Source organism: Bos javanicus, chromosome 7 (genome assembly GCF_032452875.1).
Source record: "Bos javanicus breed banteng chromosome 7, ARS-OSU_banteng_1.0, whole genome shotgun sequence".
Classification (NCBI taxonomy): Eukaryota; Metazoa; Chordata; class Mammalia; order Artiodactyla; family Bovidae; genus Bos; species Bos javanicus.
Window position 1 is genome coordinate 71076608 of NC_083874.1, and position 129252 is coordinate 71205859.

The window sequence follows — 129252 nt, forward strand, 5'->3', positions numbered from 1 at the left end:
GCCAGAAAGCAAAACACTAATACAGCATACTAACACATATATATGGAATTTAGAAAGATGGTAACAATAACCCTGTATGCGAGACAGCAGAAGAGACACAGATGTATAGAACAGTCTTTTGGACTTTGTGGGAGAGGGAGGGGGGGATGATTTAGGAGAATGGCATTGAAACATGTATAATATCATATAAGAAATGAATCACCAGTCCAGGTTCAATGCAGGATACAGGATGCTTGGGGCTGGTGCACTGGGATGACCCAGAGGGATGGTATGGGGAGGGAAGTGGGAGGGGGGTTCAGGATGGGGAACATGTGTATACCCATGGTGGATTCATGTTGATGTATGGCAAAACCAATACAATATTGTAAAGTAATTAACCTCCAATTAAAATAAATAAGTTTAAATTTAAAAAAAAGAATAAAATAAAATATAAAATTCAAAAAAAAAAAAATGTTGGCCTCCACACCACCTATAGTTATCTATGTAGACCATACTTGGAGAAATGCTGACCTAGGCCAGCAAGTGGAACTCAGCCTGAGCCCAGTATTCTTCCTCTTGCCAGGCATTACCTTTCTAGACAAGGATGGCAGCAAAGACCAAATGGACCTATTTTCCCAGCTCACCCCACATCTTAGACCCAAAGGAGTCTTCATCTTCCTAGGAATGTGTCTGGAATAAACTCTGAGGGTTGAAGAAGAGAAGTAGCCTCTAGGCACTGTGTTAAGCACTTTACAAATAGGGCCTTGCTCAAGCTTGACAACCCTGGGGTAGATGACACAACTACCTTCATTTCACAAAGAAAGAAAAGGACACTAAGACAAGGGGCAGCCAAGGTCACAGAGCAACCAGAGGTAGAACTGGAATTCATACTCACCTCTCAGACATCCAAAGCTTGCATCCAACATTTGTAACTGCAGCCTTCCCCAGTATCATTCCCATCCTCCCTTTGGCATTCCAGAGTGCTCTGCTACACAGCTCCACTAAAGTTCTTACAGAGTAGTTTGCAGGTGTTGTGGCTGTCATTTTCATCCACCAAGATGAGAGCTTCTAGAAGTGCTTCCTAAAGACTGTAAGATCTAAGAAAGCAAGGATCATCGCTGTCTTGTTCAGCTCTGTGTCCCCTTCACATAGCGCAGTGCCTGACACCTGCAGGAAGTACTCAGTAAATACCTGTTGAATTAATGACTAGATTAATGAAAGAATGGCTGAGCATCTACCCATGAATCTTGTATCCCAGTTCCCAGCATAGTGCTTGGCATATAGGAAGATCTCAGTAAAGATTTGTGGAATCATAAGAGAACACTCCTGTTACTTACAGATTAAGCAGAATGAAGAATTTCTGATTCTATTATCTAGAATTCAAAAGAAAATGAATTTTAAATGGAACATTCTTCTGTTTCAATAAACAAGCTATCAATAGGCAAAGAAAGAAGAGGAAACACTTTCAATTCAATTATTCAAGATCAGTTCAGATAAACTTAAAATGTTAAAAGCCTTGGATTTGAAACCAAACCTGAGCCTGAAAAGAGGTGTCTTTTCAGCAGTGTGCTACCGGAAGAACATTTGCTATAATTCCCAGCTTTTGTATCAGTTCCCCAGAGATTGAAGGCACCGACCAATTTTAAGTGATTAAATGTGTTCCTGGAATTCTCCAGTGTACTCCTGACTCAGATGGAAGGTGTGTGCTCAGGGAAGGGAGGGAATATCTGATGATCTCTATTGTTCAGTGAATGTGGGTGTGGAAGGGTGGGGAGGAAGGAGAGGGACCCATGAATCCCTTATTTCACAGGGCTTGAAAATTTAATATAATGCAAAACCAACCACATGTTGAAGAGCACATTAAGTTATCTGTCAAATCTATTCTTGTTTTCCGATGTGATCATCTCAGGAAACATATTCATCAGCCATGCTCCACTGGAATCTCAGATGTAACATCCTCCTGGACAAAATTCTCAAGGGCAGAGGGTACTGCCTAGGACAGGGCAGATCAAGCATCTTATTCCTCCAGGTTGCTAAGACAGATGCAGGATCATTAAACATATTCAGTGATTGGGGGAAGTGTCTAACTCAGTGCCCAGCATATAAGAATCCAAGAAGTCCCTTCTGAAGTGATTAAAAAAAAATTCATGTGGGACTTCCCTGGTGGTCCAGTGGCTATGACTGTGCTCCCAGTGCAGGGAGCGTTTGATCCCTCATCAGAGAGCTAGATCCCACATGCCTCAGCTAGATCCCACATGCCTCAACTAAAACCCAGTACAACCAAATAAATAAAAATAGATTAAAAAAAAAAAAAAAAGCTCCGTTAACCAAACTCTGTCCAAGTCCCAAATAATTATTTATATAATATGGGCAATTTAGAAATTGCCTGCATTTCTTTCCTTTCACTTTTTCCCCCAGAAACCCTTTGAAACCTTTTGACAACAGCTTTATTATCTCCATGTAGCTGAGCAGGCAATCAAGGCTCAGAAAATCAAGCAACTGACCAAAAGTCACACAGCAAGGAGGTGGCAGAGCTGGAACTGAAGTTTTGGACTCCAGGGGCTATTTCCCTGCACTCCTTGGCCTCTCCCACTGGCTCCTATGGCTATCTTGACCAGCCCCACATGTGGATGAAACAGGTAGTCATTTAAACAGATTTTTAAAACTTTCTCTATCTCCAGAAATGTCTCCTCCAATGATCTTCCAAGTTTCCTGAAATCTTTGTCCACCTCTCTTCAAGGTTGAATGCCAGCAGGTAACTCTTCACAGAGTTGTCCCATCTGGGTCCTCAAAAGGACCCAGACCTGTCCATGTTGGTAAACATTTGAGTCAAGATTTTCCTTCCAGACTCCCAGTGCTTTCATCTTTAAAACGAATAGTTTGGGTCCATGATCTTCAAAGTCCCCTCCTGCTGGGACCTTCTCTGTCACTCTGATCTACATGGATATGTAAGTAGTTTGGCCACCTCTTCCTTATCCAGTTATAAAATGCTCAGTAGCGGGATAAGAACAGAGGACACTGGCACCTGAAAAAACAAGTATGCCTGAGAGCCCAGGGGCTGGCACAGCTCCAATTCCAATGCCATCAAGCTAATAACACTCACCACCCCTCCCTGTTCCCTCTCTCTCTCCCTTCCCCTCTCCCTCCCTCTCTCCTCTTCCTGCCTGGCCAGGATGGCAAACCACAGTCAGAGAAGCCCTGGGCAAGGCTGGTCTGTGGTATCTCCACTGGTTCTGCCAATGATTCCACCAGCTGTGCTGGTTTGAATTAGAAGGGGAGAAGTAAAACTGTCACTATTTGCAGATGACATTGTACTATGTGTAGAAAACCTTAAAGTCTCCATCAAAAAACTGTTAGAACTAATAAATAAATTCAGTAAATTTTAGCATACAAAATTAATATGTAACAATCTGTTGCCTTTCTATACACTAATAACAAACTGTCTGAAAGAGAAATTAAGAAAATAACTCCTTTACACTTGCATCAAAAAGAATAAAATAGTCTTAAAAATGTAAAACATTGATGAAGGAAATTGAAAATGATACAAAGAAATGAACAGATATCCCATGCTCTTGGGTTGGAAGAATTAGTATTGTCAAAATGTCCATATAACCCAAAGCAATCTACAGATTTAATACAATGCCTATCAAAATATCCATGACACTTTTCACAGAACTAGAACAAATAATACTAATATTTATATAGAGCCATGAAAGACTTTGAATTGCCAAAGAAATCTTGAGAAAAAAAGAACAAAGTTGGAGATATTATGCTACCTGACTTCAAACTATACTACAAAGTTACAGCAATCAAAATATTATGATACTGACACAAAAACAGACATATAGATCAATAGAACAAAATAGAGAACTCAGAAATAACCAATAACAAGGGAGGCAATAATATACAGTGGAGAAAAGACAGTCTCTTCAATAAGTGGTTCTGGGAAAATGGGAGAGCTACATGTAAAAGAAGAGAATCAGAACATTTTCTCACACCATATACCAAAAAAATAAAAACAAACTCTCAGTATGTAAATGTAAGTCCTAAATGTAAGTCCTGAAACCATAAAACTCCTAGAAGAGAACACAGGCAGAACACTTTTTAACATAAATCATAGCAATATTTTTTTAATTAGTCTCCTAAGGCAAACATCAAGGCTGTATATTGTCACCCTGCTTATTTAACTTATATGCAGAGGACATCATGAGAAACGCTGGGATGGAAGAAGCACAAGCTGGAATCAAGATTGCCAGGAGAAATATCAATAACCTCAGATATGCAGATGACACCACCCTTATGGCAGAAAGTGAAGAGGAACTAAAAAGCCTCTTGATGAAAGTGAAAGAGGAGAGTGAAAAAGTTGGCTTAAAGCTCAACATTCAAAACGGTCCCATCACTTCATGGGAAATAGATGGGAAAACAGTGGGAACAGTGTCAGACTTTGTTTTGGGGGCTCCAAAATCACTGCAGATGGTGACTGCAGCCATGAAATTAAAAGATGCTTACTCCTTGGAAGGAAAGTTATGACCAACCTAGATAGCATATTCAAAAGCAGAGACATTACTTTGCCAACAAAGGTCCGTCTAGTCAAGGCTATGGTTTTTCCAGTAGTCATGTATGGATGTGAGAGTTGGACTGTGAAGAAAGCTGAGCTCTGAAGAATTGATGCTTTTGAACTGTGGTGTTGGAGAAGACTCTTGAGAGCCCCTTGGACTGCAAGGAGATCCAACCAGTCCATTCTAAAGGAGATCAGTCCTGGGTGTTCTTCGGAAGGACTGATGCTAAAGCTGAAACTCCAGTACTTTGGCCACCTCATGCGAAGAGTTGAGTCATTGGAAAAGACTGTGATGCTGGGAGGGATTGGGGGCAGGAGGAGAAGGGGACGACAGAGGATGAGATGGCTGGATGGCATCACCGACTCGATGGACGTGAGTTTGAGTGAACTCCGGGAGTTGGTGATGGACAGGGAGGCCTGGCGTGCTGCGATTCATGGGGTCGCAAAGAGTCCGACACGACTGAGCGACTAAACTGAACTGAACTGAAGGCAAACGCAAAAGGCAATGGCACCCCACTCCAGTACTCTTGCCTGGAAAACCCCATGGACGGAGGAGCCTGGTAGGCTGCAGTCCATGGGGTCGCTAAGACTCGGACACGACTGGGTGACTTTACTTTCACTTTTCACTTTCATGCTTTGGAGAAGAAAATAGCAACCCACTCCAGTGTTCTTGCCTGGAGAATCCCAGGGACCGGGGAGCCTGGTGGGCTGCTGTCTATGGGGTCACACAGAGTCGGACAGGACTGAAACGACTTAGCAGCAGCAGCAGAAGCCTAAGGCAAAAGAAACAAAAGCAATAATAAACAAATAAGATCTAATTAAACTTAAAAGCTTTTGTACAACAAAGGAAACCATCAACAAAATGAAAAGACAACCTATTGAATGGGAGAAAATATTTGCAAATTATATGACCAATAAAGGGCTGATATTCAAAACCTATAAATAACTCAATATCAAAAAATCAAACCAGCTAATTTTTTAAATGGGCAGAAGACTTGAATAGACATTTTTTTCAAAGAAGATATACAAATGGCCAACAGACACATGAAAAAATGCTCAACATTATTAATCATCAGAGAAATGCGAATGAAAACCAGAATGAGATAGCACCTCATACCAGTCAAAATGTGTATTATCAAAAAGTCTACAAATAACAAATATTGGCAAGAATGTGGAAGAAGAGGAATTCTCATACACTATTGGTGGGAATGTAAATTGTAAATTAGTGCAGCCACTAATGTATGTAGTACAGCATTTCCTCAAAGAACTAAAAATAGAGCTACTGTATGATTCAGCAATTTCACTTCTGAGTATATATCCAAAGAAAATGAAAACAGTAATTTGAAAAGATATATGCATCTCAATGTTTATTGATATATGCAGGATTATTTACAATAACCAAGATATGAAAGCAACCTAAGTGTCCATCAACATATGAATGGATATATACAACATCTTATATACCATATATATATACTGCATATATATATATATACATATATATGCAATGAAATATTACTAGACATAAAAAATAGTGAAATTCTGCATTTGCAAAAATGTGGACAGACCTAAAGTATATTATGCTTAGTAAGATAAGACAAATACTATATTTGATATATGTTATCACTTATATGTAAAATCTAAAATATAAAATAAATGAACGAATATAACAAAATAGAAACAGACTCACAGATACAGAGAACAAGTCAGTAGTTCCAGTGGGGAGAAGGAGGGGAAGGAGCCAGATAGTGGTATGGGATTAAGAGACATAAACTGCTATGTATAAAATAAATAAGCAACAAGGGTATATTATACAGCACAGAGAATGTAGTCATGATTTCATAATAATTTTAAAAGGGTTATAACTTATTAAAATACTGAAACTAATATAGTATTGTAAATCAACTATAATGTTTTTAAACATTTCTAAAGAAAGAAACAAATTATGCTGGTCTGTGATTCTGTCGAATGTATTGGGCTGCTTCTGCATCACCCGTAAGAACTACTGAAGAATTGTCCCTGTTGACCCTGTCACCACCACAACCCAACACGTTCAGTGGTTTCCTGCCAACACAGAAAACAAGGGAAAAGAGAGAGAGAGAAAGAGAGAGACTCCTGATATAGTCATAAAGCATAATAACAGAGAATTACGCCCTTAGATTTTAAAAGTCACTAGATCACAGAACCTGATCCCCAGAAAGAGTGTGTGTGTGTGTGTGTGACAATTGAAACTACGATAAGTATCTTTTTTGGTGGGGGAGCCATATGCTTAACAGATTTTTTATGTATTTAAAAAAAATTTTTTTTTAATTGGAGGAAAATTGCTTTACAATGTTGTGTTGGTTTCTGCCATACAACAGTGCAAATCAGCCATAATTATACATATATACTCTCCCTCTTGGGCCCCCTACCCTCCCACATTGCACCTTCTAAGTCATCACAGAGCACCAGGCTGGCTTCCCTGTGTTATATAGCAGCTTCTCACCAGCTATCTAGTTTTCACCTGATGGTGTATATATATATTGATGCTACTTTCTCCATTCATTCCACTCTCTCCTTTCCCAACTGTGTCTACAAGTCCATTCTCTACTTCTGCATCTTCATCCCTTCCCTGCAAATAGGTTCGTCAATACCATTTTTCTAGATTCGATATATATGAGTTAATATACAATATTTGTTTTTCTCTTTCTGATTTACTTCACTCTGTATAACAGGCTCTAAGTTCATCCACCTCACTAGAACTGACTCAAATTCAGTCTTTCTATGCCTGACTAATATTCCATTGTATATATGTACTACATCTTCTTTATCCATTTACCTATAGATGGACATCTAGGTTGCTTCCATGTCCTGGCTATTGTAAATAATGCTGCAATGAACTTTGGGGTATGTGTGTCTATTAGAATTGTGGCTTTCTCAGGGTATGTGCCCAATAGTAGAATTACTGGGTCATATGGTAGATTTCATTGGAAAAGACTCTGATGCTGGGAGGGATTGGGGGCAGGAGGAGAAGGGGACGACAGAGGATGAGATGGCTGGATGGCATCACTGACTCGATGGACGTGAGTCTGAGTGAACTCTGGGAGTTAGTGATGGACAGGGAGGCCTGGTGTGCTGCGATTCATGGGGTCGCAAAGAGTCGGACACAACTGAGCGACTGATCTGATCTGATCTGATCTGATGGTAGATTTATTCCTAGCTTTTAAAGGAATATCCATACTGTTCTCCATAATGGCTGTATCAGTTTACATTCCCACCATCTGATAAGCATCTAATTATCAATTATACTCAGCAAATTATGCCTCTGACTTACATTTGTAACCTAGGGGTTAAATCAAGAATATAGACATTAGAGGCTGTTAGCACATTAAACATATGTTTATATATTCCAACAAGGTGATTTTTAAATATTTTATTATAATTTTTATTACTAATTATTGACCATTTGCAAGATGCCAGTCACTATCTAAGGATTTTATATGTTACCTCATTTAATCTTTAAAACATTCTATGACATTATCCTGGCAGTATTGACTGCTCCTTTTGCTTGGGAGTTTTCTCACTATCTGATGTTAGTATCAGTGAATAGAAGCTAAGCTAGAGACTTGGGAGAGAATCTCTCACTGAGAGATGGGCAACAACAATGACAACAAAAAAGTCCAGAACCTCAAAGCATTTATAATTTAGAAGGAAAAAATAAGGCAGATGTCCAATCAAATCAAACATTATATGCTGGATGGATCATAAAAATAATATTCAAATGTTAAATGGTTTTCTAGGCAAACTGTCAGGCTCTTCTTTCCTTCATTCCATTCTGGATCCTTATGTGCTCTGAAGTAAATACCTACAAGGCTCCTTACTAAAAACTGTCCCTCTCTTATCCATATGGTCTCCATGGGTGCCATCCCATAAAAATGTGATGCCCTTTCCCTGGCCAGTGTTGATGATTCAGGGCTGGTCGCCTACCAAAGCCTATCCAATGACAGAAGCCATTGCCTAGTGACAGCTGATTGGTTCAGATATAAACCCCGACCCTCAGATTTACCTGAACCCTTCCATGGAAGTTTTGGGACAAGACTGATGTAAAGGACCCAGGCTTTTTGTGGCTGCCCACATGCTAAGGTATAAAAACTGGGACTTTTTGTGGCCTTGTTTCTCATCTTGTTAATCACAGGAAGAGGGTTTCATCCTGTGGAAAGAAACAAAGATGAAATAAGGTATGTGAGGAGTTATTCAAAGGGTCTTGAACCCTGAGTCCAATTGCTCCTGAAGCGCAGATACATGCCAGGTTTTAAATTGCTTATGATACTCAACTAACACAGTAAATTGCTGTTTTCACTTAATCCACTTGGAACTAGTTTTCTAGAACCAAGGGTCCTTATAAGTACATGGTCCTGGTAGGTCTCACGTCTCTGGTTCCAGTTTAAGTCCACCCAGCCAGATTTGGTCACTGCCTGATTCCTGCATTTAGACCTTCCTGGATGTGAGCATTGACCTACCTTTCAACTTGATGTCTTTGTTCTCTCAGTTGGGGCTTCCCCACCCTCATCCCATTCTGCAGAACTCCATCTTGAATCTCCTGTGAAGACAGGGGAATTGTTCTTTGGACAGGTTCCAAAGAAACTGTGACACCCAGGGGCAGCTGTGGACAGTGCCGAAGCTGTGTCGGATGGCGCCAGAGCTGCTGTGGGAGAATTTGAGGAAGGAGCAAGCGGATCCAGCTACAAGGGCCAGGGAGGTCCACAGGGATTTAGCTAACCCTCCAAGGCTGGTGGGACTCTAATCAGTGGAGAGGACTGGGATTAAGTGGAAGGAAACTTGAAATGAATACTTCAAGCAGAAGGAACAAAATAAGCCAAACTGTTTGTGAGGAAATGGGTAAGTCCAGCTTTAGTGGATCTAAGTAAAAAAGCCTTCCATCCTGATTCCTATATTATTCAGTAGATTTGACTCCAATTGACTTCATCCTTTCAAAAAAATTTTGCAGGGAGAGGGAGACAGTTGATTACAGGCCTGCTGTTTGGAAAAAAAAAAAAAAGAATACCTTCAGAAAATATGGAAAATTATGAAATCACCTATAATCTTTCTACCTATTCAGATACAATCTCAACTAATATTTGTCTATCTGCTTATTACCTCTTTTTAAAGCATCTAAACATTTATATAAAAGTAGATTTGAGCCATTTATACAGTGTGGCATCCCAGTTTTTTTCACTTTCAATATTTTATGAGCAAAATGTCATTAAATATACACAACATGATTCTACATCATTGTCATTAAAAGGCCTCATGGCATTCTCTGTGTGAGCTTATAGTAATGTCTTAACCAGTTCCCCCTTGGCAGACATTTAAGCTGCTTCCAATCAGGTTGCGAGTATGCGTGTGTGTGTCTTTGCTTTTATATAAAAAACCATGATGACAGATCTTTACACATTTGTTTGCTTGTTTTAGTAAGATAAATTTCAACAAGTGGGATTGCTGTGTTAAAGGACTTTCATATTTTCAAGTCCTTTAATATATATTGTCAAATGCCCCTTAGCAATGTGCCAGGTTACATGCCCACCATCACTGTATGAAACAATTTTCCTCACCCTTTACAGACTTTCTAGACTCAGTTTTATTCTTTACTGTCTGTCCAGTAGGTAAAATCCAGATATCATGGTTATACAATTTCAGTTCAGTTCAGTTCAGTTGCTCAGTTGTGTCCGACTCTTTGAGACCCTATGAACTGCAGCACGCCAGGCCTCCCTGTCTATCACCAACTCCCGGAGTTTACCCAAACTCATGTCCATTGAGTCGGTGATGCCATCCAACCATCTCATCCTCTGTTGACCCCTTCTCCTCCTGTCCTCAACCTTTCCCAGCATCAGGATCTTTTCAAATGAGTCAGTTCTTCACATCAGGTGGCCAAAGTATTGGAGTTCAGCTTCAACAACAGTCCTTCCAATTAATACCCAGGACTGATCTCCTTTAGGATGGACTGGTTGGATTTCCTTGCAGTCCAAGGGACTCTCAAGAGTCTTCTCCAACACCACAGTTCAAAAGCATCAATTCTTCAATGCTCAGCTTTCTTTATAGTCCAATTCTCACATCTATATATGACTACTGAAAAAACCACAGCCTTGACTAGACGGACCTTTGTTGACAAAGTAACATCTCTGCTTTTTAATATACTGTCTAGGTTGGTCATAACTTTCCTTCCAAAGAGTAAGCGTCTTTTAATTTCATGGCTGCAATCACCATCTGCAGTGATTTTGGAGCCCAGAAAAATAAAGTCAGCCACTGTTTCCACTGTTTCCCCATCTATTTCCCATGAAGTGATGGGATGCCATGATCTTAGTTTTTCTGAATGTTGAGCTTTAAGCCAACTTTTTCACTCTTCTCTTTCAATTTCATCAAGAGGCTTTTTAGTTCTTCTTCACTTTCTGCCATAAGGGTAGTGTCATCTGCATATCTGAGGTTATTGATATTTCTCCTGGCAATCTTGATTCCAGCCTATGCTTCTTCCAGCCCAGCGTTTCTCATGATGTCCTCTGCATATAAGTTAAATAAGCAGGGTGACAATACACTGCCTTGACGTGCTCCTTTTCCTATTTGGAACCAGCCTATTGTTCCATGTCCAGTTTTAATTTTTGCTTCCTAACCTGCATATAGGTTTCTCAAGAGGCAGGTCAAGTGGTCTGGTATTCCCATCTCTTTCAGAATTTTCCACAGTCTGTTGTGATCCACACAGTCAAAGGCTTTGGCATAGTCAATAAAGCAGAAACAGATGTTTTTCTGGAAATATCTTGCTTTTTCAATGATCCAGTGGATGTTGGCAATGTGATCTCTGGTTCTTCTGCCTTTTCTAAAACCAGCTTGAACATCTGGAAGTTCATGGTTCACATACTGCTGAAGCCTGGCTTGGAGAATTTTGAGCATTACTTTGCTAAAGTGTGAGATGAGTACAGTTGTACGGTAGTTTGAGCATTCTTTGGCATTGCCTTTCTTTGGGATTGGAATGAAAACTGACCTTTTCCAGTCCTGTGGCCACTGCTGAGTTTTCCAGGTTTGCTGGCATACTGAGTGCAGCACTTTCACAGCATCATCTTTTAGGACTTGAAATTAGCTCAACTGAAATTCCATCACCTCCCCTAGCTTAGTTCGTAGTGATGCTTCCTAAGGCCCACTTGACTTCACATTCCAGGATATCTGGCTCTAGGTGAGTGATCACACCTTTGTGATTATCTGGGTTGTGAAGATCTTTTTTGTATAGTTCTTCTGTGTATTCTTGCCACCTCTTCTTAATATCTTCTGCTTCTGTTAGGTCCATACCATTTCTGTCCTTTATCGAGCCCATCTTTGCATGAAATGTTCCTTTGGTATCTCTAATTTTCTTTAAGAGATCTCTAGTCTTTCCCATTCTGTTGTTTTCCTCTATTACTTTACATTGATCACTGAGGAAGGCTTTCTTATCTCTCCTTGCTATTCTTTGGGACTCTGCATTCAGATGCTTATATCTTTCCTTTTCTCCTTTGCTTTTCCCTTCTCTTCTTTTCACAGCTATTTGTAAGGCCTCCTCAGACAGCCATTTTGCCTTTTTGCATTTGTTTTTCTTGGGGATGGTCTTGCTCCCTGTCTCCTGTACAGTGTCATGAACCTCCATCCATAGTTCATCAGGCACTCTGTCTATAAGATCTAGTCCCTTAAATCTATTTCTCACTTCCACTGTATACAATTTACATGTCCTTTATTAATATACAAATTTTATATGATTATTGATCACTCATGTATTTTATTTATGATTTATACATTCATATCATTTTCACATTTTTATAATGAATGTTACTCACCTTTTTGTGATTGATCAAAAGAATTTTTTAAATATCTAATGTTAATTACCTATTATTTAAACAAGTTGAATGTATGTTCTAAATATATCTTTTGTGATTTAACTTGATAATGTGAGAGGTTTTGCCACATAAGTTTTACATTTTTATTTATAGTCATATTCTTTCTTTTATGGTTTCTGATATTAATGCCATTGCTAAAAAGAATTTCCCTAACCCTAAGAAGCTGAAACTATGCACCTATGCTTTCTTTTTAGTATTTTCATGATTTAGATGCTTGCATTCAATCTCTATTTGTGTGGAATTTATATTTATAAATATATATATATTATATTGTAAGGTGAGAAGTAAGGCTCTAACTTTATTTTTTTCCAAATATCCAAAACTGACACCATTTTTGTCAATTTTATCACATATTAATGTCACCTTTATCATATATTAATTTTCATGCATAGTTGATCTTGTTTCAGATGATCTATGCTCTTCCAGTGATCTGCGAGCCTACCCTCTGCCAGTCTCATTATCCAGCATTTGAATCTAGTAGGGCAATTCCCTGGAGAAGGCAATGGCAACCCCCCCAGTACTCTTGCCTGGAAAATCCCATGGACGGAGGAGCCTGGTAGGCTGCAGTCCATGGGGTCACTGGGAGTTGGACATGACTGAGCGACTTCACTTTCACTTTTCACTTTCATGCATTGGAGAAGGAAATGGCAACCCACTCCAGTGTTCTTGCCTGGAGAATCCCAGGGACGGGGGAGCCTGGTGGGCTGCCGTCTATGGGGTCACACAGAGTCGGACACGACTGAAGCAACTTAGCAGCAGCAGCAGCAGCAGCAGCAGCAGGGCAATTCCCTCCATGTAGCCTTCCTTTTTTGAAAAAAAAAAAAGGCTATTCTTAAGCATTTATTCTTCCAGAAGTACTTTGGAATCATTTTGTTAAGTTCCTTCCAAATCCCATTGATATTTTGGATGGAATTGCCTTAAATTAATAGATTAAACTGTGGGACATTGACATCTTTACAAGACTTCCAGAAGGATAATAAATCTTTCTGTTTGTTCAAGACCTCTTTCATTCTCCGTACTAAAATTGTGTCATTTTTTCCATTTAGGTCCCGTACATTTCTTGTTAAAGTTATTCCTGGGTGTTACATATTTATTTGCTATTGTGAGTTAAATCTCTTTGGCGTAATACTTTATAGAAAGTTCATGCTGGTATATAGCAAGCCATTGAGAAATACGTATGTATAGATGGAGGTGGAGGTAACAGGTAGAGACTGAGATAGACATTGTTGAACCTGTCTGGTGCAGCAGGAGCTATGGAAGAACTCCTGAGAAAGAGGATGAGAGAGAAATGTCCTGACTTCTCTGTTTCATCCCAACACTTTTCTAAAAGTTTCTTTAGGGGTTTCGTGTTCATCTTGGCTGTCTTCAGCACCTACTGGATGCTAAAAGAATGAAGTGAAGTGAGGTGAAGTGAAGTTGAACCTACTTAAATACAAATGATTGACATGCTGACTCTCTGGAGCCCTGCCACACTTTGACATCCCTCCCTGGTGATGGTTCCCTGTTTCATGTCTTCTCCCTTTGCTTAGTTCAGCATTGTTGATGGCAGAGTCTATGTTTTTTCCATGTTTGTGTTCCCCACATGATCTAACCCAGCCTGGCACAAAGCTCAACCAATGCTCATGTACTCCATGAAGGAGCAGATGTCCTCATCTATAAAGTGGGAGTCTTGAACATCTGCCCTTTGAACAGCCTGTGTGATAGAGTGATTCCTCTTGGTCTCCTAGCTTTGGGGAGGTGAGAAGTGGATTTTCCTTCCTTCTGTGCTGCCTGCATGTGTCTGGTCTCCTCCTGATGAGTCATCTGGAGCCAGACACCATCGCTCTCAGACAGAACATGTCAGGTACTTGCTCAGGAGCAGCGGGGCCATAAATCTATGCTGTGTCCCTGTGGTTACTTAGGGAACCCTGGGGCCCAGCCAGAAAGAGGGGCACTGCAGACAGAGAAGGCTCTGGCCAGTGTCCCAGCCTCCCGGCGACAGCCCAGCCAGCACTTCCCTCTCTCTAGTTTGGAACCAAGGTCCTGTCCCCTGTAGAGGGCAAAGGTGGCCTCCAGCCAAGAGGTTCTGAAATGCACCAAGATCCTCCTACCAGACATTCAGAGAGACAGAAGGGATCAGTTAGCAAAATGACTGTGACAGGAACCAGGGCAGCTGGAATCTGGTTCTGTACTTCATTCCTTCACCATTACACAGGCAAGCATAGGCAGATCCCCCTTCTACTCTCTGCGGGTGTGAAGAGTAAATGAAACATTATATTAAACTGCTTGGCTTAAGTCCTGATCACAGCAAACAATTAACAGAGGCAGTTGTAAATGTCATTATTATTATTTGTACTGAGAGCAGCAATAGTAACTTGTTCTCACTATAATCTCCAAAGTATTTATCCCACTTTAAAGACGAGGAAACTGAGCCCAGAGAGATAAAGTGACTTGCTCAAAGTGCTTCTACTGAGAATCAAAGTCACTGGTTAATAGCCAGCTAGTTACTATAATGCACAGGGATTATTCTACTAAGTCCTAGGGGAAGGAGAGACACTATCATTCAGCTCCATTCAGCTCCAGAGCCAGACAGGTGCCCTCACTGTCGTTGCATGATGGCTGGAATACTTCCAGAACTTACTCTAAATGCTTTGTAGTCTAATTCTCAAATCCCATGAACAAGGAGTCCCTGGGCTCTCATTGGCTCCGATTAGGTCAGAGTGTCCACTTCTAGAGCTGGAAGGGAAGGTCAGCCTAAGCCCAGCAGACAGTAGTGGGCACAAAGGGATGTGGAATGGAGGCTAAGGGCCCAAGCAGGATGTGTGTGTTTATGTGTGGTCTTAAAACATTTGCCAAAATGTTTACAGAGATGCTTTCTCTGGATAGTGGAATAAGAAGTTGATTTCTCTTTTGTTTTCTATCTTTTCCAGAGGTTTACCATAAGCACATAGTTTGATAATTTTTTAAAAGCTGTTTTCATTTAGTGGTTAAATAATGCAAATAATATACAGTTATATTAGATATGTTGAATTTTAAGAGTTTGGGGCTGGATATTTGAAGCCTCAGTCCTAGTTCTGGCTCTGAATGACCATGGTCATGTCACTTGTCTGGCCTCAATTCCACTATCTGTAAATGAGAGAAGGGTCACACAACCTCTGCAGTCTCTTCCAGTTATGATTCTCTCCCCTTCTGTGTACATACAGCAAGTGAAAAGGTGCAGATCAGCTGGGTCCTAGGAGATCCGCCTGAATGTGAAGAGACTCTTGAACAACACAGCTTTGAACTCTATGGATACTCTTACACAGATTTGTTTTCAGTGAATATGTACTATGTAACATAACTACACAATCCCCAATTGATCTGTGGATACAGAAGACCAAGGCTGACTGCAAACCCTTCTGTCTTGACCCCTAAGCTCCTTCTCAGCCCCTCTCCCCACCCGCGTTGTTCTAGAGTCAACTGCTACTTTCTCTAGTTGCCGCAAGCAGGGGCTACTCTTCCTTGTGGTTCATGGGCTTCTCACTGCAGTGGCTTCTCTTGTTGCAGAGAATGAGCTCTAGAGTAAGTGGGCGTCAGCAGTTGTGGCACACGGGCTTCATTGCTCCCAGGCCTGTGGACATCTACCCAGTGTCCCCTGCATTGGCAGATTCTTAACCACTGGATCACCAGGGAAATTCAGTTTTTTGTTTGTTTGTTTGTAATTTTTTTTTTAACTGAAGTAGACTTACTGCATTGTGTTAGTTTCATGTATACAGCAAAGTCATTCAGTTATTCAACTGTATATGTATATATATATATTCTTTTTCTGTAATTATTGCTTAATAGAAATCAGTTCTGAATAAAAAATGGGCACATTTATGTAGTTGAGAGAGTTTCTTCAGAAGTTGAACATGCTCCCAGAGCTCCTAAAAGAGTGCCCTCCTCAGTGGAGACCAGTTAGCTGACTCCAGCCCTGAGAAATCTCTCCCTCCCTAAGAGAGAAGAATTAGCATTACTGGCTGGGCCTACTATGTGTCCAGCCTAATACAAAGTATGTTATATACATCATCTAATTTAAACTCATAATGTTGTTACCATCATTTATTCGACAAGCAACTAAAGTCTCCTGCACCATTATTGAATGCTTGCCTTCCCATGAAGATCCTTGGGAGGAAGAAATGCTCTTTGTTCATCTTCATATGTCCCTCAGACCCTAACACAGGGCTCGATAAACACTTGCTAATCATTAGAAACCTCCTATCACTGCTTTTTGGGCTCCATAGAGGATTATTCCTAATATCAAAGGTTTGACCAGCTCTTAGGTTAAGAGAATGATGATCAGATTAAAGGGGAGGATAAGGAACAACAGACTAGGTGATTATCCACTGTTGACAGGAAGCTGTCACTTTAAAGAGTTGTCCTGCTATGCACAGGGCATTCAGGAAATAGGACATTGGATAGGTAGACTTTGATCAGAAGCAGGTTAGAAAGGTCAGGATTAGGGGTGTCTGGAAGCAATCTGAGAGCACTGGGAATTTTATTTTTATTGAAATACAGTGGCTGTACAATATTATGTTAGTTTCAGGTATGCTCCATAATGATTTGTCATTTACATACATTATGAAATGATCACCACAATAAGGCTAGCAACCATCTGTCCCCAAACAGAGCCATTACTACAGTACTGACCATATTCCTTATGTTGGATATTACATCCCTGTGACTTGTTTATTTTATCACTGGAGATCTGTACCTCTTCATCCCTTTCTCCTATTTTGTCTACCCTGTCATCTCTCTTCATTCTGTTTCTTCTCTATACCTATTAGTCTGTTTTCCTTTTGTTTTGTTTGTTTTTTAGATTCCACATATAAATGAGATCATGCAGTGTCTTTTTCTATCTGATTTATTTCACTGAGCATAATATACTCTAGATCCATCCATGTTGTTACAAATGACAAGATTTCCTTTTCTTATCAGATGAATAATTTTCCACTGGGTGTGTGTTTGTGTGTATACATATATCACATCTTTATCCATTCTATCTATGGGCACTTAAGTTGCTTCTGTATCTTGGCTATTGTAAATAATGCTGCAGTGAACATTGGAGTGCATATATCTTTTCTAATTAGCACTTTTGTTTTCTTTGGGTAAATACCCAGAAGTGCAATTGCTGGATTATATGGCAATTCTATTTTTAATTTTTTATGAAGATCCATACAGTTTTCCATGGTGGCTGCACCAATTCACATTTCTACCAATAGCACAAGAGGGTTCCCTTTTCTCTACATCCTTGCCAACACTTATTTGTTGTCTTTTTTATGGAAAACAAAAGCAAAAATAAACACATGGGACTACATCAAACTAAAAGCTTTTTGCACAGCAAAGAAGACTATCAGTAAAATAAAAAGGCAGCCTACTGAATAGGAAAATATATTGGCAAACAGTCTATCCAGTAAGAGATTAATATCCAAAATATACAAAGAACTAACACAACTCAATATCAAGAAAATAAACAACCCAATTTAAAAATGGGCAGAGGACCTAAATAGATATTCTTCCAAAGAAGACATACAAATGGCCAACAGACACATGAAAAGATGTTCAGGATCACTAATCATCAGAGAAATATGCAAATCAAAACCACAGTGAGATATCACCTCACACCTGTCAGAGAGCACTGGGATCTTGGACAAGGGTTAGAGTTGAAAGGAAGGGAAGATTGCAGGAGGAGAGTGGATTTCCAACACAAAATTCACTGGAAAAATAGAAAGAGTAAAGAAAGACAGACAATCAAACAAATCAAACTTCCTTCTCCACAATTTTGCCTATAAGAAGCTCTGGTTTTAGGGATGGGATTAGATGTTGGGATCAAAAAAGGGGTCAAAAACAAGAACAAAAAAAAATGTCTAGAGAAAGTCCATTGAAGGACAAAAGTTTCACAAATTTTCCCTTATTTTGTGTTTCAGTTAAGTCTGAAATCAACCTGCCCTTTTCATCCACTCATTCATTCCATTACTCACCTAATAAATATTTATTGAGCACATAGAATCCATCAGACAGTGTACTGGCTCCTCAGATGAGCAAAAAGAAACAATGTGCCTGCTCTCATTGAGTCTGAAATCTAGAGAGAGAGGCAGATATTGATCCAATAATCACATGAAGGTGTGAGTATAAAACACAAACCAGGTGGAATGCCATGAAGGAGAGAGATGTGGTTTTCTGAGAGCAGAGAAAAAAGGAACCTCACCTAAACTGGGGTGGGGAGGGGAAAGACAATCTTCCCGGAGGAATTGACCCCTGACTTGAGACGTGAAGAACCATGGGCCCCTGGCAAGGAACAAACCACAGCAATTGGAGTCATTTTTAATGGGTCTAGCCAAAGCAAAACTAGTAGTACTGGTATGCAGACAATCTAAGGTTAAGACCTACACCTTCCAAGAACCCACCTATGAGACATTCAGCAAAGTCATTTGTACTTTCTGGGCCTCCATTTGATGATCTGTAAAATGGGAATGATGGACTAAAATGACATTTCTCAAAATGTGGTCTGCTGATCTTCTGCAGCAGAAGACACATGAAAAACGGGTTACTTGTGAAAAATATAAATTCCTGGACCTCACTTCATACCTACTGGATCAAAGTATCTTGGGCTACAATTCTTGTACCTCCTCATATCTAGAAAAGAACTAAAATTCTTCATGCTGATGTCTGCTCCTTGTGACTAACAGAAACCTTTTGCAAAAAAATATGTGCTTGATTGTATGTACTCCCCCTTCACCAAAATCATATATGTACTGACCTTCCCTTCTACCTCTTTGGAGCTATTTCTCAGAGCTGTCTGAAATGCTGTCTTCCTAAATAAAATTTAACTCACAACTCAAAAAAAAAAATTACATATATATATATATATTGCTAGGTCCCAAGATCTGCATTTTAAGGCTACTCTAGGTGGCTCTTATGCTCAATAAAGTTTGAGCATCTGGGTAGGCAAACTTTTACCTGCTAAGTGGCTCTTTATTTCTTTCTAAATTCCCAGGTTCCCAATGGAGCAGCACCAAGAAGAGGTAAAGTGGGCAGTCCTCCAGACTGAGAGAAGGAACCTACTAAAGTTTTCAGGTGACAACAAAAGATCTGAGCTTTTATACCTGGAGTTGGTCCAGTTGTTTTAGGGACAAGTTCCCCAGACTGACTTGAGAGAAAACAGCTCTAGACTGATTTTTTTTTTTAAGTTTATGAGTGTTTTGTTAATATTTATTTTTGTTTATTTATTTATTTGGCTCTGCTGGATCTTATTTGCAGCACATGAGACCTTTGATCTTTGTTGCAGTGTGTGGTACCTTTAGATGAGGCATGTGGGATCTAGTTCCCTGACCATGGATAGAACCAGGGCCCCCTGCAATGGGAATGCAAAATTTTAGCCACAGGACCACCAGGGAAGTCCCTGAATTTTTTTTTTTTTTTCTTTTTTACCTTCCACTCCACTCCTGGGATTCACTTGAAAATATATATTTACTGAAGTCTGTTCCCTGCCCTTTTCCCTCCCTTCTTTCCCTTCTCATGACTCTGGTTCTCTGCAGTTTTGGGAGCCAGTGGAATTTCACATAGGTCTCCCCTTCCTTTCCTGCCTTTCTAGGGCATGATTGGTCACTTCTGATGTGAGCTGCCCTGCCGGCTGGGCCAAGCTGTTTCCCTTTCCCTCTGCACAGCAAGCTCATAGAACCCACCACCCACATACCCCACCCCACCCCTAAGGCACCAACACCCATACTGGTGGTCTCCAACCTCATTTTGAGTCTCTGTGTGAAGAAATATTTCCAGCAGGTCCTGAGCTCTCTAGGTGTAGTAGAGCCAGTCTCACAAGTTGCCTTTCAAAGGCCAGGTATATTATTTCCACCTACTGGCCAAAATACTTGTATTAAAATGAAATAGTGCATATAAAGCACATAACTCCAGCCTAGCACACAGAAAACTCTCAACAAATGTTAGTGTCTTTTATATTTATGTTATTTTTCCAGCCACTGTTTGTTTAGGGGTATTTATAAGGGAAGAAAAAAGAAATCAGCTATATCAACTGGCAAGTAAGAGGTTGAAAGTATCAGCGAGAGATCAACTAGGAAGATCTGTACCTACATGTTCCAGATACTGAGAATCCTGTTGTATGTTTTTAAGATATACAGAACATCAACAATAACTAGCTGAGAGCTTTCTATGACCAGGCAAAGTTTCATTTAATCCTCATAGGAATTATTAAAATCCACATTTTACAAATAAACAGAAGCTTAACTAAACGAAGTCCCAAAGTGACAAAGCTAGGAAATGGCAGCAACTTGAATTTAATCCGATGTTTAATAAGCTACTTCCTTAGGTCTAAATGATATCTCTCATGCTGTCTTAGGAGGCTATATCTGCTCTCTCTGTCTCTCTCTCTGAGATAGACAGACAACAGTTGATTTCCATCATAAGATTAATAACTTTTGCAGTCCTTAAAGGCAATTTTTAAATCAGGTTCCCTACGCTTCTTCTTGGAAGAAGTAAGGCTCAAGCCTGATACAAGCTCTTGCCCTCACTTGAGGTTCCCAGGGAGGGGTTAGCAGGAAAGATGCAGTCCTCAGATCTCACCCAGAGAAGGACCCACATTGTGTGGTAGCACACAGATCAGAACAAATTCTGTCTCTCTGACCAAGGTCTCTGACCTGCTGAGATACCCAGAAATTCCTGTCACTTTATCTGTGAGGTCAGCCTACAGTCAAACTCAGGTTATCTGAGAGGTGAAAAGTGCCACCTTTAAGTCAAACCATATCTGTTCTAATCCCATCTCTGAATAATCTTGAGCAAATTAATAAATCACTCTTATCCTCAGTTTCCTCACCTGTGAATTAGAGCCAATAGTGTCTTCTACAAAAGTGTTGTATGCAGGGTTAAATAAGATGATGCCTGTGAATTAGCCTGACACAGGCTTGATTCGTAACTATACTCATAGTTAATTAACATAGGGCTATTGGAAGAGGGCAATGCTTATGTCTAAACGGATAGTACTCTAAAGAATTAGGGAAATATTTGGAAGCTTTTCCAAGAACTTGTAATTCACACCATGCCCTAACTGCTCTGTGCTATGTGCTCAGTCGCTTAGTCATGTCCAGCTCTTCGCGACCCTATGGACTGTAGCCTGACAGGCTCCTCTGTCCATGGGGATTCTCCAGGCAAGAATACTGGAGTGGGTTGCCATGCCATCCTCCAGGGGATCTTCCCAACCCAGGGGTCAAACCCAGGTCTTCCGCATTGCAGGTGGATTCTTTACTACTGTCTGAGCCGCCAGGGAACCCCCTATCTAGAAGTTTCTACAAAATCTTCCACATACCCTATCCCCGAGCACTTACCAGGGCAGTCCCACAAAAGGCAGAAAACCAATGCTCCTCCTCCTTCTCCCTTCATCTTTTCATGACTCCCAAGGCAACCTTCCAAATCTGTGGGTCTGGCGTCCAGTAAACAGTAAAGAAACGCTGGGCATTTCCTGTCCCAGCGTTCCTCAGGACACGATCGAGATGGGCAAAGCCAACTGCCTCTTTCTCACAGGCCTCCCTCCTCCACCATGTCCACGGGGCCTGACGTGATCTCACACACATTTCCCAAACATGTCCACCCCGATCCCTGGGTCCTGCCCAGTCACCTCTGCCAAAGAAGCCAGAGATCACTCTATGACATCACTTCCTTGCCTTGCTCCCTAGGGGCCCGGTCTGTCTACTCCAAAGCTTGGCTCTAACACTTTGTCCAGATACAATTTTTAGATGCCCCCAAGGAAAAAGGTTCCCACCACTTCTTTTAGACCTTTCTGAACTTGGTGGTCACCACAAGTGAAAATCCCCCAAAAGAGGTTTGATGGTTTGGTTCAAAGAACCCAAAAGAGGAAGAAGAGGAAGTCAGAGAAACACGAGACCTATGTCAAATATTTATGTGTTTCCTTATTTAACTCACATTACTGTTCAATGTCAGGCACAATTCTCTCTACATCCTCAGATGCACATTCCCATTATCCATCTTACACTGTGAACTCCAGGAGGACAAAGAAGGCTAGCGTCCATTTACTTTATTCTATGCAATTTCTCCTCCACAATCAATGGTAAAACACTGAATTCGTTCTGTTGCTCAAGAGTAGTAGAGGTTACACCAAGATAAAGTTAGAAGGAGCAAACAAAAATAAAAAGCAACAGGGTGGCGATCAATTGATCAAGGGGCCCTGCCAAGAATTTGTCACTGAAGGATCCCCTACTAGGGATTCAGAAAAAGTGTGAGTAAAGCAACGTGTCCACTGCTTTCAGTAGATTCTCAATAAGGTCTAGAACCCAAAAAGATAAAGAACAACTGGGAAGGGATATCACTTTTTCTTTTGAAATTTGGACAGAGGGCAAGGAATAAGATTAATACATATAAAATTGTGGGTGTGCTAAGTGGCCTCAGTCATGTCCAACTCTGTAGGACCCTATGGACTGCAGCCTGCCAGGCTCTTCTGCCCATGTGATTCTCCAGGCAAGAATACTGGAATGAGTTGCTGTGCCCTCTTCCAGCAGATCTTCCTGACCCAAGGATCGAACCTGTGTTTCTTACATCTCCTGCACTGGCAGGAGAATTCTTTATTACTAGCACCACTGGGAAGCTCGATATTACAGAGGACATCAATATAATAGTAGTGCTGTTTTTGGATGAGTGTTTTTTATGAGCCAAGTCCCAGGCTAAATCATTACAGACTAGAGTTGCTTTACTTCTTGCAACCACCTATGTTGCTGTGCATTATCTCAAGAAATAGAAAGCATTATTCCCAAGTCTCAAATGAAAAAACTAAGGCTGAAAGAGTTTATGTAGCTTCCCCAAGGTCACACATCTTGTCAACCAAAGCTAGGATTCAAACTCTGAGTCCATGCCAAGCTGCAGGAATTGATGACCTCAGTGGCATAAAAAGCCCTGGGGGAGGAGTCAAACCATCAGGCTATGGAGCCTGGTTCTGCCCTAGGTAAATCCCTCTCCCTTTCTGGACTTTTGTATCCCTGCATGTAAAATAAGAGAGTGAGATTAAATAAACAAACATTTGATGCAACAGTGTTTACAAAGTATGCAACAGTGTTTACAAAGTATGCGACAGATATTTTCTGTAATGGGTCAGAGAGCAGATATTTTAGGTTTTGCAAGACAGCCTGTCTCTGTTACAGCTCCATAACTCTGTCATGGTACCGTGAAAGCACCCAGAGACATACCCAAGTGAACAGGCATGGCTGTGTTCCATAAAACTTTATGTACAAAAATAGGTACAAGGCTAGATTTGGTCCATGGGATTATACTTTGCTGCCCCTGGGCCAGATGATCCGTAGGGTCCTTCTGAGTCTGACATTTCAGAAGTCTGGGTCCTGATTGTAGCAGTGGAGCCCAAAGGGACCAATGCCTTGAAAAGTCAGCTGTACAGAGCTTGTTGCCATAACTTTTGTTTTGTCATGTTTGACAATGTCAACAAGTGTGGTTAGAAAGTAAATCCTGGGGATTCCTGGTGGTTCAGTGCTGAAGAATCCGCCTGCCAATGCAGGAAACACGAGTTCAATCCCTGGTCTGGGAAGATCCCACATGCAATGGAACAGCTAAGCCTGTGTGCTCCAGCTATTGAGCCTGTTCTCTAGAGCCCAGGAACCGCAACTACTGAACCCACGCCTCCTAGAGCCTGTGCTCTGCAACAAGAGAAGCCACCACAATGAGAAACCTTCACACTGGAACTAGAGAGTAGCTCTCGCTTGCCGCAACTAGAGAAAAGCCCCCGCAGCAATGAAGACCCAGCACAGCCAAAACTAAATAAATGAAATTATATAGACACACACCCACATTAAAAAAGAAAGAAAGCAAACCCATTGCTCAGGGGAAAAAAAAAAAGAAGTAAATCCTGGCAGTGGCAACACAAAGCAGCTCAGACGAGCTTTAGCTCCAGCAAAATCTCCATTGACACCTGATGTGGACAACTATTAATACATCTGTCTTGTGAAGAGCACGGTGCAAACACAGCTGTGTGCCCGCTTTTAAACCAGACTGCAACCCAAAGACCATTTCTTGAGAAATGTGGGGGCCACCACCGATTTCTGAACAAAGTGATGGGCAAAGCCCATGGATGATAATGGCACAACCAGAATCTCTCAAGAAAACGGCAGGCACTCCCCTTCGCCTCTGCAGCCCTGTGAGCTAGTGTTGGTGATCCTTTTACCTTGTCCCAACAGGAGAAGCTGCTAGGGCATAGGGCATAAGGAAGAAAGGACACATTCTTGGTTCCAGATTCAATAGGCTTTTCACACCCTGTGCTTTGACCCCCTTAAACCCCACCACCCCTCCCAGTTCAGGGCTCCTGGGCTCTCCGGGACCATGTGATGTGATTTTAGCCCCTGGTGACTTGGCAATTAATCTTCACCAGCTTACTGCAAAGGGCTGCTCTGAGCTCTCTCTCTCACTCACTCGCTTACCAGGAGACTCGGTGCAACTACAATATTTGGGCTGGGGAAATCGTTGCTCACCAAAGACTGACAAACTATAATCACCAGAGAGAAAAGCAAGTTTGCCCCGAGGGAGCTGAAATCCCTCACTCCTGGGAGCCTCTGACCTGCTGTCTTTGGAGGCAGAGGATGCCTCGACTGCAGCCAGTGTCTCCTGCTCAGAAGAAAGGGTGCTTCTCCTCTCCCTCCTGGACCACAGCAGGGACAGAAATCCTCCTTCAGGTCCCCAGAGACCCTAGCATACCTCATGAAGCAGAGGCCTCACACCTCCCAATTCTTTTTTCATTTTAAGTTTCATTTACTGGGTACTCTGTATACCAGCTGTACCACCTGCCAGCTGTCGCCTTGGGCAACCACTCTGAGACTGGGTTTGCTCATCTCTACAATGTCAATAATAACAGCATCTATAATATTATTATCAGAATTAAACCAGAAAATGTACATAAGGCATTTGGGGCACAATGTCTACTCTAGCACGTGGTAAGCACTAAACTCCTGACTGATAGACTATTACACTGTGCTAGGCACTACACACAGTATCACATTTAATCCCCACCTCAGTCCTCTGAGATAGGCACTATTATGATCTTCATGTCACAAATGAGGAAACCACAGCTCAGACTGGTTAAGTGACTTGCCCAAGGACACACAACTAATAAATTAACGGGCCTGGGACATAAACCCTGGTCTGTTTGGTGCCAGTGTTCAGATTCTTAGTTACTTTACTAGCCTGCCCAAGGTTGCATTAGCAGCTACTAAATAAAGGAAGCAGGATTAGTCACCAAGTTGGCTCTTAGATCTTCAGCAGACTGAGTGCTGGCCTGGGAGGCAAGAAAGCCTGACCTATGGAGTTCCTCTACAGAACCTTTTCACCCAGACAGCTCTGCCATGCCGTCCCTTGCCTGACCTCTGCCTCACTCAGGAACCTGATCACATTGTATCTTCTACTGTAATTTCCTTCAGGGCTAACACTGAACCTTCTGCTCCCTTTTTTTTTTTTTTTTTTAATTTAAATCTCAACCTGATGCAGAGAGAAGGATGCAAGCTTTGGAGCCAGATAATAATGCTTTGAATACTCATGCTGCTTATTCATTGAATGGGTTTGGCCATGTCACAGGACCTCTCTGAACCTCAGTTTCCTCATTTGTAAAATGGGGATATTTCCTGCCTTGCATTGTTGTAAAGATTTGAGTAAGTGCACACAGAGTACCTAAAACAGTGCCTGCCACAGAGTAGGTCCTCTCTGAAGGGTGCTTTACCATCATCATCATCTCCTAAGGCACTTAGCTCAGTCTAGTTTATTACTTGCTTGATTTGATTCAACTTGATTCACCCACAGTGCCTAGTATGGTGCCTTACACAGAGTAGATGCTCCTATGTATGGCTGGCTGAACCAAAAACTGGAGAGAGGTAGAGAGGGAGTACCATGCAAAAGTGCACGACCACAGTTGAGAGGTTTCTTCCCACAGGTCCTCTAAGCAGATCTCTGAATTTCCCACAGCCTTGGTCTCCCCACAGGTCAAACGCAGTGGCATCTTCTCCTAGAGGGCTCACAGAAATGGGAGTTTGCAACATCAGAGGTTTCTAATGTAATCAGATGGATAATGAAAAGGTTCTTCTTCCCTGAGCCTTGAGTGAGTCAGAGCTCTGTGCCTGGCATTGCCCCGGGGAGTACCAAGAAAATGAAATATCCTCATGACACCTAAACAAATGGTCAATTCCGTGGGTCAAATATCAGCCAGAGCGGTTAAGAGGCGTCTCCAGTGAAGGGAGGAAAGGAGCAGCAGATCATGAACACGGTGCTTAGTGGAGTCCTGGTACACGGTTCCTGTTAAGGCTGATACCTGTTTGCCTTATGATGGGATGTGTGTTTTGCTTTCGTGAAAGATGCTGATAAATGACAACATGTCTGAAATCCACATCTGGACACCTAAATCAAGACATAAGTTCTCAATTAGGTAACAAACTATCTGCTTTTGTAACAAGTATAAACCAACTCTTTATCTCATACTTGCTCTTTTTTCCCCCCCCTGGCCTTTTGCCACTGTAGAAAAATGTCAGATAGGCTAAGTTTTCACAGTGCAGCTGGTTACTGTGATTATGTAGACACAGTCTCTATAAATTCAGTGTGTGTTGCTGGCTGTTCAATAGCTGGTAAAATTAATGCCCAGGGAAGTGGGAAATGGGCCGCTACAATCAAAATGTGGACTTCAAACTTGCTCGTCATTTGCCCCACTCTTTCCCTCCCACATCCCTGACTGTGCTAATCGCCAGCTTTCCGCCAACTTACTGGCGTTCTCTTCCTCCTCCCACGCTGCCTTGGGAGTAAACCAGTTCAAGAGAAGCGCCATCATCCTAGACTTGAAGATACATGAAGATGATGAGAGCTTAGCGTATGAGACCCCGCTCCCACCCCCACCATGGATGATGCATGGGAGAAGGGGGCAGCAAGGTTGCTGTCAGAGGCCACTTTATCCAGCAAAGGAAGCTGACCACTGGAAACTAGAAAACCTCAAAAGACCATCTAGCTCAGGCCCTATCTCCAGACATGAGCCATTAGTCATTAGTACATGAGCCACCCAAGACAAAGGACAGTCTCTTCTCTTCACAAGGACCCCTGGCAGAGGCCTGCCTAAGTTGTCCCCATCTCACATCTCACTGTATAAGTCATGAGTAGCTGCCATGTGTGGCTTCCTTCTGCTCTGTGGGCCAGGGAAATGGAGTTTGAGAACCAGCTCTACACCTGAGTAGTTATGGGAGTTCACCAACTTCCTCTACCTCCTGGACTACCTCCAAAATGAGAAAATGGGCAAGTGAGGGTTCTGCCAGCTCTGGAAGACCTGAATCACTATAAACCTGTGAATCTCTTATTTTAAAATCTTCAAATACAACTTAAGCCAGTTTAATTGAAATAGAAAAAGTGTTTTCAGGGTTCTCTCAACCACAGATTCCTTAATCTTAGGGAACTCCTTGAAATTCTATATTTTATGCATTTGAGAGTCTGTAAATTTTGGTGGGAGAAGAGTAAATCCTTAGATAGGTGTACACCCCAAAAGAGATTAGGGACCCACCTCTAGGATGAAGAACTGAAGTGTAAATCATCTTGAGTGGTTTCCCGGTTCCCCATCCCTGAACACCAGGCTATAGTGATTATCAAGGGCAGGAAGTAGGAAGATGCAGGATTCTGGATGAGAATAAAGGAAAGCATCGGGCTTTACTTTTCAATCTCCAGCTACCACTACCCATTGCTCTGCTGCATGTCTGCTAGCCATACAACCTCAGAAATGCACTAACTCTCTCTGAATCATGGTTTTCTCAACTTTCAGTGGAGCGTGGTATGTTTCTCTTAAAGGTTGTTGTGAAGAATAAAAGAAATTGAGTAAATGCTTGACTATCCGTGGAAACTCAATAAATGTAAGTTTCTTCCCACAACTAGTGGCTCGGATCCCAAAACTGACTATTCTGAAGATAGCTCCATCTAAAACAATCAATTAACCTTTATCTCAAATGTAAATTGGTATAGTTACTATAGACAACAATAAGGAGGTTCCTCAAAAAATTAAAAATAGAGTTACTATATCACCCAGCAATCCTGCTTCTGGGTATATATCCAAAGCAAATGAAGACAGGATCTCAAAGAGATATCTGTACCCCCATGTTCAATGCAGCATTATTCACAAGAGCCAAGACTTGGAAATAAGTGTCTATCAACTGATGGATGAAGAAGATTGATATATATACACAATAGAGTATTATTCAGCCAAGATAAAAAAGAAATCCCACCATTTGCAACAACATGGATAAAACTTGAAGGCATTGTGCTAAGTGAAATAAGTCACACAGAGAAAGGCAGATACTATATGATATCACTTATATATGAATCTTAAAAAAAAAAACAACTCATAGAAACAGAGTTAAGTGGTGGTTACCATGGGTTGGCAGAGAAGGACCGGGTGGGGAGATGTTGGTCAAAGGATACAAACTTCCAGTTATAAGATGAATAAGTTCTGAGGATCTAATGTACAGTATGGTGATTGTAGTTAGTAATTCTATATTATATACTTGAAAGTTGCTAACAGAGCAGATTTTAAATGTCTCACCACAAAAAAAGAAATGGTAATTATGTGACATGTTGGAGGTATTAGCTAACACTATGATAGTAATCATTTTTCAATTTATAAGTGTCTCAAATCAACTTACATAATGTTATATGTCAGTTATATCTCAATAAAGCTGGGGGTGGGATTCACCCCCTTCTTGCTTCTGGAGGAAAAGCATGACATAGCAGCTAAGGGCTCAACTTTGGGTAGACATGCGTTTGAGTTCAGCTCCCAAATTCTCTGCTTGATGGCCATGTGAACATAGGCAAAGAGTTCAATATTGCTACACCTCAGTGTCCCATCTGCAGAATGAAATGGTCATGAGAACAGTCTATCTTTCCTAGTGTTGTGAAAAAATAGGAAAAGTACTTAGCACGCTGTCTGGGGCTGGGACATATGGATAAATGTTAGCTAACGTGAGGCTCTCCCTCAGCATCCTTAGCCACACCTTCTCTCCTAGGTACCATTTATCCACCTTGGGGAGTGTGTCCCTATAGCTGAATGTCCAACATGGATATCAGGCAGAAAGGGGGAAAAAATCAACAAATAATATGGATTCTCCAAGTCCCCTCCCTACCCCCACCCCCACTGCCACCCCCAGATAGCCTACAGTTTGTTGCCATTTCTTTCAGGTCATGACTCAAACATCACTTCAGTAAAATCCTGAGCACCCAGATAAAATTTCAAATGTGCCTCCAAACCATTCCTTTTCCCCAACCTTGCTTTATTTTCTGTTACACCTGTCCACCTAGGGCACATGTCAGAATTTGCCGACTTATTTGTCTGTCTCCTCCCACTAGAATATAAGCTCCCCAAGGACAGAGGCAGTCTTTATCTACTTGGTTCAGTTGCTATACCCACAGCACCTAGAAGAGAACCCAGGGCAGACAGTGGATGCCCGATTAACAATCTGTTTAATGAATGAGTGAATGAGCGAATGAATGAATGACAAAAAGCTTCCCACCAGAAAGGCTGCACAGGGAGGTAAGGATGGGGGTTGGTCTCAGACCTGACTCAAGGCCCTCTAACCTGCTTAACCATCGAATTCTGCCCCTTTTAGGTTCCATGCAAGTTGTATAGCCCCTTAAATCTGGGTGCTCACTTCAGACCCCCCTCATTAAAAACAAGCACCCCCACCCCCATTTTGAAACTGCACGGTGAACAGGAGGGAAAAGAACCCCAGAGGGCCACTCGTGGGGGTGGGAGGCGGGTAGATGGAGGGCAGGGGGAATCCCCACGCTGAGGTCGCCCTACCCCGCCCCCCTCACTGCACACCCTACCGGCTTGCCCCCCAGGGGCGGCGGGGGCGCAGCCGGCCTCGGGACTCTACTGGGTGGCGGCGTCGGGGCTGCGGGCGCCTTCGCTGGACCCGCATTGCCCCCTAGTGCCGCGCGGAGTCAGGGCGCCGGGCTCCCCCGCCTGATGTCACCGCCGTGCAGTCAGCCCAGAGGCGGCTCATTGAAAGCAGACCCTCCTCGGCGCTGGCTGGGCGGAGGCGCCGCTGTCCGCAGACCCGCCGCGGACCGGGCAAAGCCGGGCGCCCCCTGCCCCGCCACCCTCTCCTCCCCGCCGCTCCCCGCGAGCCCGGCCTGGCGCGCCTGACGTGGACCATTAAACTTGGAGCTGCCGCCTCGTCCCTTCTCTCCTCCTCCTCCCTCTGACAGGCGAGCGAGCGGCTCGGTGCAGGCAGGAGACGTGCTGCCGGGCTGGGCTGCCCGGGGGAGATGACTTCTCGCCAGGAGGGCACCTCTGGGAAGAAGACCACGGGGGCAGCAAAGTTTCAGGGCAGCTGAAGAGCCTTCCCCGCAGCCTTCTGAGCCCTGTCACCCCCCTGGCTATGGAGGGCGGACTCTAAAATGAATCCCGATCTGGACACCGGCCACAACACATCAGCACCTGCCCACTGGGGAGAGTTGAAAAATGCCAACTTCACTGGCCCCAACCAGACCTCGACCAACTCTACACTGCCTCAGCTGGACATCACCAGGGCCATCTCCGTGGGCCTGGTGCTGGGCGCCTTCATCCTCTTTGCCATCGTGGGCAACATTCTAGTCATCTTGTCTGTGGCCTGCAACCGTCACCTGCGGACGCCCACCAACTACTTCATCGTCAACCTGGCCATTGCCGACCTGCTGCTAAGCTTCACCGTTCTGCCCTTCTCTGCTGCCCTGGAGGTGCTTGGCTACTGGGTGCTGGGCCGGATCTTCTGTGACATCTGGGCCGCCGTGGATGTCCTGTGCTGCACAGCCTCCATTCTAAGCCTGTGCGCCATCTCCATCGACCGCTACATTGGGGTGCGCTACTCTCTGCAGTACCCATCACTGGTCACCAGAAGGAAGGCCATCTTGGCGCTCCTTGGTGTCTGGGTCTTGTCCACAGTCATCTCCATTGGGCCTCTTCTTGGGTGGAAGGAGCCGGCACCCAATGATGACAGGGAATGTGGGGTCACTGAAGAACCCTTCTATGCCCTCTTCTCCTCCCTGGGCTCCTTCTACATCCCTCTGGCGGTCATTCTGGTCATGTATTGCCGCGTATACATCGTTGCCAAGAGGACCACCAAGAACCTGGAGGCTGGAGTCATGAAGGAGATGTCCAACTCCAAGGAGCTGACCTTGAGGATCCACTCCAAGAACTTTCACGAGGATACCCTCAGCAGTACCAAGGCCAAGGGCCATAACCCCAGGAGTTCCATAGCTGTCAAACTTTTTAAGTTCTCCCGGGAAAAGAAAGCAGCCAAGACCTTGGGCATTGTGGTCGGCATGTTCATCTTGTGTTGGTTACCCTTCTTCATCGCTCTACCACTTGGTAAGTTGGGGACTGGCCAAGGGGAACTGGGCATCCTCAGCTTTGGGCATTACTGATGAGCTTACTATAAAGTAAGTTCATGGGTTTTGGTTTTTTTATGCAGTTTGTGTGTGTTTGGAGGCTGGGGAATATTGTTTGTTCTGCAAAGGCTTTGCAGATTGGGTAGCTGGCTAAGAACCAACTCAGGTGTTAGCAGAACACGCTAAGGGGAGGTAAAGTTACTCGAAATAGAACCATGGGAGGAAAATCTGGTATGTGGAATGACTCATTCAACAGCCTTGGTTTAATAATTAAAAAGGACACTGGACTTGAACATCATTCCAGCATTATTTCAGTTGTAATGATGTGTCGGCTAAGGCAGTGTCTGTCACTAATGCAGCATACAAAATAGTTTGTAGTTACCGCAGACACGGCATTTGGGAAGCAGGGAGGCAGCTCGGACACGGGAAGGCAGTTTTCATTCAGCATTTCCAGTGCTTTTGCAGAGACCCACAGTCCTCTAAAGCTTTGCAGAGGCTGCGTTCTGCCCCCATCCCTTACCACTTCCTCTCACCTCCAGGTACTCTCTTCATTATGAGTTAGTAAGAGCATTTTATGCCTCACACCCCCAACCAACCTTAATCTAAAGCTTTGAGATTTGAAAGAGAAGAATGATGGTCAGAGGGTCATCCAAAAATATCCCAAAATGTCCCAAACTCTGGTGATTGATGGAATGCCCAGAATTAAATTATAGTTGCCCCTCACCTTCAGCTGCTAGACACCAAATCCTGCTAGTATGAAACTGAGCCCTTCCTATCCTATAAACATGTGCCCATCTTCATCTGACTGGGGAGTCCTACTAAGTGAGTTGTTCAAAACGCTACCTGACTTCCTCTAAGGATGAAACCGAGGTATGGTTAGGAGGTAAACCTAGAAAAGGATACTATGCCATCCTGTCCACATAGCTCAAGAAACACTTGTTCCCTCTCTGAGGCAATGATCTGCTTTAGTTTCTTTTCCTGTCCCTGGGGGACGCTCCAGAAAATGAATGGAGGGAGGTGATCATGGCAGTCATGTGCTGTGATATCAGAAGAGGCCACGGCTGCTACGTGCCATGGACCACTAATGCTGCAGTCACACCAGCGGCTCAGTTGGAACCGAACATAACCAATCCCTCAAGTCACGAAAATCCTGAAGACACACTGCTTCCAAAAGAAAGAACCAAATAGAAAGAGGGCAAGCAGATGTGAGGAGTTTCCGTTTAAGAATGACAAAGAAAAAAAGCTGTTTAACCTACTCTCATATTGTAATTTCTAAGGCTAGCTTTTGAGCTAGTGCCTTTCAGAAATATTTTCATTGTGCTGAGCAGAGAGGCTTTGTAGCTCTATACACAGTAGCGGTCACATCCCACTGCCCAGCTTTCTTTTCTTTCCTGAGGTCTCAGGGCCCTTTTGCAGGCCTGTCCAGTTCAAGTGGATGACAGTTCACACTGCACTGGACCATACAAAGATCACAGTCACACATGGGGTGATTTGGCTACTAATTAGCCATGTGACCTTGGGCAAATGATTACTGCTCTGTGAGCCTCAGTTTCTTCATCTGTAAAGTAGGGCTAATTACTATTGCTCCATGGGGTTTGCACTGGTACATGGAAAGGATTTAATACAGTGTTTGGTACACAGCAAATGCTTGATTATAGGTATAATCCTATACCTGTTATTAAAGGCTCAGAAGGGAACTATTGACTAGATCTTATCCTTTCTTCCTTCTTCCCCTGATTCTCAACTGACAGAGGCTGTGCATCCTCAGGAAAGACAAGGTCCCAGCAAGATGCGGGAATGGATCACAGTTGCAGACTTTCACTTTAGGGGCAAGGGAAACAAGTGAAAAGGCTGCCAACATGTTCCAAAGGAATGCTTGATGTGAGCTTTGCCATCAATTAGCTCTGTGGCCCTAGGTGTGTTGCTTTACCTTCTGGGCTTCAGGTCTCACTTCCAGGGAACACCGAGGGCTGAACTGAATCAAGGGCTCTCAAACTTTAATAAAGATCAGAATCATTTGTGGATCTTAATAAAAATTCAGCTTCTAAGGCCTAACACATAGGGAAACTAATTCAGTAAATCCCAGGAATCACATGTTTAACCAGCCCACCACCAGGCTTTGGGAAGCACCAGCCAGGGGATCTCTCAGTTCCCTTTAGCCTCCAGCCTCCTGGACACCAGGGTTTTTAAACACTGCACAGGTTAGCACTTCCCCACCCACATGGTGGTGCAGGACAATGTGGCTGCTGTCTGCATTCTGCTCTTCACGCCCACCATCAGTTTTCTCTCCCTTTATACTCTTTCAACTTCTGCCCTCTTTCTGTCCATCCCTTTCTGAGATCTTATCTTCCTAACAGCTCAGGCCCTTGGCTTCCATGCCACAGAAAGTGAGGCATTCTTGCCACCCAGAGATTTATCACAGCTTGTTTCTCTTCTGCTTGACTTGAACACTTTCTGGCCAGCCATTATCTCCCAATGTGCTGTCCCTGAGCAGACTCCATCCACACACTTCTCCCAAGGACCTCCAGCCCCTGGAGGGTAAGGAATGCGGACTCCAGGCATTAAGTTTGGGATGGACTTCAAAAGTTACTCAAGAGTTTCAAACAGAGAAGGTACTTGATTAACATGCTCTTACTAATTTAGAAAGAGCATCTGAGCACAATGGAGATGTGGACTTCTACTTCCTCTGAGTTCAGATAACACCCAAATAAAAGTAACATGATGTAGAACAATAATTCCTTTGGAATCTGAAGCAGATTCCAAATTCTAAATTTTCCATGAAAGGCTTTTCACTCTGAAGAGGAGAAAGCAGATCTGGGGGGAGACAGCAGCTGGCAAAGTTCAGGTAGGAGTAAACTTCCAGTGGTGATAGACAGCCAGGTGCCTGGGTGGCACCAGATTTCTGTCTCTGTGTTTTTCTTCTCCATGGGAGAGGAGGGTTGGGATTCCTCTTGGGAAGGAAATAGCTTTGCCCCCTACAGGGTCCTGGTTAGGGGTTCCATTTGTTTTCTTTCCTCCCTTGTTTTTATTTTGGAGAGCATGGTTGGGCTGCCTGCAGAGACAGGCCTCCTATCTCCTGTGCGGCCCTCCCCACCTGTAACACCCTCCCTATCTCCTCCCCACCCTTTCCCTGTGGCTTCAACAGAGTTGGGCCAGGGACCAGCTCTCACTTACTCAGGAGCAGGGATGGATCCACCAAACAAGAACGCCTTTATTCAGCCCCTGGAATCAGGCCACGGAGGGACAGGAAATAATTGGAATATAATATAGCAGCATTTCTACTTGATGGGCCATGTGCAAGATGTCCAAGCAGTCTTCAGCTTCCTGGCATTATAATGAAGGCCAACTCCCACCGCCTGGGGTGGTCAGGGTCAAGAAGTGCCTGGGCTATTGAGGGATGTGCATTGCACTGGGGAGGGTGGGGGAGGGGTTTAAGATGGGAGTGGGGGTGGGTAGCAGGAAGCGCTGGGCAGCCAACTGGTAGCTGAGCTTGGTGTGTTGTTTAGAAAACACTGGAACCTTGCCTCGCTCCAAATCTTTCTTCCGTCTTTTAAAATGCTGAAAGGCACCAGGAAGCCATTATTGAACTAACTGCTTTCCCCTCCAAATAAATGAAGGTCAATTTCAAAGAAACAGTTGTGCTCTCTGTAGTACTGGAACCAAATCGGAATCCTTCTGTCCATTGATTTGTTTCTCTAGTCCTCTCATTCAGATCAGGCCTGATGAATTTCCACCTCCCGCAGGAGCATAAGGGAGGGTGGGGGTCTCAGGGATGACTCAGAACGGAGCCACCCCCACAAACACAAGAAATTTCTGGTTCTGAGGTTTCAAAACACAGGGATTTGAGTTGCTCACAAGGAAAGTAACTGGGTTTGAGTGAGGGGAAATTTTATACACAGGGAATCCTTCCTAGGGGCTTCCCAGGTGGCAAAGAAACTAGTGGTAAAGAAACCAACTGCCAGTGCAAGAAACATAAGAGACATGGGTTTGATCCCTGGGTCAGGAAGATCCCCTGGAGAAGGGCATGGCAGCCCATTCCACTTCTTGCCTGGAGAATCCCATGGATGGAGGAGCCTGGTAGGCTACAGTCCATGGGGTTGCAGAGAGTCAGACACCAGAGAAGCAACTTATATGCATTCAATCCTTCCTAGAAAAGGGAAATCTTACTGAAGGAAAATATATTCAGCCACCTCTGAAGTCATTAATGAAGACTTCCTAAAGCACCTACTATGTACTAGACACTGTACTAATCCCTGGGTAATTGTGCCAAAGCAAACATGATCCCTGCCTGCAGGAGGCTCATAGCCCAGTGAGGTCATATTATCATAGAGCACATACTATGTACCAGGCATTCTGCTAGACCCTTTACAGACATTATCCCAATAATCCTCTCAGCTGCCCTGACAGGGGAGCTCCTTCTTGACAGAAGATACTGAAGCTCGGAGTGGTTAGACTTCTCGCCCAAATTCACACAGTAAGTAAATGATAGAGACAAAACTTGAATCCATGTCTGTCAGAACAGGCACTTACCTGGCCCAGGGCACAAAGGAGATGTCTGATCTTTTTGCTTTCTGGTCCCAACCTGCTCTCATAGCAAATGTTCTCCAGGAACCCCAGAGCCACCTTGTCAAAAGCTGATTATTCTAGTTCTGTTACAAAACCCTGTTACAAAACCTTCTATTCCCTTTTCACCCTTTAAAAAGATTGACTCATAAAATATTAGAGAAGATCATCCACATTTTAGTTCAAGGCTAGGCCTTCTCTTACCTCCTGTACTGTGTAGGATATGGGTCTCTCTACGCTGGGCATCTAGTCATCCCAACCAGGAAGAAAAAGTGGGATCTTGACCTTCATCTGGAAACCTGGTTCCACATCTTTATCATACATTCCTTCATTCACTGAATAATGATATATTTATTGGAGGCCTACGAGGTCCAGGCACTGTGCTGCAGATCCAGTGGTGAGCAAAGCAGCTATTCCATGTTCTCATAGAATTTAGTTCTAGTGGGGAACACAGGTAATCTGAAAAATACACACATGCAAATAAACATAAATGGTTTGAAGAAAAGGAGTGTGCTGCTATTAGAAGTATACACCAGGGATCAGTATATCACAGGGGTTCCTGAGTGGCATTTAAGCAGAACCCTGAACAGTTTGGAAGAGTTAATTCAGTGACATAGCAGGTAGAAGAAGAGAGCTCCAGTCAGACGGAAGGGCACACCTGAACGTCCTGAGGCAGGAGCTGGCAGGGAACTAACAGAGCCTGGAGAATAGAGGGCCCGCAGGTATGAGTCAAGGCTGGAGGTGTGGGCAGAGGCCAGGCCACGCAGGGCTTTTAAGCCACATTAAGGATTTTAGGTTTTATGATGAATTGCACCAGCTACTACTGAAGGATTTGAAGCCAACAAGGTGTACAGTATGAATTATGTGTTTAAAAGAGGAGTCAAGCAGCCATATGGGGCACAGAGCAGAGATGGGGCAGTTAGAACATAATCCCAGTGAGAGCTAATGGCAATTTAGACTAGGTGGCAGTGAAGGTGGAAGGAAGATGGTTCAGAGACTTGGGGATGGATCGGTTATGATACAGGAGAGCAAGAGATATATCTGGAATATCCTTGAGGTTACTAGGTGAAACACAACCAAGAAGATTCCTCCCAGGCTCTCCTCAGACCCCATTTATCAGGGCTCACAAGACACCATGCTAGGAGTGATATGCCAGACACTCTGCTGAGTTGAGTAGGGGCTTCCCTGGTGGCTCAGACAGTAAAGAATCTGTCTGTAATGCAGGAGACTAGGGTTCAGTCCCTGGGTTGGGAAGATACCCTAGAGAAGGAAATGGCTACCCACTCCAGTATTCTTGCCTGGAGAATTCCACGCACAGAGGAGCCTGGCAAGCCACAGTCCATCAGGTTCCAAAGAGTCAGACACAACTGAGCAACTAACACTTATGAGTTGAGTAGACAAAATGTCCCAACACAAAAGTCAGAACCCATCAGCAAACCCAGATGCTCAGTAGAAACATCTGGCAGGGAACTGCTTTCAAACGCATAGATTGTTGGAATTCCCCTTACAGACCCTTTGTATCAGACTTTCTCATATGGGACCATGAATCTCAACTTTTAACCAGTTCCCACAGGCAATTATGTCACCAGCATAGCACCAGTCCTCCCCATGCCTGGTACCTGGAATGAACACTCCATGGGGAGCCAAGAAAGTTTGGTTAAACTTCGCCCAGTGTAGCCAGAAGTATCTTCAATCCTGCCCAGTCCTTCAGGCCAGTCCATATGGCAGAAGATTGGAGGCTCTTCAAACTAGAGTCTCCCTGGAGAAGGCGAGTTGAATGAGCACTGTGGAAGCAGGTCTCCAGTGTAGCGGGTACACTGCTCAACACTGAATATTCTGTACAGCTTATAATTCTCTCAGCCCCTCTGCAGAGCCAGTATCATCACCCTGCATCTAGAGTTCAGAGAGGTTCATTACATTTCCCAAGGTTGCACAGCTAGTCAATGGAGTCTATCTGACTCCATATTTGGCACTCAGTAAACGTTTGTTATATTATTCTTGCTATTACTACAGTACTTCCAGACCTTTGTCTGAGGTCTAGTGCCCATGAGTGATAAAATTTTTACTGGCTCATGACAAAAATGAGAAAAAAGTTAGGAAAATTCTGTGTTTTTCCAAATGTACTCAATATAAATGATTGTTCTTTTATTCTAAAGACTGTGTCCTATTTTGGGAAACTGAAATAACATTTCTTTAATGGAATGATGGTAATAAGTGGTGATGATAGTCACTGTGTGTGTGTGTGTGTGTATGCGTGTGTGCAATGTTCTACTTGACAAGATAAAAAGTTGGTAACCCTATGTTTGTCCCCACCAAAATCTTTTTGAAATTTCTCTGTGAGTTTCCTAAAGTCTTAGAATCGTGGAAGACACCATGATGATTAGACATGACAAGTATTTGTGGAAGAAAGGAGGAGGATGATTTATCCTCTCAGTGATGGATAAACAAATTAGCCTCAGCTTTGCTGTAAGAGTCAGAGGCCTGCGGCAGGGGTTGGGGACGGGGAAGGATGATGTGTGTAGGGTCATGATTGTCAGATATGATAGTCTGGGGCCGTCTGTGGAAGCACCCAGTACTGCTGGGATGAAACAGAGCACAGAAATGCCAGCGGGTGTGTGTGTGTAGCTGCAGTGCCATCACAGATGGCCCTCGTAAGATCTGTAATGCAGGCGATGCCTTTACCTGAGTGTGTGTGGCTCATAAAAATAACGGATGGCTGTCAGGCCACACTGGGAAATTGCTTTCTCCCACATCTGCAGGATGTTTCCGCAGTCACTGTGCTCCCTAACCATGTCTGCTAATAATAATACTAATAGCTCCATTTATTAGGTCTTGCCGTGTGCCTGGCTTACACGGCAATAAGGGTGCTTTCCATGCATTCTCTCATTCACTCCTCTCCAGAGACTTACCAAGTGGATACTATTGTTGTCCTAATTTTACAGATGAGGAAACTGGAGTTCAAAGATTGAGTGATTTGCTTAAGCTACCCAGCTGATTGAGGTTTCCCTGGTGGCTCAGACTGTAAAGAATCTGTCTGCAATGCAGGAGACTTGGGTTCGAACCCTGGGTTGCGAAGATCCCCTGGAGAAGGAAATGGCAACCCACTCCAGTATTCTTGCCAGGAGAATCCCATGGACAGAGGAGCCTGGTGGGCTGTAGCCCATGGGGTCACAAAAGTCGGACATGACTGAACAGATAACATTTTTACTTTTTCACTTTTTTCACCCAGCTGATTAGTGCCAGAACCTGAATTCACAGCTAGGCAATAAGATAAGACTAAAAGGGTTCATTACCAAGGGGATCCTAGGTGTGGGACTCTAAGTCCTGATTTTTGGAAGCTTAAAGAAGCCCTAGGGAAAGCAGAGTCTATTCTGAGAAGGTGGAAAGGAAGGGCGAGTGGCTGCCTATTATTCAGCCACCAAGAGGCATCATATCCTGGTGAGAACATAAAGAATATAAAAATAACTGGGTCTTTCCCCTAGCAGACTAAGTCACAATTTCTCTTTTATTATGGGTGCTTTAGACTTTTTTCAGCTTCTCAACACATGACTGATGCCATATACCTTTCAAGGCTTTTATCAAATTTGGGCTCTGGGGTTAAACACATAAAATTTAGAACACTTTTCACAGCCTAATTTCTGGCTGTATACATTTCAGAGCTGGATTCACCTCTGCACCACATAGGTGTGGTTGAGACCACATGTACCATAGGACTCTCTCCTACCTTGAATCAGCCTCTGGTCCTACCTCTTGATGTCACAAAGGCTGGCATCATGGACAAGAGAGTATTTCTAAAAGTTGGTTTTCCACTTTGCAGTAATCCTGACTAGTGATAACCTAGCCATACAAAAAGAAAATACTGCACACCACATATGTATTTTCAAAAGAACCCACGGGAAACATATCTTTAACTCTTAGCTGGTTCCCCAAAATGTCCATGACCCCTATACTAACATGCACATGAAGGGAAATACAGCAGAGGGAAGTTGGAGTGGAAATAGACAGTGGTCCAAACACATTGCAGGTAATAGATCTTACTCATGAGAACTTTACAAAATAGTTCAACCCGGAGGAGACACACTGGGATCCTTTCTGGGGCTCTGGAGGGCCCCATGAAGAGAGGAGCCCTGAGGTTAAGGAAGTGCCCGCGGTCCACCCCAAACACTGCAGCAATGCTCTCTCTAGCAACCTCGTGACTTGCACGAGAACTTCTTGTAGGCAGGGACCACATCTTTCCATCTTGCCTAATACGAGTGTTAGGTGCGTGCTGTGACTCAAATCGTTTGTCGTTTCCCCAAGTACACCTTGTATTTCTCCCGCTGTGTGCTTCTCCATACTGTCCCCTCTGCCAGGAATGCTCTTCCTGCACCCTTGCCCGTATCCTGCCCATCTGTAGACCCCTGATTTTGTGGACACCTCTCTTAGGAATCTTTCCTGGCCCCCACCTCTTTCCCAGGCAGTGATGGTTGCCTTTATACCCTGTATATGGTGCTTGTCACGTTTGTTCATGGGAATCGGGACTGACAGGTACATCTTCAGCAGTGTTACCAGACTGCAAACCTCTGGAGGAAAGGGTTCAGGTTTCACTCATCTTCCTGTCCTTCAGGCCCAGAGACGTGTATTTGCTAGACTCCCAGTAAGAACAGCAATTGCAGCTATGATTCGTACAGTATGTGCCAGACTTCACCTACTATTTGAACCTGCCAATGACCTATCAGATTGGTATTAATGTTCTGCTCACTTTACAACTGAGGAAACAGATTTAGAGGTTAGGTGACTTGTCCCATTCCTTGAGACCACCACAAGCACGTTGAAAGGAAACTGCCTTGACTGCTTTTGTGAAACCAAAATGTCAGTATGGGTCTGCTTATGGGGCCAATGAAGAAAGATAAGATAGGTGAAGACCAGAGTGGACACAAGGTACGAGCTTGAAAATTAGACAACACCTTAATTCTTTATGAAAGGTTGCCATTCCACTGCCTCTGGGAGACCTGTCTGTTGCCAGTCAGTCCCCATTTTCCCTGACCTTCCCAGCCCTTGTCACCTCCCTCTGACCTCTGGGAGGGCTGTGGTCAGAGCTGATCACCACAGAAGTGGGAGAGGAGGACACGATTCTGGTGACTCTACATCAGGGCCCAATTAAGACCTTTAGAAAGGTCTGAGATACTGAGAAGTGAATGCTGCCCCTACTTCCAAATGTAAAGTCTAAATTCTGTCTCACACACACACACACTACACACGGCCCTAAAATAAATGGGAAGAAGGCCAAGATTCTAATTTATCCCAGGAAGTCTACTTTGATTTCTTTAACATCAAAGTGAAAGTCTCTTAGTCATGTCCGACTCTTTGCGACCCCATGGACTATACGGTCCTTGGAATTCTCCAGGCCAGAATACTGGAGTGGGTAGCCTTTCCCTTCTCCAGAGGATCCTCCCAACCCAGAGATCAAACCAAAGCATCTCCTAAAAAAGTGAAGGTGCCCAGCAGCTCTGCTAACACTCTAAAGATACACTGAGTCTGTTTGTGGGTGACATAGCATTGCTCCATAATGAGGTGACCAGACATCCCACTTTGCCTGGGCCAGTCTCCACTTATGTCTGTTACCAAGGGCTCTGATGATTACTATCAGTTCAGTCAGTTCAGTCGCTCAGTCGTGTCCGACTCTTTGCGACCCCATGAATTGCAGCATGCCAGGCCTTCCTGTCCATCACCAACCCTCTTTTATTCTCAAAAGTGTCTCAGTTTGAATGATAAAAGTGCCTTGATATTTTAACTCCGGGAGTAACAGTGTTTACAGTAGAACAGCCAAGGGTGCCTTGATTTCCCTGAGAAACCTGAGATGGGGGTGGGAGGAGTATGGCACCCAGGCCTCAGCAGTACAAGAAAGATTAATAATGAGAGAATGAACTGGGCATGAATTTAAGGAGGAAAGACACAACTTCATGTGTGTGTTTTTGTGGGAAATGGATTAATGTAAAAGTTGGTTGTTAATGTTTGTCTTCATCAGTGAGTTTACCATGTGTGCACAAGTGAGTCACTGAGCTGGAATCTGAATCCATGGCTGTCTGACCCTTAAACACTTCACGAGTGCATCCATTTCAGCACAAGGCAAATGGTGTTATCTGAATGATGAGTGTCTCCAGAATAGAGGAGACAGAAATAAGGTGGGCCAAAATAATATTTGAGGGAGGAGAAGAAAAGCGAGCTATGTCTTAGGGACTTAGCAGGCTGGAATAACAGTAGGGGTGGGGCATCTCCAACCATCCTTCACGCCCATCCTGGGACAACGGAGCATAGGTCGGCTCAGAGTACCGTCCTCACTGGCAGGCTTGTGTTCTTAGAATTCTGTCAACAACACACTCGTGACCACACCCAGGGGCAGGACACGTGAGCCCCCTCGGAGCACTCAAGTGCCCCTCTGTGGTGTGAGCACATGAAGTGCACTATAAAAGTCACGCCAATGAACAGTTCACACTGAAATGTTCAGAAACAGAATGTCCTAACACATGCAAGCGGACCATTCCTTTCAGAGCCCCATTTAATTTTTTCCAGGGGTATCTGCCCACAGTGTCTTGTTCCCCTGAAGCTGGGATACATTTGGGGCTTGGCTTAGCACACTTTTTAGAATTCCTCTTTAAGACAGTTTCCTGCCAAGCTAACATGCATCGCTTAGGGGCTGAACTCAGCACCCTGGCCATGCCCCAGAAGGAGGTTAAAATAGGACCAAGGGCAAGCCGGGCTCACTGTCATTTGCAAGCGTGGGCCCCAGGGCTCACACCACCAGCACAGGGCTGGGCAGAGATCCAGAGAGGCAGCTGGCGGGGGAGGACGGGGTGCCACCAACTGGAACAAACAAAAAAAAATTGCATCTCTGATTTCTATATTCAGGCCATCAATCACCCCCTGGCATCATGAGAAAGTGGTACCTGCTTCCAGGTACACCCTCAGAGAGTCATCTGCTGCTCCTTGTCCCCAACTCTTCAGAATTTATCTTAAACAGAGGCTCTTGGGATTTTTGTTCCAGGGACCCCTTTGGTAATCTGGTGAAGCCCCTTCTCACAATAGATACATAAAATAAGATACACAGGATTTCAAAGAAAATCAATTATGTTAAAATAGCTATTATAATGTTGATAAAACAAATTTATTGTGGAGTAAAACAATGTTCTTCTTTATTAACATATTAAATAAACAAGTCCTAGCAGCAAGTCAAATAAATAACTACTATAATTTGAGGCAGTGACAAGTGGGAATATTTCAAGATATCTGCAACGAATGTAATATAACATCATAAATCTGATTTCTGTGGGTGACAAACCCTGCTAATTCTTCTGTGGCTGGTTGCCTGCCTTTCTGCTAAAGAAAATGCTAACTTTCAACCAAAGGTTAATTTTTTAAAAAGAGAGAGAGAGAGGTAATTTTTCCTATCCTAATTCAGAGACTCCCTAACCCCAGTACAAGAACCCTGTCTTATGACATGATAAAGATGTACTTCAGGACATGAGGTTTTCTATTGCTGTGTTCTTTCAGATTATATAGTCTTGGGACCACAGGGAACTTGTACACCTTCGTGCTTTATAACTATCTGGCATGTTTACTCATAGCAATTCTTAAATCTCGTTTCTTTATTTAAGCACCATAATAAAAAAGTCTATAATAGCACATAGACTTTTATTTAAAACAGAAAGAAGAAAAAAATAGAAAAATTATTCTAAGCACACCAGACCCCAGGTCCCCCTGTATCCAGCACCCTCAGTCTTTCTCTCCAGGAGCAAACATTGTTAACCAGATTGCATATAATTCCAGAAATAGTCTATTTATTTGTAAGCATCCACATACATACGTGTGTGTGTGTGTAAATATTTGAGTTGTATGTGTGTGGAATGTGTGTGTGCATCTGTGTATTTTTACAAACGGTATCATTTTATAAACACAATAGTGGAGGTTACATTTTACACTCAATAGCATATCTTGGACATAGTTCTCTGTCAGAATTCTATAGTTACTGTTTTCCTTTTCATGGGTGTGTAATCCATTTATGGAGTATCCTACTTTATTGAACATTTTCTCCGTTCATTGACATTAGGTTTTTTCATGCTATGAACAGTGCTGCAGTGAGCACTCTTGTCTCTGTGTCTGTGCCCACGTACTCAGGATAAATTCCTAGAAATGGAATCACTGGAGCAAGAAATATTTGGTATTTTAGGTTTAACATGATTATGTTCAAAAATTTACTATCTAAGGAATTTAAAATATATTAAAATGTAAAGTTGTTAATATGAATAGGTTAGATTTATCATGCAAGAGGGTTGTTCATGATACTGAAGTGAAAACGACAATTCACAGGATTATATATAATCTTATTTTTAAAAACTATTAACTTAGTCACCTTCAGGAGTATCATGAAGTGAGGAGGAGTAGATTTTAACTTTTTATACGCCTCTGTGTTACTTCATATTTCACATTATTTCACTTGTGTGCCTGTGTGTATATACACAAATAGGACCACATAGTGCTTTTATCACTAAGTATAAAATGTGGACTTTTTACCATTTCAATAAATCTGAATCATTTCAGTGTTTAATTTATATCTCACATCTTTTTAATGATGTACTGCAATCCATAATGAAAAGTGTGTGTGTTTAGTTGCTCAGTCATGTCTAATTCTTCTTGGCTCCATGGACTGTAATCTGCCAGGCTTCTCTGTCCATGGGATTTTCCAGGCAAGAATACTGGCGTAGGTTGCCATTTTCTCCAGGGGATCTTCCCAACGCAGGGATGGAACTCATGTCTCTTGTATCTCCTGCATTGGTAGGCAGATACTTTCCCACTAGCACCATCTAGGAAGTACCATAATGTGATTAACCAATCCACTTATGACAGTAGTGGTCAGATTTATCTTAATAGGTAAGACACACACAAGGGATCACATTCACAAGGCCTGAGTGCAGAATGCAAACATGTCCCTCTCCCTTCCTTGGTTCCTACCTATCTAATTTCCCTCCCACCTATCTAATTTTCCTCCCTGGAGGCAACTATTATTACCAGTTTCTTGCACATCCTTTCAGAAATATTCTATGCATATAAAAATATATTTATATGCTCTCTTTAATAGAAATAACATGCTGTTCTGCACTTTCCACTTCAAGATAAACAGAGCAACTTTATTCTTTTTGTTAACTTCATAGTATTCCTTTTTTCCCAAATAGACTTCAATAGAAGAATATTTAGGTTGTTTCAACTCTTTTATTATTACAAACCACACTGTAGTGAATATTCCTATACATACTTCACTATTTCCCACATTCTATGATTAAAATCCTGAAAGTGGACTATTCTGAGGAAATTTTTAATTTTTTATAAATATTTTCAAATTGTTCTTCATAGTGATTGTACCAATTTGTATTTCTTTGACTGACATTTGAGAGTGACCACTCATTTCCTAATAGTTTGCTATCAAACTTTTTGATCTTGCCAACTTGATAGGTGAAATTTCTGTGAATGAAGTTACACGTCTTTTTGTATGTTTGATAATCCATCCCCTCTTGATGTACGATTGCTTTGAGTTTTTAGCTGTGACAAATTTTCTTATATGTGTATTTTTCCTTTAATATCTTTTGTACACTTGCTCTTCAGGATTGCCTTAGGATAAAATCCACTTTGAACGGTTAGCATCCAAAGGTAGACTCCTGTGAAACGCCTCAGACACATTATCAGATTACCCTCTGGGAAAGATGGAGCAATTTGCACTCCCACTAAGGGTGTTTCAGCATAGCTAAAGAAACCACTTTTTATGCTGATAGCTCCTCACTGCCTGGAGAAGCTTCAGACATCTGTGTGACAAGTCAGCTTCCCCTCAGAGGTGATAAGATGGCTTGAAAGTTTCAAATCCTTCCAAATAATTTGGTATCAGCCTTCCAGAGTTCGGGCTAGCAAGCTGCCCTCTTGGAATGCAACATCCCATCCATCAGGGGGGCCGAGCAAGCGGCAACCTTGGAATGTGTATATTTCATACAGGATCCGAGAACAAAAAGCAGTCACCCACAGTGTTTAAACAGATTTGATCTTTCACAGGGCTGGCAGACCCACCGTGATCCACATCAATGGTTCGAGGCCCTGGGGCTTATGTACCCATTAAAAACAATAACTAAACAAGATACTCCCCCACCTCCCTGCCCACACACCCCAGGAAAACAGTCAGCTTTGAGGCACTCAAGGATGAGTTAATAAGGAAGGATTCCTTCGGGCATCTAAGCTTGCCACATCCGACCATGAGGGCCAGTCTATATTTAGAGGAGGGTATTGCAAGTGCACCACATTTTAGTTGCAAAATTCAAATTGACTCTGGAAGATGCCAGCCTCATGAAATGAAAATTGAATTGAGCATTACTTAAGAAGAAAGGAGAAGGCCTGTCAAGCAGATCCTGCTGGGGAAAAAGGCTTTTTGAGAGGCAGTCCAGGGGCCCTGGTCATCAGGGTGGTGATGTACTCTTGACCTTGAACTGCTGGTCTGGGATGGAGAGGCAGGGTTATTTTCAGACTGTACTAAATCTAGAGGTGTTGGAACCAGCATCCTAGACAGGGAAGGGGGGAGGTGAACTTTGACCCACTGCCACCAAGTTGGGAGATCAAGAAGATCCTAAACCAGGGATTCTCAGAACCTCAGGAAAGCCTTTCCAGTCACCTGTCTCTGTCATGGCCATCGCACCCCTCTCATCCAGTAAAGAGGGCGGGCACCTTTCCTTCTCTGCAACATCCTTGTTAGCCCTTCACAAGTTCTGTTTGACTGGCAGCTTAGAGTACTCGAAAGAACAGGGACATTGAAATCAGATGAATCCAGGTCTGAAATACTGACTCTGCAGCTCATCTCTCTAAGCCTCAGTTAATATATCTGTAAAACGAGACTGAGACCATCTCATAGGAGTGGAATGAGGAATAAATAGGAAAATAGATGAAAAGGACTCAGCTGAGTCCCAGACACTTGTAAATATTTCAAAAATATTAACTATTAATATTTCAGCTATTAACGTTTTGAAACCTCTAATATAATATCAACTTTGCAGAATACATTTAATAAGTATCTGTTGACAAGATGGGCTATGTCTTTGAGGGAAATAAAAATGGGATCAGTTTCTTCTCATTTAAAGATTGCTGCTGCTGCTAAGTCACTTCAGTCGTGTCCAGCTCTGTGAGACCCCATAGACGGCAGCCCACCAGGCTCCCCCGTCCCTGGGATTCTCCAGGCAAGAACACTGGAGTGGGTTGCCATTTCCTTCTCCAATGCATGAAAGTGAAAAGTAAAAGTGAAGTCACTCAGTCGTGTCCAACCCTCAGCAACCCCATGGACTGCAGCCTACCAGGCTCCTCCGTCCATGGGATTTTCCAGGCAAGAGTACTGGAGTGGGGTGCCATTGCCTTCTCCGCATTTAAAGATTAGGAGATCAAAAATAATTTGAGACACCATGATACCTATAAAGAAAACTGAGCACCAAAGAATTGATGCTTTTGAACTGTGGTGTTGAAGAAGACTCTTGAGGGTCCCTTGGACTGCAAGGAGATCCAACCAGTCCATCCTAAAGGAGATCAGTCCTGGGTGTTCATTGGAAGGACTGATGCTGAAGCTGAAACTCCAGTACTTTGGCCACCTGATGCGAAGTGTTGACTCATTTGAAAAGACCCTGATGCTGGGAAAGATTGAGGGCCAGAGGAGAAGGGGGTGACAGAGGATGAGATGGTTGGATGGCATCACCAACTCCATGGACATGGGTTTGGGTGGACTACGGGAGTTGGTGATGGACAGGGAGGCCTGGGGTGCTGCAGTTCATGGGGTCACAAGGAGTCTGATACGACTGAGCGACTGAACTGAACTAAACTGATACCTATGACAGCCCTCCTTGGGGCTTCCCTGGCAGCTCAGATGGTAAAGAATCCGCCTGCAATGAAGGAGACCCTGATTCAATTCCTAGGTTGGAAAGATCCCCTGGAGAAGGGAATGGCAACCCACTCCAGTATTCTTGCCTGGAGAATTCCATGGACGGGCCATGGGATCACAGAGTCTGATGCGACTGAGCAACTAACACACACACACACACATAACTCCTACACCCAGATTTAACCAATGTTAACATGTTGCTGAATTTGCTACCTATCTTCTTTCTTCTCTTAAGAAATGAAATGTTGCAAGTACATCTGAAAGGCCCCACTCCTTGTCCCGTTCATCTCTCTCCTTCTCAGAGGCCATCACCAGGCTGCCTCTGATTGAGTAGATTCTCTTCTCTACATTTTCCTAAATGGGTCCTCTCAGAAGGAAGGAGGAGAGTGGTCCAAAATGAGGCCTTGGAGTAGATCAGTTCTGAGTTCAAATTCTGCTCCTGCTCCTTTACTAGCTGGGTAGTCTACAGCAAATTGCTCAACCTCTCTGTTCCTCCTCTCCCCCAGTCTTCTCTAAAAATGGGACAAATAACACTTCACTGGGTTTTGTGAGGATGAGATAAGACTATTCATGTAAAGCAGTGGTTCACAATCAAGGATCAGTTTGCCCCACAGGGGACATTTGGCAGTGTCAGGAGACATATTTGATGGTCACGACTGGGGTGTGCTATTGGCATCTAGTGGGAGAGACCAAGGATACAACTAAGAGTCCTACAGAGCACAGAACAGCCCCCCACAACAGAGGAGAACCTACCCCAAGATCTCGGTTATGCCAAAGTAGAGAAATCCTAGTAGAAAGCATTCTATCATTTTGTAAGGGCTTTAAAATATTTATTCAATAAACATAATAAATTATAATTTTATTTGTTACAACATTGTGTTAGACATTTCCACATGCATTATCTCACTAGTAGTCAGTGAATTGCTTCTTCTTAGTAAAAAGAATGATAGAAGGCAAACACTGTTGCTTCTGCATATCTGAGGATATCTTATTCTACTTGTTAAAGTGGTAGATTTACTTAAAATATAAAATTTCAGGCTAATAGATTAACTGGAAGCTGTTACTCAGATTCTAACCCTTCCTTGCTGTCTGTAAAGAACAAATTGTATCAGCACTTTCAGCCACAAAATGGGTTCATTTAAACCACAAATATTCCTTCAACCTAAGCAAGCCCAGGGACTAGCATAGCAAAAAATTAAAGCATCGTAATTAAGCTAGTCTTTTTGGCTCCTGTTCACAAGGACTGGCTCCCAAAACTCCAAGAAGCTACAGAAGCGGGGTAGAATATGGGGAAAAGGAGAGAGGCCATAAGGCTGCTTCTCTGATTCACCGCAGGCTCAAATCTGGGCTATACGCAGAGAGCACCCACTAGGAAATGCTTTTGCTCCGAGTCTCTAAGTGTGGTCCCCAGCCCAGCAGCATCCACATCACCCAGGAGCTAGTAGAGATGATGCCCCAGTCTACTGAGTCAGAAACTGGGGGTTCAGACAGGCAGTCTCGGTTCTCAAGTACTCCAAGTGATTCAGATGCACTCTCAAGTTTAAGAACCACTAATCTAATAAGATGGCTCACAGTAAAGAATCTGCCTGCCAATACAGGAGATGCAGGAGACGGAAGTTGAATTCCCTGGATTGGGAAAATCCCTTGGAGGAGGAAACAGCAACCCACTCCAGTATTCATGGCTGGAGAATCCCATGGATAGAGGAGCCTGGCAGGCTACAGTCCAAGGGGTCACAAAGAGTCAGACACAGATGAGCATACACACAACCTACTAAGGCCACATCTCACATTCTCTGTGGGTCCATTTCCTGTCGCCCATGGCCCTCACTGCTGTAACAAAGCTCACAGAGCTCACCAATACCTGTTCAGAAGTGGAGAAGCTACTCTTTATTGGCGTTTCTCTTGGGCTGGAAGCTTCGCATATATTTAACTTACATAAGAATATGAGGGAGATACTGTTATCCCTTTTTCCAGATGAGAAAATTTCAGCTGAGAAAGCTGAACAGCTTGCCCAGGGTCATAGCTACAGAAAAGGATTGGAATCAGGATCTGAATCTAGGTCAGCCTGCCACCAAATCCTATCCTCTTAACAATGACATCACACTGCCCACTGATGATGAAGAGAGACAGAACACGAACTCCTCAGCCCTGCTGGGGCCAAACTGTAAGCCTTGCCCAGTTAGTCTTTAGTGCCCCTCTGTTACCTGTCCTGGGGTTCACCTGGCCATAGGTAATCCCCTGGGAAGCTTAACCCCCAGTGACCTGATTCTTCCCCCTAGAAGCCAAGGCTGCCCACACTATCATGTTCTTCTAGCCCTTGCGTCATATCCTGGGACTTCAAATCCTCCCTCTTCCTCTTACTAGCTGTGTGTCTTTGAAGCTGACTTAACCTCTCTGTGCTCCTGTTTCTCATATGTAGATCAGTTATTGTAATACCTTCATATCAAGGTTATTAAGAGGATTAAATGAGATAATAAATATTAAAACATCTAGCCCAGTGCCTGTTGCATAGTAAAAACTAATTAACTCTTGTTTTTTTTTCCCCATGCTTTATACACCAACAGCTATCAAAACTACTCAGTCCAGGGTTGATTCTACTGCAGTCTCATTTATTGGCCAATTAGCTACTATGAGGAGCTAATCTTCACTGAGGTATTAATTCATAATAATGGTTTTCTGTGTTTGCCTCCACCATACCATTTACACTTCAACCAGAGGCCCTTAGTCCTTGAAATTGTGCAGCTTGGGAGTGATTAAGGACAGAAATATTAGGGAATATGGAAGGCCAGGGGGGAGCCTTTCCCTATCCTTCATATTGCTCCAATGCAACTCTAATAGACAGGGAATCCTGGAGAAATGAGAAATGGGACAAGAGAGGGAAGTATGCCTTGAAGGTTGCATCTGCCTTTGAAGAGAAACAATGAGCTACTGGCATCTGAATATCAGGATAGGTGGGAATGATGCAAAAAAAAAAAAAGTGAAATCAAAGACTAATGAGCCGTTTGCCAACATTTAATACAATTGCTTGGTATCTGCGTGGTTGAATGTAATAAAGCTTTATTAAAAAGTAGTTATAACAACTAATAAGTCTCTAATTAAATTACCTTTCACTGGGCAAGCTGCTTGTGAGGTCTTAATTAGGTTATTTGCTGCCATTGGCCTAGCCTGGGAACAAAAGAAGATTCTATTATATCCTCCATGATCCCTAGAAAGCCAGATCTCTAGTCTCATGCAGAAAATGCTGAGAGACTCTGAATCTGAGGGCAGCTGGTCTCAGCCTATCTTAGCTCTCCAAAAACCATGATGTGTGGCCAGAGTGAAATCCCTTAATAGGTCCCACTGCTCTTAGGAGCCAGACAGTTTAAAAGATGGAAAGGGCATTTAAAGATGGAAATTCTAAGAACTTCATATTACAAAAGAGGCCCTGAGAAATTATTTATCCGAGGTCTTCCAGCCAGGAGCAATGTCCCCTCTCCACAACCTCCTCCTGCTGTGGCCTGGAAAAGACAGAGAACTCAAGCTGCTAGTATGGATTTTCATTTGGGAAGGGAGAGAGAAACAAAAGGCACTGGCTTCTCAGAGGCTCCTGTCTTTGAAGCTGTATGTGTGTGTGTTTGATGTGTTGAAAGTAGTTCAGTAATTGAACTACTCAGGTAATTGAAGACCTACTTACAGTGTGGGTTGAGCTCTCTCCAAAACCACCAGTGCATTGCTGCCACAACGATCTTCCTAAAACACAGATCCAGTCACACTAGCATCCTGCTGAACTACCAGGGGGTAACTTCTGAGCTTCTGAGCAGAAATATTTTTCCGCAATTGGGCTCCACCACTCAAGACTGGAAAAGGAGTACGTCAAGGCTGTATGTTGTCACCCTGCTTATTTAACTTACATGCAGAGTACATCATGAAAAATGCTTGGATGGAAGAAGCACAAGCTGGAATCAAGATTGCCGGGAGAAATATCAATAACCTCAGATATGCAGATGACACCACCTTTATGGCAGAAAGTGAAGAGGAACTAAAAAGCCTCTTGATCAAAGTGAAAGAGGAGAGTGAAAAAGTTGGCTTAAAGCTCAACATTCAGAAAACGAAGATCATGGCATCTGGTCCCATCACTTCATGGGAAATAGATGGGGAAACAGTGGAAACAGTGTCAGACTTTATTTTGGGGGGCTCCAAAATCACTGCAGATGGTGATTGCAGCCATGAAATTAAAAGACGCTTACTCCTTGGTAGAAAAGTTATGACCAACCTAGATAGCACATTCAAAAGCAGAGACATCACTTTGCCAACAAAGGTCCGTCTAGTCAAGGCTATGGTTTTTCCAGTGGTCATGTATGGATGTGAGAGTTGGACTGTGAAGAAGGCTGAGTGCCGAAGAATTGATGCTTTTGAACTGTGGTATTGGAGAAGACTCTTGAGAGTCCCTTGGACTGCAAGGAGATCCAACCAGTCCATTCTAAAGGAGATCAATCCTGGGTGTTCTTTGGAAGGACTGGTGCTAAAGCTGAAACTCCAATACTTTGGCCACCTCATGTGAAGAGTAGACTTATTGGAAAAGTCTCTGATGCTCGGAGGGATTGGGGGCAGGAGGAGAAGGAGATGAAAGAGGATGAGATGGCTGGACGGCATTACCGACTTGATGGACGTGAGTTTGAGTGAACTCCAGGAGTTGGTGATGGACAGAGAGGCCTGGCGGGCTGCAATTCATGGGGTTGCAAAGAGTCGGACACGACTGTGCGACTGAACTGAACTGAACTCCAGACTGAATTTTCTGAACTGCCAGTAAATGCACCAGGATTGCTGTCACAAAGATGCCTCACTAAAAAATATTAAATAGAAAAGTTAAATAGAAAAAAAAAAAAAAAGGCTAAGCTTTATGCTCAACAAACAGGAGTCCCAGTTTTGCCCTCACTAGTAGGTAGCCTTGAGAAAAGTACTTCCTCTCTCAGCTCCCACCTTCTGCCTATAACATGGGGATGACATTTGACTTATCTCATCAGGGAAATAGGAGAATTAAATGACAGTAAAGCAGATGAGCCACAGGGGACCCTGGTATTACCTCTTTCACCACACGAGAGCACTCTCCCTTCCCTGAACACGCCTGCTCCCTCGTGTCCAAAGCCTTTGCACACACTCTTCTCTCTGCCTATAGTACCCTTCCCCCTCTTCTCTGTGTTGTGAATTCTTCCAACTCAAATGTACTCAAATGTGCATTTGCCATCTTCTACAGCTCCCCACAGTGTAGTGGACACTCCTGTCCTGTGCTCCCCTACCCTTGCTTCACCCCATCAGAACCTTGTCACCCTGGGCTGAATGGAATCTTGGTGTCCCTCTCCCCCAGAAGACTGGGTCTTGCCCAGCACAAGCCCAGCACACATGAGGACACAGTAAGTGAATAGCACCTTATCACAGGAACTATAAAAAGGAGCTGTGAACAAGAAAACAAGATTGGTTAGTTCCACTATCACTTTTGTTCCTGTCCCCAAAACTGAAATATAAATAAATTCCATTCATGATCACACACACAGACACACACACACACAGACACACACACTTAAACACACAAGATATTAGCAGCAATTACCTGTAGTCTGTGTTTTCTTCTCATGTTTCTCTATGCCAAATATGTGTTACTTTTGTAATAAGAACTAAATAATAAAGACAGTTCTTCAAATTGAGTGAGCTGAAAGCATAAAGGAGATACGCAAAGGGCCGGTTTTCCAAATATATCTCTGAAAAAGTTGGGAGATTGCTGAATTTCAATGTGGTGCAATTCTGATTTAAGATCTTGAAGTCTCTGAATTTCTTTTCCCTCATGTCTGTGACAGGATCTAGTTTGGAGCTCAGAGGTACAGATCAGGCAGAAGGTCACTTTCTCAGTATCTTCAAGGTGATTTTGGGGGGAACTTAGAGTTTTTACAGGAAGGAGAGAATAAGTACTCTGCTGTCCAATATGGTAGCCATTGGTGATAAAACATGAATCATACTTTATCTATTCACTGAAAGTAAATACAATTAAAAGTTCACAAAATTAAAAGTTCCTAAGTCACAGGTGTCACATTTCAAACGTTCAGCAGCCGTACGTGGCTGGTGGCTGACATACTGGACAGCACATCTTTGCAGAAGGCTCTACCAGGCAGCACTGAGTTAGTGTGTTTCTCAGCTTGCTGTCAATGTGGTTGGTGATATCTCCAGAGAATAAACACATCCATTTACCCCATGAATATGTTACATTTTACTTTAAAATATGTGCATGAATGTTAGTTGCTCAGCCATATCCAACTCTCTGGAACCCCAAGGACTGTAACCCGCTTGGCTCCTCTGTCCATGGAATTCTCCAGGCAAAATACTAGAGTGGGTTGCCACGTCCTCCTCCAGGGGATCTTCCTGATCCAGGGATCAAACCCATGTTTCCCACAATGCAGGCAGATTCTTTACCATCTGAGCACCAGGGAAGCCCTTAAAAAATAATATATACATACATATTTTTTATATTTTATATTCATTGCAATGTAAAATGATGCAGTGACTTTGGGAAACAGTTTGGCAGTTCCTCAAAAAGTTAACCATAGAGATGCCTTATGGCCCAGTAATCCCACTTCTGACATATATGCAGAAGAATTGAAACCATATGCTCACAGAAAAAATCTGTACGTCAACTCTCAAGGCAGCATTATTCATAATAGGTGAAAATTGGAAATAACTCAAATATCCATCAGTTGAAAAATGGATAAACAAATTTGATAAATACATACAATAGAGTATTATTTAGCCAAAGAAAAGAATGAAGTACTGATACATGCCATAACGTGGATGAACCTTGAAAAGGCTAAGGGAAAGAAACCAAATAGGTCACATATTCTGTGATTCCATTATACAAAATCTCCAGAATGGGCAAATCCACAGAGAGAGAAAGTAAATTAGTGGTTGCCAGAGGCTGAGGAGAGGGGGGATGGAAGTGACTGCCTGTGGGTACTAGGTGTTTTTGAGGGTGATGAAAATGTTCTGTAATTAAATAGTGGTGATAGTTGTACAACTTTGTGCATACACACAAAACCACTAATTGTACACTTTAAAAGGATGAATTTTATGGTGTGATGTCTCAGTGAAGCTGTAATTAAAAAAAAAAAATACTCTTCTAATTGGGAAGCAACCTAAATGTCCACCTGTAGGCAAGTGAGGAAAAACCCCTGACACATCCATACGGTGAACTTCAGTGCAGCACTTAGAAAGACTGGATTCGATCTAGTGAAGAAAGATCTGCAAGACAAATTGCTGTGGGGCAGAAACACATTTCAGAGAGTTGCGTACAGTGTAAAATGTAACATTTTTTTAAAATCCCAAATATTTTATTTTCTATGAGTGTATATCTAAAAATGCAGACATTTTGGTGCATTTCTCTTTATTGCACTTAGCAGATACTGTGCTTTTTACAAATTGAAGGTTTGTGGCAAAACTGCATTGAGTCTATGGGCACCATTTTTCCAACAACACTTGCTTACTTCGTGTCTCTGTGTCACACTTTGGTAATTCCCACAATACTTCAAACCTTTTCATTATTGTCATATCTGTGGTGGTGATCTGTGATCAGTGACCTTTGAGGTTTACTGTAGTGAGGAGCGGAGCAAAGCACAAACCATGCCTGTGTAAGACTTCATTGCTGTTGTTTAGTCACTAAGTCAGGTCCGACTCTTTGCGACCTCATGGACTTCAGCATACCAGGCTTCCCTGTCCTTCACTAGCTCCCAGAGTTTGCTCAAACTCATTTCCATGGAGTCAGTGGTGGCATCTAACCATCTCATCCTCTGTCACCCCCTTCTCCTTCTGCCCTCAATCTTTCCCAGCACCTGGGTCTTTTCCAATGAGTTGGCTCTTCACATCAGGTGGCCTAAGTATTGGAGCTTCAGTTTCAACATCAGTTCATCTAATGAATATTCATGGTTGATTCCCTTTAGGATTGACTGGTTTGATCTCCTTGCAGTCCAAGGAACTGTCAAGAGTCTTCTCCAGCACCACAATTCAAAAGCATAAATTCTTTGACACTCAACCTTCTTCATAGTCTAACTCTCACATCCATACATGACTTGCTTAACTGATAAATATTATATGTGCTCTGACTGCCCCAACCACTGGCTGTTTCCTTATTTCTCTCCTTCTTCTCAGGCCTTCCTGTTCCCTGAGACACAATAATCTTGATTTAGGCCAATTAAAACCCTACAGTAGCCTCTTAAATGTTCAAGTGAAAAGAAGAGTCACACATCTCTCACTTAAAAGTTAGAAATGATTAAGCTTAATTGAAAAAGGCATGCAGAAAGCCAAGATAGGCCAAAAGCTTGGCCTTTTGTTAGCCAAGTTGTAATGTAAAGGAAAAGTTTTTGAACAAAATTAAAAGTGCTACTCCAGTGAACACAAGAATGATAAGTGAAACAGTCTAGGAGAGGTGATAAAACCAGTCACAACATTGCCTTAAGCAAAAGCCTAATCCAGAGAAAGGCCTTCTCACCAGTTCCACAAAACCTGAGAGAGGTGAGGAAGCTGCAGAAGAAAAGCCTGAAGTTAACAGAGGTTGATTGATGAGGTTTAAGGAAAGAAGCCAACTCTACAACATAAAAGTACAAGGTGAAGCAGCGAGTGCTGATGTAGAAGCTGCAGCAAGTTATCCAGAAGATCTAGCTAAGATTGTAGTGAAGGTGGCTACACTAAAGAACAAATTTTCAATGTAGAAAGAACAATCTTATATTGGAAGAAGATTCCATCTAGAACTTTCATAGCTAGAGAGGAGAAGTCAATGCCTGGCTTGAAAGTTTCAAAGGACCAACCGACTCTCTTGTTAGGGGTGAAAGCAGCTGGTGACTTTAAGTTAAAATCCGTGTTCATTTCTCATTCTGCAAATCCTAGGGCCCTTAAGAAATATGCTAAAATCTACTCTGCCTGCTGCTTTATCAAGGTAGCAACAAAGCCTGGATAATAGCACATCTGTTTACAACAATGGTTTACTGAATTTTTTAAGCCCACTGTTGAGACCTACTGCTCAGAAAAAGATTCCTTTCAAAATATTACTGCTCATTGACAATGCACATGGTCACTCAAGAGTTCTGATGGAGAGCTATAATGAGACTAAGGTCTGTTTTCATGCCTGCTAATACAACATCCTTTCTGCAGCCCATGGATCAAGGACGATTTTCAGTCTGAAGTCTTATAATTTAGGAAATGCATTTCATAAGGCTGTAACCAGCATGGACAGTAATTCCTCTGATGGATCTGGACAAAGTCAATTGAAAACTTTGGGAAGAAATTCACTGTTCTAGATGCCATTGAGAACATTCATGATTCATGGGAAGAGGTCAAAATATCAATATTAACAGAAGTTTGGAACAGCATGGTATTGACACTAAAACAGACATATGGATCAATGGCACAGAATAGAGAGGACAGAAATAAGCCCATATACTCAATATGCCCAAACTCCTACAGTCGGTCTTTTACAAAGAAGGCAAGAACATACAGTGAAGAAAAGATGGTCTCTAAAACAAGCAGTGCTGGTAAAGCCGGACAGCCAAATGTAAACCAATGAAGTTAGAACACACCCTCACACCTCACATTTTTAGTTGGCTACATAAAAATAAATTCAAAATAGCTTAAATATATATATATATTTATATATATATATATATATACCTGAAATAAAATCTTTAAAAAAAAAAAAAAACAAAATAGCTTAAAGACTCAAATATAAGGCATGGCACCATAAAACTAGAAGAGAACATAGGCAAAACATTCTCTGACATAAGTCATACCAGTGTTTTCTTAGGTCAATCTCATAAGGCAATAAAAATAAAAGCAAAAATAAACAAATGGGATCTAATAAAATTTATAAGCTTTTTTTTACAACAAAGGAAACCATAAACAAGTGAAAGACCAACCTATAGACTGGGAGAAAATATTTGCAAATAATGTGACCAATAGGGTTTAACTTCTAAAATATACAAACAGCTCGTATAACTCAATAACAACAAAAACAACAAAACAACCCAATGAAAAATGGACAGAAAATCCAAACACATTTCTCCAGAGAAGACATACAAATGGTCACTAGGCACGTGAAAAGATATTCAACGTTGCTAATTATTAGAAAAATGCAAGTCAGAACTACGATGAGGTATCACCTCACACCAGTCAGAATGGCCATCATCAGAAAATCTATGAATAACAAATGCTGGAAAGGGTTTGAAGAAATGCTACCAATGTTGTTGGTAGGATTATAAATTGTTGCAGCCACTATGGAAAACAATATGAAGATTCCTTTTAAAAAATAAAAATTGAGTTGCTATATGATCCAGCAGTCCTATTCCTGGATATATCCAGATCAAACTGTAATTTGAAAAGATACATGCCACCCCAGTGTTCACAGCACCACTGTTTGTAATAGCTAAGACATGGAAGCAACCCAAATGTCCATCAACAGATGAATGGATAAAGAAGACGTGGTACATATACATAATGGAATACTGCTGCTGCTGCTGCTAAGTCAATTCAGTCGTGTCCGATTCTGTGCAACCCCATAGATGGCAGCCCACCAGGCTCCCCCGTTCCTGGGATTCTCCAGGCAAGAACACTGGAGTGGGTTGCCATTTCCTTCTCCAATGCATGAAAGTGAAAAGTGAAAGTGAAATTGCTCAGTGGTGCCCGACTCTCAGCGACCCCATGGACTGCAGCCCACCAGGCTCCTCCATCCATGGGATTCTCCAGGCAAGAGTACTGGAGTGGGGTGCCATTGCCCTCTCCGGATAAAGAAGATGTGGTACATATACATAATGGAATACTATTCAGCCATAAAAAATAGTAAAATAATGCCTTTTGCAGCAACATGAATGAACCTAGAGATGATCATACTAAGTGAAATAAATCAGAAAGAGAAAGAAAATACTCTATGGTATCACTTACATGTGGAATCTGAAATGTGATCCAAATGAACTTATCTATGAAACAGAAATGGACTCACTGACATAGGAAACAAACTTACAGTTACCAAAGGGGAAAGAGGGTAAGGGAGGGATAAATTAGGAGTTTGGAATTAACAGATACAAACTTCTATATATAAAATAAACAACAAGGTCCTGCTGTAGTACAGAGGACTATATTCAATATCCTCTAATAAGCCATAATGAAAAGAATATGAGAAAGAATATACGTATATATGTATAAATGAATCACTTGGCTGTACATCAGAAGCTAACACAACATTGTAAATCAACTATACTTCAATTTTAAAAGTTTTTTAAAACCCAGAAGTTTGCAAGAAGTTGATTCCAGCCCTCATGGATGAACTTGAGGGGTTCAAGACTTCAGTGCAGGGAGTCATTGCAAATGGGGTGTAAACAGCAAGAGAACTAGAATAAGATGTGACTGATGGGCTGAATTGCTGCAGTCTCATGGTGAAACTTTAATGGATGAGGGATTGCTTCTTATGAATGAGCAAAGAAAGTGGTTTTTTGAGATGGGATCTGCTTCTGGTGGAGATGCTGTGAATATGGTTGAAATGACACCAAAGGATTTAGATTATGTAAACTTAATTCATAAAGCAGCATCAGGGTTTGAGAGGACTGGCTTCAGTTTTAAACGAAGTTCTGCTGTGGGTAAAATGCTATCAAACCACATTGCAAGCTACAGAGAACTCATTCATGAAAGGAAGAGAAATGACACCAAAAGATTTAGAATATCATGTAAACTTAGTTCATAAAGCAGCAGCAGGGTTTGAGAGGACTGACTTCAGCTTTAAAAGAAGCTCTGCTGTGGGTAAAATGCTATCAAACAGCATTGCATGCTACAGAGAAATCGTCCTGAAAAGAAGAAGCCATAGATGTGGCACACTTCATTGGTGTCTTATTTTAAGAAATTGCCTCAGTGACCCCAACCTTCAGCAACCTCAGTCAATGACATCAAGGCAAGACCTCTACCAGCAAAAGGATTATGACTCACTGCAGGTTCATGGTGATGATGGTTAGCATTTTTTAGCAGTAAAGTATTTTCACTTAAGGTACTATATGTAGGGTATTTTTTACATAATGCTATTGCACACTTTAAAATAAAGTGTAGTATATAACATAAGCATAACTTTTATATGCAATGGGAAAAAAATCAGGTGATTCGCTTTACTGCATATTCACTTTGTCACAATGGACTGAGCCTAAATCTGCAATATCTCCAAATACCTGTACAAAGGGGAATAATACTGTAAGGTTATCCACCAAAAAAATATCAATAGCTACATAAAGGAAGGACTCTGAAATCGAGGGCAGTTGTCAAAGATAGGTTCTTAATTTTTACAAAGAAAAAGTGCTCATTTGTGTGTGTAATTAATGATTTTTAAAGCTCTCTTTATTAAAATAAAAGCATAAATTAGATCATCCCTATAGGAATAAAGAGAAATACAACAAAGAGCTTGCTTCAAAGAAATAAACTACCTAAGTGTAATCAGATAGTTTGTTAATTAACCTCTTATATTCTCCCAGGTAAAGCAAACTACTTTTTTTTTCTTTAAATTGGAGTATAATTGCTTTACAATGTTGTTTCTGCTATACAATGAAGTGAATCAGTTATCTGTATACATATATCCCCTCCCTCCTGGGTCTCCCTTCCATGCTCCCCCCATCCCACCTATCTAGGTCATCACAGAGCACTGAGCTGAGCCCCCTGATAAACATATTTGCAGGGCAGGACGAGAGACACAGAAGTAGAGAGCAGACATGAGGGCCCACTGGGGGAAGGGGACGGTGGAGTGAATTGGGAGATTAGCACTGACCATATATACACTACCACGTGTGAAATAACTCGTGGGAAGCTGCTGTGTACAACACTTCAACTTTGCCTACCCCTGAACTCTCTAGGGCTGGAAATTCTCCTGTGGGGCTCCTTCCTCTGGTTTCCTTGCTGAGGAAGCCCCAGACCTGAAGGACCCGCACTCCAACCTGATTAGATTTGTTAGCTGGGTGAGTTCCTCTCTGTGTCACTGTCACCACCTCTCACTAAGAGGTCTATCTCGGTGAAACCCTGAGATTCTTTCATGCTTCCTGTAGCCTGTGCCTCTTCTGAGATGGTTGAGAACACTGCATGTGACCCTATTTAGGGGATTTTTTTTTCCCCCCACAGTTTGGGAAGAGAGATCCTTTTCATTCGATTTTTCTGAATTTTTTTCCCAATCTTTTCTTCCCCAAATCACAAGGGAAAAAGGTAAAATGAGAAAGAATACAAAGGAATACTTTCTCATTATGTAGCTAAAATGCCATGGTGATTCTCTTCCAATCAGTATGTTATTACTGAGTGACTGACTTACGACCAGAGTTGGCTCCCATTTTCCTTCATTCTCTCTCACTTTCTCTGACTCTCATTCTCCAGTTTTATTTTTCTGTGTGTTCTCTTCCTTTCAGATCAGTAGCTCTTTATCATTCAATGAGGATCTTTACTCAAGATGTGCCCATTTATTTACATCATCATCTTACAGAAAGCACGTTTACCTTTGGGAACTTCTTAAAATAGACAAGTTCTGTTTCCTCTGAACCTTTCAAGCAGCCTTTCCTTTTTTTGACAAAACATTTCTAAAGATACCAGTTTATTCAGAATGTCCCAAGAATAAATGATCCCATTTGTTAGCGGAGAGCCTTGGCAATCTGCTTTCTCACCGGCCAACATCTCCTGGCTGGAGTCTCCTGCTCCTGTGTTTTCATTTCTTACATCTGACCCTGGCACAGTGTCCCGCAGGCTGCTCATTCTTCTAGATACAAATTTCATCTGCCCTGCCTTTTGAAGGATGATCGCAGCACAAGGTCTCTGTTAATCAGTCAATAATTGATTAACATGTAGAGAATGGCAAACAGCCAAAGAAACATCAGGCTGATGTTGGGAAACCTGGTCCCTCGACATACCGTGTTACAATTTTGTCAAAGTGCCCCTAATAAAAGATGACTGCTTGCTCATGATAAATGAATCAGAGCCCTCTAGTAGGTGTCAGCTTAACAAGACCCTGCTGTTAGCACCAGGCAGCACAGCCACCATTTGTACAATGTGCCGGGCCCTGTGCTGAGTGCCTTACATACATTATTTCCTCCAGTCTCCACAACAACCCTAGAGAGGAGAAGAGAGGCTTATTATAACCTAATTTTACAGATGTCTGTAAAGGCAGGAAGGAAGGACATATTGAGGTTCAGAGACTGAGAAGCTTATAAAAATCACACAGTCAGCTCACATGTTAAGTACCTACTTCGTGTCAAAATCTCTTCCAGGCAGTGCAGCTCTAATGAGACAGGCAAAGCCTCCACTTTCCTGAAGCCATCATTCTTGGGGAGTGGGTCTGGACAAATGCTCCGTATGTAAGTGAACAATATGTCCAGTCACTGTAACTCTTAGAGAGGAAATAAAATGAAGTGGTGGACTAGAAGGGTACAAGAAAGTGGCAGCCAGAGTGCTAGAGTGAAGAGAAAGAGGAGAGAGGTGACAAAGGATGTCAGGTTGAAAGACAGCATGGACATATTGTATGATCTTCCTGGTCATGATAAAGAGTTTAGTTTTCTCTGAGTATAGTAAAAAAATCATTGGAAGGTTTCACAGAAAATAATATCGTCTGATTTATGTTTTTTAAATACCTCTGTGCATAAATGGAGAATTGATTTTAGAGACTCAAGAGTGGAAGCAGGAAGGACACTTTTGGGAGGCAGTTTAAAAAGTGGTCCAGGAGAGAGGTGATGGTGGCTTGGGACTGTGCTCTGTTTTTATATATAAAAAGCGAAACCATCCAGGAAAAATAAACGTGATGTAGGATTTACAGAGGACCCTTCCTTCCATACTAAATTGACTTGAGACATCTTTAGGCCTTGTCCCATCTCATACTAAATGTGTGCGAAGTATATACCACTTGTTTTTCTTTACACTTTTTATTGAAGTGTGACATACGTACAGAAGAGCACACCAATCATAAGGACAGGGCCCTGTTGGTTTTCATAAAGTGAACACATCACTGTAAGCAGCACCCAGACCAAGAAAGAAAAAATTTTCCACACCCCAAAACTCCCCGTCCTGTCAGTCTCTGGCATTCCAAGTATGTTTTTCCAGAATGACATTCTGTAAATCAATTTTCTCAGTCTTGCCTAACCTATGACCCCTTTCTCCAAACCGAAAGTTGCATGCCCTCTGCCATCAGAGATTCTCTTACACAGCCAACCAAGAGATTTGAGCCTTGCATTCTGTGATGGGTAGTATGAAAACAACAGTATTTTCATATAAATAAAAATTCTAATATAATGTTGAATGTGCTTTTTTCAAACCTGACATAAACTCCCATTCCCAGATTTGTTAGGCCCCCCTCTTGAGAATCACATGTCCAAATTCTGTTAAGATTGCAAGTTACCATTGTCTAGAACAGTCTGGAAATCTAACAGCACAGACGATAGGACTGGGATACATGAGTCTGTAATAGAACAAAGCCATGATTTCCAGGGTTTGTTCAGGGGACAAGACACTGGCAGAGAACCAATATTTACTGAACACTTATTATGTCTCTGGCACTGAACTAGGTGTTGGAGTATGTTTTCTTATTTAACCTTCACCACCCTTTGAGGATGGAGTCATTCTCTCCATTGAATAACTAAGAAAACTGAGTCTGTGCTGTGCTATGCTTAGGCGCTCAGTCGTGTCAACTCTTAGCGACCCCATGGACTGTAGCCCACCAGGCTCCTCTGTCCATCAAATTCTCCAGGAAAGAATACTGGAGTGGGTTGCCATGCCTTTCTCCAAGGGATCTTCCCAACCCGGGGATTGAACCCAGGTCGCCCACATTGCAGTGGATTCTTTATCCTCTGAACCACCAGGGAAGCCTAAAACTGAGGCTAAAGGCGAAATAATTGAGCCAAGTTCTCAGGACTCATACTGACCAGACTTGGAACCACCTCTGTCTGCCTCCACATCCCATGCTCATTTCACTCAACCAAAGCAGCCTCTCTCATTTTTTTTTTCCTCTGATCTGTACTTAATAAATTGAAAATGTTGTTCCTGAAATAAACCACATTTCTTCTAATGGTTTCCCATTTACATTTTTTAATGCATTGAGTTTGAAATTAACGGTGAGGCAACAACAACAACTTGTAAATGAAATGGAAAACCTGGCTATAACTTTGCTTTCTTCCAGAAAACAAGGGCTCTTTAAGCCTGATGAAGTTTAATGCTTGCTGTAAATCCAGGAAAAGAATGAATGAGCACAATTTAAATCCCCCAACTCAGAGCCTGGCCACTAGAGGAACATAGGGGCCATAGTGTGTCTGTTATTGAGAAGGGAGCCAGCAATTTACAAACAATCTAAATTAACCGCGTTAACATCTCTGGCAGAGCAATTCATGTTCTCTGGCTTTCTGGAAACTCCAAGCTCAAGCTGTCCCTAGGTTCTTTGGCTTTGCGTCATGAAGGGAATTGATTTGATCAATTACATTGCTGCCGCCTAATTAGTAAGCATGGCCACACTTGCCCATCCGTTTCACAGAGATTAAACTTGGGATCCTGACTGCAGACCAATTTTCGTAGCTAAAAGTCGCTGTGCCTTTCATCCTCAATCCATACCAAGTTCCCCAGAGTTAATCATAACAGGACTTTAGAGCTGGAGGCAGGTTGTCAGAGTCCAGACAACTGGGTCTCTGGGGGCCTCCTGCATGACAACGAAGATTATTTTGGGAAAGCTATTCTGGTTAAGAACCCCTGCCTTTCTGTGCATGTCAGGTATCACCCTTCACAAAGCACATTCACCCCACCCATTCATTTGGGTTTCCCGGTTTCTCAGGAAGAAAGAGCTACAGCTCTCATTTTAGACACAAAGAAAGGAACCTTCACAGAAATAATTACTCAAGGCCATTTCTCAACTAAGATTAGTCATCTGTTTTTATTTTTTATATAAGTAACTTTTACTGAGTTCAGTTTAGTTCAGTTCAGTTCAGTCACTCAGTCATGTCCGACTCTTTGCGACCCCATGAATCGCAGCACACCAGGCCTCCCTGTCCATCACCAACTCCAGGAGTTCACTCAGACTCACATCCATCGAGGCAGTGATGCCATCCAGCCATCTCATCCTCTGTCGTCCCCTTCTCCTCCTGCCCCCAACCCCTCCCAGCATCAGAGTCTTTTCCAATGAGTCAACTCTTAGAATGAGGTGGCCAAAGTACTGGAGTTTCAGCTTTAGCATCATTCCTTCCAAAGAAATCCCAGGGCTGATCTCCTGCAGAATGGACTGGTTGGATCTCCTTGCAGTCCAAGGGACTCTCAAGAGTCCTCTCCAACACCACAGTTCAAAAGCATCAATTCTTCGGTGCTCAGTTTTCTTCACAGCCCAACACTCACATCCATACACGACCACTGAAAAAACCATAGCCTTGACTAGATGGACCTTTGTTGGCAAAGTAGTTTTATCTTATTGTTCATTTTTAGAAGATACAGAAAAACAAAAAGGTAATAAAATGCCATTGTTCACACATAACCACTGAAATGTTTGATGTCTATTTATTTACTCAGCCATTTTTCTATGGGATGATACCATACATGCTATTCTGTAACCTACTATTACCATATTTTTCCAACCATATTCAGTAATTTAATCTTTAATGGTTGAGATATATGGATCATTAAACCAAACACTTATATTGAATATTTGAGATTGGTTCAAAATTTTAGTTATGATAAATAATGTGGCAATAAAATTCTTATATCTAAATAATAACTAACATTTATTGAGCATTTATTGCTCAGATTCTGTACTAAGCATTTTACATGTATTATCTTTATTTATTGATTGATTTTTATTGAAATATACTTGATTTACAATGTTGTGCTATTGTGCCACTCTCCGCTATACAGCAAAGTGACTCCGTTATACACATATATATGTATATATTTTTTAAAATTCTTTTCCATGATGCTTTATCCCAGGAGACTAGATATAGTTCCCTGTGCAATACAGTAGGACCTTGTTGTTTATCCATTCTATATATGCTAGTTTGCATCTGCTAATGCCAAACTCCCAGGCCATCCCTCTTCCCCCCTCCTCCCGCTTGGCAACCGTAAGTCTGATCTCTGTGTCTGTGAGTCTGTTTCTGTCCTGTAGACGGGATCATCTGTGCCATGTTTTAGATTCCACATACCAGCAATATCATATAGTATTTGTCTTTCTCATTCTGATTTACTTCACTTAGTATGATAATTTATGGTTGCATCCATGTTGCTGGAAATGGCATTATTTCATTCTTTAAATTTATTTTCTTAATTGAAGGAGAATTGCTTTACAGAATTTTGTTGTTTTCTGTCAAACCTCTGAGTAGTATTCCATTGTATGAAAGTGAAAGTGAAGTCGCTCAGTTGTGTCTAACTCTTTGAGACCCCGTGGACTGTAGCCTACAGGCTCCTCCGTCCATGGGATTTTCCAGGCAAGAATACTGGAGTGGGTTGCTATTTCCTTCTCCAGATCTTCCCAACCCAGGAATCTCGGGTTGGGAACACAGGTCTCCCGCATTGTAGGCAGACACTTTACCATCTGAGCCACCAGGGAAGTATATTCCATTGTATAGAACCACATTTTCTTTATCCATTGATCTGTCGATGGACAATCAGGTTGTTTACATGTTTTGGCTATTGTAAATAGGACAATAAGGTTGTTTACATGTTTTGGCTATTGTAAATTGTGCTGCTATGAACATGGCGGTGCATGTGTCTTTTTGAATTACGTTATAGTTTTGTCTGGGTATATGTCCATGGTAATTCTATTTTTGGTTTGCTGAGGAACCTTCATACTGTTTTCCACAGTGGTTTCACGAACTTACATGCCCACCAACAGTGTAGGAGGCTTCCCTTTTCTCTGTGCTCTCTCCAGCATTTGTAACTTGTAGACTCTTTAATGATTGCCATTCTGACCAGTGTGATGTGGTACCTCATTTGTATTATCAAATTTAACCCTCCCACGAGTCCTATGAATAAATAATATTACCTTCATTTCATAGGTGAGGAAACTGAGGCCTAGAGAGATTGAGTAATTTGCCAACAATGACATAGATAATGACTCCAGAGGCAGCGCCCTTAATCACTAAGATAAATACTTAGGATTGTAATTTCAGGATAACTAAATACATCAGATTGTAAGGTCTCTGAGTCATATTGCCCAATTGCCCTCTAGAAAGCATGTCCCAATTCATATTTCCACCATCAGGATATGAATGCCCACTCACCTGCATCATCACCAACACTGGGCATTATTAATTTGTGTTGTCCTTAGAGAAATAAAGTCCAGACTTCTGATAGCTTATTCATGCTCTTTAGAGCATGCGTGCAACCTGGTTCCCAATCAAAACATTGATTTCCTTTAAACCAATTATTCTTATTCTTTTCTTGGTACGTGGGCCCCTTTGAGAATCTAATGGAAGCTCTAAAGCAGCTACACAGAAAATGCACACATGCACATCAGATGACCTTGTGTTTTTTGGGAATTCACGGACACCATTAAGGACTCCTGTGCTTTCAGTGAAACTAAAACTAAAAACAGGGCTAATGAACCTTGTCAAATGCTGGTTTGACCAGATGATTCTTTTTAACAGTCCTGCAGTATAAGGAACCAGATCAGAAGAAGCTGGAATAAAATGCCCAGGCACAATAATGGTCCATTTGCCCTGTGGAGGAGTGGTACCCAGGTCAAAACTCTCTTCTGAGGTCACGCTGTCCTCCACCAAAGCAGCAAGACCTCAGAGCAGATGGACAGGCCATCCCTGGCCTGCCCCCATTCCTGCGCTTCAGCAGCCTCCGAAGAACAAGGCTGGGCTCCTTCTGCCAAATGTACTTCTTCACACACCAGTGTCTTTCACGATCTCCCCTCGCATCCTGCTCCTTTATGGTTGGGAAAACCTCATCCCAGATCCATCAAGCCTCTCCTATCACCAGCAGTGGAGGAAGACAAGAGGGGAGGGGAGCATGAGGGCCGGGATCTCGCCCATCCATCTGCTGTGATGCCACTCTGCCAGAAAGGTTTTTTCTGGGAACTTCCCTTGGCCAGAGCACATGCTTTGGGGGCCGTTTTTAATAATGATCCGTTGAGGCTCAGTGGCACTTTCAGAATTATGGGTGGAACATCTGGTCCCAGCCTTCAAGAAAGGAGGGGGACAGAGGAATCAGCACTCTTGAGTGCACTGCCCTTTGGGGTGACCCAATGGAAGGTTTAGCTCCATCTGGATAGACAGGCTGGGGCCACCAGACCGCCAGGAGGCACACACGGAGGCTGCAGGCAGCTCCTCAGCTGAACCCTGGGCTCCCTGTCCTTGCTGCCTGTCCATGGCCACGTTGGAGGTCTTATTCTGCACAGGACAACCATATTCTTGTCATAAACATGAGAAGGAGTGGTAATGAAAAGGGAGCTTCTCTGTCCTTTTATTGTCTGGCTTAGCTCTTTCTTTTTATCTCTGTTTATTAATTTTTGTTCATCCTGGGCCCGATCCTCTCACATTTGTTCTCAGCACTGCAGGTGATGGAAGGGTTTGTGGGTTAAATGTCCCTTTACCTCGCATCTTTTTGGGTCCCTGGGGCTTACTTTCACAAGGCCAGGAGCTGACAGGCAATGACTTTTCAATTCTAAATAATTACAGTTCCTCCTGGATTTGGCCGGGGGAATATGAGTCATCTGAAAACTAATATATTCACACCCCAACATAGCTCTTCTGTTTCCCCTGCACCCTCTTGTATCCTCTTGTGGAATCTGCTCTGCTTTTTAAAATGTCCTTTTAGTCCTTGGTGTTTTGGTGGCCTTTCTCACCAGGTCCAAATGGCAAAATATAGGACAGCAGAGGCTCTACTACTTAATATCTCTGTGACTCTAAAGAAGTAACTTCTCTTCTAAGCCTCAATTTCAGTATTTGTAAAATGGGGACAGTAAATGTACCTCCCATGCTGAGTTGTTTTGGGTACTGAGATAATGCATGTTAGGGGTTCAGTTGGAGAAGACAATGGCACCCCACTCCAGTACTCTTGCCTGGAAAATCCCATGGACGGAGGAGCCTGGTAGGCTGCAGTCCACGGGATCGCTGAGGGTTCGACATGACTGAGCAACTTCACTTTCACTTTTTACTTCCATGCATTGGAGAAGGAAATGGCAACCCACTCCAGTGTTCTTGCCTGGAGAATCCCAGGGACAGGGGAGCCTGGTGGGCTGCCGTCTATGGGGTCGCACAGAGTCGGACATGACTGAAGTGACTTAGTAGTAGTAGTAGTAGGGGTTCAGTACAGCCCTTGTCTCTCATATGCTCCCAGTAGATGGTAACGGCTATTATTATTGTTGTTGTTGTTAAATTCAGATCACCACCATCTTCTGTATCTTCTTGGGCAACATCATAAGGATTGAGTCCATTTCTAGCTATCATGAGAGTCACCCCAACTTCTCCACCTTCCTTGTGATCAGGACACTGCATAGGACATCAGACCTCCCTACTCAAGCACTAAATAGTCTAAGGTCACCAGCCCTCTGAAACACACCTGCCCGCTGAAACACACCTGCCCCACTCCTGTTACACCCTCACTCACAAAGGGGAAGCAATTCCCTGTCTTTTCAGCTCTTGTCTCCTCAAAATGTGCAAAGATGAATTGGTTTTGCAGGAAATTTCTCTGAAAGTAGCAAAATCTAATGAAGTGAAGTGAAAGTCACTCAGTCATGTCCAACTCTTTGAGACCCCATGAACTATACAGTCCATGGAATTCTCCAGTGTGAATACTGGAGTGGGTAGCCATTTCCTTCTCCAAGGGATCTTCCCAACCCAGGGATTGAACCCAGGTCTCCTGCATTGCAGACAGATTCTTTACCAGCTGAGCCACCAGGGAAGCACAAAATCTAATGACCCTTTCCCAAACTATCACCCACCAACACCTCTCCATTTTAGCAAGTAACCATCATCTCCTGGTTTTCTTCTAGGCCCCTTCACAAAGAATGTTCCAGGGAAATAGCAAGTCTCTGGTCTGTGGGAATCAGCACTAAGATGCAGAAAGATCAGATGCTCTGGGATTATGCCTGGGATTGAATCCTATCTCCACCACTATGTAATCTTTAATTGCTCTAAACCATAGTTTTCTTCATCCATAAAATGGGCATGATGGTTGTATTAAACTCACCGGCTTAAATCTCCTTGCTTTCCCAGTCAGTGTTAATCTCCTGGATTAAAATCTCAACCAGTTCCAGACACCTAGGAGATGTTGTTCAATAAAGACTCTGTGAAGTGGAGCAAAGTTTGGGGCCCTCTCACTGCAAGCAGTAACCTAAAAACATAGATCAAATTGAGAAAGAAGCATTTATTTACATGAAAGAGATAAAGAAATTGTATTTTCTGAAAATATGGTTCTTTGAGGAAAGGAACTGTCTTTAAGAAAATATCTTAATTAGAGCTGAAGGTGGAAAATGAAACCCATCTCCTCACATCACTACCCACATCCTGTCTTCCTCATTGCCCTCAAAAATGCTGATGCCAAAGCTACCAGAAGAGAACAGAAATTATTGCCTTAAAAACAATAAGAATTTGGAACCCCTGAAGCAATGTGGGAAGAAAGAAGTTGAGGTGAGAGAGAGCAAGAAGAGGGGCAGGGAGCCCAGCCCTAAGCACTGCTTTAAATACCTGGTGCAGGTGACTTTCCTCTTCACTGCTTCCGGGTGCTATAAGCACTGGTTCCGGACGCTATAAGCACAGCAGGCATCTAGGGAAATAGAGCCAAGAAACAGGAGAGACGGGGATGAAGTTATCCCCCCTGCCCCACCCAGGAGCCAGGAACATTGAGGGAGAATTTCAGATATCCCGGGGTTATGGAAAAGGGACATTCAAGATCACCTTGCCTAGCTTTCAAGGGGAGGAAAGGCTCCAATTTATGTCAGGGCTACATATATATATAAACAACATAGACAGTAAATACTGAACAACTACATCCTGTCCCTTCACAGAAATTCTCAGAAAACATTCTTCCAGGGTCTCAGCAAGCCCAGCCAGCTCTCTGGCCTACAGGCCATCTCTGAGTTGAGCTCTAAATGGTCTCCTAGGCACTTGCATCTGCAAAGTTTCCTAGCAGCGAAAAGCCTTTGAGCTGTGAGAAAGGGCAGCAGTTTGGGGGTCATTTTATGGCAGGTCTGTGAACCTGGACTGAGGAGCAGGATGAGGATTTGCTGAAATCTGGACAGCAGCACGTATTCAGCAGCAAAGACTAATCATTTCATCATACAATATTCATGACACCGCGATGTCCCTGGCCCTCGGGATACAGAAAGGTAGGCGAGGGCTCTGGTGAGAAGGCAAGACGTCCTAGATAGAGCGGGCTGGCGCCATGCACCCTGAGGGCCGCAGGTGACAAGGGAGGCATGACGCGCGGGTGTGGTCCCCTCTGGAGGAGTGCGTCCTAAACCAGGCCAGACCAGTGGAGAGGAGATGTAGAGCTGTCCAGGGGTCCCAGCCTGGACCCGGCAAACCAGCAGATAAGATTAGACTCCCACCAGCCAAAGGACAGAACAGAGGGATGAGTCAGAAAGAGGAAGGCAGTGGGGGTCAGCAGACAGCTGCTCAGAGAAGGGATGAAAGGCATCGCACGGTGCCTAATGGCCTAAGTGGTCCCATCTCAGCGTTTTACCACCTGATTCCCCAAGGCCAGTAATGGTCCCTGTTCTCTCTGGAGCCTTTCATCCCACTGCTCTGAGCATCTCGGCCAGGCAGCAAGCTATCTGCTCCTCAGAGGGCAGGCTCCAGTACTTCACCGCCTGTTTGTTACAGGCTCGAAGGCGCTCTGGCCACAGGTATATTCCTGCCTTCTCCTCTAGTCTCCCTTTCACCTTGACAGTGGGGTGAACACAGCTGAGAATCCAAGAAACAGGGAGCATGGGTGCTAATGCAACCCCCTGTTTCACACATGAGGAAGTGGGGCCCAGAAATGTGATGACTGTGCATAAATATCAGTCAGTTATTTAGCCCTAGGCTAGCTTTTTTTGCTAATATTTTCAACTTCTATTTCTCTCTCTCCTTTTCCCATCTCCCCTCTCTCCCTATTTCTAATTACAAAAGTAATGATTATTCATTGCAAAAATAATTTTAAATAAAAAGTGAAAATCTTCCCCTAAAGCCTTCCTCCAAAGATAACCGTTACGAAGTTTTTTCCACCCAGATTTTTTCTATGAACATGTGTGTATATGTGCTCAGTCATGTCCGTCCAACTCCGAAACTGTATTGGGCTGTAGCCTGCCAGGCTCCTCTGTCCATGGAATTCTCCAGGCAAGAATCCTGGAGTGGATTTCCATGCCCTCCTCCAGGGGCTCTTCCCGACCCAGGAATCAAAGCTGCGCCTCCTACATTGGCAGGTGAATTCTTTACCACTGAGCCACCTGGGAAGCCCTATGAACATACACACAGACACATACACACATACATGCACACATGTGTGCACACACACATGTTTTTCTACAAGAAATCAGATCATACTAGACTTTCTTTCCTGAAATTTGCTTTTTTCTACTTAACTGGGTCATGAGCCTCATTTCAGGTAGACCTAGCTTACCATTTTAATAGATGTATGGTTTTTCAATGCATGAATGCTTCATGGTTTATTTCACAATCCCCTATTGCTGGAATGTAGGTAATTTCCCATCTTGGGGGGACATTACTGGAGTATCCTGTACTTTTTAAAGATTTATTTATTTATTTGGCTGTGTTGGATTTTAGTTGCAACACACAGGATCTTTGATCTTCATTGCAGCATGCTAACTCTGTCATGGCAGGTGGATCTAGTTCCCTGACCAGCGATCAAACCTGGGCCCCCTACATTGGGAGTGCAGAGTCTTAGCCAGTGGAACACCAGGGAAGTCCTCTGTACTTTTACCTTTGTTCTGTTTACAAGTACTTCTGTAGGATATATTCCTAGATGTGGAGTATTTACATCAAAAGCAAAAGCTAAGATCATTTTAATTGTATTAAATAACACCAGGTTTTTTTTACCCAAAATTTGCACTCCCACATAGAATGTATGAAAATTTTTCATATATTTGCCAAACTAATAGACCTGAAATAGATTTCTGCTTCTTAATTTGCATTATTTGCTTGGTAAAGGAATTTTATGATGTTTTCATGAATTCACTGGCTACTCGTACTTACTCTTGTTATTTGCTTATCCATATGGTTTCCTTTGTTTTTATTGAATTGTTTTCTCTTCTTGATTTGAAAGAGAGTTTTGTGTATTGGAAATATTACTGCTTTTACTGTTGTTGTTGTTTTTTTGTTTTGTTTTTTGCCATTGCTTTCTTTTTCTTTACTTTACAATATTGTATTGGTTTTTCCATACATCAACATGCATCCACCATGGGTGTACACGTGTTCCCAATCCTGAACCCCACCCCACCACGTCCCCTCATACCATCCCTCTGGGTCATCCCAGTGCACCAGCCCCAAGCTTCCTGTATCCTGCATCAAACCTGGACTGGTGATTCGTTTCTTATACGATATTATACATGTTTCAATGCCATTCTCCCAAATCATCCCCCCCTCCCTCTCCCACAGAGTCCAAAAGACTCTTCTATACATCAGTGTCTTTTTTGCTGTCTCGCATACAGGGTTATCGTTACCATCTTTCTAAATTCCATATATATGCGTCAGTATACTGTATTGGTGTTTTTCTTTCTGGCTTGCTTTGCTCTGTATAATTGGCTCCTGTTCATCCACCTCATTAGAATTGATTCAAATGTATTCTTTTTAATGGCTGAGTAATACTCCATTGTGTATATGTACCACAGCTTTCTTTTCCATTCATCTGCTAATGGACATCTAGGTTGCTTCCATGTCCTGGCTATTATAAACAATGCTGCAATGAATATTGGGGTACACATGTCTCTTTCAATTCTGGTCTCCTCGGTGTGTATGCCCAGCAGTGGGATTGCTGGGTCGTATGGCAGTTCTATTTCCAGTTTTTTAAGGAATCTCCACACTGTTCTCCATAGTGGCTGTACTAGTTTGCATTCCCACCAACAGTGTAAGAGGGTTCCCTTTTCTCTACATCCTCTCCAGCATTTATTGCTTGTAGACTTTTGGATCACAGCCATTCTGACTGGTGTGAAATGGTACCTTATTGTGGTTTTGATTTGCATTTCTCTGATAATGAGTGATGTTGAGCATCTTTTCATGTGTTTGTTAGCCATTTGTATGTCTTCTTTGGAGAAATGTCTGTTTAGTTCTTTGGCCCACTTTTTGATTGGGTCGTTTATTTTTCTGGAATTGAGCTGCAGGAGTTGCTTGTATATTAAAAACATGGAATGCTTCACGATTTCATGTCATCTTTGTGCAGGGGCCATGCTAATCTTCTCTGTATCGTTCCAATTTTAGTATATGTGCTGCCGAAGCGAGCACTGCTTTTACTGTCGTTTGAGTTACAAATGTTTCAGTTCTTATAGCTTTGTTTTCAAAGTTTGTGACTTTATAGAAATGTCCAGGCAAATACAGCAATACTTTACAGATCCTGAACTCCTGTCATATGTAAAAAGGTCTTTCCTATTTCAAAACCATATAAAAATGTTTACTATATCTTCTAATATTTTAAATAATTTTTAATATTTAATATATTAGATCCATCTGGGGTTTATTTTAATGTAAGATACAAAGTAAGGATCCAGCTTTATTTGTTTCTAAATAGCGAGACTGTTGTCCCAACACCACTTATAGAATAATCTTTTTTCCCACAAGCATTGAAATGACATATCAAATTCTTTTGGATACTTGATTCTCTTTATAAACTATATAATTGCATTGATCTATCTGCCTTTTCTTGCACTTCCTGCCCTCAGTTCAGTTCAGTTCAGTCGCTCAGTCGTGTCCGACTCTTTGCGACACCATGAACCACAGCACGCCAGGCCTCTCTGTCCATCACCATCTCCCAGAGTTCACTCAAACTCATGTCCATCAAGTCAGTGATGCCATCCAGCCATCTCATTCTCTGTCATCCCCTCTTCTTCCTGCCCCCAATCCCTCCCAGCATCAGAGTCTTTTCCAATGAATCAACTCTTCACGTGAGGTGGCCAAAGTATTGGAGTTTCAGCTTTAGCATCATTCCTTCCAAAGAAATCCCAGGGCTGATCTCCTTTAGAATGGACTGGTTGGATCTCCTTGCAGTCCATGGGACTCTCAAGAGTCTTCTCCAACACCACAGTTCAAAAGCATCAATTCTTCGGCGCTCAGCTTTCTTCACAGTCCAACTCTCACACCCATACATGACCACTGGAAAAACCATAGCCTTGACTAGATGGACCTTTGTTGGCAAAGTAGTGTCTCTGCTTTTGAATATGCTATCTAGGTTGGTCATAACTTTCCTTCCAAGGAGTAAGTGTCTTTTAATTTCATGGCTGCAGTCACCATCTGCAGTGATTTTGGAGCCCCCCAAAATAAAGTCTGTCACTGTTTCCACTGTTTCCCCATCTATTTCCCATGAAGTGATGGGACCAGATGCCATGATCTTTGTTTTCTGAATGCTGAGCTTTAAGCCAACTTTATCACTCTCCTCTTTCACTTTCATCAAGAGGCTTTTTAGTTCCTCTTCACTGTCTGCCATAAGGGTGGTGTCATCTGCATATCTGAGGTTATTGATATTTCTCCGGGCAATCTTGATTCCAGCTGTGCTTTTTCCAGCCCAGCATTTCTCATGATGTATTCTGCATAGAAGTTAAATAAGCAGGGTGACAATATACAGCCTTGACGAACTCCTTTTCCTATTTGGAACCAGTCTGTTGTTCCATGTCCAGTTCTAACTGTTGCTTCCTGACCTACATATAGGTTTCTCAAGAGGCGGGTCAGGTGCCCTAGAGTCTTTTAAATACTTTTATAATGTGAGATGACTTTTTGGTAAGTTTTACTATCTATACAGGTAAGTTTCCACATTTTCCCCACACCACTCCGGTCATTCCTCTTGTTTTAATTAACCTGGATATTTTTTTCTTGGTTATTCTTTTATCATCTATATTCTTCCATATATTTAGTTTGGGATCATTTAGGTTCTTCTCTCTACCCACCCCAGTCCCTAAAAAATACCATAATGATATTTTAATGAGATTGTCTTGAATTTACAGATGAATTCAAGGAGAACTGAAGTTGTCTTGGATAGAGACTTTCTATACTCATTAGAAAAGACCATGATTCCGGGAAAGATTGAGGGTAGGAGGAGAAGGTGCAACAGAGGACAAGATGGTTGGATGGCAGCATCAGTTCAGTGGACACAGGTCTGAGCAAACTCCAGGAGATAGTGAAGGACAGGGAAGCCTGGCGTGTTGCAGTCCATGGGGTCTCAGTTGGGCATGACTTAACAATGGAACAACAGCAACATACTAAAGCAAGCTATGTCTCTCCCTTTACATGTCTTCCTTTTATGTCCATTCATAAAGTCATATGGCTTCCTTCACATAGATCCCATCAATGCTCAATTTTAAAAGTGTTCTATTGGGAAATTTCCATTAAGGCCAAAGTTTGGAACACACTCAGTTTGGCATCAAAGATAGACCCTTAAGTGCTACAGAAACCACTCCATCCCATCTGCTCCCAACTCTGGGCCTAAGCCAAGAGGTCGCTTCCCTCTTTGAAGTGGGAATGGGTCCGTCAATTAACCAGTGGGCAATTGATGTCCCTGACCTGATCCCCAGTCCTGTGCTAGAAATATAGGACAGACTCCATCTTCAAACAGCTTTGATGCTGTATAAAGAGACGAATGGCACTTAAGAATGACATTCCATATTGATGTATGTGATATGGCCTGTGTTTTGATGAAAATACAGGAGAAGAGGCCTGGAGCAGTCAGGAAAGATTTCAGGAAGAGGACAAAAACTGAACTGGGCATTGGCCTGTGGTTACCTTTTGAAAAATATTTATCTATTTGGGTGTGTCAGGTCTTTGTTGCAGCATACTGGCTTCTCTCGTTGTGGCTCATAGTGTGAGCCACACTTGTAGGCTCCAGACTGTGCAGGCTCAATAGTCATGGTGCACAGACTCTACAGTGCATGGGCTCAGTTGCCTAATGACACGTGGGATCTTAGGTCCCTGACCAGGGATCAAACCCACGTCCTCAGCATTAGAAGGTGAATTCTTAACCACTGGACTACCAGGGAAGTTCCTGTGGTTACCATTTAAACATATAAAGAAGAGGAAGGAAGCACATTATAAGCAAGAAAATCACCCCACACCTACCAGGAATCACATAGATACTGGGTTAGGCACGTAAAGAGGAGGTTATGTGCTCAACAAATAGTTTTACACATTCACTATAACCCAAGCTCTGTGTTTGGTGCTAGAAAAACAAGATGAGTAAGACTGACCCTGGCCTTGAGGAGCTTGTGGACAAGGGAGACAGACTGTTAAATAAACAAGTTCAGCAGCTGTTGTGATAGAACTCTGTGGAGAGAATAGCAGAGACTCTTAATCTGGTGACTGCATCTCCTGGGCACCCATGGATGGGATTCAGTGAGTCTGTGAACTCCTGAAATTATGCAGTGCTAAATTACTTGCATAACCAGAATACTTAGGTTAAGAACCACTGAGGTACAGTGCCACAAAATTCTTGGTTTCTGTGTTTTAATGGCCAGATAAGATATATGTAAAGACACCATTACAAATAGAAAGTAAATAATTCTGGTCTTCCCCCAACTTAGAAGTATTTTAAGAGTTCAGAGGCTGTATTGTCTGTTATGAAAAATGCCCAGCTTTGGGACAGGCAGTGAAGTGAAGTGTTAGTCATTCAGTCGTGTCTGACTCTTTGTGAGCCCATGGACTGTAGCCCTCCAGGCTCCTCTGTCCATGGGATTCTCCAGGCAAAAATACTGGAGTGGGTTGCCATTCCCTTCTCCAGGGGATCTTCCCAACCCAGGGATCAAACCTGAGACTCCTGCATTGCAGGTGGATTCTTTACTGTCTGAACCACCAGAGAAGCTCATGCGACTTGGGTTTGAATCCCAGCTCTACAGTTTAATAGCTGTGTAACATTGAGTGAGTTCTATACACATGAAGACTTGATTTCCTCATCTCTAAATTGAGAATTACAGAACCCACCGCTCCCTGCTGCCTCACTGTGAGAGCGAGATTAGCTAAGCTGTGTCAGTTACCTGGATCTGAGCAGGTCTTCACAGCCTGCCCCTTCCTTCTATTTTCACACTTCAGAGGAAGCTGGGCATTGTGGGCTGAGGTTATGAAAAGGAGGAATTTGAGCCAGGCCTACAAGGGATGGAGAGGAGGAGGGGAAAGGAACCAACATTTCAGATCAGTGGACAGAGTAGATGAAAGGAAAAGAGCAAGAAAAGTCAACTCTTATGTTGCGAAGAATCAGTCCATTGCAGCCGGGTTGAACAGGTCTTAAATTCCAACCTAAACAGTTTGAAATTTATCCTATAAACTACAGGAGCCACTGGAGGGTTTGGGACAAGGAAGTCAGTCCCTTGTTGAGGTGGCTTGCGGCCCAGCCTTTGCTCATCCATGAATTCCAAGATACCCAGGAAAACAATTTTTAAAATAAAATTGTAATGTGGACTAAGGCAATGCTTCTCACCTTAGGATCTTGTTAAATAGTAGATTCTGATTCACGGGATCATGGAGATTCTGCATTTCTAACAAGCACTCAGGTGATGTTGACGTTGTTTATCCATGAACCTCACCTTGAGTAGCCAAGGCCTAACATATTTTGGCTTGCTGTCTTTATTACTAATTATTATTCTTGCAACACATGTTGACTGAGTAGCTATTCTGTGTCAGGCACTATGCGAGGCCCTGAGTAGAAAGGGAAGAATCAGACATGAACTCTCTTTTCTAGAAGCTCACAGTCTAATCTTAGATGAGGCATAGCCCTAAGCAACTGTAATTCAAGATAGAGAGTGATAAATGCCATATTTTAGCTTCAGATAAAATACTGTGACAGTTTAGTGAAAAGAAAGATTGTTCCAGTTGAGGGGGAAATTGCCTAGTGCTTAAAGAAATGAATAGAAGCTTCTTTTTCTTATTATTAAGCAATGAGTAAGAACCCAGACTTTAGAGTTAGATTTTAATCTTAACTCTACCTCTTACTAGACATGTGACTTAATTAATCTCTTAAACCTCCGTTTCCTCATCCATAGAATGAAATATAATAATAGCAATGCTTCTGGAAGGATTGGATGAGAGAATGTTTGTAAACATAGTACCTAATAACTGGTTCTTAGTTCATTATAAATGGTGGCTCTGGTGATTATTATTGTTTTCAACATTTACTTTAAAACTTAACATGGGTCTGTTTGGCCCTGAGGATATTGTATTTGTTGGACAATTTTGTGATCTCTTTCCAAGGTTAAGTGGCAAATGAAAATGGAAAAACCTCGAAGGGAATTTCCAAATCCAAGGAAACCTCCTTCTCAATGCTGAAAGAATTAGTAACTAGTATTTGACATTTTTTGTTTTGTTTTTATTGGGCAAACGGTTTGCACTGGGAAGACTTGGCTTGGCTGAAGATGTAGCCAAATGCTCCTAATAACAGCCCCATTGAAAGGGAGTTCCACTCTATTTACAAGCTGATCAAAATGGTTTTACCACCCACTGGCTCCCTTGAGGTCATCTGCTTGTGTGATGCTGAACATGAAATAAGTCAAATCAAATTTATAATCCTAGAGACCCAGATTGTCAGAACTCAGAAGGATGTTACAAACCACCCAGCCCTGGGGGGACCAGACAAATGATGCTCTGCATCTCTCTATGCCTTGGTGCAATCCCCACCCACTGGTCATTCCTTCAACCAATATTTAATGAAGGAATATTACAGGGTCCATAGTAAGAGAATAAGGTACATCAGGGGACCACAGACACATCAGGAACTAACAGAGGAGGCTGCTGGGCTTAACAACGAAAGGTCTCATTTCAACCCCCCTCCCCCCTTACCTGCAGAGAGCCTTGAACAAGCGCTGCCTTCTACTTACAGCTCTGTTTCTTCATCTGAAAAGTATGGATAATCCCACTTTGCTCATAGAACTGTCATGTGGATTATATTTAAATAGAACATTAAAAAAGTGTCTTTTGGTTCATTTTTTTGTCTTTTAAATAATATTCATTGGATTTTTCCCAATTACAAAAGTAATTCGTGTTTATGGAGAAAATGTTGGAAAACACCAAAAAGCCCAGAAAATAAAATTTCACCCATAATTTCAACACCGAAGGATAAACACAGTTGATGTCTCCTTTCATGTCTGTTTTTCCAGTCCTTTAGACACATCAGCATGTGTATTTTGTTTCCCCATGAATTGTATTGGAAGTGATTAACAGCCTCTGTAAGGGCTTCCTGGATTCATATTCAAACTCTGCCCCCATTAGCTCTGTGACTTGGAGCTAGTTCCGTTCCCTCAAGTGTAATAGTCATGGCCTCCAGGGAGTGCCCTTAGGTTGGACCCCCAGACACCAAGGAGTCCAAGCGGGCAGAATGGTGCCCCCTAGAGCCATGCAGGGTGCAGTCATGCTGAGCTGTCTTAGCAACAGAGCTGGTTGAAGAAGTAAAAAAGGGTGTAGAGATGGTTAGGCATTTGGCCAGTGACTGACACAGAATTTGTTGTTGTTGTTTAGTCACTCTGTCACGTCCCACTCCTTTGTGACCCCATGGACTGTAGCCCATCAGGCTCCTCTGTCCCTGGGATTTCCCAGGCAGAATGCTGGAGGGGGTTGCCATTTCCTTCCCCAGGGGATCTTCATAGTAGCTGCTGCTGCTGCTAACTCGCTTCAGTAGTGTCCAACTCTGTGCGACCCCATAGACTGCAGTCCACCAGGCTCCCCCATCCCTGGGATTCTCCAGGCAAGAACACTGGAGTGGGTTGCCATTTCATTCCCCAGGGGATCTTCATGGTAGCTACTATTCCACAAACCTTGTGGTTTTGAAGAGTGGGGATTCACTGTTCAGATTCGTTGAATAGCACCTTAAGGATGACCCACCCGGACCATGGTCCAGCCAAGAAGTACTTCTCCTTGTGCTGATCCTGCTTCATTTTAGCTTTTGGATCCTTGTACTTCACCATCCCTCTAAGTCACCCTTCAGCAGGCAAAGCCCATGTGATATAAGTGGGCTCACTGCACCATCTGCTTGCTGCTTTATCCCTTTCCTCTCAAGTTCTCCCTCTTACTTGCCCCACCCAGATGTGAAGCTTTCAACCCCTCCAAGCCCTTTCAGAGGTGTTGTCTCATTTGATCTGTTTAAAAAACCTCAGTAAGAGACTAACAGGAGGCATCCTAATGGAGCCATGGGGCCTCCTACAAGTGGTTTCCCAGAGCTGTGCCCACAGTGCTGCTCAAAATGACTACGGATCTGAGTGCAGTGCAAGATGGCTTGAAACGCCAACCAGAGATGGCACCAACTGAATCACATATTCAGTCAGTCAATCAGTGAACAAATATTTATTTAGCACTATTATGTGCCAGGGGCTGGGTTCTCTAGTGAGGAAATAGTCCCTGTTCACTTCTCTTTCAATCCTTCAGGTCCTCAAAGAGGAATGAATGCCCCTCAGTTTAAAGCCAGCAAGTCTTCAACACCCCTCAACCTGAGCTAATCTCCCTCTTTGAAAAAGAGAGGAGGCTCAGACACACTACACTATGGAGTCATCCAGAGCTACTAATGTTTTGTCTTCATCTTCTTTTTCTCTGCCATTGCATTCTGTTTATAGCAAATAATGCAGGTTTTTAAACAGTAATAAAAAGCTTTCTTTAAAAAAAAATTTAGATACCAAAAGTGAATTTATTTAGAGAAAAGCATTAAGTAATGGGTGGTCCAAGGAGTGGAGTGACTGATGCTTAGGAAGCTCTAGACTTGAGATGGGTGAGGCTTAAACCTTTGAGGGTTGCTGACCCCATCAAGCCCATGATAGCTATGGATTCTCCCCCAGAAAATTGCATGAATATCACATACAGTTTCATCAAGTTCCAGAACCAGCTGGAGCCCTATCCCTGGGCCTGTACTGGGAAGAGCAGCAGGGTGAGAGTCCTGACACCTGCTGTGCACAGGAGAGCTCGTCTTCTTCTGCATTTCCTTCATCTTGGTAGCACTAGCACTGGCAGCAACAGCAGCATTGGCAGTAGTAACGTAGTTGTGTTTGCAGCAGTCGAATAGCTGTACTTATTGAGTACTTTTAACATGCCAAGCACTTACCAAGCCTAAGCTCAACTCATCCATTCAGAAAAGAATTATCACCATTCCTGTTTTCCGAGAAACAGAGCTCAAGCAGCTTCTCCAAGTTCACTCAGCTAAGAAGTCAGGGTCAGCACTTGAACCCAGGTGTACCTGCCTGTGTTCGCTGCTCCTGCTGCTAAGTCACTTCAGTCATGTCCAACGCTGTGCGACCCCGTAGACAGCAGCCTACCAGGCTCCTCCGTCCTTGGGATTCTCCAGGCAAAAACGCTGGAGTGGGTTGCCATTGCCTTCTTCAATGCATGAACGTGAAAAGTGAAAGTGAAATCGCTCAGTCGTGTCTGCTGAACAGGTCCTTAATCACTGAGCTCCACTGTCTCGATAAATGTTTTTTTGGATCAAGTGAAGGACACTTAAACAGGTTCTGGCTCTCGTACTGCCATTCACCAGCCAAGTGACCTTGTAAAAGTCACTCACCCTGACTGACCTTCCCTTAAGGAAGAAGATTTCCCAGTTCTGCCAAGCCATGATGCTAAGACGCAGGGCTAAGGCGCGTGGGAACATTTCATGGGCAGGAGATGTGGAGCCAGGCTCAAGGACATGCACTGAGAGTTGGTAATCCTGGCAAAGAGCAGACACCGGCCTTACTTCCAGCAGAGAGAGCAGGCTTCCAGAAACCTACATTTCCCATTGATATTTGCTCCCTCTTTTAGCATCTTCGTGCTCGTTGCTCAGTTGTGGCTGACTCTTTGCGACCCCATGGACTATACTCTACCAGTTCCTCTGCCCAAGGGCTTTTCCAAAAAAGAATACTGGTGTGGGTTGCCCTTTGCTTCTCCAGGGGATTTTCCAAATGACCCAGGGCTGGAACCTACATCTCCTGTGTCTCCTGCATTGCAGGCAGACTCTTTATCCACTGAGCCATCAGGGAAGCCCCTTGGCATCTTCACTGGCGCCCAAAGGTCCGTTTTTGTGCCCAGAGAAAAAAGGATTCCTGTCACCAACATGCTTTCGTGCCCGAGGAGGCTTGGCACCTTCCCTAATTAATGAGGGCTCTTGGCTCCCACCAGGGCATGCTGGTGTTGCAAACAGAGCCCCTAATCCCGATGGCTACTGTGCTGCTGGCAGGAGAGAGAGGAAGGAAGGGGCCGAAATATGTGTGGAATCTGAGGCGCGTGGCAGTCCAGCCCCTGACCCGCACTGCCCCTCTGTGGTGGGTCTGGAGAAGCAGGGATGGGCAGGGCTTCTAGCGCTGGGCTTATAAAGACTGTGAATGATACGGCTGGACAGGACTTGGATCAAACCACTCAACTAAAGGAGGGAAACTATGTCAAATTATTAGGTACTGAACCTGAAACTAACATAATATTGTCCATCAACTCTATTTCAGTAAAATAAATAAATACATTTTTAAAGGAGGGAAACTGAGGCCCAGAAAGGGAAAGCAACTGACCCAATATGATACATCAAGTTAACAAACATCGATTTCCTGTAATTAGATTTCTAGCCTAATGAGTGGTTTATAGGAATAAGTATCATTTGGTTAATTAGCATTAATGCAGAGTTGATTTAGGTGGCAGGAACCTGGTACCCAGCATGCTAATAAGAGCTTTACATGTTTTATCTTGTTTAATCCTCAAAACAACCCAGGGAAGGTGATACTCTTATTAGACCCATTTTACTGATGAGGAAACTGAAGAAGCTTAGGGATAGTATGAAGCTTGCTCAAGGTCACGGGTCTGGTGAGAGAGCCAGGATTCCATCCCAAGAGTCAGAATCTAATGAGAAAAGGGCAGTCCCTAGCAGAAGTCACCGAGGGCTTGCTCAAGGTGGGAGAGCCATTCTGGTCTGCTGGAGGATGAAATAAAGGAGAATGCAAATGGAACAAGAGGGCGGGCAAGGTCATTATGCAGCTCCCAGATACACGAGGATTCAAAACTGACCACACCACAAAGTTGTGGAGATGTGGGGAAAATATCACACTCATTACACAGTCAATTGGGATAGTAAATTGATACAGCCAGTCAGAAGGCGGTTTGGCTAGCTGTCAGGACTTGAATGTGGAACCTACCCAGTGATTCCTCATGAAGAATGTTACCCTGCAGAAACACTCAAGTGTGCAAAAACACAAGATGCACGAGGCTTTTCATTACTGCAGTTTGTAATAGCCCGAAATTGAAAATCACCTATCTGACTACTATCAGGAAAGAGTTAAGTGAAATACTATATATCCAGACAGCAGGATGTAATGCTGTGACATGAAGAAATGTCTTTTATATATTCTAAGTGAAGAAATAAATTTGGGGAAAGGTATGTGTATGACCCCATTTTAAAAATCCATCTGAAAGGATAAAAACAGAACTGTTGACTCTGGTCCTATCTACTTGAGAAAGAATTTTCACTCTATATTATATAGATTCTTTTTGTACTGTGTAATTTAGCAGGTGTCACTTTTCTAATGTGACAGGTTTTTTTAGTAGAAGTTTAGGTAATTTATAATATTTGTTACTTTCAGGTATACAACAAGGTGATTTGTTTATATATATATATTCTTTTTCAATTCTGTTACATTATAGTTTATTATAATCTATTTTGAACTGTGGTGTTGGAGAAGACTCTTAAGAGTCCCTTGGACTGCAAGGAGATCCAACCAGTCCATTCTGCAGGAGATCAGCCCTGGGATTTCTTTGGAAGGAATGATGCTAAAGCTGAAACTCCAGTACTTTGGCCACCTCATTCTAAGAGTTGACTCATTGGAAAAGACTCTGATGCTGGGAGGGATTGGGGGCAGGAGGAGAAGGGGACGACAGAGGATGAGATGGCTGGATGGCATCACTGACTCGATGGACGTGAGTCTGAGTGAACTCCGGGAGTTGGTGATGGACAGGGAGGCCTGGTGTGCTGCGATTCATGGGGTCGCTAAGAGTCAGACATGACTGAGCGACTGAACTGACTGAACTGATTGAATATAGTTCCCTGTGCTATACAGTAAAGCCTTATTGTTCGTTTATTTTATATATGGTTGTGTGGATCTGTAAGTCCCCTTCTCCCAATGTAGCCCTCCCCTGCTTCCCATTTAGTAACCACGTTTGTTTTCTGTGTCTGTGAGTCTGTTTCTGGTTTGTGAATAAGCTCATTGGGTTGTTGTCTTACTTGGCTGCTCTGGGTCTGAGTTGCGGCACACAGGTGCTTTAGTTGCAGCGCGTGGGACCCAGATCCCTGACCTGGGATCAGACCCAAGCCCCCTGCACTGACAGTGCAGTCTTAGCCACTGAATCACCAACGAAGTCCCATTTGCGTCATATTTTAGATTCCACATATAAGTGATACCATACAGTGTTTGTCTTTCTCTTTTTGACTTATTTCACTTAATATGACCATCTCCAGGTCCATCCATGTTGCTGCAAATGGCATCATTTCATTTTTTTTTTAATGACTGAGTAATATTCCTGTGTGTGTGTGTGTGCGCACATGCATGCGTGCCCACCACATTTTCTCATCCATTCATCTGGTGATGGACACGAGTTGCTTCCATGTCTTGACTATTGTAAACAGTGCTGCTGTGAACATTGGGGTGCAGGCATCTTTTTGAATTAGAGTTTTCATCTTTTCCAGATATATGCCTAGAAATAGGATTACTGAATCATATGGAAATTCTATTTTTAGCTTTGTGAAGATATGTGTATTGTGTGTTAGTCGCTCAGTCGTGTCCAACTCTTTGTGGCCCCTGGACTATAGCCCACCAGTCTCCTCTGTCCATGGGATTTCCCAGGCAAGAATACTGGAGTGGATTACCATTCCCTTCTCCAGGGGATCTTCCTGACCCAGGAATCGAACCTGAGTCTCCTGCATTGCAAGCAGATTCTTTACCATCTGAGCCACCAGGGAAACCCTCTTTTTAAGGATGTGAGGTTTTTTGAATAGTCTTAATTTTTTAGAGCAGTTCTAGGTTCACCTCCAAATTGACAGGAAGGTACTGTGGTGAACCTATATTGACACATAATCGCCTGAAGTCCTCAGTTTACATTAGGGATCAATCTTAGTGTTGTAAAGTTTATGGGTTTGGACAAATGTATAACGACATATGTCTACCAATATAGTATCATACCAAAAATTTCACTGCCCTAAAAATTCTCTGTGCTCCCCCTATTCATTCTCCACCGTGTCACTTTTATAATAAAAATATAAAATATTAATAAAATGTAATAAAAATATTCTTTCCCTGGAATGGAAAAGAAATAAAGACATGGTTTCTGCCCAGAAGGAGTTTACAGTATGAGTGGTAAACAAGGACTTAGCCAGCCCTGGGATGGCTCAGCAACATTAACAGACAAACAATAAAATAACAGAATAAGATCTGATTGTATATGTTCCGAGGAGTACAGAATAAAGGAGTCACTCTGAGTCAGGTAGGGTTAATCAGCAGAGTTCCTGGAGGATGGCAATGAATGGGCCAGGATATAAAGTATATTTGGAAAATGGCTACCATTTATCAATTTTCAAGGTGCCAGACCCCATATCAAGTGTTTTAACATGGATATTTTCATGTATTCAGAATAATCCTATGAAGCAGATGTTATCCCCAATTTGTGGATAAGAAAATTTAGCCTGAGAGAGCCAGTTAACTTTTCAAAAGTCAAACAGCCAATACTCCAAAAAAAGGATGCAAAACCAGGCCTCTGTGATTGCAAACTCTGAGCTCAAGTCACCAGGCCACATTGCCTAAACTGGCTAAAGGCAAAGCATGACCTTCTCAGAGGAACAGGCATCTCAGGGAGCCCAAGCTCAAATTATGGCTGTAAATGAATGCCATGAGAAAATCAACATCATCCCCCTTCCCTTTGGCTGAGCACATCTCAGCCCACTGGTCCTTGGAGAGTGCTTGGTAAAAAAATAAAGACAAACTTCCAGCCCATCTTTATCCCTAACAAGGTGCTTTCAGTGTGATGCAGGTGAAGAAGAACCTAGGGAGAAATGCCATATGGCACAGAAGGAGAGAATGGCATTTATGCCCCTATCATAATGCTATGTGTGTTCCGGTGCAGTGAACTGCCCCCTCACAAGCCTGTGGACTGCCACAGGACAGAAGCACCCCTAATGTATCCCCACAGGTTGGCCTCATGCCTGACACTTAGCAGAGCTCCATATTTGTCGAATGAATGAATGAACAAATGAAAGAATGAATGTATAAAAATGTAAAAAGCTACCACTCATATGCTGGTGTCCTGATTCATAATATGGGACCAACTATAGTCCCTTCATCTAGAGATTATTGTGATCATTAAACAGGTGAATGGTGTAAAGGGTTTAGTGTAGGATGTGCATAAAGCACACACAATGTGACTGATGGTTCTGATGAATATTAGCTATTAGTATTATTGTAATTCGTGTATCCTTTAAAAGCTGGTCCTTCAAGATACAGCCCCGTTAGGCCATTTTACTACCATCTTCAACAGGGTTGGCAAGCAGAGTTACAAGTCTGTCTTCAGCAAGGATGCTCTCCTGCTCTGGACCCTCCCCACCTTTGCCACAATTGTTTGTTCCCCACCAGCTCAATCCCAGGCCTTAACATGTCCTCATGGATGGTGTGCCTACCTGTGCATATGCTCACCAACATTTACCCTCCAGAGTAATGCACAAGGTTTCCAACTGTTAGCTCCCTCTCTCCACTTCCCAGATTTATTCTCCAGGTTCCCATTTTTTTCAAGACCATTTTAACTATTCCCTTTAGACTCTGTGACAGAAACAAGACCATCCACATGGGCAGAAAGAACTCGCCCCATCATGGATACTGGGTGTCCACACGTCATATTTGCATTTCCACTAGAGCCTTCTATCCAAAGGATAATCTTGGACAGTCAGTTCAGTCACTCAGTCGTGTTCAACTCTTTGCGACCCCATGGACTGCACCATGCCAGGCTTCCCTGCCCATCACCAACTCTCAGAGCTTGCTCAATCTCACATCCATCGAGTCGGTGATGCCAACAGTGGGACCAAAACCCAACGGTGCAGACCTTTTCATGAATCAGACCACGAGGTGGCGCCCTCATTGGCCTCACCTAGCCCTAACCCAGAGTTGAGACGTCAACATACTTATAGTTAACACTAGATGGCACTAGTGGCAAAGAACCCGCCTGCCAATGTAGGAGACGTAGCAGACGCGGGTTTGATCCCTGAGTCGGGGAAGATCCCCTGGAGGATGGCATGGCAACCCACTCTAGTGTTCTTGCTGGAGAATCGTATGGACAGAGGAGCCTGGTGAGCTACAGTCCATAGGCTCACAGTCAGTCACGACTGAAGCAGCTGGGCATGCATGCAACAAGTATGGATAACCCTCTTTCCAAGTTTAATCCCTCTCTGACTTAACCCTGCAGCAGGAACCCTGGCCAGCCACCATCCCTCTATCGCCAAGCAGAGAATCAGGAGGCTCCCTGTAACAACAAGCCAGACCTCAATAATCAAGAAGGTCAAGTACTGCAGGGGGAAAACTCAAGTGCAATCCAAAATAGGGATTCTTACGGCATCTATGCAACAACTATGGGATCTTCAGCTACTTTCTGGGTCTCAGTGTCTCCATGGATCAAGTGAGGAAGTTGGATTTCGAGATTTGCTACGATTTCTCCCACTCATACGCTCTTCCTTCAAATGGATTCAAAGGTGATCTCAAAGACCAGGCTCTTAGGAAGCTCACAGTGTAACAGAGGAGGTTAGACAGGAATACGAAAGTCACTGTGCTACAGGTGGAGTGGCTGGTTTAGGGACATGGTTTGAAGTTACAGAATGTTCTGTGAAGTATAATTGCATTTTTAAAACATTTACATATGTATATACAACAAATGTATGTTCATTTACATATGTATGTGTATCTACAACATTTACATGTATATATGCAAACATTTACATATGTATTTACATGTGTAGTGTATACAACAGGAAAAAAATCTGGAAGTTTATGTACCAGAATGTGGTATCTCTACATTGAGGGTTTATTTGTGCTTTTAAAATATTTTTTCTTTTCTTTTTGCTTTTTAATAGCTTCTCATTTTTCCACAAAGGGAAATTAATAGCATTCAAAACAAACAAACAAAAATGTTTCATATTCAAACAGAATTGAGTTTAAATCCCAGCTATATTACAAACATGCTATGTGGCCTGGGGCAAGTCATTTAACCTCTCCAAGTCTCAGTTGCCTTGTATTTAAAATGGAAGTAGTTTTGAAATTAATTTTGCATTACATGCTTTTGGACCTCGATTCAGACGCATGAGTTAGTCATGTTTCTCAGTTATCGGCATCCCATCATCATAGGTCTAAGTCTGGCATCTCTTATTTTATTGATTCGTTTCCTTTTATTCCTATCTCCTATTCCCCTTTCCCTCTGCCTCACCCATAGACACCCATTTTGCATTTGATATGTATTTTTTAACTTCAAAGTGTTTTTGCAAATGAGTTTGATTGTTTGGTGTGTTACTTAAAAGATGTTATGTTATAAAGCTCATTCTGTTTCCTTTTTTTTTTTTTTTTACAAAGAACAAGGTATTTGAGATCTTTCCATATTGCTATTTGGACTTTTAGGTACTGCGTAATTGCTCTGCTATGCATGTCCAAACTCTACTTTTCCATAATTCGCAATGAGGGGCACCCAAGTGTTTTCCAACTCTGTCACCATAAACACCATCACCCTGAGCATAGTCACACATGGCCCCTGCTGACCTGTGTGAAAATTGCTGGGTCAGGAGCTATCTGTATACTTAATGGGATCAGGTCTTCACAGCCTGTGTCCGCCACCAGCAGGAGACTCCCCATGTTTCCACACCCCTGCCTGCACTTGGCACTATTGAGCTTTCTAATTTTTGCCAGTGTAACAGATATGTTCTCTCACTTTGTGGCTCTCACTTAATTTGACTGCCTAATATTTTGAGCACCTTGGCACATGCTCATTAGCCCTCCAGTTTTCTATTTTGTTGAAATTGCCTGTTCCTTTTCTTTGCCCACGTTTCTGCTAGGAATGAATGCTTTTTCTTGTTGACTTGCAGGAGTCCTAATGTACTCTAAATACCAATCCCTTGACAGTCTTAAGACATTGTAAATATCTTCTCTGACTCTTGCCCCATAGTTTATCTTTTTGAAGTGTTAAGTCGTTTTTCTTCACCTCTCCATCGGTAAGACTGTCGTTTACCTTGTCTTCTTTTACCTTATAAAGGTTTACCTTTCACCTTTAGGTCTTTAATACATCTCATATTTCCCATGGAAGTACTTCATAGCATTCTGTGAAGGATAAAATAGTAGGTGAAGAACCAACACAGTGCCGTTCCAACAGCTGTACAAGAGCTATGTATAATTGTTATTATTATCATTCACGAAGAAACTGGTAAGCGCTATCCTAAGAACGTTATAGATACAGTTCTTTGAATCCTGTTTAGCTAAATCAGGAACGATTTTATGGGCGAAGGTGGAGAGATGGAGGTTGGACTTTAAAAAAGCATGTAGGAGTCATGTGTTTTGAGATGGAACGGCAGTATTCCAGGCAGAGGAACTGGCCTGGGCAAAGGAGGCAGGAGACAGGAATCCACCGGTTGACAGTTTGTGGGCAAATCACATGGAAGAGAGGGTCTGTCTGCTCACCGATTGTTTGTCTTTCTGCCCGTGCCCACCCCACCCCTTCCCCCTGCAGGCTCCCTGTTCTCCACCCTGAAGGCCCCCGACGCCGTGTTCAAGGTGGTCTTCTGGCTGGGCTACTTCAACAGCTGCCTCAACCCCATCATCTACCCGTGCTCCAGCAAGGAGTTCAAGCGCGCCTTCGTGCGCATCCTCGGGTGCCAGTGCCGCGGCCGCCGCCGCCGCCGCCGTCGGAGGCGCCTGGGCGGCTGCGGCTACACCTACCGGCCGTGGACGCGCGGCGGCTCGCTGGAGCGCTCTCAGTCGCGCAAGGACTCGCTGGACGACAGCGGCAGCTGCCTGAGCGGCAGCCAGCGGACCCTGCCCTCGGCCTCGCCGAGCCCCGGCTACCTGGGCCGCGGCGCGCCGCCGCCCGTCGAGCTGTGCGCCTTCCCGGAGTGGAAGGCGCCCGGCGCCCTCCTGAGCCTGCCCGCGCCCGAGCCCCCGGGCCGCCGCGGCCGCCGCGACTCGGGTCCGCTCTTCACCTTCAAGCTCCTTGCCGAGCCGGAGAGCCCCGGGACTGACGGGGACGCCGGCCACGAGGCCGCAGCCGACGTGGCCAACGGGCAGCCCGGCTTCAAAAGCAACATGCCCCTGGCGCCCGGGCAGTTTTAGGGTCCCCACGCACCGCTTCCTTTCCCTGGGGAGCCCATCATCGTGGGGGGAGGGCGGGCGAAGGGGGGACGGGAGTGTCGGCGCCCGGTAGACTCCGGGCCCCACCGGGAAACGGGGGGAGGGGGGCGGGAAGAGGGGCAGCTGCTTTTCTGGCAGGGGCATGGGTGCCAGGTACAGCGCTGAGAGCTGGGCCGAGCATGCTGAGAGCCTGGGGGATCCGACGCCGGCCGGGATTTCCGTCTCTCTCTCTCTCTGTATATATCTAAACGAGTCCTTCTGTACATGTATTTAACTGTGGGGTCACGTGCGTGTGTCTGTGCGATGTGCGTGTATTGCGTGTGTGCGTGTGTGGGGCCGCCCGCGAGGGGGGCAGAGCGAGTGTGCGTGCGCCCAGGAGGCGCCGGGGCGCTGTGTGTCTCCTGATTTCTTACCTCTCAGGCCCCTCCTGTACTTCCCTGAAGGGTGTCACTTTGGCGGGGTTGGAAACAAAAGTCGGACATTAAAGGTCATTTCTCCTGTGCGGCTTTGAGTGGTTTGTGAATGCGGTGGCAGGTAGGCTCTTGACTTTCCTTTACCTTCGCGTTCAGGTATGCCCCTCTCTCCTGCCGACCCTGTGGGTAATGGTTGTGCTGGCCCCGGCTTGGCCCCGGTATCTGCCTTTGCTATTCCTGCCTTTAAGGGCTGCACTAATCTAACCCTGTGGCTGAAAGTGACCCCCTGGACTTGTCCCATAAATCCTGCTTGTCTGCTTTTGATCCTTAGCAGTTGTAAATCCTCCTGCCGTGGGCAATGCCTGCCCTGGTCCAGATCCCCAGGACCCCAATCCTAGCTGGGGCTACCTAGGTGGGCCTGTCACCTGTGAGGGCTTGGGTCCCTTACCTCCTCCAACATCTTTGGACAAAACACTGCATTGTTAGCCTGTGCCCATGGAACTGGAAAAAGAAAGCCAGACTGCAGAATTTTCTGGACAAGGTAAGGATCCATGTGTGGATACAACATATATGGGTGTAAGAACTTTCCTAAGCTCTGCTAACTGAAGAGCCTGCCTGGAAAAGAATCACTGAGGAAAGATTTGCAGAGAGGAGGAGCATACCTTGAAGAAGGTAACTTCTGTTCTATTCTCACTGCTGCTTCCAATTTAGTATATGACCTTGAGAAAGTCACATCGCCTCTGGATCTTGGTTTCCCATCTGTGTATGTCAAGATTGATTCTAAGGTCTTTTCTGCCTCTAAAAGGCACTGGTTTGCTAAAAGAATAAAGGATGGGGAACAAAATAAGGAGCATTCTTCTTCCCTGAAATTGAAAAAAAACAAAAACAAAAACCCAAGAGGAAACCCCCTCAATCCCTGTCTCTTCCTGTTTTGCTTTTTCTATGTTGTGATTCATTAATTTTTTAAATGGCAGTAGCTTCTTCCAATAATATTAGCACATCAGTCATTTATCCTATAGATGATTGAAATAGAAAATGCCTTAAGAAGGGAGGAGCAGTCATTTATTTAGCTGAAAAGTGTTAGGGTATCAGGCATGGCTGGATCCAGGAGCTTAAATAGTACTGCCCACTTGCTCACAGGCTCTTACTCATTGATCTAGCTTCCATCTTTTAGCTCTGCTTGTCTTTATAAGTTTCCCTTGTTTCCTTTCTCCAAATAGTTTTCTCACACCATTCTTATAACTTTAGCCCCCTCCCTAAGGAGAAATATGATTCCCTAGCATATCTGCCAAAAAGAGAAAAAAAAAATCCTGAAATGCTAGATGTTCTGTATCACAGACCCCTTTGAGATTCTGATGAAAGCTATAGGCACACCTTCCAGGGGAAAAAAAATGCATACAAAAAAAGTTACTACATGTTCATCAAATTTCAAGTGACTCAGCTCTGTTTAAGATCCTATGAACTAAGCATGATATCCCAGATTCACTGGTGACTTGAATGAAACTGGATGTTCAGAATTATGTTGGCCAATGCCCTCATCTTAACAGATACAGAGGGTGAGGTAAATAACTTGCCAAGTCACACTAACCTAGGACTAAGACCTGCTGCAACCCTGTCCAGCATGTTTCCCTTCCCTTGTGCTGCCACCTTGGGATTGAGTATATTCTCCAACAAAGAGCAGGTATCTCCCTGCCTCTATAGAAAAAGGGGAGTCCTTGGGAAGAAAGAGCCTGCACCCAATTCCCAGAGAAGAAAGTACCATTTGAGAGAGTCCTCTGAAAATATTTTCTTAGCAACACAAAAATTTCAAACAAGTCTGTCACAGAATCCTGATGCAAGTGTGGCCTGGAGTGAAGTAGGAAAAGGAAGACAGAGCCTCAGCCCCTTGGCCTCCTCCTGCACCTCCTCAGCCCCTTCCCTGGCCTGCCCCAAATACTCAAGGGCTCCACAGCATGAAGTCTGAAGATCACCAGTGAACGGGAGTTGGAGTCAACAGGACCTGGGTTCAAGATCTTGGGCAATTGACCTTGCCTCTTCTCATCTGTTTCCGCATCTATCAAATGGACACGATCATCAGAGCCCAGCAGGACGCACAAAGCATTCAGTGAGCTCACTGTGGTGTAAACACTGAACTGTGAATCACTGGGCAGACGCAAGTTATAATTTGGACCTCGGGTATCTGAAGCCACAGTCACCAAAGGTATTCCTTGAGTTGCTCAGTTCCAATGACCTCAGACATGATTGGTGTTTGGAGGCCACCCAGGCAGCACAAATAGCAGTGACAGCCTCATACCTCTTTCCAGAAGGAAGGTTGACCAAGCTGACTCACATCCCCAGAGAATGCTAGGTTCCAGATCTGCCCCCAGCCAGGGCCTGCATTACACTGACCTCTCCAGGAAGTCTCACTGCGGTGTACCCCAGCCAAAGCCACGAGTTCATCAAGAGCCCTTGGGGAGAGCAGGTCCTCTCTGCTCTGACCTCGCAACTGGCTGTAAAGCAGCCCTACTTTATCATCTCCAGCTACCCAACCACTGCTGGGTCATTTGTCACCCCTGAGGCATGCACAGGGATACATTTTTACAGCAACTAAAGTAAAGAGGGCAGTGGCTTGGCAAGGGCAGTAGTTAATCCTGCAGTTCTGGGCTCAAATCCCACTCCTGCCACAACCTCAGTTTCCTCAACTATAAAATAGTAATAATAATAATAATATTTACTTCATAGGGATATTAGAAAGATCAAATGAGATTATGAGGGTAAAACCACACTGTGCCAGTCACTTGGCACCCTGAGATAAAGGGTAGCTATTCGCAGAGTATTCGTTATTCAGTTCATTACTTTGATATATGAAGTTCAGAAAATCTGAGTAAAAGGACAAAGAAAAAAAATTCAGTGCTATTCATCACATGTCAGGGTTTTAGGACTCTGGTCCAACTTGAGGAAAAAAGACACAAGTTTATGACAGAGTAAAAGAATTTTGTGTCTTATAGCACAAAGAAACGTATCACTCAAAGCAGTCAGCCCAAACTAAAAGGAAAAGTGAAATTTAATAAAAAAATAATGTTATAGAACATTCTAGAGTGACAAAGCCAGAATATGTGTGTGAGGGAAGCCTGGGTGTCTTAGGGATAGTGCATCCCGTGATAAAGGAGTGGGAGAAGGGGACACTGGGCTGCTCTGAACATGTACCTGGGTTCAAGGCCCATCTCCACTGTCTGAACCAGCTACTCAGGCCTGAGATTGATCGCCCTGCGTGAAAATAGTGGATACAATTAGCACTGACCTCACAATGGGATGAGACGAAATACAGAAGAGCTTGGCCAGACTGGGCATTATTTTTAATATCTGTGGGCCACCTTATGTGTACTGAACCTTCTTAAACCAACAGCTCCTTTAAGAGTCTGATAAAAACCAGAGAAAACTGAGCATAACAACCCAAATCTCCTAACAGATACATGGATTTCAACAGATTTTACTCTCTTGATATATAGAAGTGGCCAAATCCAGAGAGAAACATACACAAGAGAGATGGAGCCCTCACGGAGCCCAGCCTGGATGAGAGGTGGCTGAGTCACCAGGGAATCCCATTTACGTGTGTGACAGGATTTGGGGTGGGGTGGTGTCTACCACCATCGTCTCCTGGTGAGACCCCAAGTGTCAGGCTTCGTCTACCATCTGGGGCATGGAGGTGATAGGTAAGTGCCCTGGGACCTTGGGAGGGTAGTGCATGGGACCTAGGCAAAGTACTGAGCATCACTTCTCCAGATGAAGGTTGGCCTCACTCTGCCTGTTATCCCCAAGCGTCCTCAGCAGATGCCAAAAAAGAGAAGAGCAACCAATCCTCAGCTCAGATTCTGGGTGGACTTCCACCTGGCCCTGGAAACAGACATGGTAGCTTCCAGCTACCCGACCTGCTCTCAGTAGATTCCTTCAGGACCATCTTCACCCTCCCTATCAGTCCACAGAAACTTTATTTAGGCTGGCTGAGGGTGAGAGTGAAGCTATGAAGAAATGTCATGTCACTTCAGAAGAACGTGCATCCTCTCACAGTCCTCCCACCTTGTACCTGGACCTGCCTTCTGAAGCTTAGCAGCCAAGAATTGGACATGTTTGTCTTCCTATTTAGTTCACTGAAGAGTGTGCGTTGGGAAGTGGGGAGTGAACAAATGTTCAGTCTGCTCTGACGTTCTCTCCCAGGCCCCTCCCCTTCCCTCGCTCCGTTGTGGCCACACTGGCCTCTGCTGTTCCTCAAATTGGGGAACACTCCAGTACTCTTGCCTGGAAAATCCCATGGATGGAGGAGCCTGGCGGGCTGCAGTCCACGGGGTCGCTAAGAGTCGGACACGAGTGAGCGACTTCACTTTCACTTTTCACTTTCATGCTTTGGAGAAGGAAATAGCAACCCACTCCAGTGTTCTTGCCTGGAGAATCCCAGGGACGGCGGAGCCTGGTCGGCTGCCGTCTATGGGGTCGCACAGAATCGGATACGACTGAAGCGACTTAGCAGCATCAGCAGCAGCTCCCTACTCAGGGCCTTTGCACTTGCTGACACCTCTGCCTAGTTCCCCTTCTGTCCATGTGGCTTCCTCCCTCAACTCCTTTCCATCTTTCCTCAAATGTCACCTCTCAGGGGTCATCTGATTCCTCTGGCTGTCCTATTTAAAACTGAACTCCTCACTGCCCACATCATTCAGCGCTTATTGATGCCTAGCATGTTATATGACCCACTGGAAAAGACCCTGATGCTGGGAGAGATTGAAGGCAGGAGGAGAAAGGGACGACAGAGCAAGAGATGGTTGGATGGCGTCACCAATTTAATGAATATGAGTTTGAGCAATCTCCGGGAGATGGTGAAGGACAGGGAGGCCTGGCATGCTGCAGTCTATGGGGTAGCAAAGAGTTGGATACAACTGAGCGACTGAACTGAGCATGTTATATATTTTTATCTGTTTTTATGTTTTGTTTTTTGTCTTCCTATGCTCACTAGAAATGCAAGCTTCGTGAAGGTGGATATTATTGTCTGTTTTGTTCACTGTTATATCCTCAGTATCTAAAATAGTGCTTCTCATACAGTAGGTGCTTGAATATTTTTGAATGAATGAGTGTATGTTACCTCCCATGAGTGTCAGAATGCTTTCACAGCAGAACAGAGTGCTAGGGGACCTCATGGCAGGGGCTCCTACCTCTAACCTGGGAGCTGGGCCAGGGGCAGTCCTGGTCAGGGAAGGCTTCCTGTAGGAAGTGGCATCTGAAGAATGTCAGCTGGGTCCTGCCTACCCAGCACCCCTGTGTTTTTGTAGTTAGTGCTTTCATATACCCCTCAGTGGAGGCAGGAGTCTGAAGGCCAGGCATCTGGTCATAGCCCAGCTCTCAAATCCCCACCCTTCTCTAGGCTTCTGTCTATCGTCTGACAATCAGAAGCACTGAGTCAAAGACAACCCCTAAGCTCTGCCAATCTATGATTCCACTTTTGTTCTCTCCTCAATGCACAATCCTCCGAGACAAGCTATTTGTGGAGACAACTTCATTGGGATTAGTAAGATAAAGAGCATTGGCCCTTGCTGATGGCCTCATTCAGAAAAGCAGCATCTATATACAAAGCTTCCAGAACAGCTCAGGAGCAGATGAAAGTGTAAAAACCTGGTGACTCTTCTCACATGTAGTGCCAGCTGCTACTGCTGGAAGCACGTTCGTGTCTCTGCCAGACACCACCTGAAACCCAGCAACCACTCACACCTGTACTTCACTCCCCCACTGTTCTTTCACTTATCCTACAAGCGATTGTTGAGCGCCTACACAAAGCCAGGAGCCAACGAAACAAAAGCAAATAAAACACAGGGTTTGTCTTGTGAAAATTTCAGTCTGGAAGAGGATATTGGACATTCCCTGAAGACACAGGAATTTTGGAAGGACACAGCGTCGTTGCCATTGGAGGCCAGTAGATAAAGGGGTTTGGGAGTTCCAGGGAGAAAGGATTCGAGTTGAAGCCCTAACCTTCGATGTGTTGGTGTTAGGAGGTGGAGCCTTCGGGAGTTAATTAGGTTTAGATGAGGTCAGGAGGGTAGGGCCTCCGTGATGGGATGGGTGCTCTTATAAGAGGAAGCAACACCAGAGCATCCTGTCTCAGTCATGAGAGGACGTGGTGAGAGGGAAGTCACTTGCAAGTCAGAAACAGGGTCCTCACTGAGAACCAGGTCTGCTCATGCCTTATCTCAGACTTCCAGTCTCCAGAACTGTGAGAAAGAAATGTCTGTTGTTTAAGCCACCCCGTCTGTAGAGTTTGTTTGGCAGCCCAAGCTGATGGATACAGGAGGCTCTAAGAGGCAACAAATGAGAACCTGGATGAAGAGGCATGTCAAAGAGGTGAGAGGTGATAGGGTGGGTGTCTTTATTTTATTTTTTTTTTTATGTAATGGACACATGACCTTGGGACATATAAGAAAGTGTCAATAGAATACACTCATATTTAAAAATGGCCACCATGGAGTAACTAATACCACCATCATGTCGTGTATTCACTGTTTCTCTTTTTGTGGGGAGAATATTTTTCTTTTCTTTTCTTTTTTTTTAAGATAATAAATTTGTGCATTTTTATTTTATTTTTTTTCCACTTTTTTTCTTTTTTTTTTTCTTTAATAGAAAATTATTTAATTAGTATACATGTGTTCCCCATCCTGAACCCTCCTCCCTCCTCCCTCTCCACACCATCCCTCTGGGTCGTCCCAGTGCACCAGCCCCAAGCATCCAGCATCGTGCATTGAACCTGGACTGGCATCTCGTTTCATACATGACGTTTCACATGTTTCAATGCCATTCTCCCAAATCTTCCCACCCTCTCCCTCTCCCACAGAGTCCATAAGACTGTTCTATACATCAGTGTCTCTTTTGCTGTCTCGTATACAGGGTTATTGTTACCATCTTTCTAAATTCCATATATATGCGTTAGTATACTGTATTGGTGTTTTTCCTTCTGGCTTACTTCACTCTGTATAATAGGCTCCAGTTTCATCCACCTCATTAGAACTGATTCAAATGTATTCTTTTTAATGGCTGAGTAATACTCCATTGTGTATATGTACCATACCTTTATTATCCATTCATCTGCTGATGGACATCTAGGTTGCTTCCATGTCCTGGCTATTATAAACAGTGCTGCGATGAACATTGGGGTACACGTGTCTCTTTCCCTTCTGGTTTCCTCAGTGTGTATGCCCAGCAGTGGGATTGCTGGATCATAAGGCAGTTCTATGGGTGTCTTTAAAGGACTGGCCAGGGTGGGTGTCTTTAAAGGACTGGCCCAAGCAGTTCCATGTCCATAGTGTTCCCAGAGCAGTTTCAGACAGGCTTATCAGGTACAGGAATCCCCACCTGACAGACTGGGAAGCTGAACCTCTAAAAGTTCCTTTCCAGGGTCACATGGCTGATAAAGGGGAGAGTCAGAACAAGACTAAACACTGCCTGGCCCCAGCCTAGAATTCGTCCTCTTCTACCAGGTCTGTCTGTGTGATAGACATGTTTCAAGCCTAGGTTCCAATCAGAGCATAGCTTGGAAAGTGGCAGTATAGCCTGATCATTAGGCTGAGTTCAAACCCTAGCTCTGCACTTGACCAGCTGTGTGGTCCCAGTGAAGTGATTTAACCTTTCTGAGCTTTAGTTCCCACACTAGTAAAACCTCCATGATAGAATCTTCTTCACACAGTTGCTATGAGGAAGAAATGAGCCAATGCATGGAACTGAGAAGTGTTGGGCTTACAGAAAGTGTTCAACTAGTGTTAGTGATTAGCTCAGTGTGGGGACACAAGGAAAACCAAGGGTCTCAGAACTGGCCAACAAGAAAGTGAAAACCTTCTATCTGAACCAGGGTTAATGGGTGTTAGAGGGTTCTCTTTTTGCTGCTCCACACCAGCATGTGGAATCAGAGTCTCCTGACCAGGGATCAAACCCAAGACCCCTGCATTAGAAGTGCACAGTCTTAACCCCTGAACCACCAGGGAAGTCCCAGAAGGTTCTCTTCTGAAGCTACTTATGTCCACACTCCAACTCTCCTGGGAGAAATCCTATTTGGGGAGATCTGACAATAAAGGCAAACCAGGAGAAAACAAATAGTGCATTCAAGATCCTCTGAGCAGGGACAGATGCCATTAGGGCCTGGTGAGCAAAGCTCAGTGGCAGAACTAGGTTCAGGAGCTGGACTTCCATGCAGTCTTCTAGGCTAGGGAATCTCAAGCTTTTTGACTACAACCCACAAAATGGAACATTGCACACTGCAACCCTGTACACGTAGATATCAATATATAGGTATACATACACCAGAATTTCTTGAGGGTTTGAGTTGGATAATTTATTCCTAAGGGAGTGGGGAGAGGGCTCTCTTGTGAATTGTAGGATACTTAGCAGCATCCCTAGCCTCTACCTGCTCAATGTCGGAAGCATTTCCTATCCCGCTTTAGTTGTGATGATCAAAACTGTCTCCAGATATCTCCAAACATCTCCTTGGGAGACAAAATTGTCCACGGCTGAAAACCACTGAGGCATACAGATATAAGGAACATAAGTTTCATAAAGTTTATACTTGCTTTGTACTCTATTTCTCATTTTGTATTATTAATTAGATGGTCACTTAAAATAATGCTAACTGTGGCCCACTAACTCAATTTCACAGTGCAAGAAATGTGGTTTAAGGAATGCTGTCCCAGGTGAGGGTTTCTACTTATCTCAGACCAGAAACTCAGTTGTAACTGTTTTCCAATGTCCCCTGTCCTTCCTGGAGAAGAACTTTTGCTAAGAATTGGGAAGATGTTTGGGTTGGGAAAGTTTTATATTATCTTAGGACCCCTGTCCTACTCTCTGTACATTGGGCGTCAAATGCCTACCTCAAAGGCTTGGGTGGATAGTAATGAGATAATCCCTAGAATAATCACTGCTGCTGCTACTGCTGCTAAGTCACTTCAGTCGTGTCCGACTCTGTGCGACCCCATAGACAGCAGCCCACCAGGCTCCCCTGTCCCTGGGATTCTCCAGGCAAGAATACTGACGTGGGTACCTCTGAGCAATTGCTACATGCTAGGCACTACAGTTGGGGGTTTACACACATGCTCATTTAGTTCTCATAACATTCTATGAACAAGGTTACCATTACTTTGTAGATAAGGAAACTGAAGCATGAAGAGGCTAACTTGCCTAAGGATACAGATTTTAGAAGATGTGGTGGTTTTAAAAAAAACTTCTACAGCTTCCTCTTATTAAGAGGCAAATAGAATGCAGGGTCCTAGTGACCCTGTAGGACTTCCAAAGTCCTGTAACATAATTCAGTTTCCCCATGTCTTGCTCTCTTGGGATGCTTGCTCTTGGAACCCACCTGTCATTTTATGAGGAACCCTAGGCCACTTCAAGGGGCCACAGTAGATGTTCTTGCCAGCTGAGGTCTCAGCCAACAGCCAGCCTCAACCACCAGGCGTGTTAAGTTACCCTTGAGTAAGAATCACCCAGCTGAGCTCAATCAACTCCCAGAATCATGATAGATAACAATTAATGACTCGCTGTCTTGTATAACCAAGTTTATTTTATAGGAACAGATAACTAACTAATAAGGAAGGGAGGACCTAAGATTTCTACATGGACAGTCTGATCCTGGAACCCACACTCATAACCATTACCCCTAGCACCAGCAAATGCCCATGATATGTTCATTCTGACACAGCTAAGGGAATGCTGGGCAAGATTTAACTTACAAAGGAGACAGAGGGCATGATAAGAAAGAATAAAGAATCTGGGCAGGAAGCGTTTGTACTTTGTGGTTTGATTTTTTTTTTCCCCCAGCTTTACTAAGATGTAATTGAAGAGTAAAAATTGAATAAGGTGTATACATGATGTTTGATATAAGTATACACTGTGACATGATCACCACAATCAAGTTAATCAACATATCTTATCACCTCACACGTTACCTTTGTGTGTGTGTGGCAAGAATATTTACTATTAGCAGATTTCATCTATACAATTCAGTATTATTAACTAGAGTTAACCATCATGTACATTAGATTTTTCAGAACTTACTCATCCCTCATAACTGAAACTTTGTACCCTTTGACCAACATCCCCCCATTTCCCATACCTCTCAGCCCCTGGCAACTACCATTCTACTCTGTTTATATAAACTCAATGTTTTTAGCTGGTCAGACTCAGGGAGTAAGAGAACTGCTGCTGCTGCTAAGTCGCTTCAGTCGTGTCCGACTCTGTGCGACCCCATAGACGGCAGCCCACCAGGCTCCCCAGTCTCTGGGATTCTCCAGGCAAGAACACTGGAGTGTGTTGCCATTTCCTTCTCCAATGCGTGAAAGGAAGCCGCTCAGTCGTGTCCGACTCTTCGCGACCCCATGGACTGCAGCCTACTAGGATCCGTCCATGGGATTTTCCAGGCAAATACTGGAGTGGGGTGCCATTGCCTTCTCCTAAGAGAACTACTCCCACAAATGTAACACAGACCCACGGCTACCACCTCTGGCCTCTTCCGGCTGATTTAGTATATGGAAGTAAAGCCCTGTAATCTGCATTTTTCGCAAATGATTCCGCTGGTGGGTAGACCACATTTGGAGAAGCACATGTACCCTGTCAGGAAAAGGATTAGGTTTTACTCCCCTTCCACATACACCAGAGTCTACTGTTTTCCAGGACCTGCTTGGGGAAACACCGAGTTGGCCATCTGCCTTAAGCCTAGGTGGCTTCAGAGAAACGAAGTTTCTCCTCTGATCCTTCTGTCCCAGGTTGTTGACCTCCCACCCCTGCCTCCAGCGAGTAAGAAGCCAGCGGTGTGTAAAGGAGCGGGGCGGGGGAAAGGATGGTGTTGTAACAAGCTTGGGGAGCCAGTTCCCGGAAATCACACAGCAGTTGTTACCATGTCTTTTAAGTCACACCAAGAGGTTTCAATTTCCTTCTCTAGCAGGCTCATAAATAAGTGGCGTAAGATTTCTGTTTTCTGCCGCTGCCAGGAGTTGCGACCGCTGTTCAGTAGCGGGGGGCTCAGTGCGCGCCGAGGTGCGCTGGGCTCCTGCGGGGCTGGCGCCGCCGCGTCTCCAGCTGCGCACAGCAGGGACGAAGCCTCCCGGGACCACTCCTAGCCTCCCAGAGTCGGGCTTCCTTCCTGTGTACGTGCAGAGACTGGGAAACAGTACTTTAGACACTGCAGTGACCGACACCGCTCCAGGGCTCCTTCTACGGAGCAGGTGCTGGGAGCGGGACAAGCTCTGCAGTGAGGCGGACCCGGGCGCCACCTGTCGTCCAGCGCGCCTAAGCGAGAGGAGTGTGAAGGTATGAAATCGCTTTGCAATTCCCTGACCTCCCCAACTGACAAGTCAAAGAGAGGGAAAGTGCACCAAACACTGAGTGAATTTACTGAACTTCCTCCCTGTACCAGACAGGTAAGTCTACATCTGAGTCTCTTTTGGAGAACTCTGGAAATAGTGAGGAAGATCAAACTAAGATTGCATTTTTCTACCTGGGTATACAGATGTGCCAGGGACTTCACAGAAATGTGGGATCGCTGTGGGGCATCTCCTGAAGCACCAATTTTATGGGGTGAGACATGTATTAAAACATTTTAACTATAAAACTAGAATCTTAAACTGAGGGATTTGAAAGAAATTTTCCTCTCCCTATGCTATGCTCAGTCGTGCTCTACTCTTTGAGACCCCATGGACTGCAGTCCGCCAGACCCCTCTGTTCATGGGATTCTCCAAACAAGGATATTGGAGTGGGTTGTCATTTCCTCCTCCAGGAGATTTCCTGACCCAGGGGTGGAACCCACATCACTTGCATCTCCTGCATTGGCAGGCAGATTCTTTACCACTGAGCCACCTAGAAACCTTGAAATTGTGCTCCCCAGACATTCCAGGTTCTGCTTTCACTCTCTCCTGCCGGTAGAGAGATTTTGATGGGTAAGCCTGAAAAGCTCTAGATTAAGAAACAGGTGCTGTTGAAGAAGCAGTGGAAGGTGCAGTTAGATAGGCCTGGACTCCATGGAGGCCTCCAGGCAGGAGGTGAGGCCCAGGCATCCAGGAAAACTGCTGAGGCGGGGGAGCTGCAGCCCACTAGAAGGATTTGGAAAGGGACTGGGGGTAGTGGGGTCAGGGAGGACATTCCTAGAGAGAGAGAGAGCAAGAACAAGACCTAGCTGGTGGCCACTGTGTTAGTGGAAAAAGTGGGCCATTTGGCTTGGGTTCTGGGGGCTTCTGAAAGCCCAGCAGGAAATATTTTTTAAACTGATAATCTAGTGAGAGTGTGAAGACAAGGCCACCTCATGCAGTACTAGGGCGTGGTCTTAATGAAGATGTGTTGGAAGGCAGTTTGGCAATATCCGTAACATTTTAAGGGAACATTCCTTCAACAGAGCACCTGTAGGCTTGTGACCCACAGGGAGACTCTTACAAGCCCACAGGGATGTACAAGGATGTTTACTGCAGCTTTGTCTGGGGAAGGGGAAAAATGGAAACTATGTAACTGTCCATCCAGAGAAAAATGCTTAAATAGATTATGCACAGCCCAGCTATGAAATGCAGTATGATGGTTAGAAGGAATCCACTCACTGGCTGTATACTGACATAGAAAATCTCTAAAATGAGGTGGACACTATGGAAAGGGCAGATTACCTAACCATACATACAGTTTCACTCCATTTACGTACGTTTTAAAGCTATATATTTGTGTGTGTGACTCTCAACAGGAAATGGGAATGAGCGTATGTACTAGAGAGAAAAAAGAACAGAGAAAGGTTTTTCTTTTTAATTGTATATTCCCTGTTTGGCTTTTTTTGTATACAGGACATATATATATATATATATATATATATATATATACACACACACACACATTCCTAAAGTGCTCTAAGGTTTTTTGGGTTTTTTTGTTTTTTTTGTTTTTAATTGCAGTCAAATATACATCACATAGGGCTTCCGTGGTGGCTTAACGGGTAAAGAATCCGTCTGCAGTGCAGGAGACCAGGGTTCGATCCCTGGGTTGGGAAGATTCCCTGGAGAAGGGATTGGTTACCTACTCTACCTCTCCAGCATTCTTGCCTGGAGAATTCCATGGACTGTATAGTCCACGGGGTTGCAAAGAGTCAGACACAACTGAGTGACTTTCACTTCACTCACACATAAGATTTACTGTCATACCCATTTTTAAATGTGTAATTCAGTGGAGTTAAATATATTCATTGTTGTATACCAATCTCCAGGATCATCTTGCAAAACTGAAGCTCTGTACCCATTAAACAGCTCCTTATCCACCCCCCACCTCCCTGCCCTGCCCCGTCAACCACCATTCTGTTTTCTGTTTCTATGAGTTTGACCAATCTAGACACCTCACGTACAGTATTTGTCTTTTTGCAATTGGTTTATTTAACCTAACATAATGTTCATCTATGTTGTAACATATGTCAGTTTCCTTTCTTTTTAGGGATAAATAATATTCCATTGTATGTATATACCACAGTTTGTTTATCCATTTATTCTCTGATGGACATGTAGGTTCCATCTTTTGGCTTTTGGGAATAATGCTGCTATGAACATGGGTGTATGAATACCTCCTCAAGACTCAGATTTCAATTCTTTTAGATATTTATCCAAAAATGGAATTGCTGAATCATCTGATAATTCTAATTTTTTGAGGAACTAACGTATTGTTTTCCATAGCAATTGCACCATTTGACATCCACACTAACAGTGCCCAAGTATTCCAGTTTCTCCAAATCCTCATCAAGTTATTTTTTTTTAATAGTAACCATCTAAATAGGTATGAGATAGTATCTCATTGTGGTTTTTTAAGATTTTTTTTTAATGGACCATTTTTAAAGTCTTTATTGAGTTTGTTACAATATTGCTTCTGTGTTTTATGCTCTGTTTTTTTTTTTTGGCTGGGAGGCTTGTAGGATCTTAGCTCCCCCAACAGGGATTGAACCTGCACCCACTGCATTGGAAGGCAAAGTCTTAAAAACTGGACCTCCAGGGAAGACCCTCTCACTGTGGTTTTGGCTTGCATTTTCCTAATGGTTAGTGATGTTCAGCATCTTTTACATGCTTGATGGAAGTCCTTTGCCCATTTTTAAATTAAATTACTTCTTTTTTATGGTTGAATTTCAAGTAAGTATTTGAGTCAGTTTTATTGGGTATAATTTATATAAAATAAAACTCTTGGAGATAAACTAGGAGTTTGCGATTAACATATACACACTACTATGTATAAAATGGCACCCCACGCCGGTACTCCTGCCTGGAAAATCCCATGGACGGAGGAGCCTGGTAGGCTGCAGTCCATGGGGTCTCGAAGAGTCGGACATGACTGAGCGACTTCACTTTCACTTTTCACTTTCATGCATTGGAGAAGGAAATGGCAACCCACTCCAGTGTTCTTGCCTGGAGAATCCTAGGGACCGGGGAGCCTGGTGGGCTGCCATCTATGGGGTCGTACAGAGTCGGACACAACTGAAGCGACTTAGCAGCAGCATGTATAAAATAGATAACAGGAACCTACTGTATACCACAGGGAACTATATTCAGTGTCTTCAAATAACCTATAATGCCATGGAATCTGAAAAATATATATATAGTTTACTCACTTTGCTGTACACCTGAATCTAATACAACATTGTAAATTAACTATACTTCAATTTTTCTTAGTAGTTTAAAAATCTTTTTAGACTTACTCTCTTTTTTAGTGTATGGTTTGATAAATTTTGACAACTGTATACATTTGTGTGACCAGTACTGAAATCAAGATCCAGATTTCAACACCCCCAAATTTCACTCATGCCTGTATGTAGCCATTCTCCTCCCTCTTTCAGTTCTAGAAACCACTGGCCTTCCCTACAGTTTTCCCCAGTGTCATGGATATGAAATCCTCCCTAGAGGAACTAAATATGGGAAAAGTGAAAGTCACTCAGTCCTGTCTGACTCTTTGCAACCTCATGGACTATACAGTCCATGGAATTCTCCAGGTCAGAATCTGGAGTGGGTAGCCTTTCCCTTGTCCAGGGGATCTTCCCAACTCAGGGATCTAACCCAGGTCTCCTGCATTGCAGGTAGCTTCTTTACCAGCTGAGCCACAAGGGAAGCCTGACTGTTATTCCCCTCATCAGACTCTGTGTTTCTCACAGTGGAATCTTATGAGCTACTTGGGGCTTTTTCTAGTGTCTGAAACACAAAGCCTATATAGCATTTTTATCTGGCATTTTTGAACTTCATCCCCTGGAAAACTCTGTAAAAGCAAAGACAAGACTGATAACTTACCATCTTATATGTCTCCTTTGTGATGGCTGAAAATATCCTGTAAACACGTAGCAGACTGACCTCTGCTGGGGAGGCCTTTTCAGCACAGCCAGCAGCTGAGGACCTTTGTGTGTGAACTTATGGATGTTGGTCTTTCTTTGGGGTATATAGCTAAGAGTGGAATTGTTGTGTTGTATCATAACTGTATCAAAACTTCCATACTGTTTTCCAAAATTGCTGTACCATTTGCATTCCTGTCAACAATGTGTGAGATCTTTAGAAGCTCCACATCCTCACCAACACCTGGTAATGCTACTCTTTTCTAATTTAGTCATTCTAGTAGATATATCGGAGAAGGCAGTAACACCCCACTCCAGTACTTTTGCCTGGCAAATCCCATGGACAGAGGAGCCTGGTAGGCTGCAGTCCACGGGGTCGCTGAGGGTCGGACATGACTGAGCAGCTTCCTTTCACGCATTGGAGAAGGAAATGGCAACCCACTCCAGTGTTCTTGCCTGGAGAATCCCAGGGACGGGGGAGCCTGGTGGGCTGCCGTCTATGGGGTCGCACAGAGTCGGACATGACTGAAGCGACTTAGCAGCAGCAGCAGCAGCAATAGGTGTATAGCTTCTATTGTGGCTTTAATTTGCATTTCCCTAATGACTAATGATATTGAACGTCTTTTTACGTACTTATTTTTATGTGTGTTTCCCTAATGACTAATGATATTGAGCATCTTTTTATGTGCTTACATCTTTGATCATATGTCTAAATTGTCTGCTCATTTTTGTTTTAAATCTTATTGATTTTTAAGAGTTCTTTATATATCTTAAGCCCAATTCTTTGAATATATATATATGCTTTGCAAATATTTTCTCCCAGTTTGTCTCATCTTTTTATTTCCTGAACAGTGTTCATGCTTTTTATTGTCCTATGTGTTTTTTGAATTTAAGAATCAAGCAAACCCAGCAGACAACCCTGCATGCTTGATGAGGTTTTGAGGAAGGGAAAAGTTGTTCTCCGGGCAAAGGAATGCAGAGAAAGAAAAATTCATCCTCCTTCGTTGGACTGAATGGAAAAGGGGAAAGACAATTACTCCAGGTTCAAGGAGTGTCCAAGGCCTCATTGCTGACTGTTCTGCAGAGTGAAGGTGGAGCTCTCCAACAGGACCAAATAATGACATGAATAAATATGTAACTGCAAACAGGAGAAGGTGTTAAAAAGGCGAAATGCACAGTGCTCTAAGAGCTAAGGACAAGCCCCCTGGCCTGGTGGGGGGTGGCTTTCCTGGAGAATGAAGCCTGAGCTAAGCTTTGAGGATGTAGGAAGGGAGCATTCCAGGCAGAGGGAACTCTCCATGCTCTGGCAAGAGGATGCTTTCTGAAAAGGCCTAGGTGGAATGGTGCCGGTTGAAAGGCCAGACAAGGACCAGGTCAAAGTCTGGAGGACTTGGGATGTTTTTTGTCTTCATCCTAAGAGATTGGGATCAAAAAAGCAGATGATGTGATCAGAGGTGCATTTTGGAAAGATTAATTTGGCTGCTGAGTGGAGAATTAATCAGAGAAGAAATGGAGAGTTAGTGTTCAGTCAAAGTTAGTTAGTCCATCTCTCTAAAATGGCTACAATTTAACAAACAAACAAAAACCCCAGAAAATAACATGTGATGACAATGATACAGAGAAATTGGAACCTTTGTACATCGCTGATTGAAATGCAAAATGGTATAACCAACCCATGTGGAAAATAGATAGGCAGTTCCTCAGTGACTTAAACATAGAGTGACCATTTAACCTGACAATTCCACTCCTAGGTATATACCCCAGAGAACTGAAGACAGGGACTCAAACAAAACTTTGTGTATGAATGTTCATAGCAGCATAGAGCAAAAGGTGGAAGTAACCCAAATGTACCTCAGCTGATGAATGGATAGACAAAATGTGGTACACCTGTAAGTGGAATGGTGAAAGTAAAGTCGCTCAGTCGTCTCTGACTCTGCGACCCGGTGGACTGTAGCCTACCAGGCTCCTCCATCTATGGGATTTTCCAGGCAAGAATACTGGAGTGGGTTGCCATTTCCTTCTCCAAGAGATCTTCCCAACCCAGGGATTGAACCCGGGTCTCCTGCAATGTAGGCAGATGCTTGACCATCTGAGCCACCAGGGAAGTCCCTGGTGGAATATAAATGGAATATTACTTAGCCATAAAAAAATAATGAAAAGTACTAATACATGCTACAACATGAATGAACCTTAAAAACATCATTCTAGGTGTAAGAAGCCAGATACAAAAGGCCAGATGTTGCATGATTCCATTTATATAAAATTGTAGTGTGCGCAAATCCATAGGAACAGAGATCACATTAGTGGTTGCCAGGGCTAGGAGAAGGGGGAGTGAGGAATGACCGATAATGGGTCCAGGGAGGCCTCTGGGGACGATGCAAGTGTTGTGGAACTAGAAAGCAGTGATAGTTGCACAACACTGTGAATACACTACATGTCACTAACAGTGAATTTCATGTGTGTTTGACTACAATAAAAAATTCAGTTTGTCCTCATCTCCCCTTATTTATGCAAGAAGGAAATTGATTTCATTATGACCTTCTGATCCTTTTTTAAAAATATTTATGGAGAAGGTAAAGGCAACCCACTCCGGTACTCTTGCCTGGAAAATCCCATGGACGGAGGAGCCTGGTGGGCTGCAGTCCATGGGACTGCGAAGAGTCGGACACGACTGAGTGACTTCACTTTCACTTTTCACTTTCATGCATTGGAGAAGGAAATGGCAACCCACTCCAGTGTTCTTGCCTGGAGAATCCCAGGGACAGGAGAGCCTGGTGGGCTGCCGTCTCTGGGGTCGCACAGAGTCGGACATGACTGAAGTGACTTAGCAGCTGCAGCTGGGTCTTAGCTGTTGCACTTTGGATCTTTGATCTTTGTTGTGGCATATGGGGTCTTTAATTGCAGCATGTGGGATCTAGTTCCCTGACCAGGGATCAAACCTGGACCCTGCTTGCACCACCGGGGAAGTCCCTCATCTTAACTTCTTAAGATCCTATAACTGCTCAGCTAGAGTACTTTGCACACTGCCTACCTAGAGGATGACCTAAGTAGAACACTGAATAGGCAATAATATTAGACCGTAAAATGAGAAAGTACTCTCTCTTCAGTTTCCTTTAGTCCTTCCGATTACATCATATTGAAAGTCTGACTTTGACAACCTCCAGACATTATTTGGATTCATTGGAGAGTGTATAACTTCATTGCTAACACAAGCAAGCGGGTACTCTTTCTGTCCGCTTCTGATGCCTATGTCAGAAGCTTTCTCTATCTCCTTTATACTTTAATAAAACTTTATTACACACACACACACACAAAAAGAAAGTCTGACTTTGGTGCTAGTAAAGCCCAAACACCCCTCTTTCACTTTCCCCTCTCTGTTTCTCTCTGTTTCTCTCTTCCTCCCTCCCTCTCTTGTTTAAGTAAAGAAGTCGCAGGCAGCCTCAGAGCTCAACTTTAATCATATTGTTTCATTTTCATTGTATTTACTTCTGCTGAAAGCTTCTCTTTAGAGCAAGTGGGACTAGTATTTCAACTATGCAGATGACATAAAATTTTTCCTTTTAAAATATATTTTTAAGTGGTGAAGTTATTTTTTGTTCAGTCAGAAATTATTTTTAAATATACATAATTTATTATTTTTATTATCTTAAATATACAGAAATAATAGAGGACCCCAGAAATAGCAAAAATTATGCTGTGACTGTACTAATGACTGAAGTTTGGGAAACAATACACTGTTCAAATACTGCTGTTACTTTTCAGGAACTGGAGCCCATCAAACCTGTGGAAATTATAGGCTGTGGACCAAGTTCTGGCGAAGGCTCAACTTGTAGCAGCCCCCACCCACCCCACCCTGTCACTGTGTCACTCTGAGGGAGTACGTGGAGTGAGCCAGGGAGGCCTGCGGCTTGGAAATTAAAGCTGAGGAGGCAGAATCTGGCTTTTCCCCCAAGGCCCTTGGAGCTGACCTCGAGGGTAACTGGGTACTCAGCCATGATTCTCTCACAGAAGTCCTCAACAGGGGAAGGGATGGATGAGTGGTGACAAGAATCAATCAACTTGATGTGTTTCAAAACTATTTTAATTTTTTTTTTTTTCTTTTTTGCTGTGCTACAGCATGTGAGATCCTACTTCCCCAACTAGGAATGGAACCATGCCCCCTGCAGTGGAAGCTCAGAGTCCTAACCACTGCACAGGGAAGTCCCCAAGAATCAGTCAATCTTGTCAGTCTCACTACCTCCCAAACCCCAACTCATCCTCCTCAAGTGAGAGGATCTTCTAGAAACGGGTCTTCATGAGTTATGTTCCCAGTGCTGGTCATAGCTATCCTCCCACGAGGATGCTACCAGCAGAGTCTACTCCTCTCTAAGTAGCCTCGACAAGCACTCAGACTTCTTTTCATCATTCATCCATTCAAGGAGCCCCTCAGAGCAATGATTACTAAGAAGCCCCTAAATAAACACTATTTCTAAATCTAAGATCTAAAAGGCTATTCATTTTAAGGTATAATAAAAGCAGCTCTCTGCATTTTAGTTCTTAGAAAAATCTTCCTAGATAAGAAAAAACATTCTGAGGAGTTTCCAGTGTCCTTCAAACTGATGCCTTGAGAGCCCCGGGACTTTAGTGTCGACGACTGGATTAAATAGCACACCAGCTCTGTAGCTTCTGGAGGGGACAGGGAGTGGGGCGGGACCTATAAAAAATGCTAAAACATCACTGGCGTAAATAAGTGGAAACGTTAACTGGTCTCATTCCTGCTCTAAAAGACAGTTCTTGATGTGGACTTTTTTTTTTTTTTTAACCCACTCTTTTCTTAAACAGGCCTAACTTTGTGCAGTACAAGTGTTTGGTCAGAGTCAACAAAACATTAGTAATCACAGCAAAGAGAATATTTTTAAAGTTCTACTTCTGCCTGTGCCTGGGAACATTCTCATACAAATGTTTCTTCTCCCTTTAAAAACATAATTTAAGAGAAAAAGAAAAGATGTTCAAATAGTGATTATATTTTGGCACCAAGTGTGTCACAAATCAACATATAACTTTGTATAATTCCCCAGCAGAACCTAGCCAAAAGAAAGCCCTCCCCAGCTGAACTCAGCTTCTAGGGAAGAATAGTCCTGTTTACAAACATGGAAGAGATGGGCAGTAGGAACCTGGTTCTGGTTTAGGGGGCAAGATTGGAAGGGCAGGCATGGAAGGGGTCCTTGCTGGACCCCGGAACTTCTCATATATATCATCAGCACATGGCCTCATGAGCAGCTCTGTCGTTGCGCTTTCCTAGACACAGGAAGGGGAGAGCCGAGTTCTACACTCTGATCCAGAAGGAGCAGTGACTTTGGGTAAGAGATTTCCACCTAGAAAATAGGTCCCGATCTCAGGGTGTCCCTTGTCCCGAAGTTAGGAGAAAGAAGAGTGGAAGGTAGATAGCCGATGTTGCTTCTTGCTTTTCCTTTATGCCTACATGAGAGAATAAGTAGTTTTCTTCCTAAGTGCCTGGTGGTAAAAAGTGATAAATTTCTTTGAACCATGCAGATGGGATAGAACTAAAGCATGCCAAAAATAATTGAAGTTAGCCTCACCATAGCTGAAATTTTGACACTAAATAATGCACAGTGTGAACCTGTTTATGAGGACTGGGTAATTTGTTAAATAGTCTTCATTTTGCACCCTTTAATCTGCCTCCCCAAAATTTGTCTGATTCAGAAAAATCACAGAAGAGAGTTAACAAGAAAATAAGTACGTGGAACAATAAGAGATACTCCCCTGAATTTTTTTCTTAGAACATTAATTTTGCTTTGCCAGCAGAAGCGGCCCCCTCTGGGTGGTTAATCCATTTCTATGCATTTGTATTTCTAGAAAATTGGTTCCTTCTCATCCTCACTCAATCAAATCTAAAGGGGAAAGTTTGACAGTATACTTGAGATAATGTGGGCAAACGTTACCATGTAGTGCTCCTAGGAATGGAAGTGAAGAAAATCTCTTAAGGGGGAGGGCACTTCAGCCACCCCTAAGCTATGGAATAACAAAAGCTGACTTTCTCCTTGGTAAAAGGAGAAAGGAATAGAGAGGTTGAACACAATGAAATATTTTGATACATTGTCCGGCTCATGGACTTACATAATGAAGTATTAGTCATCCCAGGTGGCCAAACCACAGACTGGGTGGCTAACACAACAGAAATTTATTTTCTCATAGTTCTGGAGGCTGGAAGTCTAAGATCAAAGTGTTGGTAATGTTGGTTTCTCCAACGCCTTCTCACCATGGCCTGACATGGCCTTTTCTCTGGCCTGCACATCCCTGGTGCCTCTGCCTCTTATAAGGTCATCAGTCTTATTGGAGTGGGGCCCTACCCTTATGATTTCATTTAACCTTTATCACCTTCTCATAGGCTCTATCTCCCAATATAGTCACATTGGGAGTTAGAGTTCTAACCTATGAACTGGGGTGCTAGGGGGTGGGCTGGGGGACACACAATGCAGTCCATTACAGTGTATGGAAATTTTCTGAAAGGATACACAGCAAATTGTTGTTAATATAACTTCTGGGGAATGGTGCTGGGGTTCCAAGTTAGTCCTATTTCTTCTACAGGAATTTTTTAAATGACACTATTTTAATAGTTGGTGATGATGATAAAAGGATATTAATTGGAAGAGGTGCCAAATTTTAGCCTGCCCGTTACACATACAGAGCCCCAACCAGCCCTAAGTGCAGAGAAGTGCTCCATGCCTAAGGAAGCCTACTTGGAAGGCATTAGCATCCCAAGTGGTCCCCAGTCCATCACTGCTGGGGCAAGAGATGTCTAAGGAAAAAAAGGACCGAGTGGGGAAATAGCACCATCCTGTTGTCAAGACTCATAAGCAAGAGTGCCATCCATAGGACCCCAGCTTGGGTGGTAAAGGGCCAGCAGAGTAGCCATGGGAGCAGGGTGGAAGGGGCATTTGGGGTCTGAAGGCTCTTCACAACACCCTCCAACCTCTCCACTCACTCCTCATCCCACAGTCTTCCTGTGAAGTCAGCATTGCTGGTTGGAAATAACATCTCCAGGGCTTATGCAAGAAATCTGAGGAATAAATGAGAAGTTGCTTTCATTCCCTGAATTTGTATAAACCTCCTAATTGCTTCCATGCCTGTGGTTGTTAGCCACTAATTATTAGGTGTTCTGCCTCTGTCAGCATTTTCACAAACTATTCCTTTCTGTGAGACATGATAAGCACTTAATCAAGGTTGAGTTAGAGGCATGTTGTACCAGAGGGAGGGGGAGAGGGGTTTTGAGGGGGTGGGAGGGCGGATAGGAATGGTGAGGCTGTGTACGTGGTTTTGCAGCTGTGAGCCAATATGGAAGAAAGAGCACTGAACCGCAAGACACTAAAACGAGCCACAAGGCACTGAAACAATAATAGTAACAGCAGCTGCCTTTTTCAAAAAACAGTTGAAATGTAGTTGATTTATAATGATTTACAATGTTGTGTTAATTTCTGCTGTACAACAGAGTGATTTAGTTATGAATATATTTTTATATTCATTTCTATTATGGTTTATCATGGGATATTGAATATAGTTCTCTGTGATATACAGTGGAACCTTATTTTTTTATCCCTTCTATATAATAGTTTGCATCTGCTAACACCAACCTCCTACTCCATCCCTCCCCCAGCCTCCTCCCCGCTTGGCAATCACAAGTCTGTTCTCGATGTCTGTGAGTTTCTCTGTAAGTTCATTATGTCATATTTTAGATTCCACATATGTGATATCATATGGTATTGGTCTTTCTCTTTCTGACTGACTGAGTATGATCATCTGTAGGTCCATCTGTGTTGCTGCAAATGGCACTGTTTTGTTCTTTTTTATTTTTTGTTGTTCTTTTTCATGGTTGAGTAGTATTCCATTGTATATATGAACCACATCTTCATCCATCCATCTGTTGTTTCCATGTCTTGGTTAGTGTGAATAGTGCTGTTAGGAATATAGTGGTGCATGTATCTTTTTGGATTAGAGTTTTGTCTGGATATATGCCCAGGAGTGGGATTGCTGGATCATATGGTAATTTCGTTTTTAGTTTTCTGAGGAACCTCCATACAGTTTTCAATAGTGGCTGCACCCACTTACATTCTCACCAGCAGGGTAGGAAGGTTCTCTTTTCTTTACATCTTCTTCAGCATTTGTTATTTATAGACTTTTAAATGATGGCCATCTGACCAGTGTAAGGTGGTACCTTACCGTAGTTTTGATTTGCATTTCTTTGATAATTAGCAACATTGAGTATCTTTTCATGTGCTCATTGGCCATTTGTATTTTTTTATTGAAGAAATGTCTATTTAGATCTTCTGTCCATTTTTTTGATTGGGTTGTTTGGTTTATTTTGTTGAGTTGTATGAGCAATAACAACTGCCTTTAACTGTGCACTTAAAATTGAGCCAAGCACTGTGCTGAGTCCTCTGTATCCTCTGATCCTCACCAGAAAATCTTGATGTTGCTCTTACAGATGCAAAGCTCAGAGAGAGTCAGCCACCAACCAGCAAGAAGCGTGTGTCAGTGAGTGAACTGGCTACACATAACAGAACACAAGTAGCAGTGGCTTGAACAACTCAGAAGATTTTTTTTCCCACGTGAGAAGTTTGGGAGTAGTTAACCCAGGGCTTGTGTTGTTGCTCCTTACCATTGAGGATGGAGGCCCCGTGTCCCTTCTAGCATTTGCCTGCGTTGTCCTTCTAATGTGGACACCAGGTCTCTCTTCTGGACAGGAAAAGGAAAGGGACAAGAACAAAAGGCACATCCTGCTGACTCTCTCCCCCTTTTATTTAAGGAGATTTCCAGAAAGTTCTGTCTCTATGTGCTTCTACTGTATCACCTGGCCTTTTTTTTTTTTTTTTTTGCAAGATGGCTATTGTGTGCCTGATACTGTGCCAAACATTCACATGTATTGTATTTATTCTTCATAACAGCCCTGTATGAGAGCTTTTAACAACCTCTGGGCTCTGGTTTTATCCTTTTTATTATATAGCTAAGCAATCCAAAGTAATCACTTTCTGACCCCCCATTTTCTCATCTGTTTAATGAAAGACTAGACTACAGAAGGAGTTTTTAAAGTCTCCAGACCCTACAGGGACCATGGATAAAACCCAGGAAGAAGGGTTGTGAATTTGGATGGGGAAATCCATTTCATTCTTATTTTCTCTAACCTCTAGTTGAAATTTAGCATTTCTTTCTATTATGACTGTAGACAACAGACCACAGTAATAATAGCAGATTCTGTGACTTTTTTTTTACCAAAGGAAATCACAGATTTTTAGAGCCTATTATAGTTGTTTCAGATATGTTAAGATGTCATTTATGTTCATCACTACCTAAAACTGTGGTCATTATTACACCTGCCATATTTAATATGTTAATTAAGAGGCATACATCTATATAGATCTACCTTACAAATTTTGTTTTTAATATTTTAGTAACTTAAAAAAATGGGGCTTCCCTGGTGGCTCAGCGGTAAAGATTCTCCTGCCTGTAATGCAGAAGTCACAGGAGACTCACATTTGATCCCTGGATTGGGAAGATCCCCTGGAAGAGGGCGTGGCAACCCACCCTAGTATTCTTGCCTGGGGAATCCCATGGACAGACAAGCCTTGCGGGCTAAGGTCCATAGGGTTGCAGAGTCAGACATCATTGAAGTGACTGAGCATGCATATTTCAAGGTAATTTATTTTCTTCATAATGTGTATTTTGCTTTATGCCTTTAAAAACATTTTCTGAGAAGGGATCCATAGGCTTCATCAGACTGCCAAAGAGCCCATGGAACAAATAAGACAAAGCTCCTGAAACATGAGAACTCTGCCTCTCTGGCTGTAAATGAGACTGTGCCACTAACTATCACGGTCATCCTGAACAACTCCCTTCAGTGCTCTATTTCCTCAGTTTTCTCTTCTGTAAAATGGGAATAATACTAGTGTTATCTAGTTAAGAGCTACTAAGAGAACCAGAGAAATCTGCATGTGAGTACACACAGATGCAGAGCTTATGCCTGTTCAGCTGTGCAGCGTCAGCTTCTGAAGTGGTAATAAATGAGGGTTATTAAGTTGTTCAACTTTAGACCTATTTCCCAGAGATGCTGATTTTTTTGAATCACTTCTAGATAAGTGTCCTGAGATAGTCATATAGATTGGGATTGACCTAGGAAAAAACTCAATAATAAAGGGGAAATTGCACCTTAAATGCACTTGAATAGAACTACTGAAGAACACAGGAGAGAAAATGAGATTTTTCCCAATGGATCATATAACTCCAATTATGCTAGGCTCTAAGAAACTAGGAGCCTAGGAGCCATGGAATTTTCCAGCCAAGAGTTCTGGAGTGGGTTGCCATTTCCTTCTCCAGGGGATTTTCCCAACTCAGGGATTGAACCCAGGTCTCCCACATTACAAGCAGATGCTTTTACTGTCTGAGCCACCAGGGAAGTTGGGCTTCTCTGATAGCTCAGTTGGTAAAGAATCCGCCTGGGTTGGGATGATCCCCTGGAGAAGGGAAAGGCAACCCACTCCAGTATTTTGGACTTCCCTGGCGGCTCAGATGGTAAAGCATCTGCCTACAATGAGGAAGACCCGGGTTTGATTGCTGAGTTGGGAAGATCCTCTGGAGAAGGAAATGGCAACCCACTCCAGTACTCTTGCCTGGAAAATCCCACAGACGGAGGAGCCTGGTAAGCTACTCCATGCATGGACTCACAAAGAGTTGGACACACTGAGCGACTTCACTACACTTCTGAAAAACTTCAGTCAATAAACCATGGCTAAAAGAAAAAAATCACAGATCAGTCGTTTCCTCTGTAATCTCTAAATACAGGGATAATTGGACAAATGACTAGAAAGTTGAGAAAGTTGGTTTCTTTCATAGTCTGTGCCTTTAAAATATCTGTGAGTACTTACCAAATATTTATTCATCCAAGAAATCTGCTGAGGTGACTATAATGTTTTAAGTAGCAAAGTAAATATCTACAAATATCTTATTTGTTCAACAATATTTTAGAAATGAGCTCAAATTATGTTTGGGGTGTTAACTTCATGCTTTCATAGTCTTAAACTCAAAGACACAGTGTACTGGGAGGTAGTCAGCTTGGCCAAGAAAGATGGTTCCTAAACAAGGTGATATTTTGATCAGTTTCCCCAAGGATTTTTGGAAATACCCTGGGATGTTTTTGTTGAAGAGGATGTCTGGTTTGCACAATGGAAGCTGCCCTTTTTTTCTGGCTTTGAAAGAATGGAAGTCTGATTCTGCTGTCTTAGCCAGATAGAGAAGAACTCGGCTAAAAGGTAGAATTGAGGAAAACTTTTATTCTACTAAAATAGAAAAAAGCCTACTTCTATATTTAAAAGAAAAACAACAGAGAAAAAACTCTGGTTTTCTTATCTTGATATTAATGAGAGGTCATTCATTCATTTATTTACAAGTGTTCCTTGATTGCCCACCTTTAGCAAGGCACTATGCCAAGCACAACAGATGTGGCCCCTGCCCTCCTGACACTTAAGACTAATGTTGATAACATTAAAAATTTTAAGAGACAGGCTCTGTGCTAAGTATTTTACTTATGTGAATTCATTAACGCTTCCCAGTCATCCTAGAAGGAAAATACTGTTACCCCACGTTACATTACAGATAAGGAATCACAAGTTTAAGGAGCGTGTTCAGGTTTACAGGGCTAGTCAGGGACTGAGCTGGGATTCAGTCTTGGCCAATCTGATGCCACAATCTGTGCTCTGAAACAGGGGTTGGCAAACTACAGCCCACTGGCCAAGTCCAGCCCAATGTCTGCTTTTGTAAATAAAGTTTTATTGAAATAGACAAGTTCCCATTCATTTACATGATGCCTTTGGCAGCTTCCATGTAACAGTATTAGTCCAGTAGTTGCAGCAAAGACCACATGGCCCATAGAGCCTAAAATATTTACCTGTCCCTTTACAGGAAAGAGACTGCTCTAAAACTCCAACTCCCACTGCTTCCTCTCCCACATAAATGACAAGAGGTAAGTAAAATAATTGAAAATTATTTTTTAACATACCATGATTCATGAAATGGAATCCTGTGAAAGAGAATCACTGCAGTGGTGAGGCATGAGCTCTTTAAAATGTGAGTCCCCAGAGAGGGGACCTTGAAGCTGAGATCTGAAACCTGGGACAGAGATTCTCCCTGAAGAACTTGTAGCTTATTTAGCTCCCCCTATATCCACTACATCTGCAAAGGATGACAAAGAAGACAGTCTCCTTTCTGGAGTTAAAAGATTGCCTCCCCCTTTAAATGGGAGCCTGGGAGGATTCAGTGAGGGGAATGACAGATGAAAATGTTCAGCATGGTACTTGACACCCAGTTGGCACTTCCCAAACAGCCCTCCTTCCTTCTGTCTCCCATCCTTGCCACCTGCTGAACCAAAATTGGTCTGCTGCCTAAACTTGCAAAGGTTTATACATCATGAACACAATGCTTTATGCTTTAAAATGGGCATTGACATTTAATATAGTAAAGTGAGGGTTGGAAGTATGTGTCCTAACTCAGAATAAATTGTTTGGTCCAGTGGATGAGTCCCAAGGGGGAAAAATGTGCTAGCTAAGTCATTCCATTTGTGGTTAGGGCACAGATTCCCTTTCTTGATCCAAATGGCCAAGGCTGAGGGCTGAGGTGGGGTTGGGCGAGTGGGTGCAGGATGCTTGCCTTGGCAGTCTTCTGCGTGAGTCCCTCTAAGACTGTCAGTCTCCATTTTATATGGTACCTTCATCCATCCATTACCAACATTAAAGGCCTCATCTTTAACCGGGCTCTGGGCCATTTGCTTGACAGTGAAAAACTGCTGAGTTTTCCTGCCAAGTATATATCCATATATTTTTTATAGATATAAATTGCCTTCAAGGCCACTTCTCCTCTTAACAGTTAAGGTTACTATATCTGCCCACCCCTTTGGTTCTTTAGAAAAACACAGACTTTGTGGTTCGACCTGGCTTTATGCCCTTGTTCTGTTCAACTAGCTGTATGACCTTGGGGAAAACTTTTAACTTCTCTAATCCTCAGTCTTGTCATTTGTAATAATAATATCTATTACTGTTATCCATTTATACAATATTTGAGTGTTTCTTGTGTGCCAGGCACCGTGCTGGGCTCTATGGATTTCACAGCAAACAAGACAGATGAGATCTCAATCCTTGTGGCTCTTATAGGCTAGTAGAGGGAGTTATAATCAAGTAAATAAATGCTTAAGATTGTTACAGATGTGATCAGTGATATGGAGGAGACAGGGTGATGTAATAGAGTGAGCTACTTAAGTGATACTGAGGCAAGACCTGTAGAATAAGAATGAGCAAACTATGGGAAGAGCTGTAAATTACATCAGGCAGAGGGAGAAAGGTCTGGAGGCAGGGAAGATGTGTTTTAGGAAGACACAGTAGTCAGTATCCAAGAGGTGCAGTGGTACAAGACAAGGTCAGAGAGGTGGATAGAGACCAGCTCACATGGGCCTTATGGGTCATGACAAGGAGTTTTAGGTTTTATTCTGATCAGCCTGAGAAGCCAGTGAAAGTGATTGAGATATGTATAGGAATCGCATGTTTAAAAGATCTGTCTAGTTACTGCATGGTGAAGGGATCATAGGGAAAAAGGGTAAAAACAGGGAAGCCAAGGTTGTAAGGATTACCTAAAATTACAAAGGTAAAATAATGAGCATACCTCCTGACACATAGAATTTCTCTATGAATGTTAGTTAGCTGTTTTTCTGAAAAATCTAAGCCTGTCTTATCTAATACAGTAGACAGTGGCTTCATGTGGCTGTTGAGCATTTGAAATGTGACTAGTGCAATCATGTAAATGTATTTTATTTCATATTAATTAAATTTAAAAACTAGTATTTGACTCAGTCACTTGGGAAGAACTTTTGAAAAACTTGTATATATGAGTCTATTTTTTAGCTGTAAATTTTATGAAATCTGAGTACAGAGTCAACTATTTTTGATGAAAATTTAATGTCCAAATTGAGATGTTCTATAACAGTAAAATGCACATATGACTTCAAAGATTTAGTATGAAAAAGAAAATGTAAAATTCTGTTAATAATTTTCATATTGATTATATGTTCAAATTTTGAACATACTAGGTTAAATTAAATATTATTTAAATAAATTAATTTCACTTATTTTACTGTTTTTAAAGCTTTAAAAATTTTTTTAATTAACATATGTTACTGAGTCCAAGATTACTACTTCTTGCCATACAACAAGCTAATAAATTAAGAGGTGAGGTGTTGGGACAAGGAATAGAGACTTTATTCAGCAATCCAGCAGACTGAGAAGATGGCAGACTAGTGTCCCAAAGAACTATCTTCTCTAAGTTAGAATTCAGGCTTTTATGGTAAAAGGAAAGGGGGTGTGGCTTGATGTTGCAAACCTTGGTGCCAGAATCCTTGTAGGTCTGTTTGGTAACAATGTTCCTGTAAACCTCCAACAGGACAAATGTCATTCTCTGTTCTGTGGTCTTTAGAAGAAAAGTGTTATATCTTTAAAGGTCAGAGCCCTGAGAATGGGTTCTCCTGTATATTGCAGGCTATAGGCAACATTCTTTCACAAAGGTGCAAAGCCAGCATGACTAAGCATGGGCCACAGAGCCCATGGGTTAGAGCTAAAGAAATAGATCCAATATGGAGTCAGGTTTATTCTTGTCTGTTACACATAAGTGTCTTGTGTATTACTATTGGACATGCTGGTCAAACAGATACAGAAATCTAGAAATTTAAACGCACAGGATGTTAACTCTTGATTATGTCTCCTAACTAGAAATCTCAATTTGAAGATTAGAACTGGGAAAAAATAAAAAGCAATAGCATCTTTTGGAAACACTAAGAATACAGGATCTGCATGTTAATTATATATTTGATGTGTATCTCAACCTCAGGGAATTCTTTTGGCACCCCTGACTATTCCTGGATATTTAACCTTACTTTAGTGAATTCAAGCACTCCAACTCTGGGAGAAGGAGCCCAGGACTTAAAGAACCTGCAGGTGTAAAGCTGAATCCCCAAAGCCAAGCTTAGTAACCTTGTGGTATTAATATATCCACTTTGAGCAGGAAAAGGACCGAGTAAGTCTAGCATAGATTGAAATCTCTAGCTCCAGGGAGCATAGATGCACAGAGCCTCCTAAAGGTTTAGGACAGTGTGTTCATAGTAAATCACTGGGACAGGTAGGAGTGATTTCCATCTCTGCCTGCAGATTCTCCACAAAGCAATTAAATAAATTGCTTTAACTTAAAGTATAGTTAAAGTTTGTACCAGGGTCTGTATACAGTGCTTTAGGTTCGTTATCCCATTTAAACTTCATGAAACTTTCTGAGGTAGGTGTTAAGGTCTAGTGACTTGTCCAAGATCAATCATATCACACAAGCTGCTAAGAGGCAGAGCAGGGATTCAAACCCAGGCAGCCTGACACCAGAACCTACACTCTTAGTCACCATACAGGCAGCAATCCTGTTGACATGCCAGTGACCCAAGGGACCACCCTTGAATATAAGACTTCTTCTCTACTTCCATCACTTCTAGCCATTGCTGAGACTCGCTTACCCCTTGCTAGTCCCTGCTCTGCTCCCAGCCCTGAGCTAGCAGGCCACGACTAAGTGGGCAACTCCTTATGATTGAGAGATGGGTGTGTGCCACTGAGAAATCACCCAGTTGCTCCCTCCAGAAAGAAAAACAAAGAGTAAATGATTATTTTGCTATTCTCCAGATATATCACTGTACCCACCACAGGGTCTAGTATGCTGCATTCATGTTCAGCTTTCATTCTTTCAACAAATTTATGTGATCAGTTCCCTGTCTTGTGAGATGTGAATGAAAACTTCACAAATACTATCACTATTAGTAATATTACTGGTCATCATTAGTAACACTAATAATCAAGTTATATTACTATTAGTAATTGGTCTTAATAATGGTAATACTGTAACACCTTCATTAATAATATTTGTGGAGCACTTGCCATGCTAAATACTATTAATATCACTTAAGTAGCACTTAGTAATTTTTTTTCTATCTTGAGCACTTAATTTTCTGTGTTTAATTCTCACAACAATGGTATAAGGAAATTCCAGAAGCCTCAAAATACTACACAACCCATGAGAGCACTGGGTTATTCAGTGTTTCATTCACCCGTGTGGTAGCAGGATGTTCACTGACCCCTTACAACTGTAAACAAAACAGACATGGTCTCTGCACTGGGAAAATCACAACAGAACCACCCCCTGGACGGAAAACACTTATTTTCCTTTTACAGAGCAGGGTTGCAAGAACGAAGAGACAAAATCTCTACAGTTTCCAGAATTGACTGTTGGGCTCGCATCTCTAAAAATGTTTCTTGTCTCATGCTCTATACCTCTGCAACATCCAACTCCTTCTCATTCCCCAAAATGCTCCGAAGGTTTTCATGATGTCCTCCAACCTCCCTTTTTGTCCTTTTTATCCTCTTAATGAATTATTCCTCCTCCAACAGACTAATTCAGATATCTTCTTAGTGAAGATCTACCAAACAGGTCCAACTGCCTGTTTGTTCTTCGTATAAAAAGAAAAGAATGGAGTGCTTCTTCCTTTAGGCTCAGTAGTGCCTTCCTTCATCCCCAGTCTCTGAGCCTTTGTCTCTAGCCTGTGAGCTCATGAGGATGGAGGAAGGCAGGGACTGTTTCTTATTAGGTGTCCTGTACCCAGCTATTGTCACAAGGCCTGTCACATATTATAATTGTCTCTAATGTGCATTAAATATTATGTGCCTAGCCTGTGGGTCCTTGTCTTCTAGTTTATATCATTTTCTGCCAAAAAACTGAAGAGGAAGTAACCACTAATTTGTTGTTGTTCAGTTGCTAAGTTGTGTCTGACTCTGCAATCCTATGGACTACAATATGCCAGGTTTTTCTGTCCTTCACTATCTCCTGGAGCTTGCTCAAATTCATGTCCATTGAGGCAGTGATGTTATCTAATCATCTCATCCTCTGTCACCCCCTTCTCCTTTTCCTTCAATCTTTCCCAGCATCAGGGTCTTTTCCCATGAGTTCACTCTTCACATCACGTGACCAAAGTATTGGAGCTTTAGTTTCAGCATCAGTCCTTCCAATGAATATTCAGGGTTGATTTCCTTTAGGACTGACTGATTTGATCTCCTTGCAGTCCAAGGGACTCTCAAGACTCTTCTCCAACACAACAGTTCAAACGCATCAATTTTTCGGTGCTCAGCTTTCTTTATAGTCCAACTTTCACATCCATGCATGACTACTGGAAAAACCATAGCCTTGACTAAATGGACCTTTGTTGACAAAGTAATGTCTCTGCTTTTGAATATGCTATCTAGGTTGGTCATAACTTTTCTTCCAAGGAGTAAGCATCTTTTAATTTCATGGATGCAGTCACCATCTGCAGTGATTTTGGAGCCCAAAATATAAAATGTGTCTTTGCTTCCACTGTTTCCCCATCTATTTGCCATGAAGTGATAAGACCGGATGTCGTGATCATAATTTTTTTAATGTTGAGTTTCAAGCCAGCTTTTTCACTCTCCTCTTTCACCTTTATCAAGAGGCTCTTTAGTTCTTCATTTTCTGCTATTACAGTGGTATCATCTGCATATCTAAGGTTATTGATATTTCTTCCAGCAATCTTGAGTCCACCTTGTGATTATCCAGTTCAGTTCAGTTGCTCAGTTGTGTCCGACTCTTTGTGACCCCATGGACTACAGCATGCTGGGCTTCCCTGTCCATCACCAACTCCCAGAGCTGACTCAAACTCATGACCATCGAGTCAGTAATGCCATCCAACCATCTCATCTACTGTTGTCCCCTTCTCCTCTCGCCTTCAATCTTTCCCAGCATCAGGGTCTTTTCTAGTGAGTCAGTTCTTTGCATCAGGTGGCCAATGTACTAGAGTTTTAGCTTCAGTATCAGTCCTTCCAATGAATATTCAGGACTGATTTCCTTTAGGATAGACTGGTTGAATCTCCTTGCAGTCCAAGGGAGTCTCAAGTCTTCTCCAACACCACAGTTCAAAAGCCCCAATTCTTCAGCACTCAGCTTTCTTTATAATCCAACTCTCACATCCATACATGACTAGTGAAAAAACCATAGTTTTGACTAGACAGACCTTTGTTGACAAAGTAATGTCTCTTTTTAATATGTTGTCTAGGTTGGTCATAGCTTTTCTTTGAAGGAGCAAGCGTCTTTTAATGACTGCAGTCACCATCTGCAGTGATTTTGGAGCCCCCAAAATAAAATCTGTCACTGTTTCCATTTTTTCCCCATCTATTTGCCATGAAGTGATGGGACCAGATGCTATGATATTAGTTTTCTGAATGTTGAGTTTTAAGCCAACTTTTCACTCTCCTCTTTCACTTTCATCAAGAGGCTCTTTAGTTCTTCTTCACTTTCTGCCATAAGGGTAGTGTCATATGCATATCTGAGGTTGTTGATATTTCCCCCAGCAATCTTGATTCCAGCTTGTGTTTCATCCAGCCTGGCATTTCTCATGATGTACTCTGCATAGAAGTTAAATAAGCAGGGTGACAATATACAGCCTTGACGTATTCCTTTCCCAATTTGGAATCAGTCTGTTGTTCCATGTCCAGTTCTAACTGTTGCTTCTTGACATGCATACAGATTTCTCAGGAGGCAGGTGAGGTGGTCTGTTATTCCCACTTCTTTAAGAATTTTCCACAGTTTGTTATGATCCACACAGTCAGAGGCTTTGGCGTAGTCAATAAAGCACAGTAGATGTTTTTCTGGAAGTCTCTTGCTTTTTCTATGACCCAACTGATGTGGGCAATTTGATCTCTGGTTCCTCTGCCTTTTCTAAATCCAGCCTTGAACATCTCTAAGTTCATGGTTCACATACTATTGAAGCCTGGCTTGTAGAATTTTGAGCATTATTTTGCTAGTGTGTGAGATGAATGCAATTGTGTGGGAGTTTGAGCATTCTTTGGGATTGCCTTTCTTTGGGATTGGAATGAAAACTGACCCCTTCCAGTCCTGTGGCCACTGCTGAGTTTTCCAAATTTACTGGCATATTGAGTGCAGCACTTTCGCAGCATCATCTTTTAGGATTTGATATAGCTCAACTGGAATTCCATCACCTACACTAGCTTTGTTCATAGCGATGCTTCCTAAGGCCCATTTAACTTCGCATTCCAGGATGTCTGGCTCTAGGTGAGTGATCACACCATTGTGGTTTTCTGGGTCATGAAGATCTTTTTTGTATAGTTCTTCTCTGTATTCTTGCCATCTCTTCTTAATATCTTCTGCTTTTGTTCAGTCAGTTCAGTTGCTCGGTCGTGTCCGACTCTTTGCGACCCCATGAATCGCAGCACGCCAGGCCTCCCTGTCCATCACCAACTCCAGGAGTTCACTCAGACTCACGTCCATCAAGTCAGTGATGCCATCCAGCCATCTCATCCTCTGTCGTCCCCTTCTCCTCCTGCCCCCAATCCCTCCCAGCATCAGAGTCTTTTCCAATGAGTCAACTCTTTGCATGAGGTGGCCAAAGTACTGGAGTTTCAGCTTTAGCATCATTCCTTCCAAAGAATACCCAGGGCTGATCTCCTTTAGAATGGACTGGTTGGATCTCCTTGCAGTCCAAGGGACTCTCAAGAGTCTTCTCCAACACCACAGTTCAAAGGCATCAATTCTTCGGCACTCAGCTTTCTTCACAGTCCAACTCTCACACCCATAAATGACTACTGGAAAAACCATAGCCTTGACTAGATGGACCTTTGTTGGCAAAGTAATGTCTCTGCTTTTGAATATGCTATCTAGGTTGGTCATAACTTTCCTTCCAAGGAGTAAGCGTCTTTTAATTTCATGGCTGCAGTCACCATCTGCAGTGATTTTAGAGCCCAAAACAATAAAGTCTGACACTGTTTTCACTGTTTCCCCATCTATTTCCTATGAAGTGATGGGACCAGATGCCATGATCTTCATTTTCTGAATGTTGAGTTTCAAGCCAACTTTTTCACTCTCCTCTTCCACCTTCATCAAGAGGCTTTTTAGTTCCTCTTCACTTTCTGCCATAAGGGTGGTGTCATCTGCATATCTGAGGTTATTGATATTTCCCCTGGCAATCTTGATTCCAGTTTGCGCTTCTTCCAGCCCAGCATTTCTCACGATGTACTCTGCATAGAAGTTAAATAAGCAGGGTGACAATATACAGCCTTGACGTACTCCTTTTCCTATTTGGAACCAGTCTGTTGTTCCATGTCCAGTTCTAACTGTGGCTTCCTGACCTGCATACAGATTTCTCAAGAGGCAGATCAGGTGGTCTGGTATTTCCATCTCTTTCAGAATTTTCCACAGTTTATTGTGATCCACACAGTCAAAGGCTTTGGCATTAGGTCCATACTATTTCTGTCCTTTATTGTGCCCATCTTTGAATGAAATGTTCCCTTGGCTCCATCCCAATTTTTACGTATGAGGTACATTTATATATTAAGCTTAGAAGCATTAAGTAATTTGTCCCAATGTCACACAGCTAGTCAAATGACAGAGCTAGAATTAGGATTCAAATAATCAAATCATCCACCTAGAGCATTTTTCACAGCATATAGCACCTAATAAGCATGTAATCAATAAAGGCTAGCTACTAGAACTATCATCCAAAGTGGGACAGCTATTAAAAAAACTTGACATTGTAATGTGTCTGTTGAATTTATTTAATTTCTTAGTTTTCCTCTGAAATTTATAGCCTATCACACCAGAATTTAACAGGACTTCTTAAAGATCATAAGACCTGACCACTTAACTTTTTGAAGGTCTTACTGTATTTAAAAAAATAAAAAATATAAAAAGCTTTCTAAAATTCTGATATATTTTTAATATTTACTTTGGGCATATTAAAACTTTTGATTTACACAAAAATATAACTGTATGTATAACCTAATTCAGGCACAAATTCAAAAAGCAAATGTTATACCCTTCTTGAAAAAGTCACTTCCAGCTTTCTCTGCAGTAGGTTCTGTGAATTATAGAAAACTAATATTCTGCTGTTATCCTTGGTTATGTATCTGGCTACCTTAAAGGGATATCTCAGTTCTGTATTCCTAGTGGGCAATGCTTGGGGTCTAATTAACATTCAGTAAACATCTCTTGAATGAATGTATAAGCCAACAGTTCGCTTTTGGTTCCCAGACTGCTTAACACTCTCAAATATTATTGAGGACCACAAAAAGCTTTTGTTTATGTGGGTTCTATCTGTAACTGAAATTACTGTAATATCAGTTTATTAATTCACTTAAAATAACAATACACCCATTATATGCGAACATAAACAATCTCTCAATAGATAACTAAGTTTTCCAAAACAAAAAATGTACATATAGTGAAGAGTGGCATTGTCTTACATTTTTGCAAATCTCTGGCTTAATAAAAGACACCTGGATTCTCATTGCTCCTGCGTTCAATCCATTGCGCTATCACAGGACACATATCCTCTGGAAAAATCCATTGTACATTCATGAGAGGAGTATAAAGTGAAAAGTGAAAGTGAAGTCAGTCGTGTCCGACTCTTTGCGACCCCATGGACTGTAGCCCACCAGGCTTCTCCATCCATGTAATTTTCCAGGCAAGAGTACTGGAGTGGGTTGCCATTTAACAATTTATCAACACTGTTTTGATCTAGCTGTAGACCCCTTTCGACAAAAATACACTTTGAGAAACATTAGAGGGAAAACTATTTTTGAACAGGTTCATGCTTCTGTACACAGCACAG

At 42.9% G+C, this 129252-nt stretch overlaps 1 protein-coding gene, 2 long non-coding RNA genes and 1 other non-coding gene across 4 annotated transcripts; 2 read left to right on the forward strand and 2 right to left on the reverse strand.

Moving 5' to 3' along the window:
* Positions 1-4421: 4421 nt before the first annotated feature.
* Positions 4422-22084, reverse strand: LOC133251580 (uncharacterized). The gene is made up of 4 exons (XR_009737691.1): positions 21765-22084; positions 9037-9116; positions 8583-8726; positions 4422-5310 (listed from the first exon to the last, which is right to left on the reverse strand). It is a non-coding gene; the product is annotated as an uncharacterized LOC133251580 (long non-coding RNA).
* Positions 22085-30454: 8370 nt separating this feature from the next.
* Positions 30455-92277, forward strand: ADRA1B (adrenoceptor alpha 1B). The gene is made up of 2 exons (XM_061424225.1): positions 30455-31807; positions 91159-92277. The coding sequence occupies exons 1-2, from the start codon at positions 30859-30861 to the stop codon at positions 91755-91757; spliced, it is 1548 nt and encodes a 515-aa protein (XP_061280209.1). The 5' UTR covers positions 30455-30858; the 3' UTR covers positions 91758-92277.
* Positions 31814-35927, forward strand: LOC133251582 (uncharacterized). Its single transcript, XR_009737693.1, has 2 exons — positions 31814-34672; positions 34973-35927. It is a non-coding gene; the product is annotated as an uncharacterized LOC133251582 (long non-coding RNA).
* LOC133252262 (U6 spliceosomal RNA) lies at positions 74635-74739 on the reverse strand. The gene has a single exon (XR_009737875.1). It is a non-coding gene; the product is annotated as a U6 spliceosomal RNA (small nuclear RNA).
* Positions 92278-129252: the final 36975 nt, after the last annotated feature.

Bases quoted from the DNA above. Each gene is read 5' to 3' on its own strand.
- ADRA1B (XM_061424225.1), top strand. From the start codon at position 30,859: ATGAATCCCGATCTGGACACCGGCCACAACACATCAGCACCTGCCCAC. The intron at 31,808-91,158 runs GTAAGTTGGGGA...TTCCCCCTGCAG, and splicing joins CTTCATCGCTCTACCACTTG to GCTCCCTGTTCTCCACCCTG.